Below are 141470 nucleotides of genomic sequence, written 5' to 3' on the forward strand. Positions count from 1 at the left end.
TTTATTTCTTTACTTATTTTTATTTTGGGACAGGGTCTTGCTAAGTTACCCAGGCCATCCTTGAACTTGCAATCCTCCTGCATCAGACTCCCAGGTAACAAATATATTCTACAGCATCCGGCTAACAGGTACAATTCTTATATTTTTATGCATCAGTTAACAATTAATTAATTTTAAAAAAGAATTAAATGAATATTGTCTCATGCCCCAAATCCCAGCTACCAGGGAATCTGAGGCAGGAAGATCACAAGTTAGAGGCCAGTCTCTGCAACTTATTGAGACCCTGTCACAAAAAATTTAAAAAATTTTAAAAAGAAAAGAGGGCTGGGATTGTGGCTCAGTGGTAGAGTGCTCACCTAGAACGTATGAGGCCCTGGGTTCAATCCACAGCACCACATAAAAATAAATAAAATAAAAGTATTGTATCCAATTACAACTAAAATAAATAAAATAATTTTTTTTTAAAGAAAGAAAAAGGTCTGGGAATATAGCTCAATGGTAAAGTGCCCCTGGGTTCAATCCTCTGTACTGCAATCAATCAAAAAATTAATGAACTAGGGGCTGGGGATGTGGCTCAAGTGGTAGCGCGCCTGGCATGCGTGTGGCCTGGGTTCGATCCTCAGCACCACATACCAACTGCTGAGGGCCATTACCAAGTAGAAATGAAGCATCAAAATTTCCTTGCTAGCGTACCCCATGTTAATGATTTCGCTGTTGACATTGCATGTAAGGTGACCTTGCTCAAAGACCAAGGCGGATCCGGGTTTAGAGCTGATCAGGTTTGAGGAAGTATCCTGGTCCTTGGGTTAAGGGCGTTCCCAGTTTAAGACCTTGGATTTTAGGGAAGTTCGATGTTGAGGATTATTGCTGCTGGAATTAGGGCGTTCCTGCTGCCTGAGCTCCCATTGAGTTCTCGTGAGATTCAGAGAGCATCTTGGGAAAAAAGCCTCGTGGGTAGGTGAATTGGGTGGCAGCAGAACTGGGATTGCCCCAGAACGTGTGTGGAGGCCCGTGTGAGTTTGGGAATAAAGAATTGCTGTTTGAATCTACAAAGCTGTGTGGTGGCTCGTGATTCTGTGCCCAGCCAAGACTGCGGCAACCAACAAAGATGTTGTGTCCACCGAGAACTAAAAAATAAATAAATAAATATTTAAAAATTAAAAAAAAATTAATGAACAAGAAGAGACAAAAGAAGAGAAAAGGGTTGGGGTGTAGCTCGGTGATAGAGTGCATAGTTGGCATGTACAAAGCCCTGCATTAGATCTCTAGCACCACACACACATGTACACACACAAATAATAATCATGATAAATAAAGAAGACACAGACACAGTGAAAAAGCTCTAACACAGGTATAGGTTGAGTCATAGAAGAAGAGAAAGAATAGGAAAAAGCAATGTTTATACAGAAAAAACTCCCAAAGCTGATGAAAGACGTTTAGTCACAAATTCAAGAAACTTAGCTGCTAGGCAGGCATTTTTAGGTGGAAGCCCAGAAGAAGGCCCTTCAGAGAAATTTACAAGGAACCAGCCTAAATTCTAGAGTCCTTTAACTCAACACCACCCCCAAACCTCTCACCCAGGCCATAAGTAACCTGGGAATGGGACCCAGGGCCTTGCTCATGCTCTTGCTCTACCACTGGGTCAAATCCTCACCTTTTTATATTCATTCTTTTTAAGTGACCTAATATGTCTTTGCTCATCATAATACTAAATTCTCTGCCCAGAAGTGTGACTGGGGGTGGGGGGTTGCACTTTTTTTTTTTTTTGGCAGTACTGGGGATTAAATCTAAGGATGCTCTATGTCTGAGTTACATCCCCCTCTTTTCTTTTCTTCCCTCCCCTTCCTTCCCTCCCTCTCTCCTTCTCTCTCTCCCTCCCTCCCTCCCTCCCTCCCTCCCTTCCTTCCTTCCTTCCTTCCTTCTGAAGTGGTCTCACTACATTGGCAAGCTGGCCTCCAATTTGCAATCCTCCTGCCTAAGTCTCCCAAGTTGCCAAATTGCAGAGTTCCTGACTACAGCATGTACCACCGTACTCCCCCCTTTCTTTTTTGTATTAGAGATTGAACCCAGGGGTACTTAACCACTGGGTCAAATCTTAAGCCCTTTTTCAGTTTTTTATTTTGAGATAGGGTCTTGCTAAATTGCCCAGGCTGGCCTTGAACTTGCAATCCTGCTGCCTCAGCATCCTGAGTCACTGGGATTGCAGGAGGCACCTCCACATCTGGGGGCATGTTTTCTTTTAAATATGTAGTATGATCTCAAATTGAACACGCTAAACAATGTTCCCAACTCTACAAGGGATGATGAATCTTTCCTATATGTGAAAATGTTTAATTTTCCCTAGTAAAAAATCCCTTGCTTTCTAAAATTGTTTGGGTAGAACACTGCTTTGAGAGTTGTCTCTAACACTGTCATTACTTGCTGCAAAAAGTCTTTGTTTATCCTTTTTTTAATCCTGGTTGTGCTTATTGGCTTTGCAACTCACCCTGGGGTGAACTTGGGTTTCAAAACTATGCACCCTAGTATAAACAAAAAGTTTACAACCAATCACATCAACTGTCAGTCTAATTGTTTGAATTTAAGAGGTCCCTTTTTCCTCTGGCTGGCTATAAACAATTCTTTAGATGTCTTTAGAGCCAGTTTCATTACCCTGCTGCATTCTTCATTCGTGGGCTAAATAACCTTTGATTCTGTGCTTATTTAATATTTATATGAGTTGTTTCTTCTTTGCAGTCCTGGGGATTGAACCCAAGAATTTTGCTTAGGCTAGGCAAGTGCTCTACCACTGAGCTACATTCCTAGACCTTTTTATTTTGTATTTTAAGACAAGATCTCCCAAAGTTGTGGAGGCTGACCCGGACCTTGTGATTCTTCTGCCTCAGCCTCCTGTGTAACTGGGATTACAGGAGTGCCTGGCTGAAAACCATACTTTGAATATGCATGAAACAAAGGATTCATTAAACAATACTTTTTCTTCTTACAGTTTTTTTTTTTCTTTTTGGTACTATTTTATTTTCATTTTTTTTTTGAAAGTAATCTTTGTCACAACCCACTAATGCTGGTCTCAATTTGTAGTTTGAAACATCCTGCTTTAGCGGATGGGCTGGGGAGGTGTGCATTTTAAAACTTCACTAACATTTAATTTCTTTGCGTTTTCCCAGCTCCAGGGGTCAGATGACCTTGGCCGCTGGACCTTTTTGGCTTTATCCTAGCTCAGCGCTCCGATTCCAGGATCTCTGCTGGAGACCAATAGGAAAAGCCAACAGGGCCGCCGAGCCTCGGAGCCGGTTCCAGGTCGGTCCGGGAAGTGCGGATCGCTGGGGCGGTGGCGCCGGGCCCGCGGGCGAAGGCGGATCTCACGGGGTGGGGCCTGCGGCTCCTGGATGTGGAGGGCAGGACTCCCGCCCACGGTTCAGAGCCAGCGAAAAGTTTTCCTCGGGCGTCTGCGGCAGCGTGGGCTAGGGAGGAGGTGGGGGAGGCAGGCAGCGCCGGAGCGCGATGGGTCCCGCCAAGTCACCTTGTCCCCGGGCCCGGAGCTTCCATCCGGAGAAGGTGGCTGCAGTGTGTTCGCTAGGCTGCCCTTTGCAAGGGTAGGGACCGCGACAAAAGTGAACAGGAAGGAGCCTGGCCCGCCTTTCCTTGGCCCGCCCCCACCGCCACCCCCACCCCCACCCCCGGGTCACCCCTGCCTTTGAATCCTCCCCTGAGTTCAGCCTCCCAGGCTGGCCCGGGTGCCCGGCCTCCAGAGTACCCTCCATGGCTACGCTGGGCTGCGCGAGGCTGAGGTGGGCGCTGCTGACCACGCGAGCGGCCGACCGTGGCCTCTGCCCACACGGGGCCAGAGCCAAAGCTGCGATCCCTGCCACCCTCCCGGCGGACGAGGCAGCCGAGGGACCAGGAGCCAGTCCTGGCGATCGGCGGCGGCTGCGAAGTTTGGACGAGCTCCCAGGGCAAGGGCAGCTGCGCTTTTTTTTCCAGCTGTTCGTGCAAGGCTATGTACTGCGCTTGCATGAGCTCCAGGTAACCAGGTGGGGACATGAGACCTGAGGGTGGGAGTGGGCAATGGGACCCAGAAGCTGAAGGTGAGGGAGACGTTGGACAAAAGTAAAAGAGACTTAATTAAGGAAGTTAACTCTGGGCCAAAAGAGGCGCGTCACAAACTGGAAGTTTGTAGGGAAAATGTGCAGATGAGTGATATGCATAAGAAGGGCATCAGCAAGGAGGAGACTTGAAGGCTAAACTTCAAGTGGATAGGCAAGGTAGCCTGTAATACCAGCCTGTGATGCCAGCTACTCTGCAGGCTGAAGCAGGAGGATAGCAAGTTCCAGGGCAGCCTCAATCATTGGTGAGAAACTGTCTCAAAATACAAAATAAAAATGTCTGGGGGTGTAGCTCAATGGTAGAGTACTTTCATAGTATGTGTGAATGTTAGGTTCAACCCCTAGTACCCTCCAATAAAAGAAGGGGGACAGAGGTTGGGAGTGGGGAGAGCTGTCTTGGGAAGAGAATGACAGATGGAAGTGTACAAACTGTCAGAGGATGCAGAATCATCTGCAGTGATGTTGGCTGCCACAAACAGTCTTCCAAAGCAACTAACTTAGGGAGGATCACAGCTGCATCCTCTGCACTTGCCCATGTGACTGTGTCTCTCTTGAGGTCCCTGTTGGATTCACATTTCTAAGGCTTGGGGGACAGATCATAAGGTACTGAGAGAGGGTTAAGAAATTACTCCCTGTGGATCTGACTCCTTTAAGCCCAGAAACCAGAGTCCCATGAAGTTCCCCTGGTCAATTCAATCTCTAGAAATATGAAAGGCCCAGTGAATGCCCAAGGCTATGGTCTGAGAATTTCTCAGAGGGAGATTGGCTCTAGATGAGCAGCTACCAAAGAAATTCTAGATGGCCTTGGGACAAGGAAGAGGAAGCTGGAGAAACCCCAAGATGTGTGGTCTTTTAAAGGAGAGCCCCCAAAGATCTTGGATCACTCGAACCTGAATTGCCCCATGGAAAATAAATTAGCCCTCCCCATTACAAAGGCTGGTGTAAGTAAAGAGCAGAGTGTTGTACATCTGCAAAACCCAATTGCTCTACTGAGGAAGAGGATGTGTTTCAGTGACATACATGATACAAATCAGTTAGAATTGGTTTGGTTACTATTCATACTGGCTTAAAATCTGAAGCACTTTTATATGCTCATAGGATGAAAAACTTCAATAGTTGAATGTCTTTCAAGGGTAATTTCTCTAGAAATTTGTCTTTGTCTTGTGTTGTTGTAACAAAGCATCCAAGTCTGGGTACTTTGTAAAGAAAAGAGGTTTACTGAGCTTGCAGTTTGGGAGGATAAAAGTCCAAGGTCTGCAGCCCCATCTGGTCAGCTCTGGTATCTCTGTGTATGCCACGGGGCAGATGGCATTACATGACAGGAAGGGTATGCCAGAGAGAGGTCAAATAGTGAGAGGATGCAATAGACTAGGAAGGAGCCAGGCTTCCTCTTTCATAAAAAGTCGCTTTTGTAGGAACTAATTCCCCCTGTGAGAGCATCCCCCTGTGATAGTCAGGACCCAAACTTCTTCCACTCAGCCCCCCTTCTTAAAGGTCCCACCACCTTTCAGTACTGCTACATTGGGAACCAAGTTTCTGACCCATAAACCTTTGAAGGGACAAAGCACACCCACTACTGGCCCGTGAAGTTCATGTCCTTTGCATAATGCATTCATTCAGGCCAATAGTTCTCGGCATCTTAATTTGTTTTGAGTATCAACTCAAAAAAGTCTGAAGTCTCATCTGAGACACAGGCAAACTTCTTCCAGATGTGAACCCGTAAAATAAAAAACAAGTTTTGTCTTTCTCCGATACAATGGCAGGGCAGGGATAGGAAAAACATTCCTATTCTCTGGCCCCCAGCAAGACTGAAACTCTGCAGCACAGACATTAAATCTTAAAAGCTCCAAGTCCTGCGTCCTGTGCACACTGGGGTGGGGAATGGGCCTCTTAGGCAGCCCTGCTTCCCCCTCCCCCTTTCCTGCCTCAGACTTCCTGAATTCCAGAGGCTGAGGCAGGAGGACAGCTGGGTTGCATGCAGGCATTTGTGACCTTCTCAGGTGAGTGCGGCATGCCACTGGTTGCCCTGGCTGTCTTGGGTCCTGGCGATGGCTTCATCACTTTCGTGGCTCTGTTGAGCATTTTTTTGAGGTACTGGGGATTAAACCTGGGCTGTTCTACCACTGAACTACATCCCTACCCTTTTCCTTTTTGATTTTGAGACAGGGGCTTTGCTAAGTTGCCCAGGGGGGCCTTGAACTTGCGATCTTCATGTCTTAGCCTCCCAAGTAGCTGGGATTCCCAGTGTGTGCCACCACCCTCAGCTTCTACTGGGCATTTAATGGAGATTCTCTGTGGTGGTCCTGCCCCTGTGGCAAACTTCTGCCTGGCCACCTAGGTTGTTTTTTTTTTTTTTTTTTTTTCTACTCTTGGTGGCAGCTTGTGTGGCCTCACAGCTCTTGCTTTCTGTGTGCCTATAGAATTAGCACCACGTGAACTCTGCCAATGCCTATTGCTTGCATCCTCTGGAGCAGCGGCACAAACTGCACCAGGGCCCATGTGAGCAGCAGCTGGAGTGGGCAAGTACTGCTCTGGGATAGGAAGAACAGGGGCCCCCCGTGGCCCTGGGTGGCAGTTCCTGAAACCATTCTGCCCTCTGCGTCCTCTGGGACTGTGATGGAAGGGTGTCCTGATGCCCAGCTCCCTTTGTCTGTCTAATAATCTCTTTAACAAGTGGTGGCTTCACCCCTACACCCTTTTTTCTTTTTTCCTTTTTTTTTCTCTTGATATAAGTAGGCTGTGACTTTTTCCAAATTCCCACACTCTCCTTTTCTTCTTATTATCCACCCCAGGTCATTGCCATTGCTCCTGAATCTTACTGTATATATATATTTTAAAGTACCCACACAGCTCCTTCTGTATTTTGCTTAGAAATTTCTTTTGCCAGATACCTATTAAGTCATCACCCTAAATTTGGCCTTTCACAAAGCTGTAGGGCATGGATGCAATTCAGCTAAGTTCCTTGCTACTTAATAACAAGGATGGCCTATTCTCTGATTTCCAATAAGATATATTTTTCCTTTTTATTTGAGACCTTGTCTGCATGTTCTTTACTGTCCTCATTTTTATCATCATTGCAGTCACAACAACTCAGGCAATCTCTAAGAATATCTAGCTCCTGGGCTGGGATTGTGGCTCAGTGGTAGAGTGCTTGCCAGCATGTGTGAAGCACCGGGTTCGATCCTCAGCACCACATAAAAACAAATAAATAAAATAAAGGTATTGAATCCATCTACAACTAAAAAAAATTTTTAAAAAAGAGTATCTAGCTCCTTCCAAGTCTCTTTGTTTGCATCCTCACCAGAATTGCCCACAGTGCTTTGTTTAAATAAAAGACCCATTGACTCCAAGCTCTTCCAACCCTTGCTCATTACCTAGTTCAAAAACCACTTCCATGTTCTTAGGTATCATCATAGCAACAATGCTACTCAGTAATAAGTTTCTGTCTTAGTCCATTTTGTGTTGCTGTAATGAAATACCGGAGGCTGGGTAACTTTAAAGAAAAGAGGTTTATTTGGCTTATAATTCTGAAAAATCCAAAGAGTATGAGGTACCAGTGTCTGGTGAGGGTCCTCTTGGCTGTGCCATAACATGGCGGAGAAGTAGGAGAGGAGGTAAGTATGTGTGTGGAGAGAGGTCACATGACAAGATAAGAAGAAATAGAGCAGGGAGAGGCCAGCTCTGCTCACTGAAACTAAGCTATTTCCATCATGAGGGTGGTTATGACCCAGTCACCTCCCATGAAGTTTTACTCTTTTTTAAAAAATATTTTTTAATCGTCAATGAGTCTTTTATTTAATTTATTTACTTATATGCATTGCTGCGGATTGAACCCAGGGCCTCACACATGCCAAGCAAGTGCTCTACCGCTGAGCCATAACTCTAGCCCATGAAGTTCTATCCTTAAAGGTCCCACCACTTTTTAATACTATGAGTTTCAGGACCAGGCTTCCAGCACATGAATCTCTGAGGAGCAAGATATAATCGAATCATAGCAAGAGGCATGAAGTCATCAAGCTACAGTTTATTTTTCTGCAGTTCTTTTGGCTCTGCTGTCTTGTAGAAGTTGGTTGACTAGGTTGGCCTGGGTTAATTGCCCATCCTGGAGTCCATCATAATGGCCAGAACAGAGACACATTTTAATTAGCTTAGCCCTATGCAGCTTCACTCCTAAAGCGAGGGTTGAGGCCCCCCACCCAAACTGGGTGGCTCCCACCCAAAAGGGAGAAGAGGAAGGGGTGTCAGGGTAGCCAACTTATGAAGTCCTCTGCATCCTTATTATTTTATTTTATTTTATTTTATTTATTTTTATTTTTTTAAAAGGTGCTGAGGGCATAGCTCGCTGGTAGAGTACTTGCCCAGCATGTTCCAGGCCTTGGATTTGTTCCCCAACATGGCTGAAAAAAAATACCCCCAAAACCTCACAAAACAAACACAGACAAACTCTCCACATTATCACACATAAAAATAATACAGTCATCTTAGGGAAGCATTGAAACGTTTAAGGGAACTGCCAAACAATGATGTTAACAGTGCCAGAGGGTCAGGGATATAGCTCAGTGGTAGAGTGTTTGCCAAGCATGGGAAGGACCTGGGTTCAATCCCAACACCAAAAAAAAAAAAAAGTAGAAAAAAGAAACATTGACATATGTTAAATCTCTACCAAACTTTTGTCTTTCAAAGATGTTGTTCTGAGAATTGTGAGATTTATCTGCTCTATAGCTCTGATTGTGGGATTGTGGACTACCTGGACTGGACCCTTCTGTGGACCCCGATTGCCTGAGCACATATTTGTCATTTCATGTATCATGTTTCTTGTCATCACCTGTTTACATGGCTTAGAGACTGGGCTGGTAAAGCTCCGGGAGCTGAGCCTACATCATTTCCACCTCTGTCCCTGCAGCACCAGGCATGGTCTTAGGTTTCAGGAGTGGCAGTGGGCAGTGGACGCTCCTAGTGGTAAACTTCTGTGACACTTGTCTTCCCAGCTCCTCCTTGCTCTGGGTAGTTTGACCTAAGATAGAGTGAAGGAGATACAGTGAAGGAGGAGGGCAGACCGGTTGAGCCTGGCCCTTCAGTTCTTAGTGTTTCTAGTGCAGAAGTTAAATTGTCGGGGTGGGGGTTGGGGAGATTGAACCCAGGGGCATTCTACCAGTAAGCTATACTCCAAACCCTTTTCTATTTTTTTTTTTTTTTGAGTCAGGGTCTCACTAAGTTGCCAAGGCCAGCCTCAAACTTGGCAATCCTCTTGCCTTGGCCTCCCTAATAACTTGCATTATAGGCACATGCCATCACACCTGGCTCAGAAACTAAACTTTGTCAGCACAATCAGCATGGGCAGATTATTGGGGATTGACTCACATTGACCAAACCCACAGAAACAACTGTGTGGACTGGAGTGCCCCCGTGTTTATTTTGTGAGGTGATCAATCCCCTCAGGGTCATATTACTCTGTCATGCAAACATGCCCTGTTCTGGTTCTGTATTATTGCATAATGAACTATCCCCAAATATAGTGGCTTAAAATAACAAACATTTTGCTGGAGTCACAATCTTGTGGGTCAGGAATTTGAGCAGGGTACCATGAAGAGGACTTTTCTCTATTTCATGAGGGAGTTGAGGAGGGGTTCAGTTCAAATGGCTGAAGAATTGCTCAAGTGGAGCCTTATGTCTGGACTTCCAGTCTGACTTTTGACTGATATGTCACATCTCCTGGGGCTGGAATGACCAGGAAGCCTTCTTCCATGGCATGATTGGTGGCCAGGCTGGTTTGGCCTAGAACAGCTGGGTCTCTGTCTCTCTGCAGGGCTGGCTTGGGCTTCCTCAAAGAATGGAGGTGTTAAGATAGTCTTCTTACGTGGTTCTAGCAGTCCTGAGTAAGTGTTTAAAAGACAGAAAGTAGAATTTCTCCATTTCTTAAGGCCTGGGCCTGGAAATGGGCACAACAGCATGTTCACTATATTGCATTTATCAGAGAAGTTACCGCATCCAAGACTTTAGAGAAGACGTAGACCCTACTTTCTAAGGGAAGAGATGTCCAAGAATCCATAGCCATGTTTAATTCACTACATTGTCCCAAGGATCCAGGTACCTAGGGAGAAAAGTGAATGACTACATTAGTAGACTGCTTGCATGCAAGGACCCAGAACTAAAGGAGTGGAATTGTATGGAAGGAAATTCCACTTAGACCATGGAGAAACCTGGTTGAATGAGCTTCTCAGATGCCCCTCCCTTAGGTGAAGTGGGGCTCTCCCTTGGAGAGTGAGAGGTAAATGCTGCCACAGCCTTGCTGTTTGGCTCCCCCTCTTCTGCATTTTGTAACGATCACCTCTCTTCTGTTAACACATTCTCTTTTTATTGATTCAATAGATCTTCTTCCCCAACACTAATGTCACCTTTACACCTACCAGAGCTTATAGGTGTGTTTTTCAGTGTCATTTGGCAGACATGAACAGGTTCTCTTTTAGGCTGTGGGAGAATAGAGTACACTGCCTTTAAGCCTCAGGAATGGGAAATTTGAGGCTAGGTATGAAGGTAAAAAATTCAGGGCTCATACCAGCTTAACAATTGCACTGCCAGGGTTTTATCTTACAGCACCACTGTGGTCAGTGAGGTACTGAAGAATGTTTAAGGCAGCATTCTATGCGGCTGGGAAAGATTAGAGTGACTTAAATGTTCCATAATAGAAGCCTAATTAAATTATGGCCCATCCACAAGATGGGGTTTTAGGCAACCTCTAAAAAGAATGGGGCAATCCATTGTACAACTATGAATTGCTTGCTAAGACTCGGGAAGAAGGTAAGGTGCCAAAATATGTAATGTGCCATTATTTGTGGATAAAGAAAGAGTATGAGGCAGATGTGATTATAGACATGTTTGTGTATGCATGAAATACCTCTGGAGGGCTGGGGGTGTAGCTCAAGTGTAGAACACTTGCCTAGCATGCACTAGACCCTGCCCTAGGTCCTTGGCACCATGAGAACAACTACTAATGATGACAAAGAAAATCTCTAGAAGAACACACAAGAAATGGACAACAAGGGTTGCCTCTGTATAGGGGTTTTGGACTCCGGACATGAAAGTCAGGAGGAAGACATCCTTGCCATCATACACCCTTTTACATTTTTTGGATTTTAACTGTGTCCACATATTTATTACCTTTTGTGATTAAAACAAAACAAAACAAAAACAATAGCAGTCCGGCAAAAATCCCAGTGACTTGAGAGGCTGAGGCAGGAGGATGGCAAGTTTGAGGACAGCCTGGACAACTTAATGAGATACTATCTCAAAATAAAATTTAAAAAGGGCTGGGGATGTAGCTCAGTGGTACAACATCCTGGGTTCAGTACTCACGAGTGCAAAAGAAAACAAAAAAGCAAAGAAATTGAGAGCAGGAGATAAAACATGGTTGACTGTATGTATCTCTGTCCAACATAAGATTTTGGGAATCTTTTGACACCCATTCCCATCCCGTATCCCTGTTGGGCTCTGAGTCCTTACTTTTGAATACTCTTTTGACCTTTGCCTCTGTTGTTGGTCATCCACTCCTTTTTTGGTATTCTCACTGATCAGCCTGGCAGGACTTGCAGACCACGTTGTGTTGTTCTAGCCCCCTGAAGTTTCCCTTGGTTGCTGTGGGAGCTGGCCGCAGGGGTGGACAGTGCTTTTGGTTTTCTGAGGGTCTCCCTGAGGACATCCCAGGTGCAGCTCTTCTTGAATCACTTTGGGATGCTCCCCTACCTTCATCCCATTATATCCCATTGTTTTTCTAGGTCACAAAATCAGGGGAAATTATTATTTTTTAAAATATTTTTTAGTTGTAGATGGACACAATATCTTTATTTTTATTTGTTTATTTTTATGTGGTGCTGGGGATTGAACCCAGGGTCTCACACATGCAAGGCAAGTGCTCTACCATTGGGCCCTAGCCCTCAGAGGGAAATTCTTACTGTCCACCTCTCTGGTACACATCTTTATAACTTATGGTAGTTCTGTATTCTTTCAGAGAAACAGAAACTTTTCTGAGTGTTGAAGTAATGACATGCACAAAAATGTCTTTTTGTAAGCTTTGTTTATAAAATAAAAAAAAAAAATTATGGCTGGGCTGTGGTAAAGTCCTTGTCTAACATGCAGGAAGCCCTGGGTTCAATCCCCAAACCAAGCAAAAAAAGATCAGAAGTGTGAAATGTCCATCAACAATATGGAAAACTCAAAGCAAAGTTGAGTACAGAATAATATATACAATAGAATACTACTTCTATGATTTATTTTTTGTTTGTTTGTAGTTTGTAGTACTGGGGAAATTGAACCCAGGGGTGTTCTCTCACTGAGCTATTCTTCCATCCTTTTTTACTTTATTTGAGATAAAGTCTCACTAAACTGATCATTCTGGCCTTGACTTTGTGATCCTTCTGCCTTACTTATATGAATTATAAACCACACAGAAATTCTATAAGTTATCATTAGATACATACATACATATCCATGTGTATCTACATGTTGATATGTATGTCTTTCTGTGTGTGTGTATAATAAAGTTATATAACCAAATTCAGGGTAGTTGTTACTCTGGGGAGGAAGGGCAAAAGGACTAAGGAAGACTAAAAAGGGGACTTTGTATATTAAATTTTTCATTTAAAAAATATTTGAAGAATATGGGCTGGTGATATAGCTCAGTGGTAGAGCCCTAACCAAAAAAAAAAAAAAAAAAGAAAAGAAAGAAAAAAAGTTTCCACCAGATATTATTATATATGTATAAACATCTATGTATAAAGTCTTTTTAAAATGTCTAGTTTCTACTATGTAATACTTAAGTTCAGTAATTCATTTTATAATTTTAAAATAAATACATAAGTATTGAAAAATACTGAAAGAAAATATGATAAATATGAACTTGTCTTAATTTGAGAAAAGTGGGTACATGGGTGTTTTTGACTGAATTTTCAACACTAACATATTCATAATAAAGAATAGTGGGCTGGGGTCCTGGCTCAGTGGTAGAGCACTTGCCTCGATAGCATGTGTGAGGTACTGGGTTCTATCTTCAGCACCACATAAAAATAAAATAAAGGTATTGTGTCCATTTACAACTAAAATTGAAAAAAATAAAAAGAATGTAAGTAATTCCACTCATCATGAGTCCAAATTGCGCCACCAGCTTGCTCTGATCTTGGAGGAGCTCATTCACGGCAAGGTGCAGAGCAAGGAGAAGCTGGGAATGTTGTTAATTATTTGGCACCTCCTGTCACTTGGAGATGTGGATTCCACTTGTGTGAGGGGTTGGGGTTAACTCCTGATGACACTTTGGCAGCACTCAGATGGGCTTTCCCTGCTGTACTCCCCTGCCTGTGACCCAGAATGGGCCTTCTTTCTGTCATCTGTCAGCCATATAGACACTGGTGGCCTGTGTCTGGAGTTAGGTCACTCTTGTTTATACAACTGCTGGCTGCTAGCTAAAAGCTGATTTGTTGACCCTGGCAGAACAGTGCCGGGTGTTGGTGAGTTTGCTCTGGTTGTCAGGGCTATTTCTTGTGCTTTTCTTGTTTAGCTGAGATGAGAGCTTCCCCAAGGAGCCTCTTGCTAAACCAAACAAGCCCCCAATTAGTTTAACAACCAAGAGCAGTCATCAGATTTTTGGTGGGAAGTAGATTTCAGGTAACATAAGTGTTCCTTTTTGTGTTTTGTGGTAACAGATTAAGATAATTACATCCTATGCAATTCACCCGTTTATAATAATAATAATTATTATTATTTTGTATTTTATTTAATTTTTTTAGTTTTATTGATTTTATTTTTTAAATACATGACACGTAATGCATTACAATTCTTATTACACACGTAGAGTACAATTTTTCATGTCTTTGTATATAGAGTGTGTTCACGCCAATTCATGCCTTTATACATGTACTTTTTTTGCATTACAATTCTTATTACACATATATACCATAATTTTTCATATCTCTGTTTGTATATAAAGTAGGTTGACACCCAACTGGAGTCTTCATACCTGTACTTTGGATAATGATGTCTATCACATTCCACCGTTCTTGCTAATCCCCTGCCCCCTCCCTTTTCCCTCCCCCTCTGCCCTATCTAGAATTAATCTATTCCTCCCATGCTCCCCCTCCCTACCCCACTATGAGTCAGCCTCCTTATATCAGAGAAAACATTTGGCATTTGTTTTTTTGGGATTGGCTAACTTCACTTAGCTTTATCTTTTTTAACACCATCCGTTTACCTGCAAATGCCATGATTTTATTCTCTTTTAATGCTGAGTAAAATTCCATTCTGTATATGTACCACATTTTTTCACCCATTTATAATTAAATGTTTTTTAGTATATTTACACATTTGTGCAACCAACACCCTAGAGAAAAACCTGGTACCCCCTTAGCAGTCACCCCTCATTTACTCATCTTTCTGCCAGCCGCTGGTGACCACTAATCTACTTCCTGTCTATGGATTTGCATGTCATGAACATTGCATAGAAATGCAATCTTGCAGCATGTGGCCTTTTATGACAAGCTTCTTTTACTTAATGTTTGCAACAAGCTTTATCCATATTGCAGTATCAGTACTTCATTTGTTTTTATGGCTGGATAATGTGCCATTGTAGGGATACATCATAATCTGTTTAGCCATTGTCCATTGATAGATATTTGGGTTGTTTCCACTTTTTGGCTCTATCACTTCTTGAGTTCTAAAAGTACACAGAATTCAGAGCTCAGTTGTCTAAATTTGGGGTTTCCCAACACTTTGAAAAGCTGAAAGCTTTTTATTTTTTCTACGTCAAAAAATAAATAAATAAATAAAATTTAAAAAGAGAGTTTGTGCGTATTACATAAGATTTCAGTTCTACTCCCTGACTTCCAGCCTCTGCACCTCTCCGATTACAACCCTTTGCCTTGGAGGCAGATTAGTGCTTTCTGGACACCATCCTTATCATTTAGTTAACAGATTCCAGGGCCTGCTTGGGATTATCTACCCTTAACACATAGGCTAGCCACCATATATCTTTGGGGTCCACTAGTATTATAATTCCTTTTTTTAACTGATGAGAAAATATAGGTAAGCTCATACATAAAAGATACGTCAAAGCCAAGGCCTGAGAGATTCAGCCAGTAAAGATACAAAGAGCCACTCTTAGATTTAGACAGTTTATTACCTACATAGATAGTGAAAAACGAATAAGCCAAAGGGGCCACCCACCTTGTCCCACACACCCCAAATGACAGCACCAAAACACAAGGAGACAGATGACTTCAGCATGGATTGTAGGGTGTCCTTGCTGCCATCAAGCCCCTTCCAGGCTGCAGCTAAGGAACTATATGCTCTGCAGCTTTTTTCTGAGGCAGGCGGGGTTGGAAGGCTCATGTCTTGTGGGAACTCACAGGGAGGCAATGAGATGCAGTTTCATGACAGTCTCCCAGGTGAGATGAGGGTTGAGTAGAAGAGGTGGCCTCAAGCAGCTCTTTACAGACCTCCCATCTGTCTTGTTGCAGAGGATCACAGTTCCCCACCCACTTACCACTGGGGATTGAACCTAGGGCTTCGTGCAAGCTAGGTGAATGTTTTACCACTGAGCTATATCCCAGACTTGAGACAGGTTCTTGCTAAGTTGTCCAGCCTGGACTTGAACTTGCTATCCTGCCTCAGCCTCCTGAGTAGCTGGGACTACAGGCATGCACCACCGCACCCAGCTTATTCTGTTTGTTTTAGGCAACATTAGATGAAAGTGGGCACGGCCATGACTCCATGCAGGTTGGTCAGGCCTATTTGGAGGACAGACAGCAGCTCAGCACCATTTGGAGTGCAATGAAAGCTGTCATCACCTGCACCTAATCAGCCAGCCGGCAGGAACTGGCTGACAACCTTGGAACAACCTGTGACAAGTGTCCAAAAGAGGCCAACAATAACAGGAGGAGACCAAAGAGACCAAATTTTTTGGGAGGGAGGCACTGGTAATTGAAAGTAACTCACTTTACTTCTGAGCTATAGCTCCAGCCCTTTTTATTTTTTTATTTTGAAACAGGGTGTTCCTAAGTTACTGTGGCTGGCCTTGAACTTGTGATCCTCCTGCCTCAACCTCCCAAGCTGCTGGGACTATAGAGGTGCCCCACTGCGCCCAGTACTTGTTCTGTCATCTTTTGCGAACTTTCTGTGGTCAGTGTCTGTAGGAAGTTTCTATGAATTCTCAGATTCAGATTCTTTGTTTGCCAGCAATCAAGTTGGGAATGGTGGCAGAGTATGTTAGATATCCTGTGGACAAGAGCTGACTGAACTCAAGGGTGCTCTATCACTGAGCTACATCTCCGTCCTTTTTATTTATTTTTAATTTTGAGACAGGATCTTGCTAAATTGCCAAGGCTGCCCTGGAGCTTATGATCCTTCTGCCTCAGCCTCCCAAGTAGCTAGATCATAGGAGTGCTCCACTGCACCTGGCTCAGTAGAGTCTTCTTGTTTGCTTTCTAGCATCTTAGACGGTCTCCCACCCTCTGATGTGTGGACCACATGAGGATCATCTTAGGAATTATCACCTTCTACACATGATCATTATCATCACTATCCATGATTGCCCAAGACAGCAAGCATAGCTGGTGGCAAAAGAAGCACCAAGTTTAAGCCATTCACTTCTTAACTCTATTTGCTACTTTGCAAATTCCAGTAGCCTAGTTTCCTAAGGAGTAGGAATGGGAAGAAAGATAGCAGAATGAGAGGAGTTAACTATCTGGTTTGTGTCTCTTACAGCCAATCAGGTTCTCTTCCTACTTCCTCAATCTCATACTTAAAAATCATGCTCAGTGTGAGCTCCTCTTATGATGAATTGCCACATTCGTATCCAAATCGGCTTTCTTAAGCATGTGATCCAGTGGCAGTTGAGTCTTGGTGACCTAGTTAATCTTTTTTAGTTTCTCTTTTAACTCATTAAGTCCCAAGTTTTCAATTCTGCAGATATCTCAATGAAATTGACATGTATGCATTAAAATAGGTTGGAAATCATAATCTAGAGCTTATTACATAATTTATTATCATTAATTATATCAATTATGTCATTAATATTATCATGTTATGTGAATATTATCATAATCATTTGCCTATTTTCTCAAAAGAATAGAACTCTAAATACAAAAATATTTATTTCAAAGTTATTATGTGGTATATTTGTTGCTCATTTTTAAGTTTTTTAGGTGTACCATGAATGAGATGATGAAAATAATGAGTTAAGAGTCTATTTGTAACTCTTAGCTCGAGGAGATAGTACACGGCTTAGAGTCCCCTGACTGTCCTCTGAAGATTCGAGGAGCAAAGGATGGGTGTGACAGGCTCAGGATTTCTGCACAAGTCATGTCCTTTCTTTGAGCTCTTTAAAGAAGAGCACTTGATATGATGATCTGCTTATGCATTTTGGGTCCCTCTGCACTTGACTCTCAAAAGATGGTAGAGGTACTCACTATCACCACTTTAGCAAGGTCATATATGGGTCAAGTTCAGGCATGTTGCATATGTTGTGGTTTGGGGAAAGCTTATAGGGAGGAGTCAGCAACTCCTTAACCTGGTCATTGGTGAGAACTTTTTATTTTAAAAAAAAAGTTCCCTCAGGTGGAAACCTTGGGAGAATCAGGGTCCTACCTGCTCTGTCTTGCTGTTGCCCAAGGATAATATAGGGCATGGAAGGTGCAGTCAGTGTCTCAGATAATTACCACTTCTGGGTTCTTTTTGCTATCAAGGTGGCACCATCATCTGATTGGATGCTTTTGGAGAATCCACATATGTACTGTAGTCCATCTAAGGGTCTGTGAATAATTTGCCACATCTACTGTGTGGATGAAAATAATGGTGCCATATTTATAACAGTCAATACCCAGCAGTAATCTTGAGAAAATGGCAAGGGATCTAATAGTTTATTTACAGTACAGGTCAATGCCAGTGCCCCTCACTATGTGTCACAGGGTTTCCCTTACCACTGGCCTGTGTGGCTTGCAATCTGGTCAGATCTGCCAAGCTTTCTCGACCTCATGTGCCGTAACCACTAGATTTTGTTTTGGCCCCCAATCTTGAATTGTACATGAGTTACCATACCCTGTGATGGTGTATCCATGTGACTATGGTCTAACCAGCTTGTTGATTCCACTGATGTTCATCCCTAGGTGACTTTTTCTGTGGGCTTCTGTTTAGATCACAAAGGTAGGGAGAGGTGTGGTGGTCTTGTGTGATTTGCTGCCATAATGTTTATCTCCAGAGAGGCTGAGACTTGCTCCTCCAGTCGATCCTGCTGCCAGGCACCAATCCATACTGCTATGAGTCAGTGAAAATGTGATAAAGTGCTTTTCAGTGTTTTTTCCTAAAGCTAGTGCTACAGCTGTGTCCACTGAACAGAATTCTCTTTTCCATGCCAATTTTTTTTGGGGGTGCTGGGGATTAAACCCAGGGGTGTGCTACTCAGCTACATCCCAGCCCTTTATATTTGTTATTTTTGAGACAGGGTATTACTAGGTTGTCGAGGTGCAATCCTCCTGCCTCAGCCTCCCACGCAGCTGGCATGTGCCACTGTTTCTGATTTCATGCCAGTTTTGAACAGTTTTTGTTGGGACTATGCAGTAGCAGTAACTCAGTATACCCCACATGCTTTCAACTTAGCTGATCCCTCCCTGAATCAGGCCCGGGAGCCATCAATAATTTCAGTGCAATAAAGTGCCCAAGAAACCCAAAGTGCTGACATAGACCCTGAATCTGGATCAGCTCCTAGAAAATGACTAGCTAATGTTTGGTTTACTTTTTTTCACACAATTTTTATTGGTGCATTATAGTATACTTAATGATGGGATTTGTTACATGTTTGTATATGCACATAATATAACAATATAATTTGGCCAATATCACTCCCCAGCCTGTCTACCTCCCTTCCCCTACCTCTTGATCTCTTTCCTCTTACTGATCTCTCTTTGATTTTTAGGAGATCCACCCCAACCCGGTTTACTTCTTTCATAGACACCACTTCCGCTTAAGAAAGAGGCTTAATAATAGTCCTTCCTTATCTACAGGTGTTCATTCCCAGACCCCCAGTGGATGCATGGAACCACAGATAATGCTGAACCCTATATGTACCATGTTTTTTCCCATATGTAAATATCTATGATAAAGCTTAACTTATGAATTAGGCACAGTAAGAGATGAACAACAATAAATAAGATAAAAATATAATAACTATAATAATATATTGTAAAAAAGTTATATGAATATTCTTTCCACTTAATGTTTTTGGACTGTGGGTCCACCATCAACAGAAATCGTGGAAATTATGGCTAAGGGAGAATTCCTGTGTGTGTGTGTGTGTGTGTGTGTGTGTGTGTGTGTGTGTTTTCATCATGCATAAACATGCAATGCCTCCTTTGTTGGTATTCTCATTTCTGCCCATCCCAGATAGTGACATCAGGGCATGACAATACTTGAACATCATCAATCTCTTGGTGTCTAACAGTGCTCTATAACAAGCCAGTTATTTTCTCTCAAATACAGCATTTTGTGGGGGAAAGGGGTGACATCAGGCAAGATCCACCTCCACAACCTTAGAGAGCCATTAGGCTACTAGCCACATCTTTTTGTCATAGATTCCAGCCTCCAAGGTTGTTAGTCACTGACACATTAGAGGACAAGACTCTCTGGGGCTGAGTGACTCAAGTGGCCTGAGTCTCTTCACTCTGAGGGAGTGTGTCTCTCTTTTAAAAAAAAAATTCTTTTAGTTGTAGATGGACACAATACCTTTACTTTATTTACTTATTTTTTTAAATTTGTGCTGAGGATCGAACCCAGGGCCTTAACACGTGGTAGGCAAGCACGCTACCACTGAGCCACAACCCCAGGCCTGCTGGAGAGTTTCTTTAAGCATGATACCTCTACCAGTTCTCTAACAAGGTGGTGGTCTTCCTTTTACCCTCCTCTCCCCTGGCATCCTATACTACTTTATTGATATGTTATGGCTGCACTCAGGGAACTGAGTGGCCTCCCAATGGTTGACTTGACCCCCTACTACTGTTTTGTGACATTTCTCCATTAGGAACATCCCTTACAATCAAGTGCTGTATTCCATGTACTTAACATATCCATTCCATAGTACATTAAATTGGCTCAAAAACACATATCAGCTGTGTCCATTGATTTTATGTGTTCACTTCCATGGCAACCAATTTTTTGGTCAAATGCCAGTCTAGGTGCAACTGCCAAGTGTCTTTTAGATGTGATTAACCTTTAAATTGGTGGACTTTGAATAAAGCAGTTTATCCTTCATAAGGTGGGTGGGCCTCATCCAGTCAGTTGAAGGCCTTAAATGAAAAGGTTGAAGTCCCAGAAATGGAATTCTGCCTCTGGACTGTTTTCAGACCCTGCATGGACTCCTGCTGGAATCCCCAGCCTGCCCTGCAGATTTCAGACCTGCCACCTCCATATCGTATGAGCTCCTTCCTTACAATAAACCTCTCTGTATGCAAACATCCCATGAGTTCTGTTTCTTTGGAGAAGAAATACCCCCAAATTATACCCATCCATTGACCAATTGGAAGAGTTGATTCCAAATTCAGTTAAAGTAATTTGTTGATGACACCTATGGAAATTTCTTGGCACCCTAGTGACTTGTGCCTCAGTGTCTGAAAAGGCTGAAAAGGTTTTTAACAACCTTGATTGCCAACAATTCCCCAGCATACCTTGATCAGGACATGAGTCCTCTGATCCTTCTTAGGAAAGGAGGGACTTGGGCCTTTGCTCTGTTCATTTTGAAGGGAATAAGTCTGGGTAGAGAGGGAACATGAAGAGTCAGATCAATGCCAGTTCCAATAGCACAGGCCTCAGCAAGGGGATCTGGGTCCTCTGGGTCACCTTTTTGTCCACAGTAAATTCCCAGCTGACAGGATTCTCACTATTATGACCCAGAGCTTTACATTGTGGGTCCTTCTCTTGGCCTGATAAAGGGAATTTCCCTCATAGGAAACCATCAGTCTCCTCTACAGGGATACCCTGGTATAATGGCCAGGCCCTATAGTCTTGTAGTCAATATTTGTGTCCCCCTAAAATTCATATGTTGAAACTTAACCCCAAGGTGATGATATTTGGAGATGGGTCTTTGTGAGGTAAACAAGGGCAGACCACTCATGAATGGGATTAATGCCCTTTTTTTATAAAAGGCCCAGAAAGCTAACATACCCCTTCCACCATGTGAAGACACAGCCAAAAGATAGATACCCAGGAACCAGGAAGGGGGCCCTCACCAGACACTGAATCTGCTGGCACCTTGAACTTGAACTTCAAGTTTCAAGAAGTGTAAAAAGTAAGTTTCTGTTGTTGATAAGACACCCAAGCTATGATTTATGTTATAGCAGCTCAAATAGACTGAGACAAGTCTGGATCCTCAGTTGGCCACTTTTCTCTTTGTTAATTTGTTCAGGTGGGCCTAACAGTACCACAAACTAAGTGGCTTAAACAACACAAGTGTGTAGTCTCCCAGTTCTGGAAGCTGGAAGACAAAAATCAAGGTGTTAGCAGGGTTGGTTCCTTGTGAGGGCTGTGAGCATAGGGTCTGTTTCAAGCCTCTTTCCTTGGTCTGCGGATGTCTGTCCTGTTCCCAAGGCATGCTATCTGCATGCACGTGTGTCTGCCTCCAAATTTCCCCTTTTTGTAAGTGTATTGGTCATACTGGGTTAAGGCCCACCCCAGGGATCACATTTTTACTGGTTACTTCTATAAAGTTCCTATCTCCAAGGAAGATCATACTTGGAAGTATGAGGAGTTAGGACATCAACACAGGAATTTGGGGGAGGGACACAATTCAGCCCATAATATTCTTCTTATCCTGAGGGGCACTCATTTTGTCCTGTGTTTTCCAGAGCCTATCTCTGGGATCTAATGTAGATTCAACTGTCCCCAGTGTGCCCTTTGAACAGACTTGTCAGTCTAGCTGAGCATTTGAGACCTTGTGTTTTCTATTACAAATCCAGGTCAGATCACAGTGGCCTTAAAGGGAAGTCATGGTTTCTGTCTTGACATCTGAGGGGACTCCCCAGGTGCTGGACACTCCTCTCAGGTGGACTGCTTCCTTAGGTGTTTTCCCAGCATTTCTTGAAGCCTCACAATTAAGGGAAGAGGCAGGAGCAAGTGCTGCCCAGTCTCCTGTTCCTCCTCCACCCTCGCTTCCTCAGCTAAGGTGTTCCTGGCCAGGTGTAAAGGGGACCTCAGTGCATCTCTGAGGATCTGATTACCTTTGATGTCCAGGGAGGATTCTACCTGTGGTCACAGCCATGGATCCCAGCAAAGCAGTTTTACTTTCCCAGTGACATAGAAGGGTGCAAAACCACAGAATGCCCCTCCTGACTTTATAAGACCCACTTTCTTGAACTCTAGACACCAACACAACTTATTGGTCATCTCAAGGACAATGGTCAAGGACTGATAGCCCCTCTGGTCACTAAAAACATCAGCAACTGGATTTGTGACTACCTGCTAGGATTCTGTCCCCTACCTTGCTAGTTGGTGTCTTGGGTTATGCTGTCCTTTTTCCAAAAGGACACTTCCCTCAGCCTTGGGGAAAGAGAGGGTCAAAAACTCCACAGACTTAATCTGTAGTTAATCTGTTAGGAACAGGTGGGCAGCTTCCCTGACAGTGTGCCCCCTTTGGCAGGCACAGTTTCTGTCTGAGCATCCTACTAGGGGGTTCTTTCTTACTTTTGTTTTAGTTGATAAAAGACAGCAATTTTCTTTGACTGCCAGAGATTCAGTGTTGTGACTCCAGTGTTGTTTAGACAACATTGACTTGGCAAGCAAGCCCTGAATCTTGGCAAAAAGCCTCTGTTTGCTAGCAAGATATCATTATGCAGTGTAAACTTGGCACACCAAAGGTGTCTTGCCAGCATTTCTTGAAGCCTCACAATTGAGGATTTCAATATTGATCATACCTTTTTGCAGAAGCGCACAGGTGGGATTGGCTCACAGGTCTGTCACTCAAAGACTTGCTTTTCCTTTGGGGTTCCCTTTACTGTTTTTACAGAAAGAAACCAAAGGGCTTTTGCATAGCCCCTCCAGGAGGTCTGCAGTGGCTGGAAGCTCAGGGAATTCTGGGGACCCAGGCAGGGAAGAGGCAACTCAGAGGGAGCAGGTCTACCAGCAAATGTAGATCGACACAGATTTGAAGTGGCAGTTTGTTCAACAAACTTAAGGTGCCATCATGAAGCTGATTTGGTGCTCCTTTTGGCTCTGTTGACAGAGTGCGTAGGAAGTTGGAAATTCCCTACTCCTCTTCCCTCCTGGACCATCAGGGTCCTGTCTCCTAATCTGGTTTGTGCAGTCCCCGAGAAGGAGGACCCTGGCCCATCTCACTGTTCACCCTTCCTATCCACAGCATGTGCTACTAGATCCTGGGAATTTATCTCTTAACTTGGCTCATGTCTTCAAAAAGGACATAATAAGTTTATGGGTCCCACTTTGGGCACCACTATGTCAAGTTCAGACAAGCCAAAGCCTGAAGCAGTCACATGGTAAAGATACCATGAGCACTTTGAGATTTAGACAGTTCATTATTTACACAGATAACAAAAAGAAGCTAAAGACTAAGGAGATATAGGGAGGCTAGTGGGGAGCAAGAAGCATCCTTGAAGCTTCTTGCAGGCCCTTCTCTCCTGTCCTAGGAGGATTGCAGGGCTTCAACCATCAAGACTCAGGGAGGCCTGGGTCCAAGTCTCTGTGTATAAGGACAGGTGCACAGCCCGAGGGTGCCATGGAAAAGTCACGCAGGCTGGTAGTGCTGGGCTGGAACTAGAACAAAAATCTCATGCCAAGCACTTCCTGACCCTTTAACTGATACTGCCAGCTGTGGATGACTGAGCTGAGATAAAAACACATGGTAATGACACAGGCACTTGTTGTTTTCTATGAAAATTACCCTAGGTTGAGGGTGTTGCTCAGTGATAGAGCCCTTGTCTAGCATATGTGAGGGCCTGGGTTCTATCCCCAGCACTTCAGGGGAGAATATTATCCTTATTTTTAAAAAAATATGTAAATATGAGTACAGGCTATTTTGTGCTTTTATACCACATTTAAGAGAAAATACTATTTAGACTTATTTGAAATAACTTGCAGAAGTAATCCATGCCTATTATAGAGAAATCAGAAAATATAAAGAAACTAAAAGAAGAAACTCTAATCTTCCATAATTCCAGCCCCCAGCACAAAGCATAGTGCCTGTGTTTCAAGGTGCTTAATAAGCATTTGTAAAATGAATACATAAACACATCCATGGTCTAGCTAACAGTAGTCGTTGCCCACTTCCCATGTATTTTTTTTTTTTTAGAATTTTTTTAATATTTATTTTTTAGTTCTCAGCGGACACAACATCTTTGTTTGTGGTGCTGAGGATCGAACCCGGGCCGCACGCATACCAGGCGAGCGCGCTACCGCTTGAGTCACATCCCCAGCCCCACCATGTATTGTTGACATATATGTCTGAAGCTTGATAAATACATCTGTCACTCAATATTAATAATTCTCGATTATTTCCTTAGAATAAAACTCCTAAATGAAATTGTGGTAAAGGATTTTCTTTGTGACTTCCATATGTATCACTGCCAAAATGTCCTCCTTAGGAGGAATTCTTTTTCTTTTCTGAGATGGATCTCACTATGTCACCCAGGCCAGCTTTGAACCCATGGTCTTGCTTTGGCTCCCCAAGTAGCTGGGATTACAAGCATGCACCACTGCCCCTGGCTATACTTCCTTCAGAAAAGTTACAAAGGGAGTAGTTTAGTGTGTGAGAGGGAGCGTGCTCATTAAAAATAAACCTGCAGAACTGCACATGGTGATGCATGCCTGTAATCCCAGTGACATGGGGGAGGCTGAGGCAGGAGGATTGCAAGTTCAAAGACAGCCTCAGTAACTTTGTGAGACCTAAGTAACTCAGTGAGACTATGCCTCTAAATAAAATATATAAAAGGGATGGGGATGTGGCTCAATGGTTGAGTGACCCTGGGCTCCATCCCTGGTACAAAAATAAATAAATAAATAAACCTTCAAATATCATAGTTGAAATGCTATGTCTTTGTGATACTTATTCTACATGTTTTTGTGTGAAATTCACATCACCTTCTACTGACTATTTATTGATTGATTGATACTAGGGATTGAACCTAGGGGTACTTTACCATTGAGCTCATATATCTTCTGTTGAAAATTCACTATTCTTACTTTTATATCTACTTTGACAACATGTTTTTCTAATTTTCACATGGATTTCAGCTCCCTCTTTATATAGGAAAGTTATTAATCCTTTCTTATATAAAGTGCAAATATACAGTCCTGAGTCACTAATCACATGGGTACATTCTGAGAATTCATTATGAGGCAGTTTTGTGGTTTTGTGAATATCATAAAGTGTGTTTACAGAAACCACAATGGATATTATCTCACTAGGCAATATAATTTTGTGGGACAGTGTCATCTGTGCAGTCTGACATTGACAAAAATAATATGTGGCTCATGAATGTTTTCTTGGGCTGATGTTTCTATAATTTTCTCTCATCAGATCAATCTTTGTATTGTGTTCTTTGAATCTGGGTGTGGTATTACAAAGTCCTTGCCCACTGGAAGATTGTACAAATAAAATGTTCCTTTGCATTTCTTATGTAGTTTCTTTTTAACTCTTTAACCCATCTGGGATTAATTACCAAGTTTGACCTGAGGTCTGCAGGGCGTAGGCTCCTGACCAAGAGGATAAAGAGAAGAAATGGAGTCTGCCCTGGACTGTGGCCTGGATTACAATGGCATCCTGGCATCCTCTCAGATCAGGTGCCATCCCCCCTCTCCTTTTCTAGTGCTGGGCATTGAACCTAGTAGTGCAAGGTCCTGGGTTCCATCCCAAATACTGCAAAAATATAAAAAATTTTAAAATTACATGTCTGTAATCCCAGCTACTCAAGAGGCAGAGGCAGGAGGAGTTCAAGGCCAGTCTGGCCACTTCAGCAAGACTGTGTGTCAAAAATAAAAACAAATTAACAAACAAACAAAACTCTGAACAATTCTTCTAGGCTTAAAAAATGTTGGGAGTGAAATTCACATTATATACAACTATTTATTTATTTATTTATTTATTTATTTATTTATTTATTTATTGGTACTGGGAATTGAACCCAGGAGTGCTTTACCACTGAGTTACATTCCCAGTCCTTTTTGTTTTTTATTTTGAGACAGGGTTTTCTTAAATTGCTTAGATCTTCCCTAAATTGCTGATGCAATCCTCCTGCCTTAGCCTCCGGAGTTTCTGGGATTACAGGCATGTGCCACATTTAGCAACAGTTGACCCTTTTAAAGCATACAGTTAAGTAGCATTTAATGTATTTTCAATGTTGTGCAACCACAACTTTTTCAATACTTAGAAAAGCATGCCATGTCCATGTTTTAAAAAAATCCAGTTTTTCAAAAAAGAGTGATATTCATCTGGGAAGAGCAGAGTGCTGCAGTAGAAATACTCACGACATAGTAAACTAGGTATCTTCAAAGAGGTTGGGGCAAGAGGATTTGTGGGGAGGTACTGGGGATTGAACCTAGGGTGCTTTGCCACTCACATCCCTTTCTCTTTTTATTTTGAGATAGGATCTTGCTAAATCACCCAGGCTGGTTTTGAATCTGTTACACTGCCTCAGCTTCCTGAATTGCTTGGATTATAGGCATGTACCACTGCACTTGGTCTTTTTGGCTATTTGTATATCGTTACTAGAGAAATGTCTATTCAAGTCCTATTTTAATACTGGATTGTTTGTCTTCTTGTTGTTCAGTTATAATTTTTCTTTATATATTCTGGATATTAAACCCTTACCAGAAATATAATTTGCAAATATTTTCTCCTCTCCTATAGGTTGTATTTTACATTCTCAAAAATGTCCTTTGATGTACCAGTGTTTTAATTTTTTTTCAGTCCCCAGGGATATTTAACCACTGAACCACATCCCAAACCTTTTTTTTTTTTTTTTAAAAAAAAATATTTTTTAGTTTCTGATAGATCTTTATTTTTTTAATACGTGGTGCTGAGAATTGAACCCAGTGCCTCACACATACTAGGCACGTGCGCTACCACTGAGCCCTAGCCCCAGCCCCAGCCCCCAAATCCTTTTTAATATTTTATTTAGAGATGGAGTCTCGCTGAATTGCTTAAGGTCTCGATAAGTTACTGAAGCTGATTTTGAAATTGCAATCCTTCTGTCTCAGCCTCTGGAGTTGCTAGGATTATAGGTGTGCACCATCACGCCCAGCCAGAGTTTTAATGTTTATGAAGTCCTATTTAATTAATTTTTTTCTCCTTTTACTGCTTATGCCCTTAGTATCAAGTTTAAGAATCCATTGTCAAATTCAAGGTCATAAAGATTTATTCCTGGGGCTGGAGTTGTGGCTCACTGGTAGAACACTTACCTAGCATGTTTGAGGTACTGGGTTCGATTTTCAGTACCGCATATAAATACATGGTCTATCATATTACCACATATAAAGGTCTATCAACATATGAAAGAAATAAAAATAAAAGATTTATTCCTATGTTTTATTCAAAGCATTTTATAATTTCAGATCTTATATTTAGGTTATGTCTTTTTTTTTTAAATGCCTGCTGGATTTATTTATTTATTTTTTCTTTTAGTTGTCAATGGACCTTTACTATATTTATTTATCTGCCATGCTGATAAGTAAAACCCTATGCCTCATACATGCTAGTCAAGCACTCTACCACTGAGCCACAACCCCAGCCCCATATTTAGGTTGTTGATAATTCCATTTAGAGTTAATTTTTACATGTGGTATGAGAAAGGTTTCCGACTTCATTCTTTTGTGTTTGGTTAAACTGTTTTCTCAGTGCCACCAGTGAAAGAGACTTTTCTTTCCTCATTGAATTGTGTTGGCTTTCTTGTTGCAAATTAATTGGCTAGAAATGTTTGGGTTTATTTCTGGACTCTGAATTGTATTCCACTGGTCTCTATGTCTATCCTTATGCCAGTACCATGCTGGGTTTTTTAAATATCTTTTTAGATGTGATGAACCTTTATTTTATTCATTTATTTTTTTTTTATTTTTATTTTTTTTATTTTATTTTTTTAAAGTCTTATTTTAATTTTTTTTTTTTAAAGAGAGAGTGAGAGAGGAGAGAGAGAGAGAGAGAGAATTTTTTAATATTTATTTTTAGTTCTCGGCGGACACAACATCTTTGTTGGTATGTGGTGCTGAGGATCGAACCCCGGCCGCACGCTTGCGAGGCGAGCGCGCTACCGCTTGAGCCACATCCCCAGCCCCTTATTCATTTATTTATATGCAGTGCTGAGAATTGAACCCAGTGCCTCACACATGCTACAATCCAGCCCCTACCATACTGTTCTGGTTACTGTAGTTTTGTAGTAAACTTTGAAATCAGAATGTGTGGGCATTCCAACTTTGCTTTCTTTTTCAATATGACTTTGGCTATTCAGGGATCCTTGCAGTTCCATATGAATTTGAGGACCAGCTTTTTCCATTTCTGCAGAAAGATCATTGGAATTGTATGGGCTTTACACTGAATCTCTAGATAGCTTTGGAGAGCCCTGTCATCTTATCAGTATTAAGTCTCCCTGTTCTTTCTTTTATAGTTATCAGTGTAAAGTGTTTTACTTCACTGGCTAAATTTATTCCTAAGTATTTTATTCTTTTGAATGCTGTTGTCAAAGTTGTCAGAATCAAAATGGTGTCACTTTTGTCAAACCCTGACCAAAATAAATAAATACAAAATACATGGAGGGGAATCTCATGTATGTATGCCTGGATAACAAGAGCTAGTCATGAAAGAGTCTCCAGAACTATACTGCCATTGCAACTGTATACAAAAAGAATACTTCTATAAGAACGTCTGCCCAACAACTGTCTATTTAATCTTGGGCTGATGACACTTTATTTGTTTTTGTAGTCAGAATAATTATTTGACAATATCTTATGCAGTCCTCCCTATTTCACACCTAAACATTCATCCTTTCCTCAATCTCTTTGAGTACAGAGTAAACTATGTGCAGCCCCATCACAAGGCTGTGCTGTTCCCAAATAGTTATTATTCTTTGGGGATCTCTCTCTGATTATTATTTGGGTTAACACTATGTATTTATCTGCCTGGGCTGTCATAACAAAATACCATGGACAGGATGGTTTAAATAACAGAAATTAATTTTGTCACTGGGGAAGTGACTCTGTGGTAGAGCATTTGTGAGGCATGTGTGAAGCCTGGGTTCAATCCCAGCTCAAAAAAAAAAAAAAATTATTTTTCTCCCAGTTCTGAAGGCTAGAAGTAGAGATCAGAGTGCCAACATTGTTGGTTCCTGAGTGAGATGGTTCTTCCAGGCTTGCACACAGCTGCTCCCATGATCTTTCCTCAGTGCTTGTGAATAGAGAGGGTGCAAGCTTTCTGGGCGTTAATCCTATCAAATCAGGGGCCCTATCTTTATGACCTCACCTAACCACAATGACTTTTTTAGAGGTCCCATCTCTAACTGGAGGTTAGACTTTCAATATAAAAATTTTGAGGGGATACAAATATTTCGTCTCTAAAGAGACTATTATACTCTCTCTCTTACTCTTACTCTACCCCTCTTACTCTCTTGCTCTCCCTCTCTCTCTTACTCTCCCCTCTCTCTCTCCCACTCTTTCTTTCTTCCCCCTCTCCTCTCTCTCTCCTCCTCTCTTTTCTCTCTCTCTCTCTCTCTCTCTCTCTCTTTGTCTCTCGACCCCCTTCTCTTCTGCGACTGACCGCTACGGTCCTGCTAATAAAATCTCGGACAGGTTGAAAAAAAAAAAAAGAGACTATTATAAAGGGAATCGTTTTCTTTTTTTAAAAAATATTTATTTTTTAGTTATAGCTGGACACAATACCTTTGTTTTATTCATTTATTTTTATGTGGTGCTGAGAATCAAACCCAGGGCATCGCACACAAGCGCTCTACTGCAGAGCCACAACCCCAACCTGAGAATTGTTTTCTTAATTTCTTTCCAGATTATTCTTCCAGGTTTTCAAAACAAATGCCCATCCTGGAAGAGCCATTGTTACCAGGCTCCTGGCATTCATTGTCTTTCCCAACTCAAGGTCTGTCTCTGTCTTGCCTATTCTTTGTACTGTCTGCAACTTGGTCCCTCCCCCACTCTGCCCCCACCCTGGTTTATTGACAACTACTAAATATTTATTGTATCTGTTTTATCTATCTATTGTATCTAAGTATTTATTAAGTATCTATAACGTGCCTAACATTTTGGAGTCAAACAATATGGGAGGAAATAAAGAAATATGACGTGGTTTCTGCCCTCTAGGATTTTCAATCTAGTTGAAGGGACAAGACACCCACAAAAATCATTAGAAAATCATTTGGGAGCATATGTAGTCAAATTCTCACCTATCCAACATGCACCAGGATTGGAAACTCTCTAAAGCTAGGTCTCTTCTGTTATGTGCTGTGTCCTTGTCCCCTCAAATGGAATAGAAGAAACAAATTGGGAGTTTAATAAGTAAATGTTGAATGAATTCAGCACTCACTCCCTGGGGTTTCACCAGGTGAGGGCTAGTTCTCTCATTCATCCTAACAGTGGATCTCCATTCCACGGAGAAGCTTGGGCACAATAGTTTTTTTATTTTGTTTTATTTTATCTTATTTTATGTGGTGCTGAGAATCGCCTCAAACGTGCTAGGCAAGAACTCTTCCGGTGAGCCACAAGCCCAGCCCTGAAGCTTGGGCTTTTTAACTGGCTCTGGTTACCACCTAACGGCAGGCACAGAACAAATCTCTCATCGAGTATCTCAGTGTCTTTCTAAAATAACCTCTTACATAAGTTGATCCTTGGTAAGTTCCACCAGTAAACTGAGAAGAGAAATATGAAGGAAGAAGGAAGAAGGCATGGCCTGGACAAAAGGACAAACGTCCTAGAAATCTCCACACTGACAGCCAATAAGTGGTCACAGAGACCATGGATCCCAGGGAAGAAGCTAGTACCCAAGAAAATGAGTCTTTATCCAGTCTTTTTAAATGTGACTTTTTTTTTCTTCTGATTCTCAGATCGTGGTAGAAAATTTGAAAAACAAACCACAGTATAAAGAAGAAAATAAATTTATCTACTGATTTACAAACCACTCTTTGCCACTGCTGAGATCACCAGTGTTCACATTTTTATAAAAAAAATATTAAATGTTATTTTACTTAAATGTTAAAGGAAAATAAACCAAAATTTCAGAGAAAGATTTCTTCAAAAAGGCCTATTATTTTCTAAAAAGAGTCCTCTAAAATTAAAAAAAAATTAAGAGACATTTTAAGAGGTTGGGTTTGCTGTAAAGGTTCTCAAATTTAGGTGAATTGGTATTTTGACAATGTCTAGAGACATTTTTGGTTGGTTGTTGCAACTTGGAAGCTACTACTATAAAGAAGCCAGGGATGCTGCAAAACAGCCTGCTGGGTACAGGAGCTTCCCAGAACAGACTTATCCAACCCCAAAGGTGAACAATGGCACGAGGGAGGAACATGGATATTGCATAGTCACCGTGGTTTCAAAATTGCAGGTGTCTTTAAAGGGTTTAAGTTTGTTTCCATTCAGTAGGACACAGTCAATTTTCTCAGGGACCAGTGGAGTAAGTGGTTAAGAGTGTGGCCTCCAGCCAGGTGGTCCAAATTTGAACCCCGACTTCCACTTACTGGTAAGTGAGCTTGAGCAACTTCTTTGGGCCTCAGTTTGCTTATCTGCAGATTGCGGTAATATTAAACCCAACTCATGTAACTGTAGTGAGGATTAATGCACTAATTTAAGTAAGGTTCTTGGAACAGTGTCTGGTTTATGGTCAGCTTCATAGAAATAGGTGCAATTATTATTATTAATGTCTTAAACCAAACTAGAACACAAATTAAGCCTACTTTTAGCATAAGTCTCCTAAGGAATTTAATAGAAAAAAATAGATATGTATGTAAAACATTTTTAAGTAGAAATTTTATTTTTTTAATATATTCATTAGAGCTTTATAGTTATACACAGTGGTTGGGTTCATTCTAATTAACTCATAATACATGGAACTCAATTGCAGTTCATGTTCCCCTCCTTTTTCTGTCCTTTTTCCCTCCTGTCCTCTTTCCCCTCCCAATTCTCATTCTTCCATTCTACTAGACTTCCTTTTGCTCATCTATTTTTTTATTTGTTCTAATTAGTTATACGTGACAGTAGAATGCACATCATACATAAATGGAGAATAACTTCTCATTCTTCTGGTTGTACATGATGTAGAGTTACACATATATACACATATATGCACGTAGCATAATGTCTGATTCATTCTACTCTCCTTCCTCACCCCAAATCCCCTTCCCTCCCTTCACTCCCCTCTGCCTAATCCCAAGTACCTCTATTCTTCCCTAAGTCCCCCATTCTTATTGTGTATTAGCATCCACATATCAGAGAAAACATTCAGCCTTTGGTTCTTTGGGATTGGCTTAGCATGATATTCTCCAGTTCCATTTACTGACAAATGCCATAATTTCATTCTTCTTTAAGGCTGAGTAATATTCTTAAATGGAAATATTAAGACAAATAAAACAAAACTCGTTTATTGGAAAATAAATATGGCTAGGGTCTACTTATAGATCTAAGAAGTTTATATGTGAGTTCAGAGGTTCAACAAGGTTTTCCTGCTTTCTGAAATTATCTGATCAATGCTGGGTGTATTGCTGTTTCAGAAAACATTGTTTTGTTTTCTTTTAGGTTAAAACAAATTTGACAGATAATATAGTCTCATAGGTAATATATTCACACTCAAAACAATATAACATGATGTACACTGAGAATATTCTTTGCACTCCACCCCCATCTTCCTGTAGGTAGTCCTTCAGTTGTTATGACTGTCTTCTTGGGAATGGGCAGAATCAGCCTTTATTAGTTCAGGATGGATTCCGAGCAAGTGGGTGATATATCAAGAGTAATTATGGTCCTAGGACCATGCAGCATAAACAATATTGGCCAATAGTGAAAGCCAGTAAAGACTGGCATTTTTCTCACTATAATTTGGGTGACGTTTCCTTCTATAATCTGAATGATAGATCTCTACAACTTCAGTGTCTCTTTATAGAAGCCCTTAGGCCTTATTTCTGTACTGCAACAGACTCTGATTCTCTTAAAAACAAACAAACCCACACACACACACACAAAAAAAAAAAAAAAAACCCAACCAAACAAAAAGCCAAATCAAAACAAAAAAAGTCTTCAGTAGCGATTATGAAAGAGGAAGTACTTGGCAAACCCCTGTGTTTCTTTTTCTCTCAGTCTGTGGCTATGACTTAGTAAATTTTTGTTTCAGATTTGTGGATTCTGTTTGTTTCACCACTACTCCAAATACCAAAATGTGCTTCTTTCTGTCTCATTCTCAGCAACTATAAGTACATTGTGGCAATGTCAGTTTCACAGATGTGATGAGTATTAGTTACCAAGTGCTTTAGAAATTCTGGATAGTTTTTTGGTTTTGTTTTGTGCTTGGGATCAAACCCAGGGCTTTGTGTACTCTGGGCAAGTGCTCTACCACTGAGCTACATCCCCAGTCCTTAAGACCTGAAGGTAAAATATTTGGGAGTTATGTAATACAAACAATAAATGTTTTTGTTTAAAAAATACACACTACATAGTTTACTTCATGCCTTTCTCATCCAGTTTCTTGTTTTTCTTGGAATTTCTCATCTTGTAACGTTCCTTTTTTCTTGTCGATTGCACAAGACATTTTTATTCGTCTCAGAGCTACAAGCTGCAGTAAATTTAAATGCTAAGAAGGAACCATAGGCTTTCTACCTCACTCACTAAAGGGGTCAGTTTTCCTAAAATGCTGCGTCCCAAATATCTATACTTCAACATCCCCCTTTCCCACATATTTTCATTACTTCAAGGTTCTTATTCCTCCAGTTCCACCAGATACACCTTGCTTTCAATATCCTTGCTCCTTGTGTGGCCATTTTCTCCAGAATTACGCCCCCAGAACCACCAGCCCTCCCTCTGCCTGCCTCTTACACACTCCACTCACTAGTGCGCCATGCCCCATCTCCTGCCCCAGAAACTCTGCCTAGTCGGACCTCGGTTATTCAGTGTTGGTTGACTCCCACAGGTGATGAACAAGGCCAAGTATGGTCCGATGTGGTTATCCAGCCTTGGGTCTCAGACCTTGGTGAACCTGGCCAGCGCGCCACTCATAGAGCAAGTGATGCGGCAGGAGGGCAAGTACCCCGTAAGGGACCACATGGAGCTGTGGAAGGAGCACCGGGACCATCAGGGCCTGACGTATGGGCCCTTCACCACGTGAGCTGGGGCCTGAAGGGACTGGAACAGGGCCTCACAGGACCAGGTCAAAAGAGAGTGGACACAGGGCAGCCAATGGGGGGAAGGGCAGAGCGGCATCTCTGCATCCTCTGAACCTGATACTCAGTATGGAGCAGTTGTTGGGATGGGCTGAAGCCCAGGGCCATTCATGGGCTTTTCCTTTAAAACATTGTGTGACTTTAGACAAGTGAATCTGAGAATGATATTGACTCAGCTGCCAATCAAAGTAGATAAATGGGGCTCATTGGTGATAAGCCATTCCCAGTGCCACAGGTTGTAACTGGGAATATTACAGCCTTCTTTTTGCTAAGTATGTTAACAGAATTTCAAAAACAGTGGATGGTTTTCCCCATTTATAATCAACTTGACAACCATGTTTTAGTTGCTTCTCAAGGAATGAAAGTTGATCCCGGTGTAGATGATCACACTGCTACAATGGTATATTTGTGACATGGTAGACACCAGGCTGGTCTCTTTACATCCATTGTTTCTTTTTATGTTCACAACAAACCCATGAGTGGGTTGTAATTTTAGATGAAAAAACTGAGGCCCAGAGAGGTTTTACATCACATGCCAGAGGGTGACACTAGTAACCATGGTGGAATAAGATCTTTCTGGTTCTGGAATTCAATAACTTACAACTTTGGAAAGAAAATAAACCAGGTAGCAGGGTCATCTCACCTATCCCTGATGGTCACACAATCACTGTCCCATTGAGTGTTATTCTTTCTTTTTCCTGGTTCCTTCATAGGCGGACAGTTTCAGAACTAAAACAGCCATTCCTGGGCCCTTTATTCCAAGTTCTGGGAACCGAGCAGCAGATGTCTGGTCTTTAAAAAGACCTCTTTAACTTGACATCTGATCCAGAGGCCAGATTTGGATCCCAGGTTTTCATCATTCCAGGCTACCTCTGATTCAGTTGAGCATCAAGTAGACCCCTTTGTGATCTAAGTACACTTTTTTCCTCTGAAGCCAATTTGCTAAATATATTTAGCAAAATACATCACCTGTATGTGCTTAAGAGCTGTTTTGCTACCCTATGATACTTGATGTTTGTTTTGTTTGAGCATATACATTTTTGAAATCTCTTTTTATGAAGCATTTTCTCTCAATAAGTGGCTTAACAATCACAGAAATGCTCTCATTTAAATTCTGAAAATCTGATTTCTGCTATGGGGAGAATTTTACTCTTATAAGAGCACTTACAACCTTAAATTCCAACAAATGGGTTTTTTTTGGGTTTTATTACTTTTTTAGCAATATTTCTATTTATATATTAATGTATTGATTAATTAATTATTTTATTTATTTTTGCCATACTGGAGATTTAACCCAGGGGTGCTCTACCACTGAGCTACATACCCAGCCCTTTGATTTTGAGAAAGGGTCTTGCTAAGTTGCTGAGTATCTCATTAATTTGCTCAGTCTGGCCTCGAATTTACAATCCTTCTGTCTCAGCCTCTCAAGTCACTGGGATCACAGGTGTGCACCACCTGGTTTTTCTTTTATCTTTTTCTAGCTTTTTCCCAACACAGTAAAGAAAGCTCCTGGAAAGAGGGTTAAGGTTCACGTAAATAATTTTTTAAATACTTACTGTAAAAAATTGTATAACAAAATACTAAGTCTCCTCCTCACTCCCATCCCATCTTCCTAAGCTATCAGTAGTGACAATTTGGTGTGTTTTCTGTACTTAGAAGTGTGTAGATATACATAGGGATATGTAAGGATCTCCTCTCTTGCTCTTAAAGTTGGACCATATTGCATTTATTGCTCTGAAAATAGCTTTGGAAAAAAATGGGACTCTCACCCAGCTTGCTTAGGAAAAGTAACAGATTTGGGCTAGCTGAGGATGAGACAGCCCTGAAAATGAAGCTTCCATGCAGAAAGCACGTTCCCACCCATCTGAGCATCCCTGCTAACCAGAGTCGGGGCCTGACCATCTACTGCATAACTGTAGCTCAAGGGCTGTCCTCCTGTCCTTTTGACACTCTGAGCCAAGCAGAGCATAGAGGTCCAGAATCTGAGCATCCTAGAAACATTGCTCCAATTTTATTCCTCAGGATGGGACATCTGCAGCTCCCCCTCGTTTCAAATACAGTAGATTCAGGAAAAAGACACTCATTGGCAATATTCATTACGCATTCACCACATGCTGGGAACTGACCTACACACTTTAATGATCAGCACAACCCCTCTACGATGATAGGCATTATTATTATCCCCAGTTCATAGATGGGAAAGCTGGGGCACCCTGGAGTTGAGTCACCTCCCTAAGGTAATCCTCAGATCTGTGATTTGGTTCTAGAAGTTTGGTTATAGATGTCCACCTTATCCACTTAAACTGTGTAGTAGAGATTCTGTCATTGAAAGCTTGGTGATTGTGTAATTCTAAATTCCAGGAGCCAGATTTCCCTCAATTCTGTGGAGGCCTTGGGTGGGAAGAGAGCATTTAACCAGATCCCTGTCAGGATTACATCTGAGCTGACTCTGTCCCGCAGGAAAGGAGAGCATTGGTACCAGCTGCGCCAGGCTCTGAACCAGCGGATGCTGAAGCCAGCAGAGGCGGCACTCTACACAGATTCTTTAAATGAGGTGATAAGTGACTTTATGGCTCGATTGGACCAGGTGAGAGCTGACAGTGCCTCAGGGGATCAGGTGCCCGACATGGCTCACCTCTTCTACCACTTTGCCTTGGAAGGTACCCTTGCTGGGACAGGGGCTCAGAGTGGGAAGGGGGCAAGGGAAGGCTGTGCTCCTCCTCTTCATTTCCCTGGGTTTTCTGTCTCCTGGCTCTGTGTCTTCTAATGGCTTCTGTTCTTCCCAGCTATTTGCTACATCCTGTTTGAGAAAAGGGTGGGCTGTCTGGAGCCCTCTATCCCCAAGGACACTGCGACCTTCATCAGCTCTGTAGGGCTCATGTTCCAGAATTCAGTCTATTCAACCTTCCTCCCCAAGTGGACCCGTCCCCTGCTGCCCTTCTGGAGGCGATACCTGGCTGGCTGGGACACCATCTTCTCCTTTGGTGAGGACTCCCAGACTGGGGCCAGGGAAGAAAGTTGGTTGGCTCTCAGGACTGTGCATCTCCAAGTCTCTCCCAGGACTATCTCCCTCATGCCACCAACCATTGGAATGGTTTGACCCATCCTCTGTGGTTCTCCATTGTCCCTGCAGGGAAGAAGTTGATTGATCAGAAAGTCAAGGAAGTGGAGGCCCAGCTACAGGCTGGGGGGCCAGATGGGGTCCAGGTATCTGGCTACCTGCACTTCCTGCTGACCGGTGGACTGCTCAGTCCTCAGAACGCTCTAGGCAGCCTGCCTGAGCTGCTCCTCGCTGGAGTGGACACGGTGCGTGAGCCGGGCTGACAAGGAGACCCAGGACCCCTAGCTCCCATCTGAACAAATCCCCCACTACCCTCTGCCTGATGCTGACCTTGATCCCTCATGTAGCTGTTCTTTCTATAACATGGATGTGACTGTGAAAGGAAAAAAGTCATTTAGCCCAGCTGAGGCAAAAGGGCCGGTCCTTTTGTAAGAGGGATCCCATCACCTCTGGGGGCTCTTTGCTCTCTGATAGCTTGGGAGGGTCATCACACACCTATTCCAACTCTCTTTTACTGCTTGTCCATGGGCACCTTTGTCTCTAGCAGATTGCTTTTGAGCCCCTTTGTCACATGGGGCTTCTCCTTGCTACAGTCACCTGTAAGGTGCAATTCTTCATTGTATCAGTCCTTATTCCACTCACATTTAGCATCAAGATGATGAACCCTCATCTGTTTTCCTGCCATGTTTGTGGCAAATTAACTTTCACATTTTGCATGCTCGCACTGTGTAAGCCCTCGCCTCGCCTCGCTGGGTACTTCTCTAGAAATCCCCTTTCACTTTATCTCCCATTCTACACCCTAGACATCCAACACGCTGACGTGGACTCTGTACCACCTTTCAAAGAACCCAGAGATCCAAGCGGCCTTGCACAAGGAAGTGGTGGGTGTGGTGCCCACTGGGCAGGTGCCCCAGCACAAGGACTTTGCTCGCATGCCCCTGCTCAAAGCTGTGATTAAGGAAACCCTGCGGTAGGATGTGATTCCCACAAGCTCAAGGTCTTTGTGTGGGGGAAAGCGTGAGAGATAGGAATGGGAAGTGGAGGCTGCTGGTGGGCCAGGGCCAGGAACAGGGGTGAGATGGGAAGAGGGGCTAAGGCACCAAAAGGCGGGGAAGGAGTGGCCACTCTGTCCCTCCTTGGCAGACCCCCGGCATTCTGTTCCTTGCAGCCTCTACCCTGTGGTCCCCACAAACTCCCGGATCGTGGATCAGGAAATTGAAGTTGATGGCTTCCTCTTCCCCAAGAATGTGAGTGAGCCCAGAGTGCCCAAGTAGCCAGGAGTGCCCAGAGCCCTTTGCTGAGGGAGTCACGCTGTCCCTTCCTCCCTCGTAGACCCAGTTTGTGTTCTGCCACTATGTGGTGTCCCGGGACCCCAGCTCCTTCTCTGAGCCTGAGAGCTTCCAGCCTTACCGCTGGCTGAGGAAGAGGGAGCCTGCCATTCGTGGAAACCAACACCCATTTGGCTCTGTGCCATTTGGCTATGGGGTCCGGGCCTGCCTGGGCCGCAGGATTGCCGAGCTGGAGATGCAGCTGCTGCTGGCGAGGGTGAGCTGGGACGATTGGGAGCTCGTGTGGGCCGGGGAAGGGTGAAGGAGTCTGAAGGGGAGGAGAGGCGGGGAGGTTCGGAGTCAGCGTCTGCAGAGGGGGGCAGTGGATAGAGATCAAGGCTCCAGTCCTACCTGTGCTCTTTCTCTGTCAGCTGATGCAGCACTATGAGGTGGTCCTGGCTCCTGAGACTGGGGAGGTGAAGCCTGTGTCCCGCATTGTCCTGGTTCCTAGTCAGAAGGTGGGCCTGCGTTTCCTGCAGAGACAGTGCTGAGCTGGGCACCTACCTTTCTGGGGCTGGTCCCAGACGCCTTGTTTCTGGCATAGTAGCCCTCGCACACTGCCAGGTCTTAGATGAGGAGGAAAAGAAGGGGACTGTCCGACTCAACAGGCTGGAAGAACTCAGCACCTTCCCACAGAACCCAGAGCTTTTGACACATCTATATCATTGTGAGCAACCCTCTCTCAGATGAAAGGCCATCTCTTACTGCATTGCTATTCTTGGTACAATATAAACTAAAAGAACTTCTAATTCTTTGGAGTCTGTTTTTCTTTTGGACCACTCAGCATCTGAACCCTTTTCTGTTTGGGGAACACCCTTTCTGTACTTAGGAATCATGATGGGAGGCCTTGCTGCCCATTCCTTGGAGAGAGAGACCCTTGTGCGCTTCCCCAGACCTCACAGAGAGGCCTTAGCTTCACATAGTTAGGGTTGCAGCAGGGTGGCAGCAGCGGAATGATTCCAGGTGCCTTAGAGAGCAGCACTTCTATGGTCCTGCTCCCACTGCAGATAATAGAAGCCACCAGCTGGGTGTGGTGGTGCACACCTGTGGTCCCAGCACTCAGGAGGCTGAGGTAGGAGGATGGCTTGAGCCAAGGAGTTTAAGACCAACATGGGCCACAGAGTGAGACCCTGTCTCAAAAAAAAAAAAAAAAAAAAGAAGAAGAAGAAGAACCCCCCCCACACCCATTTTTAAGGAAAATTCTGAGAGAGAGCCAACAGAATGCCACACGATTTGTTAGAGGAGCTCTGGGCTGGGCTGCAGTGGCCTTTAATAGATATGGAACTGCTCGAGGAGCTGAAAGTTACAATCAAGAGGATGATAGGCAAGAAACTGTTGCTACAACTGTGCATCGCCTTAGTTAAAATAAAGGGGGCAGCTGTCCCCAAGCACAACCACCTTGTCATAGACCGACTGTCATGCCTCTCAGTACTCAAAGAACCAATACTGAATTGTTTGCCTCCTGACTGCCCCTGAGAGCAGGAAAAGAACATTATTCGGCCTCATTTTTCACCTTTCAAATCCCTTAAGTACAACTGCCTAGAACCTCAGCTGCAAGGGAGGCTGGGGATTGTAGTTTTTAGATCTGTAGCCTCTGTAGTAAGAACAGGGGTTGGTATCCAGATCAAGAACACCACCCCAGCCCCAGCCCCAGCGGTACATTCTTCTGAGTCAGAAAACATAAGAAACTTGATTTTCTTACACTTCTGGGGATAAAACTGTTTTACTGTATTTTAATTTTTTTTAGTACTGGAGATTGAATCCAGGAGTGCTCTACCCCTGAGCTACATCCTCAGTCTGTTTTATTTTGAGACAGAGTCTCACTATGTTGCTGAGGCTGGCCTTGAACTTGTGATCCTCCTGTTTCAGTCTCCCAAGTCACTGTGTGGGCCACTGTGCCTGGCTTGGAACCCATTTTAAAAATTCAGTCATTGCCTTGATTCAAATCCTTCAGTGGCTCCCCTCAGTCATCAAACCAAATAAAAAATTCTTTCTATGACTTATAAGACGCAGCATGCTCGGGCACTGTCCACCCCCACTGAGGACACCCTTGCCCTAGCTGAGCTTGACTTCTTGCATCTTCCAGAGCACATTATGCTCTTTACTGGCTCACAACTTTGTACTTACTGTCCCCTCGCTTGGCAAAACACACTCTTCACCAATTGTCATGTCCTCCTAGGGCATGTACTTAATGTCCCCTCTCTTGGCACAGTCGCCTCTTCATCAATGTCACGTTGCCCAAGGGAATTTGCTCTTCCTTGGATCAAATGTCCTGGCTACTGCAGAACCCTCCTTGACCCCTCTAGGTGATTCCCGTGCTCTCCTCCGTACAGAACCACGCACCCAACATGTCCACCTCGCTGTAGACCCGACTGTCTTCCTGGCTAGCTGTGAACTCCCTGAAGGGCACAAATCACCTCCTTTCAGTTTGGATCCAGTCTAACTGTCCAGAATCTAAGAGGTGTTAAATAAGGTTGGTTGACCCTGGTGCCAGTAATCTCAGCAGCTTGAGAGGCAGAGAGAGGGGGCTCACAAGTACAAGGCCAGCCTCAGCAATTTGGCAAGGCCCTAAGCAATTTCATGTTGCCAAATCCTGTCTCAATATGAAAAATAAAAAGGGCCAGGGATGTGGCTCAGTGGTTTAAGTGCCCCAGTACAAAAATAAATAAATAAATAAATAAATAAATAAATAAATAAATAATATTTGTTAAATGAGAAGAGACTGGAATAGGAGGAAGAAGGAGAGGAGGAGGGAGGAACACAGCGCTTTTCACATCAAGTAGAGGAACCTAGAGAAGATTGGGAGGGATTTCTGATCACAAGGACGTGGCCCTTGACTTTACTGGGGCAGTGGGTTCACCCATGAGGGCTCTTTATAAATTCAGAGGATGGAGTCTTGGATTAAAGGGTGCTAGGATCTCTGTTTCAAAGTCAACCAGAGGAGACTTCTGCCTTCCCCAATGTGTTGCTCCTTGAAACCAGCAGGGCCTAGCTGCTGAAGCCACGTGAACTCCCCAACTGCTGGCGCTTGGTGGGAGACACATGTGTGCCGCAGTCTGGCTGAGCACAAAATCACGAGCCAGGGGCTGGGGATGTGGCTCAAGCGGTAGCGCGCTCGCCTGGCATGCGTGCGGCCCGGGTTCGATCCTCAGCACCACATACAAACAAAGATGTTGTGTCCGCCGAGAACTAAAAAATAAATATTAAAAATTCTCTCTCTCTCTCTCTCTCTCTCTCTCCTCTCTCCTCTCTTAAAAAAAAAAAAAAATTAAAAAAAAAAAAATCACGAGCCACTCAAGCAGGAACAAACTTTATTTTTGAAACTGCCGCCAATGCCCCGTATGCTCCCGGGAAGATTGCCCACCGACCCACGCAGCGTTCTCCTGGACCCCGACTGGAAGTCCCTCCTCCGGAATTCCCTCCTGCCGCACTTCCCCAACCAATGGGAACTCTCCAGGAGTCCCGTAGCAGGCCAAGGTGGACAGCAGGAGTCCAATATCCATATGAATGCAGATCTTAACATAATCATATCATCTCAATGGCTTGCTGGCGTCACCTTTCAACCAAAAATGCCATGCATCATATTACTTGGCTGTGGCTCTTAGCACATGTGTGATGTGAACTGGGACTGGGGTTTTGTAACAACTGTGCAAGAGCATTTCTGTGCTCATGATCTCGAACTTGACTAATGATCTCATGATCTCATAATTTGACTAATCTCACATCAAAATCCATGAAGGTCCTGCCATTACAGAACACAATATGAAGATTCCTCAAAAAATTAAAAAGAGCTATCATATGATCTAGCAATTTCAGAATATATACTTGATATATAGTCAAAGGAAATGAAGCCAGCATATTGAAGTGACATTTGCACTCCCATGTTGCTGCTTTGTTCAGAATAGCAGAGAGACAGTGTTGACCTAAATGTCTACCGGTAGAAGAATGGATAAGGAAAATGTGGTGTAGATACACATGGAATACTATTCAGCCTTTAAAAAGAAGTATAACCTGTTATTTGCAACAACATGGATGAACCTGGAGAATATTATGTTTCATGAAAAAAGCAAGGCACAGAAAGAAGTACTTATTATATTTGGTATCAGAAAAAAGTCAAACTCATAGGAAACAGGGAATAAAATTGTGGTTATCAGGGATGGGAGCAAGGGCAAGAGATTAGGGAGTTGTATGTCAAAGGACACAAAATCTCAGAAGGAGTAAGTTCAGGAGATCTATTCTACATTATAGAGACTAGAGTTAATAGATATAGTGTATACCTGGGAATGAATGAGAAATTAGACTTTGAGTGTTCTTACCACACACAAAGCATGATAAGGGACAGGGTGTGGCTCGGTAGTAGTGTGCTTGCTTAGTATGCCAAAGGCCCTGTTCAATATCCAGCATGACAAAATCATCATCACCATCATCATCATCATCATCATCATCATCATCATCCTGTGCAAGAGCACAGGATGTGAAGTGGTGCTTCCACAGAATGAATATCTTGATTTAGCCATTCCACAATATATATAAATATCAAAAAGTATTTTACACTATAAATATATATATAATTTTCATTTGCCAGTTAAAATATTTTATAAAGAATACAAATCCAACCAGGTACAGTGTGCACATCTGTAATCCCAGCAGTTCAGGAGGCTGAGGCATGGGGATCATGAGTTCAAAGCCAACCTCAGCAACTTAGTGAGGCCCTAAGCAACTTAACTCTAAATAAAAAAAATATATAAAAAGGGCTGTGGGTGTGGCTCAGTGGTAAATCTCCAGTTCAAACCCTGTATACAGTTCAATAGTATTACTAAAAAAAAAGAAAGAAAGAAAGAAAACAAATCCATATCTACAAAAACCCATAAAGACTGTATATGCATGAATGAATATTTGTATGTGTGTGTGTATATATATATGTGTGTGTGTGTGTGTGTGTGTGTGTGTGTGTGTGTGTCCATAAATAGAATATTATTCAGCCACACAAAAGAAATACTGATTCTTGCTATGTTATGATTCAATCTTGAAAATATATTAACTGGAAGAAGCCAGACACAGAAGACCACATATTGTATGATTGCATGCATTATGGAATATCCAGCAGAGGAAAGAGAGTAGATTAGTAGTTTTCAGGTGCTGGGAGGAGGGGAAGGAAAATGGGGAGTGGCTGTCAATGGATATAAGGTTTCTTTGGGAAGTGATGAATGTTATGGAATTACATAGTAGGAGTGGTTGCACAACCTTGTGAATATAGTAATACTATTGGAGTGTATACTCTGAAAGGGTGAATTCTACAGTATGTGAATTATACCTCAACTTAAAAAAATCTGTGAAGATCATCTTGGTTAAGATTATTGCAGAACCTTCCAAGCCAGGTATGGTGGCACATGTCTGAAATTCCATCTACTCAGGAGGCTAAGGAAGGAGAATTGCAAGTTGGAAGCCAATCTCAGCAACTTGGGGAGATCCTGTCTAAAAATAAAAATAAGCAAATAAATAAAAATAAAAAGGACTGAGAATGTAGCTTAGTGGTAAAGCAATCCTGGGTTCAATCTCTAGTACCCACCCCCCTGCAAAAAAAGCTTCCCATATAATCAATACTGTTGAGGATCAAGTACCATAGAAAGTTCTGAGGCAACTCTGCCTGGTGTGTATCTCCAGGGCTTATAATCCAAACTCAAATCAAAAATAAAAAATACAAAGGAGAAACACTAGCTAAGTAGACTGGTGAGTGAGTCAAGTCCTTGAGAAGATTAATTAAAGGACATGCTACACTTTCTCACTCTTAGATGTGACATGGGCACAGCTTCAGAGGCTCCCTTCAAAAGCTTTTGCCAACAGGGCTAGTTAGTCAGCTTCTCATTACTGCAACAAAATACCTGAAATAATCAACTTATAAGGAGGAAAGTTTTGTTGTTTTTTTTTTTTTGCCTCATAGTTTGGGGGGTTTCAGTTCATGATCAATTGGCCCCATTGTTTGGGGCCTGTGCCAAGGCAGCATATCATGGCAAGAGTGTGTGGTAGAGCAAAGCTGTTCATTTCATGATGGCAGGAAGCAAAAGAAACTTTCTAACCCCTCCAAGGACATGTCCCAGTGACCTAAAGACCTCCCACTAGGACCCACCTCTTAAAGGTCCCACCACCTCTCAATAGCACCAAGTTGGGGACTAAGCCTTTGAACAACTGGCTTTGAGGGACATTCCAGAACCAACCTATAGCAAGTGCAGAACCCAAGATATAAGTGCTGAGGAGTCAATGACCCAGACATGACACCTTGGCCACAGGGCCTACTAGCCGAAAGCCCACAAATGCAGCAGCAGTGGAGGAGGCGAATCAAAGACTTGCATGCCAAACCAGGAAAAACAAAATACAATGTGGCCAAGAGCCCTGCACTTTATACTTGAAGATTTTTTTCCTTTCCTTTTCTTTCTTTCTTTTTTTAAATATTTTTGCTTATAGGTAATAGATCAAAAAATACACCCACATTGGGCTGGGTATGTGGCTCACAGGTGAATCACTTGCCTAGCATGTGTGAGGCCATGGATTCCATCCCCAATACCAGAAGAGAAAGAGAGAGGGAGGGAGGGAGGGAGAGAAAGGCAGGCAGGCAGGCAGGCCGACCCACCAAAAGTGTACATGAAATTCTTTTGCTTATCTTGGGAGTTGAAAATGACCTCTATCTATGCATATTCCATTGCAATGCCTCACAAGACTGCTTTAATGTAAACAAAAACATTACTTTATTTGACAGTGGTTCGTTCAAGCACGCATAAGTGTGACAGGGTGGATGTGATGTCATAGGTAGGTCCCTTCCCTTGCAGCTTTCTCTGTGCAGGGTGAACAGCAGCAGCCCTGTTGGAGGGTTGGCACAAAGCCCATAAGTGGCCAGTAATGGCACCCCCTTCCAGGGTCTGAGAATCTCAGGGTGCCCAAGAGTCACAGCAAAGGGATGTTACAGTGAGGCTCCCTGATGGCCCACCCTACCTGCCTCTATAAGGAAAAATATTAGCAGATGTAGGATAATTGTAGAAAAGTAGACATTGATTCAGCCCAGCAAATACACCTTTAACTGAAAAGAACGCACCCTTTGTTACTGCCAGTCCAGCTCATTGGAATTTGTTGGTCAAAGTGGGATCGATATTTTGAGTAAGGTTTTTAAGAGAACAGCTTGTCTTCTTAAACAACTAGCCAACACTCTTGTGATTAAAAATAGACAAGGGCGCCAGCATTGCCTGGATGTCTGCTTTATTAAAACACTCATATTCTGTAGACATTTTAGCTCTGAATGCATCTTGGTTTGACAATAGAAATTTTTTTCCAAATTGTTGTGTATGATTCTAGTTTTAATATGTCTGTCAAGTAAAAACTTTGACAGCTGTCATCATGGAATGAACAATAATAACATTATACTGAACACTGTTGTGCTTAAGGATGTTGGGAAGAGGATCTGTGAGGAGGCTAATAAATTACATGTCCTTTATAACATGCTGTCATTCTTAGCCATTGCTTCTTGTAGACTTTAGTCAAAATTTAATAATAGATAGATCCATCATGTGACAATAGACAGGGAACCACATTGACTTTACTATGCAATGAGACATTCATCCTGCTTTCTCAGCACACTCTCACGCTCATCATGTGTTAGTAATTGTAAGTTTCTTGTTTTTATAGAAAATAAACATAGATGCCCAGGCTACACTCCAAAATCAGGAAATGGGTATATCTACGAATGAGTCCCTGGGCTCTGGATTTTACAAAGCTTCCTTGGTAATCCTGAAGCACACCCAGGGCTGAGAACCATTGAGAGGGTTGAGAGAAGAGATGGGGAAAGCAAAGGAGGCCTGAGAGTCCAGCCCTGAGGGCACAGAAACGCAGAGAAGCCTTGGGGGACTGAAGAGGAGCTGGGGTTAGGCACGAGGGGACAGCAGGGCAGATTGCACTTTAGGGAAGGGTTATTCTGAGCTAGGGTGGAAGTGCTTGCAGCCTCTATGGAAATTCTACATCTCTTTTTCTGGTAGCCATGATGGCTGCAAGGGTGAGCCAGAAGCTGAGGGTGGAGCTTGATCAAAAGAGACAGGGAGGTGGGATGGTCCCCCACAAAGCGCCCAAGGAGGAGGTCTGCTGTGTCCTCAGAATGGTGACCCCACACAGGTAGAGATGTACATATTCTCAGGAAAGTGTGAGGGGAGCCCAAGGGGACCTGATGACTTCCTCAGCCTTGCTATCACCCCTGAAGGCCTGACTCAGGCACAGCAACTCAGAGTCACACCATCAAGGTTATTATTACATTCTCCAGAGCCAGCGCTTGCTGGGGGCAGCCCACCCTGAACTCCCCAAGGACGTTGTCACTTGAGAGATCTTCCTTTGGCCCAGACGCAACTGTTGCCCCCATCTCATCCTCCCACTTGAGCCAATACCTCACACCTTCCTAAGGGACAGAGCAGAGCCAGCAGTGACTCTGGGATCTGGCAAAATGGCTAGTGAGAAAATACCTTCATTTACTGCCTGACAGATCAAGCACAAACGTCTCCACTCTGCAGCTCTGGGAGGTAATGGGGGCAAGATCATATTTCAGAAATATTAACCTACGCTTCCTGCATGAGACAACTGGAGCTTTGGTGCCCATTGCCACAGGGGAGGGTGACAGAGGAGAAGCCTAGTCTTGGCTTTGGAGTTTCAAAAGGCTGATCCTCACAGTGGGTAGCAAGAACTCAGTTCTTGCTGGATTTGGCTGAATATAAATATGATGGGTTAGAGGACCAAGGCCTCCTCTCTCCCCATTGGTAAAGGTTCCATAGGCTGGGATGGGCTGGAGATGGCAGTGGACATTTATGGGGTCCCTAAGAAAAGGGGAAAAGTCTGAAGGGGAAGGGGTATGTATGATAAATACCTCATACAGGTGAGGAGAGTCTAAGGGTAGAAGAGCCTGGTGCCCCGTGTTCCCAGTAGAGTCTGGAAAAAATGGTAAGATGTAGGGTAGAACAGGATACTAGCTGTACAGCTCAGCACATGGGCCTGGAACAGCCTCATAGAGCTTCCAAAGCCCAGAGGTATGGAGGGACTGGAGCTAAAATGTCTTGCTTGCCCCAAGCACAGTCAGGCCCCAACAGGCTTTGGGAGTAAGGGAGCACATGGCAATGTCTGTGACTGTGCACACCAATGATCAACCAACTGCCAACAGGGATGTTTCAGCAGGTACTGGCATGGTGGATGCTGCACTGGGGAACAAAGGCTTATGCTACTTAAAGTTTTCCAAACTTAGTCCCAGGAAAAGATGGGAAGAGACTCCAAATTGACTAGATCAATTTCCACCACCTGGTATGGGGTTCATAATAGAAATTGCATTCAGTGTTAGAAAAATAGCTATTTCTTACAAGCTCGAGTTTTATAGACTGGGTTTTACCTACCATGTAATAAATTAATAAATATTTTATGATTTTTGTAATAAAGAAAAGATTTTTTTAAGTCAGTGGAATAACACTCTATGCACAAAAGAAACGCCACTTGCTGCTTTTGTCAATCGTAGACTTTTCCTCCAAGTCTTACATTCAGAAAGCAGAAGGATCTTCAGAAAGTTCGGTTAAACAACTAGCATTTTGAGTGGAATTTATAAAAATCCAAGTTCATGGCTTGTTCTTTTTGCATTTGTCTTTTTGATTGCTCATTTTCAGGGATTCAAATACAAGGCCATCTGTCACTGGTGAGAGATAAGGCATTTTCTGGACTACCATGGAGAGAAGACCCCACACCATCAGACAGTTCTACAAGTAACTGCTGTTCCATTGTGACCCTAGCAGCCCTGAAATGACCACGCCAGGAGGGTAGAAGGGCAGCGGCAAAGTTATAGGGAACCACTAAAGTGGTCCCCATGGGGAAAGAACAGTTGGGTCTCCCAGGAGCGAGCCAAACACAGTCCAGAAGCCCAGGAATCCAAAGCCCTTGAATAAACCTGCAGGCTACCGGCTCACTACTGCATCCCAACCAGCCCCAATCCAGGTAGGGGAAAGGGATATGAGTGCATATGGGGCACAGATGGCCCTGGGGTAGTCCCAGTGCCTGTGCTTCAGGGACCTCCAGCCTTGACTCAGTTGTTCTCCTTAATTTCATCATCCCACAGTGCACTGGGCATGCCCAAGAACTTTTGGGAGTATAGACAGGGCAAGGACAATCAGGGTGGCTGGAGAAGCCTGTGAGGAAGAGAGAAGGGAAGATAGTGACCAAATAGGGAGGGGAGTTGCCTTCCCAGTAGGAGAGTTGTGTCATCCACTGTCAACAGGTGAAAACTGTCCCCCATCCCTCTGCAAACCTCTAGCAAACATTACGGGGAAAGAGCCTGCGATCACAACAAATTTACCACGGTGAGCACTAGGTGTAAGCACCCTACTTTAAGTTCTAACTTAGTTCTTACTGAGGATAGAAATTCCATTTGACAAAGGTTTATTAGCTTGCTTCCCTCCAGGGGCTCTGCTCAGCTATGAGAGGGGCCACTGCCATCTTCATGGTGCCCCAGTCTGAGACCTAGGAAACTAAAAAGTTATAGGGGCTGATCCAAGTGCCGGGGGCAAAGCCTACCTGGAACAGAGCTGACTTGGCAAACAGATGGGGAAAGATGAAATCTGGGTCCCCTTCTCCTTTCCTTGTCTTCAGGGTATGGAAGGTGAGGGGAATAGGAGTGAGGACTCGTCTTCTCAGGCACCGAGGGCATCAATGCCAGCAGGGCTCAGCACCAGCGCCTGAAGGATGTCGGAGAGGGAAACCACGCCCAGGAGATGCTGGGTCTCGTCTACTAGCACCAGCCGGTGTACCTGTGGGTCACATTGTTCAGTGACTAACCAGGCCCCACCCCACCCCATCCCAAACCAGCAGGGGAAACAGTTTGACATAGCTGGGGGGACAAGAGGGTGTCTCCTGGGAACCAGCTGGCAATGTCTCTGAGCACTCAGTTGACTGGCCCTTGGCAAGAGAACCTCATAGACAGGACCAGGTGCATACCAAGGTGAATGCCAAGAATTGGTCTTGAAATAGGAGGACAGGCCAGGTGTCCACTGTCCAGGGATGGCTGGAGCCCACATGGAAGAACTGGGCCATCTCTATGGGGGCATTCCTGGAGAGGCACAGGGTACCTGTTCTCGAGCAATCCTGTCAATGACTTCTCCCAGGCTCTCGTGGGGCTGGCAGGAAAGGACCCCCTCCAGACACAGTGTCCTCTGTCGCAGGGCTTCTCCCACACTCATGTCTAGGTGGTTGTAGGTTTTCTGGGCAGCCAAATGCTGGGGCAGAGAGAGAAAGAGAGTTCCAAGTCACCGCTTTGCTCAGACTCCCACCTCACTTGACAGCACCCCTTACACACTCGTGAGTTGTGTCCACAGATACTCCCCCATCCATCCTCCTACCACAGCCTCCCTATGGCACCCCAAGCCCCACAGACACTTACAATCACATCAAAGCGGGAGTAGAGGCCCACGACCTGACCTACAAGGGGAGAGAGGAGAAAGACAGGGAAGAGGGCCGCATCAGGACCAGTGCTGTGCAGAGGGCCTGGGCCAGGTCTTGGAGTGGACTCCTCCATATCCTTCCAGGTTGCAGCTTTATAATGAGGCATCAGGCTGCTCCCTCTGAGCCATGAGTCAGCCTGGCATCACAGAGAGTGAGACCACCTCATCTCCTGCCCCCTGAAGAGATGCAATACGAGAACAGTGCATCACCTAGTAGTCTAGTCCCCAACGTGTAGGGCCAACTCATCAGGGTTCCAGGAAACTAATGCAGAGAATAAGGTGAAATCCACCTCTAGGAAGCAAATGGGCAAATCTGGAGAGGAATATTCTCTGGATAGCCCATTCAGGCTCTTCAACTCACCTGTGTCAAACAGTCAGGGGAAAGGGAACAGTTCTAGATGTAAAGAGACTTATGGGACAAAAGACAGAAATGCAAAATCTGGACCTTTAGTTGGATACTGGTTTGAACAAATCAATTGTAAAAGAAAAAAAAATCTTGGGAGAAATTGTAAAATGAGAATAAGTATTGAACATTAGATATAACATTAGTAAATCATTCCTGGTTCTGTTAGGGTAGAAAATTATACTCAGAGACATAATATTGTCTGTAATTTAAAATGCTTTAGAAAAAAAGATGAACTGATTATGGCAATACATTAACAATAGTTAATCCAGGCAACATATATATGGGTTCATTATACATTTTTTTCTTTTCTTTTTTAAACCTTTCTCTTTTTTTGAGAGAGAGAGAGAGAATTTTTGTTTAATATTTATTTTTTAATTTATCGGCAGACACAACATCTTTGTTTGTATGTGGTGCTGAGGATGGAACCCAGGCCGCTCGCATGCCAGGCGAGCGCTCTACCGCTTGAGCCACATCCCCAGCCCAATTTTTTCTTTTTTTAATAATTATTTTTTAGTTGTAGTTGGACACAATACCTTTATTTTATCTATCTATTTGTATGTGGTGCTGAGGATCGAACCCAGGGCCTCGCATGCACTAGGTGAGCACTCTACTGCTGAGCCACAGCCCCAGGCCCTAATTATACAATTTTTAAAAATTTATTTGAAATTTTTCCAAGTCAAAAATAAATTAAAAGTAGTTCTTGACAGGCACGATGGCATACATCTGTAATTCCAGCAACTGAGGAAGCTGTGGCAGGAGGATAACAAGTTCAAGGCTAGCCTTGGTAACTTAGAGAGACCTTGTCTCAAAACATAATAAAAATGGATGGCTGGGGATGCAGCTCAGTATTGGTTCAAACCCCAGTACTGAAGGGGAAACCAAACCAAACCAAACACTTCTGGATATCTAGCTTTATCGTGGTGAATTTTTTTTTTGGGGGGTGCTGGGGAATGAATCCAGGGATACTATACCACTGAACAACATCCCCCGCCCTTTTTATTTTGAGACAGGATCTCACTAAATTGCCCAGGTCAGCTGGGAACTCACGATCCTCCTGCCTCAGCCTCCTGAGTCACTGGGATTACAGGTCTGCACCACCACACCCAACCAAAGAAGAATTCTTGTTGTCCCTCTGGTCCTTTCTAAAACAGGAAATTGACTCTGGCTGGGGGCCCAAGATCTCATGGCCCATTTTAAGATGAACTGAGACCAAAAAAAAAAAAAAAAAACTGGTCCTGCTATTTCACCTCACTGTGCTGATTTTATTGCAACTAATCTTGTAAATCCTGTGAAGTCAGATGTATGGATATTGTTAAGATTGCCATTTCACAGATAGGAAACTGAAGCAAAGAAAAGTTAAGTGACTGGTCCAAGGCTCAAAGCAGGTGACTTCAACCCCACTCCACCCTGGGCACCCAAGTTGGTGCCACATGGACTCCTGCCACCCCACACCCCACCTCATGTTGTCCCCCCACCCTGCTCTTGCTCTAGTGCAGGTACCAGATTCATTGATCACAGGCAGGGCAGACACACGCCGGTCCACGAAGATGTCCAGTGCCGTAAGGACGGGCGCTGTTTCCAGTACCACAGCCAAATCTCGGAATGTGCCGATGCCCAAATCTTGGATAGTGCGGTAGAGGAAGGAGGGCCGGGGCAGCAGGGCACCCTGGTGGGGTGGAGACTGGGTGATGATCAGTGGTCAAGCAGCCCAAGAGGGCTCTGGGTTCCTCCATCTCCCACGTCCAGGCTTGAAGACTTAGCCCCTTGAATCACCTTCCTGTGGCTCCCCCTGCCTCCCCCTGGCCCTGGGCTCACAAAAATGTGCAGGAACTTGAGCAGCCGCTTGTGTGTGAGGATGTAGAGCACCGTGCCAGAGACAGGGTCCAGGACTGGAAGGCGATGGATCCGGTTCTTAATGAGGACATAGACGGCTTCGAACAGGCTGCAGAGGTGAGACCAGAGAAGGGGGAGCAGCGTGGGAAGAGACACCTTCTACTCCAGTCCCCGCAGATAGGAAGGAGGATGGGGCACCAAAGTTGTCTCATCTGCCTGCTTCCTAGGATGGGTCAGGGGAAGGGGACAGGGCAAGACAGGGGCTCAGGTAGTTGATGGGGAGGCTTACCTGTCATTGGGAGAGATGGAGACCAGAGGCTTGAAGCAGCCTTGGAGGTAGATCTCTGTAGAAAAAGCCAGAGTGAGGCTGAGGGAGTGGCCACTGCCTTCCCTGAAGCTGGACCCTTTTCTTCCCCCAGGCACCTACAGTACACAATTTCCTCCCTAGCGCTGGCACCCAGCAGGAAATCCTCTGAGCTGGCCCTCCCTCTGCCCCAGGCCCTGGGCCCCACCCTTAACCCCACAGCCCCTCTCCCCACTCACCCCTCCAGGTCTCGATTTTATGTTCTTCAATCTCATAGATCTGGACCTAGAGGCATCGGCAGGATTCTGGTTTCAGATGTGGACTTGGCAGGCATCAGGCTCCCTGAAGACCCCCTTCCACCCCAATACTACTGGCACCCAGGGCTCCCGGCTGCTCCTTACCAGGGGGGACCTGTAGTATCTGTGAAGCACCAGGATGAAGTCTGTGATGGTGAGCATCCCTACGGGCAGGCGGGACACAGGGGGGACCATAAGCTTTCTGTCCTTGGGTGTGAGGGAGGTTAAAGGTGCCACTCTCCCAGCGCCCTTGCCATTCCTCACCCCCCCTCCCCAGCCTCTCCTCACCCACAAAACTTTGCTTCTTGCTGTCCCACAGAGGTGCTGCCCGCACACCATTGGCCACCAGGGCAAAGAAGGCCTTCTTGATCTGAAGGATGGGACAGAACAGTGGAAGGGTGAGTCCCAAGAGGCACTCATACTCCCCTCTTGCTGCCCCTCAGTGGCCACTCCCCTGTCCACCTGCTGTCCTCTTTGCTGTTCCCACCAGAGTCCTTCCTTGGGATCTTCTCCCAGGTTCTCCTCCACAGGAGCCTGCCTGTCTTTCCCATGTCATGGCACACACTAGACCAGATCCCACTTGGGCACATTTACAATTATAGACAAGGCTGCTTGTGGCGGGAGGTACAGGAAGACCCTCAGCAGTTACAGCAGGTTAGAAGCCCTAATTCAGAGTCTCCACTTGGAAATCATGCATGTACAGTCACAAGCATAATTTTTTACTAATCTAAATAAGTACTAGAGATAGAATTATTTACATAATATTTACATAGTTTTTGTCTCTGAATAAACTATAAATTGACTCATATTAAACAATACACTCTGTACATGCTGGTTGTATTTTTCTAATACACATTAAAATAAATACAAAGCTACTGAAATGAAAGTATTTGTTTATGAACTACTAGAACCAAATTGTGTACTGTAGGTGACATACAAACCATGCTTTAAGCATTTTACATATACTATCTGCTCATTTATACCAGTAATAAGAACAGAACCACAGCCAGGCGTGGTGGTGCACGCCTGTAATCCCAGTGGCTCGGGAGGCTGAGGCAGAAGGATCATGAGTTAAAAACCAGTCTTAGCAAAAGTGCTAAGGTGCTAAGCAACTCAGTGAGACCCTGTCTCTAAATAAAATACAAAATAGGGCTGGGGATGTGGCTCAGTGGTTGAGTGCCCCTGAGTTCAATCCCCAGTACCAAAAAACAAAACAAAACGAAACAAAAACAAAACAAAACAAAACAAAACAAAAAAAAAAACCAGAACCACAGACATTTGGTAGCTTAATCTAATGAAAGAGCAGATACCAGAGATCCTCTAATTTTTTCTGTTACCAAGAGTCTCCTGCTCTTCTTTCCTAAGCAACTCTGCAATGTCTTAGACATACTTCAAAGTTTGTTTTCACTTTGTACTGGGTTGTCCTGATACTCTGAAACACAGGGGGCAAAGCAGGCTTTCTGATCTCCATTTTCAAGATAATGGAGGTAAATTGATCAACGCAAAGTTTTGTAGATAGTGAAACTGCAGAGATGGGATGATGGGATGCTCCCAAAGAACAGAATCCCTCCCTCTCCCCACTGGGCTCTGTGGTGCTAAGGAGCTCTTGAAGGGGACTTGGCAGGGCATGCTGGAGGGTATGAATGGTGGTGGCAAGATGGCGTTGAGCATGGAGACGGAGCTCTGGTGTGGCAAGCTGGGTCTCACCTCCAGCATGGTGTCAAAGATGACCAGCTTGGAGCTGGTTGCCATGGCATCATAGCAGGTGTGCTCCTGCATGAAGTGCATGTAGACCTGGGCCCCAGGCTTCTGCAGCTCGTCCTCCCAGCCCAGGCTGAGTAATGGAGCCTGTGGTGATGGGCATGGGGCAGGCCTCTCTTCCCCAGGGCCTTCAAGTTCAAAGCCCCAGGCTTCTGGGGCTGGGAACTCGATGGCCACCTCCAGATCATCTGTGCTGGAGCTGGCGACTGAGGCTGCAGAGTGCTGGGGGAAGAGTTCCCACCCTGTGGGCGTGGTGCCCACCCGGGCCAAGGGAGCAGCTTTGGCCAAGGGTGTGGCTTCTGGGAATGTGGCCTCCAGCCCGGTGGACTCAGCAGCTGGCCTGGAAGGGGGACCTGATGGGAAGAGAAGGAGGGTAAGATAGTAGCTCCATCTTCAAGCACATTCTCATCAGCTCTCGGTGACCTCGTGGCAGCCTTGGGAAGCTTGGATGCTGTGACTTAACAGTGCAGTGGAGGACCCGAGTCACCCACACTCTGTCTGTGGGTCCTAGCTGGCCATAGGGCCCTTGGCTCTGCCCTGCAGTTGTTCTCTCCCGTGTGGGGAGACAGAAGTCACAAGATGAGGATTGGGCCCAACTCGGTGTTAGGAAGGGATCCACGGCAGTCCCGCCACCCAGGCTCTGGGCTTCCCACTGTCCTGGCTCCCACCTCTCCAGAACTGGCCTTGGCCTTACCTTCTTCCAGATCCGGTGGTTCTCCTTCCTCCACAGCCTCCTGCCTCGTCCATCTTGATGCCTTGCCCCCCCGTTTCCCATGGATTATTTCCAAACTGGTGGTCATGGCTGGTGAAGGCCATGAGGAACTGTCTCCTTGCTCTAGGAAGCTCATCTCTGGAAGGGAGAACAGGGCCTGTTTGGTTAAGTGGGCAGTACAACAAAATCAGTTAAAATGTTGTTAATAACACTATTGGCAAACTTCCAGGGGGCTTTTTCTCCATCATATTTCTTATTCTATGCTCATCATATATAAGGGAGGCATTATTATCATCCCTATTTTACGTGCAAGGGACCAGAAATTCAGAGAGGTTAAGCAATTTGCCACAATCACACAGCTAGGAGGTGGCAGAGTCAGGAGTGGGGTTCAGGAGATGAGAGAAACACACTATGCAGAGGAGGAAGAAGGAACCTCTCCCAACAAAATTCAGGCTAGGGGCTGGGAATTGGCATACCAGAAATGTGGGGAACAAAGGAAGTGGGAGAGGATGCAGACCCACAGAAAGCGGGCAGTCTACCTACCTTGATGCTCAGGCTCCCCTAGGCTGCTCCAGGACAGGGTCTATGGGGAGAAGAATGTCTGAAGGGGTGGGAAAAACGCCTTGGGTTCCCGAACCCCAGGTCTTCTTCCCTCTCACTGTACACATAGGCACACACACAAACACACACACACAAACACACACAGAAACATCCAACCACTCCTAGACATACACAGGACTTATACATACTCACACACTATGTATATACACAGGCACCAACATACTCACACAAACAGAAAGTGTAGACCAAACAGCACACACGCACACACACCACACATACACACACACACACACACACACACACACGCGGTGCCCTCTGTGCTCTCGATCCTTGGGCCCTGCTGCCCCGGTGCCAGCCCCACTGGGACCCCAGTACCCTGCGCAGTGTGTGCTCCAGCTCGGGCTCCATGCAGCAGGCCCCAACCAACCGTGAGCAAGTGCCGACTCCCCGGCTGGGCAGCACTATTCTGGGCCCGGCCTCTGGCGCCCTGCCTTGCCGGGATCCGTTTCTCTGATTGGGTGTCAGGCAGCTGGGAGGGAGGGGGCCACCCGCAGCTGCTCCAGCCCAGGAGCCTGGGGGCAGGCTGGGGAGGCGAGGGGCGAACCTGCGAGTCTTGGTGCCTGGTCTTTGGTGGCCTCCAGGTCTCCCAGGACAAGCTAGATGGACCCTGCTGCTGAGGAAGCGGCTTGGCATATTGTGGGGGCATGAGCACTAGGAGAAAGTTGGGTTCTTGCAGTCCCAGGGCCCCGCTCAGCTTTATCAGGCACCAAAGTACTGAAAGTGGAGGCTGTTGAGCTTAACTTTCTTCCCAGTACAAATTTTGGTGGGGGTGATGCTGGCTTAGAAAGAACCAGTGGAGGCCACTGTGCAGGCTGGGGATAAGGCAGGGAGCTCATGGGTGATCCCGGCAGAGCAGCCAGTCTATGCCATGATGCCCTCCATTTGAGTCTGGGATCCTCTCCTTCTCTCAGGTGGAGGGGGTGGAGTGGGTGGGTCAGGCAGGTGGGGAGCTATGCAGGTCACCTTCCAGGCTTGAGGTGGGCTTCAGGGCTTGGGGCCCAGGCTTGTCCACAGAGGGAAACACCTGTCGGTGTCTTCCTGTGATTAGGAGATGTCTGGGTGTTCCGGAGCCCCAGCCCCCATGGCTGTGTGTACTGTCCCTGTCTCTCCTGGTGCCAACGGAATCCCAGCCTGGCTCTGGTGGCTGCCCACCCCCTTCCTTGGCATTCCAGGAGCCTGAGTCAGCTTCCAAATCAGGAAAGCTGACCCAGCTGCTTCTGCTCCCTTCTCACTCCCCCTCCCTTCCTCCTTCCAGCCTCTTCCATCCCAGTCCTTGGCTCAGGAGTGGACATTCAGAAATGGACTACTGGATTTCTTGCTGAATTTATTAAGCATATTTCCCTCCCTCCCTAGGAGCACCTGCACTGTCTGCGGGGAGGGTGGAGGAGAACAGAGCAAGAAGGGGACTTTACCTTTTCTTGTGGGTCTCAAATAGCACAGGATCCCTGGAGCCTGTCTCTCTGTGGTTCCTGATGGTGGAAACTTCCAAGGCACAGCTAATGGGGACATCTCATACAATGGACAGACCACCAGCATATGATCTATCAAGGCATCACAGATGACAGATATTCCCTGTACTTTGCAGAAATGCAACAATGGTCCACAGCTCACCAGCAGGCAATATTTATCCTTGTCTGATGTTCAATCTCTAATCCTCTGACACTTATTTTAGGATTTTAAGCAGTACCATTTCCAAATATCAAATTCTGCATTAGTTTGCCGACTGAGAAGCTGATAGAGTGGTTCTTCCAAGCATCTTCCATCTTGGGCACAACATGGCCACTGTAGCTCTTGGTGTTACATGAGCATTCCAAGTAGGAAAGGGGGAACTTTTTCTTTTATGCCTAACCTGGAAGTTGCTACCATTATTTACACTCACATTGCATTGGCTGAATTTGGTCAGTTCAAGAGATGTTGAGAATCAAAGTCTTTATTATGGTCAGCTGTGTCAGGCAGTCTTTCATTCCTGTGTGTGTCAAAATACCTGAGAAAAACAACTTAAAGGAGGAAAGATTCATTTTTGGCTGATGGTTTCAGAGCATTGTCAGATGATGCTGTTGTTTCTTGGCCTGTGGTGAGGCAGAGCATCATGGTGGTTAGGAAAGAGAAAAAGAGAGAAAGAGAGAGAGAGAGAGTGGGTGGGGGGAAGGGGCTGGGAACAAGATGTAGTCCCCAACAGCACACTCCAAGGGACCACTCCCTTTGACTATCTCCTACAGTCTCCACCACCTCCCAATAGTTCGTTCAGCTGTGAATCCACCAATGGATTAATCCAGTGATGATGTCAAAGTCCTTCTGATTCAATCACTTCCCAAAGCTCTGCTGCTGAACATTGCTGCATTGGAGATCAAGCCTTCAATATATGGGCCTTAGTGAAACATTCCAGATGCAGATCCAAACTGTAACAGCAGCCCTTTCAGCTGAAACTCAAGCAATTTTATTACTAAAGAAAAAAAGAAACAGACATTAGGAGGCAACTGGCAGTCTCTGTTACAGAAGCTATTGGAGAAAACACACGTGGGTGTAAAAGAAACTCCCTTTTCATGATTTTCATCTTCATGCTCATAGGAAAAGACTCAGAGAAATCAAGCAAAATTTCCCAAGGTCATTGGCAAGCAAAGGACTGAGCCTAAGCTGGAATCAGGTCTGTCTGTCCCCAAAACAGACTTTTCATCACATCCAGCCAACATATTTTGGCCATCAAGGGGCCCACAGTTGAACTGGAGATGAATAACATTTGCTTGTGAAACAGCTGGGTGAATGCCAGCTCAACTCTACTGAGATGGACACGCACTGTAAGGAAATGCAACTTGGATAATAGTCAGGGAAGACTTCCCGGAAGAGAAGGCCCTGCTTCTGACCCTGCAGGAAGTAGCACAGAGAATGGAGCATGGCAGTGGTGTGAGCTGAGTCTGCTCTGTGCCTGTGAAGGTGACTCGGAGCATAAGGGGGCAGTGGGCAGAAGCTGGAGGTGTGGGCTCTCTGGGTCCACTGCATCGTGTGTCCTTGTGGATGGTTCAGAGAACCTGTAACTCATGGAAACTGGTAGGAAACACTGAGACCACTGGTGCATGTTGGCTGTAACTTACTGCTTCTAGCAAAGTTCTACAAGAGCTGGCACTAGGGCTACCTATAAGATATGGTTTGGAAGAAGGTGGTACCTGGGCTCCCAGCCCATTCTCGAGCCCATCCTTTTCAGCAGACAGTGGGAACCAGCTCAGTGGACAGACATCAGAAGAAGGGAGTTTCCTTTACACCCTCGTGTGTTTTCTCCAATAGCTTCAAGATTGCCACCTCCTTAGAGAGAATAAGAATACAGATCCAGAGCATCCCTGCAATAAATATTTGAACCCAATGATAGAAGATGCAGGACCTCCCCAATCCTACCATGGCCTGCCTACCTATCTCTGTCAGTTTTGTGTCACTATAACAGAATACCACAAACTAGGTAATTTACAAAGAAAAGAAATTTATTTCATACAAGATCAAGGGTCTGCATCTGGCAGGGCCCTTTTGCTACATCATCCTGTGGCAGAAGGCAAAAGGCAAAAGAGCCTGCATGGAGAGAGAGAAAGAGAGGGCAATCTGTTCATAACAGATCCACTCTTGAGAAAATGTTTTCCACTCCATGAAAACAGCATTGATCCATTCCTGAGGCCAGAGCCCTCATGACCTAACCACCTCTTAGAGGCAGCATATCTAACACTGTTATTTTGGAGATAAGTTTCCAACATAGGGTATAAATATGTCAAACTAAACTCTACTGTCATCTGTAACTAAGAAGAACATTTAAAAATATTTCCGACATATGAACTTTTGGGAGACACATTCAGATCATAATCCTCCCCCACCCCCACCTACTTCTGGACTGTTATGTTAAAAATAAACTTCTGTCTTGTGTAAGCCACTGACAAGTGGGACCTTTGCTATAGCATCTTTCTCTAATTAATACATTTACACTGCAAGATTGGTGTAGCACTAGAATTTACATATGTAGATACTGACCCTTGTTTATAGAGAACACTGAACACATCCTAGGCAGTATCCCACATAATCCCTTGCAACATTGTGAAATAATGATTTTATTACTGTAGTTTTACAGATGAGATTGAAGTAACTTGATCAAAGTATCAAAGCTAGTGAGATGAATCCAAGAATCAAATCCAGGGTTTCTGAACTCCAGTGCCCATAAGTAACCACTGAACTTTAGGGGGAGCACAGGCTTGGCATGTAATATGTGCTCAGTAAGTGGTTACTATTACCTTGCCACCTGCTCCCAGTGGCCTCAGACCTCCACTTCAGAGGTTCCAAAGGCAGGCAGGCACGGGAGGGTTTCAGCACCTTAGAGGTCATCTCAATCTCACACTGCCATCAGAGTCGGAGGTGTGCTCCGGCTCGAGTCAGACATCAGTGCTGCTTAGCACTGAGACCAGGATAATTTGCTAGTTTAAAGAGAGTGCTCCTTCCTGCCCCTGCCCTGCCCCTGCCCTGCCCCTGCCCTTTGCCTCTCCATCTCCCACACCTGCTCACTGCCAGCCCAACTCCCACCTGTCGCCTCTGGCAAGGCAAATCGGCAGAACATACTGGCCTCAGTTGGAAATGTATACTTCTTGGGTGATTGATTTTAACCTCTGGTCATGATATTATGTTTCTTGAAATCCTGCTTCATGACTGCCTCACAGACTGTGTTGATAGATAATAAAGACCCTGCACCCTGACTCTAGGGTGAGTTTGGCTGCCACCTCTGGAGAGCCGATTTGTCTAGTACATGGAGTTGGGGATCCTGTTTAAGTGTTATTTTTATATCAGAGAAAAACAGCTTGAGGAGGCCAAGGGAGTAGCCCGGACGAAACCATGTACTGACAAATCACAGATGGGGTCCCCTTCTGCCAGAGCAGTTGAGAGGCTGTGAGAGTAGCCTTTGTTCAGTGGCCCAGACACATCAGCTCATCCTTCCTGGGGGTGCTGGACACAGCAGCATGTGTGGACTGGACAGAACCAGCACCTTGGTGACAGTTCCATTGATCCACAGGCCCATTGCTGAGCTTTTCCTGTGAGCTGCTGGGATGGTAGTGCCCAGATAGTACTTTTGCCTCCCCCCCACCACAGTATCCTTTTGCCCCTTTTTTGGCACACCTCCAAGATTTTCTTCAGAAAACCCCAAATTCCCTGATCTCAGAGCACTGGATTTTTGGAGGGCTCAGCTATGGGTGGGTTCCAAGAAGTAGACCTCCGATTCAGACTAAGCTCATCCCACACTTAGTACCTCTGGCCACAGTAAGTGGGGCATTGGCAGAATTAGTCAAATAAGGGTGAATCCTGGGACTTTTGCTGGAATTAATAGGAACTCTTTCCAACTGGTGAAGTAGGAGGGTATAGTGTGGAGAATCTGGGGGCTACTATGGAGAGCGGGGCAGATAATAAATACCAATCCGCGGGCAAGAGTCATGATATGATGGGGAAAGACAGATCCTCCTGGCATTCATTGCATCCTTGGATTAAATTGTACCTAAAGACCTACTGCTGGGCTTTTTCAATTACATAAACCAATAGAAACGTTTGATTATTGGTTGGTTTAAAGAAATTTGAAGTGTGTCATTCGTCATTTGCAGATGAAAGTGTTATAACCAAGAAATAGTGCCCATTTGAGAAAGCAATTAGAGTAAATCAGAAGGTTGTCACGGGAACTTTTACAAGGTGCTTGAAGAAAATAGAATAAAAGGAAGATTGAAATGGAACAAGGTTATTGAAGGAAGACTTTACATAAAGAAGGTGAGTTTGGGCATAGAAACAATAATAAATATTTACTGAGCTGTAAATAGTGTATCTTCATACTTTAAATGAGTTGGAAAGAGTTCCTATGAATTCCAGTATAAGTGCCAGGATTCACCCTTATTTGACTAATTCTGCCAATGCTCCACTCACTGTGGCCAGAAGCACTAAGTGTGTGCTGGATACCAGGTTAAGCAGTTTACATATGTGATGGAAGAGTATTTAAAAATAGGAACAAAATTGGGAAGTGGGTACTTTCTTCTAACCTATTGATTTTTCATTTTGTCTCCAGAAAGAAATAGTACAGTGCAGAGGAGCACCTTCTGGCTTGTGCATTTCTGAGATCTTCTGGAAGAAATGGAAAACCTTTGATGTAAAAGATTTTGGAGTTGGGGAAGATTAGGTTATTCAGAAAACATGTTCCACTAGGAATAACAAAAAAGACTGGATAAAATATAAAGAGCATTTTCTAAAATAAGATAAGGGCCAACTGAAAGAACGTTAGTGAGAAGTGACTTTTGCTCTAGGGCTTCTGCCAATTTTAGCAAGAGCCATTAGATGGGGGTCCAGCAACCCATGCAAGTTGAGAGAAGAGACTCCATCTGTAGAAAGCAGTTATCTCAAAAGGATTGCACCCTCAGAGCAAGTGCATCCAGAAGCAAACTAGCTTTTATGTCCAGACAATATTAAACCTTGAACTTGATGTAAGGTGGGACTACATCAGTGATGACCCAAGTGCTCAGCAGAAACAAACATAAATATTCTCTGGAGAAACTTACCTTCTCCAAAAATCACAGATTATTCCAAAAATATTTATCACATTGTTGAAGATAATTAGGCACATAAAGAAACAAGGAGCCATGAACAAGAACCAGCACAAAGATGACAGGAGCAACCCTATATAAACTTCAGAAACTGGAAATATCAGACCTTTTATACATAACATTATACTTACTATGTTTAAAGAAATATAAGGCAAGCCTGAAAAAAGTATGGCACAACTAGCAAACTAAAAAGCAGCTTAGCAAACTGGGCATAGTGGCTCATGCCTATAATCCCAGTGACTCAGGAGGCTGAGGCAGGAGGACTGTGAGTTCAAGGCCAGCCTCAGCAACTTAGTGAGGCCCTAAGCCTCTTAGTGAGCCAGTCTCATAATAAAAAATAAAAAGAGGCTTGAGATGTTTCTCAGGGGTAAAGCACCCCTGAGTTCAAAAAAAAAAAAAAAAAAAAAAAAAAAGAAAGAAAGAAAGAAAGAGAAGAAAAGGCAGCTTGACAGATTTTCAGTTTGAAAAAAAAAGTGAGTATAGGTTCAAAAAATGAAAAACACAACGTAAGTTAAAATTGAACAGATGAATTTAACAATATTTTAGGTAGCACTAAAAAGATTAAACATTGGGTTGGAAGAGGTTACCTAGAGTGTAATACAGAGGGTTGAAAGTATATCCAAAAGACATATGAAAGAGAGTTGGAGAATAAAAGTTAGAGTAGAAAAGACTAAAGCAAATTTCAATAGAGTTCCAGAAGGAGAGTAGTGAGAGAATGGAGCAGAGCACGATGTTGAGGGATTAGCTGAGGTTTTCTGGAACTGATCAAAAAATTACAGTGTCTACGAATGCCAGGGGAAATAAAGGAGAAGCCCACCAGAAACATCATGCATCAGAGCACCAAAGACAAAGAGAGAACATTTTAAAGCAGCAGGAGAAAAAGACAGGTTATTTTCAAAGAGCCTCATTTTCTTCATGTATTAAATGAAAATAACGACAATGTAATAGCTGACTTCTCAATACAAGGTGGAGATCAGAAAGCAGTAGAATATCTTCAGTGTGCTGAAAATAATCTCCAACTTAGAATTCTATTTATTTAGAGTACTGGGGATTGAACCCAGGGTACACTGCCACTAAGCTATCTCCCCAGTCTTTTTCATTTTTATTTTGAGACAAGGCCTGGCTAACTTGCTGAGGCTGGCCTTGAACTTATGGTCTCCTGCCTCAGCCTCCTGAGTTACTGGGATTACAAGTGTGTGCTGCCATGCCTTGTCTCCCAATTTATAATTTTATACCAAGAGAAAATTTACTAAGAAGATTAAAAAATGTATTTTATGACAAATAAAAACAGAGTTCATTACATCAGTAAAGAAAATTCTGGAGTATATGCTTCAGAGAGGAGAAAAGCAATCTTACATGGTAGATCTGAGCCCTAAAAAGGAATAAAGAGGAGGCTGGGAGGCTTGCCTAGCAGGCTCAGTGCCTAACACTGAAAAAGTAAATATATAATAAAAACAAAAAATAAATACAAATAATAAAATTATAATGTCCTGTGAAGTTACAGAATTAAAATATTGGCAACAGTAACATATAAATTAAGAATGGGGGTGGGCCGGGGTTGTGGCTCAGTGGTAGAGCACTGGGTTCCATCCCCAGCACCACATAAAAATAAACAAGTAAAATAAAGGTATTGTGTCCATCTACAACTAAAAAAAAAAATTAAAATAATAAGGGAGAATGGAGTTAAAGTATTTGAAAAATCTAATGTTGTCTGCATGCAAAGAGCAAAAGGTTTTGATTTGCTTTAGATTTTGATATGTTAATCACGCATGCTGTCACACTAGGAAAAGCATTAAAAGAATAGAGCCAGAATTAGTCAATAAAAGAAGGCAAGAAATTGAAGCAAAGGAAAAGAACAGAACAGGTGGGATTAAGAAGAAACACAAAAGATTTAGCAGAATAAGCATGAAACAAGAGGAGATTAAAGTTCTCTTTCTTTGGGGCGTAGTGAGAAAAGTCAGAAGAAAACACTAGGAGCAGCAGATGGGAGGCCCTGAAGGAGAGCGCTCTACCCTCAGCCTCTGGTCCATGTACCCATCACGCCTTACTTCCTGGATGGCGCTCAAGTAAAAAGGGCTGCAGATAGGGGATAGGAAAGGTAGCAGAATACAACAGTCACTAATATGCCATTATGTAAAAATGTGAATATGTAACAGATGTGATTCTGCAATCTGTATTTGGGGTGAAAATGGGAGTTCAAAACCCAATTTGAGTCAAATGTATGAAAGATGATATATCATGAGCTCTGTAATGTTTTAAATAATCAGTAAAAAAAAAGAAATATTAAAAAAAAAAAAAGGGCTGCAGAGTCTGGGGTGTGGGAATAGCAGAAGCATCCTAGTACCAAGAGCAATACAGGATCACCCCAAGCCTTGGAAACCTTGGGAAGTTTCCTGTGACCTATCACAGCATCCAGGCAGCAAGATCGTCTGTGTTGTGATCCAGAGTGGGACAGACAGGGGAGGGAAAGAGAAGGAGTTGACCAGAATGGGGACCAACACGACTATCTGTGTGGCTCAGGAACAAGGGCCCCATGGGCGGTGGATGCTGCAGCTGAGACGACGTTTCTCAGAAAGCAAGCAGTATTACTGAGGATGATTTCAGACACATGTAACAGAAAATTCCATTCAACTGGGTTTAAATAATTTGGAAATTTATTGGTTCACTGGGTCACTGAGGCGAGGCTGGGCTTCCAACCAATTTAATCCAGAGACTCTGGTGGATTTTCCCTTGATTTTCTTAGCACTGCTTTTCCAGCTCTGCTTGTCTCTGGTGTCAGCTTCAAGTACTCAGGCAATAGCTGCTCTGGGCCCATGACCTGGGCCCTCCAGAATCCAGAAGAAAAGATACCGTCATTTCTTACACTTCCTTCCAAGACAAGGAAACATTTTTATTTGATTTATTTATTTTTGTGCGGTGCTGAGGATCAAACCTAGTGCCTCATGCATGCTAGGTAAGGGCTCTAACACTGAGCCACAACCCCAGCAGCAAAAAGAAAAAAAGAAAAAAGTTGTTACAAGGAGAAAGTCTCATTCGTCCGCTCTGAGCCATGTGCTTATTCTAGAAACAGTCCCCATCCTTGGGAGAATACCATGTTTGACTTAGACAAATCAGGGCTCTTTCTTGACTAGAGTCAGTTCTCCCAACTGCATGGCTACTAAAGAATAAGAAGAGATGGAATGGTGTTGAAAAGACAACAAAAGCTCTTCTACTTTAGCTGTCCAACAGTCACATACATCCTCCATGCCAGGTTACATACAACTTTAGAAATGCCTGTGCCTAAGCCAGGCATGGTGGTGCACACCTATAATTCCTGGGAGGTTGAAGCAGAAGGATTATGACTCTGAGGCCAGCCTCAGCAACTCAGTGAGACCCTGTCTCAAAATGAAAAAATGAAATATGGGCTGGGATGTAGTTCAATAGCAGAGCACCCCGGGGTTCAATACCCAGGACTGCCAAAAAAAAAAAAAAAAGTCAATGCCTAATATGATGTACTCATTCCCTTCTAAAAATGTAGTACCTAAACACCCCATTTTATATGCAGTGGCAAGTTCAGGACCTCTGGGAGAGGTACAAGCCTTGACACTAAGTCAATTACCTACTTGCACCTGGGTTTAAAAGAAACCAGGGGTAGGAGAGATGAGGTGGTTGTTCCCTGCTCTAAGAGCTGGGTAAGTTCTAAGCCTCAATTTCTTCTTGAATTTTTTATTAATTAATTAATTTTAACTAGGTATATACAACAGCAGAATGCATCTTGATTCATTGTACACAATTGCAGCATAACATTTCATTTCTCTGGTTGTACATGATGTAGCGTCACACCATATGGGCAGTCATACATGTACCTAGGGTTAATGATGTCCATCTCATTCCACCATCTTTCCTGCCCCCATACCCCCTCCTCTTGTATATAATGAGAACTGTAATATCTGCTCTGCAGGGTGTGATGCTGATTTAAAATAAAATAATTATTGATGAAAATAAACCAAAGTGAGCTGTTTACTTGTATCTCAACTACTGATAATAAATATGCCACATTTGCAGCTGATATGCCAAATCCTGGAGCTCAAAGTGTTACCCCTTTGATTAAAAGAAAGACCTGTCCCCACAATTTCTTCTTTGAGTCTGAGGACCTTTGACACACAGACCTGGCCGCTGGGACACAGTCCTATTGCCCTGCAGCCCTCTGAACTTGCAGCTCTCTTCATTGGCTGAAGTCACTCTATTGTCTACACCAGTGCCTCTGCCATTTCCTTACTTCTCTGACCACAGGCCTCTGTGGCTCCTGACTTTCTTAGGCCAACAGGAATTTTCTTTTTTTTTTCTTTTTAATATTTTTTAGTTGTAAATGGATCTTTTGTTTTATCTATTTATTTATATGTGGTGCTCAGGATTGAACCCAGGGCCTCACACATGCCAGGCAAGTGCTCTACCACTGAGCCATAACTCCAGCCCCCAACAGAAATTTTCTGTGCACTTCTTCAGATCAGCTCTTTCAAAGAAGTTTCCCAGGGTTGGGGTTGTGGCTCAGTGGTAGAGCACTTGCCTGGCATGTGTGAGGCCCTGGGTTCAATCCTGAGCACCACATATAAATAAATAGATAAAATAAAGATCCATTGACAACTAAAAAAAAAAAAAGTTAAAAAAAAAATAAGTTTCCCACAACCCAGCTGCTGGCTCCTAATAATGCCCTTGTGTTACAGAGACTCCTTCCCAGAGTCTCACGGTATATATGTGTATGTGTGGGGGTGGTGGTGCTGGGTTACAGTGATGGTCAAGTGCAACCTCATTTCTCACCTGGATTAGCAGCATTCTCCAACATCTCAGTCTGGCTTGGCTACTAGTATAGCCTCCGCTACCACATTTCTTTCACACACAATGTCTGCCTCAGAGGACAGTCGTATCTATCTCTCCCTCTTCCCCTGCCTCAGTTTGACCTTCAGGAAATCTCACTCCATTTGCTGCATTTGTTTAAATGCCATTCATAAGCCAGGTTCAAGTTCTTTCCCACAGAGCTCCTGGGTAGCCTACAAACTGGAGTGGACACATGTCTTAAGCAGGCCTAGTTCACCAGGATCCCACAGAGAACTTCGGGAGGCATGTTGCCTTGTTCTTTCAGGATCTCAACAGAGATCTACCCAGCTCTACCAGCCAAAAAATGTGGCTGTATTGCTCTACCCAGCCAAAAGATGTGGCTGTATTCACTATGTGACTTTCAACAAATCACATTCACTAAACCTTGGGTTTTTTTTTTTTTAATTTTTTTTATTTATTTATTTATTTTTTATTGGTTGTTCACAACATTACAAAGCTCTTGACATAACATACTTCATACATTGGACTGAAGTGGGTTATGAACCCCCAATTTTACCCCAAATGCAGATTGCAGAGTCACATCGGTTACACTTCCACAATTTTACATAATGTCCTATTGGTCATTGTTGTATTCTGCTACCTTTCCTATCCCCTACTATCCCCCCTCCCCTCCCCTCCCAACTTCTCTCTCTACCCCATCTACTGTAATTCATTTCTCTCCTTGTTTATTTTCCCATTCCCTCACAACCTCTTGTATGTAATTTTGTATAGCAATGAGGGTCTCCCTTCATTTCCATGCAATTTCCCTTTTCTCACCCTTTCCCTCCCATCTCATGTCTCTGTTTAATGTTAATCTTTTCTTCCTACTCTTCCTCCCTGCTCTGTTCATAGTTGCTCTCATTATATCAAAGAAGACATTTGGTATTTGTTTTTTAGGGATTGGCTAGCTTCACTAAGCATAATCTGCTCTAGTGCCATCCATTTCCCTGCAAATTCTATGATTTTGTCATTTTTTATTGCTGCATAGTACTCCATTGTGTATAGATGCCACATTTTTTTTATCCATTCATCTACTGAGGGGCATCTGGGTTGGTTCCACAGTCTAGCAATTGTGAATTGTGCTGCTATGAACATCGATGTGGCAGTATCCCTGTAGCATGCTCTTTTAAGGTCTTCAGGGAATAGTCCAAGAAGGGCAATAGCAGGGTCAAATGGTGGTTCCATTCCCATCTTTCCCAGGAATCTCCAAACTGCTTTCCAAATTGGCCGCACCAATTTGCAGTCCCACCAGCAATGTACAAGTGTACCCTTTTCTCCACAACCTCTCCAGCACTTGTTGTTGTTTGACTTCATAGTGGCTGCCAATCTTACTGGAGTGAAATGGTATCTTAGGGTGGTTTTGATTTGCATTTCTCTGACTGCTAGAGATGGTGAGCATTTTTTCATGTACTTATTGATTGATTGTATATCCTCCTCTGAGAAGTGTCTGTTCAGGTCCTTGGCCCATTTGTTGATTGGGTTATTTGTTATCTTATTGTCTAATTTTTTGAGTTCTTTGTATACTCTGGATATTAGGGCTCTATCTGAAGTGTGAGGAGTAAAGATTTGTTCCCAGGATGTAGGCTCCCTGTTTACCTCTCTTATTGTTTCTCTTGCTGAGAAAAAACTTTTAAGTTTAATTAAGTCCCATTTGTTGATTCTTGTTGTTAACTCTTGTGCTATGGGTGTCCTATTGAGGAATTTGGAGCCCGACCCCACAATTTGTAGATCGGATCCAACTTTGTCTTCTATCAGACGCAGAGTCTCTGGTTTGATATCAAGTTCCTTGATCCATTTTGAGTTAACTTTTGTGCATGGCGAGAGAAAGGGGTTCAGTTTCATTTTGTTGCATATGGATTTCCAGTTTTCCCAACACCATTTGTTGAAGATGCTATCCTTCCTCCATTGCATGCTTTTAGCCCCTTTATCAAATATAAGATAGTTGTAACTTTGTGGATTTGTCTCTGTGTCCTCTATTCTATACCATTGGTCCACCCGCCTGTTTTGGTACCAGTAAACCTTGGTTTTCTACTTTGCTCAAATAGGAATAGAAATACCTACTTGGCAGGGTTGACATTTCAAATGTAAGACATTCACATTGTTGGAAAAAATTCTAAAGCAATATAGAGAGGTATAATATTAAAAAGAAAAATCTCCCTTTTCCTATAATCTTTAGGCTACCCTTATTAACAGTTTATTGTGGGCTGGGGTTGTGACTCAGTGGTAGAGCGCTTGCCTAGCATGTGTGAGGCACTGGGTTCAATTCTTAGCACCACATATTTTAAAAAAATAGATAAAGGTCCATCAATAACAAATAAAAATATTTTTTTTAAAAACCAGTTTATTGTGTTTTCTTCCAGAAATTTACCCCTTAGAGGATTTTTTTTCCACTTAAAGATTTATCCTGGATATGATGTTCCTGCTTTCTTCAATGAAAATATGTCTTGACCCTGTCAGCATATGTAGAGCCTGTATTTTATAGCATTGGCTATAATAAGTGCAATTATTTTTCTACTGATAAACATAAAAAATTTTTAAGGTGTTTTTTGTTTTGTTTTGTTTTGTTTTCCTAGCACCATCAATGCCCCAATGATCTATTTTGTTCAAATGTCTTGAAATTACAAATTCACTTTTATTTGTTCTAATTAGTTATACATGACAATAGATTGTACTTTGACACATCATACATAAATGGAGATAACTTTCCATTCTTCTGGCTGTACATGGTGTAGAGTTTCACCTGTCATGTAATCATATATGCACACAGGGTAATAATGTCTGATTCATTCTACTATCCTTCCTATCCCATACCTCCTCCCCTCCCTTCACTCCCCTCTGTCTAATCCAAAGTACCTCTATTCTTCCCTAGCCCCTCCCCTATTGTGAATTAGCATCCACATATCTGAAAAAACATTTGACCTTTGGTTCTTTGGGATTGGTTTATTTCCTTAGCACGTGATATTCTCCAGCTCCATCCATTTACTGGCAAATGCATAATTTCATTCTTTTTTAAAGCTGAGTAATACCATTGTGTATATATACCATATTTTCTTTATCCATTCAGATACTAGATTTCTTTTTTTCCTTTGTTCACTTAAAAACTTTTTGTAAGCCAGATACTCAGGAGGCTGAGGAAGGAGGCTCACAAGTTCCAGGCTGGCCTGGAAAATTGAGCAAGAACTTATCTTAAAATAAAAATAAAAAGAGCTGTGAATGTAGCTCAGTGGTAAAGCACCTCTAAATAAATAAATAAATGTGAAGGACTGGGGGTGTATGTAGCTCAGTGACTATCATGTTCAGACCCCTGCTTCGGTCTCCAGTACTGCAAAAATCAAAAATCCCAACCTTTTTGTTAGCAGAAAGAGAAAAGAAGTCTCATCTTAGTGACCTGGAGGATCTAAAGAGAAGGTGGTGTTGGAACGCAATCTTGCATTTGAATGTTGAGAGTTTTTCTATAATTGCTATTTGCAGAGCGAGAGAAAATGCCTTGCCTGGAGCCAGGCCTCCAGCCTTGGGCTGGTCCTGTCCCTCCTCAGAGCTCTTTTCTCCTGAGCGAATGCTAAGCCACTTTCCCCAGGTCCTGGTGGCTCTTCCTACTTTCTCTCCCCTGGGGAGAACTGAGCAGCGCATCAAATCTGCTCCTTAGGGTCTGGCACCCTCTGCTGGTTTCTAGGACTCACCACAATCCTTAGAAGATTTTAGGACCTACAGAGTTTAGGGCTCAATCCATGTCCACTCCTCCCTGTCACATGGGGAGAGGAAGGCAGCAAGTAGAGAAGAGACTTGCTCAAGAAAAAAGCAAAAACTAAGCTCCTGGGCCCAGAACTTGGGTCTCTGACCTTTCTTTCCACATGCCATCTTGGGAGGAATGAAGAAGACACCAAGGGGCTGGGGATGTGGCTCAAGAGGTAGTGCACTCGCCTGGCATGCGTGCGGCCCAGGTTCGATCCTCAGCACCACATACAAACAAAGATGTTGTGTCCGCCGAAAACTAAAATAATAATAATAATAATAATAATAATAATAATAATAATAATATATTTTAAAATTCTCTCTCTCTAAAAAAAGAAGACACCAAATGCCAGACTGGGTGACCAACCTGGGGGAGGAAGGTTTCAACATATGCCTGGGGCCCTCAGGGACTCCAGTCACACAAGGCCCCTGGAATTGGAGGAACAAATGTTCAGCTGGAGCCATCCTTTGATTGCTCAGGGGCAGAGGGCCCTGCTGTCCCCCCTGGTCTGCTGCATTTCTCCCCTCAGAGCGCAGATGAGTTAAAGAACACCCAAGGCATAGGCCATGCTTCTCCAAATGCCAGCTTTGATGGCCCCTTTATGTATTTTTTTCATATCCATGTACTACCCAGATTATTATTTACTTATTTTTTTTAAATGTCTCATTTTAAGCTTAAAGTTCCAAGGAAATCATCACTCTTCCCCCAGGTGATGATCCATGCATGCATCTGGTTTCCTGGCAGCTGTCTCTGAATCTTCATTTAGTGCAAGAAAGTTGATCCTCACCAAGTTCTCCACTTGAAGCTGGTATCTTTCAGTAGCGACCTTGTTCTGTGCCTTCCCAATGCTATTTAATCCTCATTCCAGCTCTGTGTGGTAGGCATTCTGGTCCCCATGGGAAATTGAGGCACAGACAGGCTAGTTACTTAAATCCCCACAGTTTGCAAGTGGTTGAGCTGAATTTTTCACACCCTGATTATTTTCAATATCAACCGATCTTGCTTGAGTTCTGAAACTAAAAGTAAAATGATACAAAGCAATAATTAAGAAATAATGTCAGGGGCAGTATCTATGCAATAGAGACTCTCTGTGCAGGGGGGACAGAGAGTGGCCCCATGAGGGCAGCAGGTGGGCCATGCTGTGATAGAGGCAGGGACAAAGTTCAAGGTCCAGACACACAGGAGATTAGGGATTGTGTTGGTGATAAGTCCTGGTTATGGTGGGGAGGAGTGGGTAAGGAGGAGCATCCTGGGTTCTACCCTTGATGTCGCTGATCCTGCTGGATACCCTGTGGCCCCTTTGGTCATCCATCTACAGGCCATCAATAACATTCTCCCCATGGGGGGCCTTCTGGATGGGGTGGCTCACTGGGGCTGGTAAGTGCTGGACCACTGTGGGATAGGCAGGGAAGGGATGGTTGGGATACAGGCAGAAGCATAAGCTGAGATGATAATACCAAATGATAATGATATTGGCTTCAGTTACTTTATATGCTAAACATCCTATCCATGTAAACACAGATATGTACCACCCAGGTTCCCCTTCAAGGAAGAACTTGCTGGTCAGCTGGAGGAGCGTGGCCAGCAGGAAGTGTCTAGCTGTCTGCTCCTTTGGGATCAGCCTCAGTGGCAGAAAACACCTCTTATCCTTCCCAGGACTGCCCACATAGCTGATGACTGGATGAGGCACGGGTACAAAGACCTGCCATTTCAACCCAGCAAGGGACACTCTGGGGCCAATCTTCCTCCATGGCTCCAGAACCCTGGATTGGAATTTAGCTCCAATCCTATTTCCTTCCTCTTCTTACCAATGCAGGTGTTGATTCCAAGCAAACCCCAAGCATTACAAACTCAGCCTGTGACATGTCTATTTTATGTGCCTAGGACATAAGAGGCATATAACTAGTTTTGATTAAGCAATTCCATATATGAATTCAAAATGTGAGAATTTCCTTGCTCATTGGAAACCACCTTCTGGTTGGTCTTAGATTTAATTTTGGAAAAGCACTGAAAATAGGCAGCTAGAAAGGTCATTCACAGCTTCCATGTATGATCAGGCCCTCACAGAACCACAGTGAATAACTTGAAGCGATAGGCCGAGGACACTTCTGGAGAGCAGAAGGGCAATGAGGAAGATGGCCATTATGGTGGGCACAGCATCGTGTTCATTCAGGGGCTCCACAGACATCTACCAAGAGCATATTATGAGCTATGGGTATGTTAGGAGGGGAAAAATGCTTTGGAGAAACACCTTACAGAAGATCTCTAACACTACTATCCCCTGAGGGACAGTCTTCAGCTCTGTAAACTTTGGGTATTTTCCTAGACAATTCCTTTTTTGTTTGATTTTTTTAACTGAATAGCTGATGTTTTCATAATAAAAATAAGTATCAACCAAAGAGTCTTTAAATAGACAAAAAATTCCAAGGGCTTCTTCATCCTTTAATAACATTGACTATGAGATTTTCAATCCTCTCCACTGCTTATTGTTGTGCACATGTCTACTTCACAGTCTTTATTATGAAAATAGCATTTGGAGTGCTCTTTCTGTCAATTGGCTTTATTTCAAGAAGTCTGTTTCTAGTTTTAATACAATGAACATATCGTCATTTTAAGGCCCGCACAGTACTTTATCCTGTGGTCAAATCATGCTTGGTTAACTATGCCCTACTTCCAGCTAGTCATTGCAAATGGTTCTAGCTCTGCCCTAACAGAAAAGTTTTTCATGGATATATTTCATATATAGATAGATTCCCCAAACTTTTTAAAAAAAACTAGGGATTGAATCCAGTGGGTAACTTACCCCTAAGCTACATCCTCAGCCCATTTTAATTTTGAGGTAGGATCTCATTAACTTACTCAGGGCATCCATAAGTTGCTGAGGCTGACCTTGAACTTGCCTTTGGAGTCCCTGGGATTACAAGCATGTACTATTGCACCCAGGGAATTTTTTTCCCCTCTTGAATAACTTCCTTTGTGTATCAATCCAGAAGAGGACTTCTACAAAGTAGATAATCAGTTTTGTCAGTATGTTCTCCAGAAAATATGGTCAAATTTCCAGCTCATCTTCTTTACTAGCACCATCTTCTAAAATGTTGCTAATATTACAAATTAGAGATCAACCTAGTTCTAATTTTTCATGTGCATTTCTCTGTCTTGGAGACCAGCTTTTTCTCTTGAGGAACAGTGTGCTGTCATGCCAGGAGATGGCGCTGTGGTTCTGCACTCAGACTCCCGGAGCCTGCCTTGGAGCTAGTGGTGGTGGTGGTGGGGTGCACCAAGAGAGGCCATGCCAAGAACTCCTGTGGGCTCCCCAGTTTTCCATTTGAGTCCAGAAGACCTGGTTTGGGTGAAGAGGTGTTACTCTGCCTTTTGAATTCCTGCCTTGCTCTGCCCTACAGGCTATCACTCAGTGAGGCCAGACTCAGTTCATGTCCTCCCAAACCACCCAGAACCAATGGGAGGAAATTTACAGACAAAATTCACTCTGGATGCTGTATTTCCTTAAGGAAAGCTATTAGGAATTGGAGGCATTTGCTGCCAGCTGTAGGTACCTGAGATCTTGGGGGATGTAGGGGCTGTTTGGTGGGGAGGAGAGCCAGTGTGGGCAGGGGTTGGGGTCTGAACAAGATCCCCTATCAGCTTGGAGCTCGCGTGGAGACAAAATGCAAGCTGAGGCTAGGAAGACAAAGAAGAGACAAACTGGTAGGGTCTCACTTTGGCAGACATACTGAAATTAGAATGATACAGATTAGCTCCACTGCACAAGGATGATACGCAAATTCGTGAAGTGTTCCATATATAGAGGGGGGGGGAGAGGAGTGAGAGAGAGAGAGAGAGAGAGTGAGAGAGAGAGAGAGAGAGAAAGAGAAAGAGAGAAAGAGAAATTGTCTGGATCTCAAGGCCAAGCTTAGAAGTATGGGCTTTATTTTGCAAGCAGAGATGTGCTGATGGAAGACGGAGGTTTTACAGCAAGAAGTTGGTGGGATGGCGTTTGTGCCTTGACAAAATTGGCCCAAGGTTTAGCTAACCCAGTGGTGTTCCTCCTGTGTTCTAGAACATGTTTCCCTCTCCTGACTGACGTCTCAGAGAGGCCAGCAGGGTTGTCCGCTTTCTTCCTCCTGAGTGCCCTCTTTCCCTGACTTCTGTGTTCTCCCACCACCTCTGCCCCAGCAGCACCCCCTCTGTCTCTTCTGCAGCCTCTTCCCCTTCATCTAGCCATGAAAAACTGCCCTTCATCAAGGCTCCTCTCAGCCTGTCCTCTCCCCTGGGTGATGCAGTTTAATTATACCCTACACAGAGATGACTCAGCCCAGGCCTCCCCTCTGCACTCAGATCCATAGAGCCAACAGCCTGCTTGACAGCTTCTCTTGAGTGTTTCGGAAGTACCTTGAATTTATGTCCCAAAGTTTGCCCGATGCTGGTCCTCTTCTGGTGTTTACTGCTGGGTGGACGACACCAGCATCCATCCTGTTAAATAGGTTAAAACTTTAAGAAACATCCTTGACACCTCCCCTCATTTTCAACCAGTCCCCAGGTCCACTTGACCCTACTTCCCTGACACTAAACTTCCACTTCTTTTCATTTCCTCTGCCACTCACCCAGGTCAAGGCTGCACTGTTTTGCCTTGCCCCCACCCCCACCCCCCCACCCCGCCTGGACAGTCACAGAGCCTTCTAATTGGTCTTCCTGCTTCCACTTTGGCTGCTTTCCAACCCTGTCTTCACTCTGGGTGGCCTGAACCTTCAAAGCATAGAACTGACCAGTCATTCCCATTGCCAAGGTATGTCTTAAAAAAATCCTTTCAGGGTTAAAATAATGAACCCAGAAAAGAGCATAAAACAAATGTACAATTGAACACCTGTGAAATGACTGACCAAGAAAGGAGATGAAATCTTGCCAGGCTGTCCTTCCCAGGGTGCCCCTCAAAGCAGAACTGTCTCCTTCCCCTACTCCCAGAGCTATGACCCCAACTTTTGTAGCAAATAGCAGTCAGTAGCTACTTAGGGACTGCCCCTGGCTTACTCCACTCACCAGTTGGACTTCATAATGGTGTAAAAGTATATGAATTCAGTAAAACCGTAACTTGACTTTTGACCTTTTCCTGAGCTAGTGATAAGTAGTAAGATACTCTTAGGAGATCTCAGCTCCCAGAAAGCCCTACCACCATGAGGGGAAACAACCAATGCTTTACAGTATAGTACGTTGCCAGCAATTTTTGGATATTGTATTTCCAAACCCCTTCATGTCAATGTCTACAGATGTGTTCACTGCATCCATATATGTTATGGTTTGGATGTGAGATGCTCCCCACCAAAACCTCATGTGTGAAATGATGCAAGAAGCTTTAGAGGACAAATGATTGGGTTATGAGAGTCTTATAGCAATGAATTATCCAATCAATTAATTAATCCTCTGATAGGGATCAACTGAGTGGTAACTGAAGGTGGGTAGGGTGTGGCTGGAGGAGGTGGGTCATTGAGGGTGAACCTTTGGGATACATATTTTGAATATAGCCAGTGGAACCTCTTCTTTCTGATCATCATGTGATCAATTTCTCTCCTCCACACTCTTCCACCATGATGATCTGCATCACCTTGAGCCCTGAGAAATGCAGTTGGCTGTCTATGGACTGAGAGATCTCTGAAACTGTGAGGCATCATATAAACTTTTCCTCCTCTAAAATTGTTCTTATCAGGTCTTTCAGTCACTACAGCAAAAAAAAAAAAAAAAAAAAAAAAAAAACCTAACATATAACAATGCTGGTTTTCAACTTCCACACTATCTAAATTACTGAAGATATTCAGTGTGTTATTATAAAATAGGATTTGTGTTACAGGATTTTGCCCAGCTCTGGGCTACTGCAAGTGTTACCAGCATGTTCAGGGCAGGGTGGGCTGAGCCACAGTAGGTAAGGTACATCAAATGCATTTTCAGCTTGAGATATTTTCAATTTATACTGGGCTTATCTGTAGCCTTATCATAAGTTGGGAAGCATCTGTATTTTTCTTTGTCATCCAAACATGCATTCCTAAATACTGTAGTTCCAATTCACCTGTTTTGTTCTTTATTTATATGCCCATTTGGTTTTCTTTAACCTAAAGCTCCCCTTCCTTCTCTTTCTCTTCCCTCTTGAAATTGATACTGTTTTTGTTTCATTGTTTGTTTTGATATTGGGGATTGAACCCAGAGGCACTCAACCACAGAGTTACATCCCCAACTCTTTTGATGTTTTAGAGACAGGTCTCCCTAAGTTGCTTAGGGTCCTGGCTAAGTTGCTGAGGCTGACTTTGAACTTGCAATCCTCCTGCTCATCCTCCCAAGTCACTGGGATTACAGGCATGTGCCACCATACCTGGATCCACTGTTCTTAAAATAAAGAAAAAATATTACCTTCCATGCCTTTTTTGATTAGGTCATCCCAAATCCCTCCAGCCTATCTACCCCACCAGGCTGTACTTCACCCCCTCTTCCAACCTCCTGCAAATCCTGTTTCACCATGTCCCCTGCATGCAATCCTCCCTCCATGCTCAGACAGGACTTTCACAATGGTTATTTCCTCAGCTGGAAATGGCCTTCCCTCTCTGCATCTACCAGTTAACTCCTTACATCTCTGTTGAAGTACTCCCTCCTCAGAGAAGCCTCCCTGCTCCCTGACCTAGTCAGTGCTCACCTCAGCCTCTCAAGGGCCCTCCTTCTTCCTCCCAGCATGTTCTAGGCTGTGGTTTTCCTTCTGTTTGGAAGATGACAGCGTTAATGACTGCCAGCTCCATGAGGATAGGGGTTAAATCTGCCAGCAGCCAGCAATACAACCAGGAGAGAGACTGGCTCTGGACACCTCCTTACACAGAGGCCAGAAGGGGAGCAGCAGCAGGGAGCAGTCAGAAGAGCAGAAGGTGAGGGCTCCTCTCCAGAATGCTGGAAGTCATGCCAGGGCCCTACAGCCCAACAATCAAAACCACAGGAGCTGACCTGAGGGTGTGGCTCAGTGGTAGAGCACTTGCCTAGCACGCACAAGGCCCTGAGTTTGATCCCTGGCACCTGCCAAAAAGAAAGAAGCAGGAGGGGCCAACCACTCCCATTTGGTCCACTGGGGCTGAGCTAATTGAAAGTCAATGTTCCCTGGCTCCCCCAGCCCAGTTCTGGTGGGCAGCAGTATCCCCTACCTCTTCACCCCTATTCCCTGAGCCCTGCCCCTTCTTTCAAGCTCACCCAGGGTGTGGAAGATGTGCAGGTTGGCTTTGTGGGGAACTAGGTGGAGGTCCCTTGGACAAAGGCTCAGAGGGAGTCTACAGGGTATGGTAAGATGGGCTAAGGGTGAGACACCAGCTGGAAAGGCACAGCCTTAGGATTTCAGGTGGCTGGGGAAGCTTAAGTAGAACTGTCTAGGATGTAGAAGAGAGAGGAAATGAGTCTCTCCTTTCTTTTTCTTTTTAATATTTTTTAGTCAATGGACCTTTATTTTATTTACTGATACGTGGTGCTGAGAATCGAACCCAGTGCCTCACACATGATAGGCAAGTACTCTGCCACTGAGCCACAACTCCAGTCCTTCTCCTTTCTTTTTCTAACTTTCTTCTTCCCTCCATCTCTCTAGGGAGTTGGCCTTTCCTCCCTCTGTTCTCCTGGGACTCTGAAACCTGGAGTTCTTAGAATCCTCAAGCCTGAAGTGAGACACCCCATCATTGGTGAGGGAGGGAGAGAGAGAAGGAGGGAGGAAGAAGAGAAAGAAAGGTTATTGAGAGGGGAAGGGTCATAAGCCCAAATTCCTGGGCTCCTGCTGCTTTGGTCATTCTGAGAAAGAAAAAGAAGAGAGAGAGAGAGAGAGAGAGAGAGAGAGAGAGAGAGAGAGAGAGAGAAATTTAGAGACAGACACAAATAGAGACCAAATTCTAGCCATGGGAGAAACATGAAAAGACACAGAAAAGGCAGCTAGAGAGAATCCGACAGAGACAGAGGGCTCTGCTTTCGCCCGCAGCCATTCCGATGTTATCTGTCTCCAGCTGCTTCTCTCCCCCTCCACAGTCACCACCTCTGCCCCTCCTTCTTCTTCAGCCCCTAAATCAGACACCCAAGTTTCTCTTTCTCTGTCTCTCTTTTGCACAGGGACTAGAAGTGGAGTTTAGAGGTTCCTGGCACTTGAGGCGAGCAATGGGGGAAGAGGCGGAAGAGCTCGGTGCCCAAAGAGGGGTCAGGCTGGCACCTCCCCACTCCTGCTGCCCAGAGTGTCCCTCATGAACATTTCTCTGCATGTGCATTTGTGTAGAAGTGGCATGTGCACGCGCATGCACCTGCATGCAATCTCCAGGGAGGCAGGTGTTCATTTCAGCCTGAGCCAGTGCATCTCTGTCCATCTGTACCAGTGGGTAAAAGTTACCCAGCATTGCCTAAGGGGAAGAGTGTGGTTTCTATGGGGTTATCTGCTCGCCTGTGCCAGCTGTCAGTGTGTGAGTGTGCCTACGGAACACACATCTTGATTTATCTTGTGTGCCTTGGTCTGTATCTCCCACTTCCCAGTCCTGCTCTCTAGAAAGGCTACTAGGATGACAGCGGGGAGGTGAAGGCTCAGAAACATCTGAACTCATGTCTCTGAAAATTTGTGGACAGAAGTCATCAATCTGGCTCCACCCAGATGCCAAGCAACCCCAGATAAGAATGCAGAGAGGGCAAAGGGGAGTGGGCAGAAGTAAAGTTGCTGCTGGAACCAAAGCCCTGGAAACTGAGGTTTCCTGCCCATCACGGACTCCAGCCCATACCTCCCTGGACCAAAGCTTGGACAGGCAATCCCACACCAAGTGATTCTGGAGTGGGACTCTTTGGGGGAAGGATCAGAGCTTGGGGAGTTCAGGGATGGCTAAAGATTCTGTGCTAGATCTGGCCAGAGCTAGCGCTGCAGGAGGGGTGGGGTGAGCTGTGTGTGTTTGTAGGAAAGGTGGGGGGTGGGGGCAGAAAAGCTGCCTGCGGGGGAGAAGGCTTCTTGGCAAACGCCCCAGTTTCCTGAGCTGATCCCTGCTCCCTGCCACTGCTCCCAATTCTGTTGTTTCAATAACATCATTTTTATCCACCCCACAGAGAGACTGTATCTTCAGAGGGGGAGGCAAGGGGTAGGGCTAGGGCATGGGGGATGTGGCAACGGAGAGAGGCTGGGGTCTGGAGTCAGCCAGGACTAGATTTGGGGCGCTCCCTCCTCAGGCAGAGGCAGGGCGGTCCCAGAGCCCAGGTCCCCTGATGACAAAGACAAATACATTAAAATTCTTGCCTCAGAGAAGAATGCAGGATAGGGAGAGCATTTCATAATCTGCAATAACAGTAGCAGGGCGGGGGCAGGGTGGGCAGGGGGTTTGGAACCCAGGCAGTATTCCCCAGGGACTGGTCACTTGTCACCTACAGCCTCCAGGGAGCCCTTAGAGTACTCTGGCTGCCTGTTTAGCACCATCTGGCCCAAATGGATATGTCTCTGAATGTGCAGTGTCCAGGGTTAGTGTTGCCCTGCAGAAATGACAACTGTGAGTACAAAATCACTAGGCACTGGGAAGTTGTTGAAGGTTAAAATGACCACTGTCTCACTTAGCTACTGCCCCCCTCTGCTCCTTCCCTTTTTCCAGAGTACCCCCCCCCCTTCAGCTCTCTGCACCAGTACAAAGGACTGGTCAGACCCAGCCTGGACACCAGGTGGGACTCCCAGAAAACCTAGGGGCTTCCTCTGGGCCAATATTTCTCTATTTCTTCTCTTCTCTACTTATTCCTCTTCCTTTCCCAGATCTTTTTTCTCTTCTGGGGTAGGCATCCATAGTCTTTTGTTGCTTCCCCTTGGACAACCAGCCTCATCTTGATCCACTCTTCCCCACTATCTGGGATACTCAGGATAGTGCATTCTCTTATTCACTAGGGGTGTTTGTCTTTCTTGGCAGTGACCTCAGTCTCCACTTCCAGAGTACACCCCAGACAAGGGAGAGCTTTCTTCCTGGTGCCTGAAGTTTCTGCCACATGGGCTTGAGGTGCTGTATCTGTCCTCCCTTCAAGGACAGCCTTAAAATGTTGTGGATTCTCTAAATGGTAGTGATAGGGAAACTGGCCCCTGCTGCAGAACGTCAGCACCACCTGTCCCTCTGCACTCCTGGGGTATGTCGGGGGGCCTCTGCCCCGAACTGAGGAGCAGGGGCTGCCGCCCCCGCTGCCAGCCGCTTGCGGTGATGAATGGAGCTGTCCCTCCTCCCCACCGGGCCTTTGATCTCCCCCTCGTGGGGAGGGGCCCGGGGGCATCAAAGACATTTTTGTGGCATTAGAGAATCAGATAAACGCCATCTCACCTGCAGCTGGCTCTCCCACCCTCTGCCCGGGCCAAGCTGGGGGAGGAACTCGAGGAAGGGACCGCGGACACGCGAGGCGCTGCTGCAGCGAGTTCTGGCCGCACATCTCTGGGAAGTCCGCAACCTCCTCCCTTGCTCTCGCTTACACGTGCGAGCACTCGAGCGCTGGCCCTAGAGAGGCTCCCCTTGCTGTCTAATCTCCCCCCACTCCCGCCCCTGAACACCGGCCTGAAGAGGCGGGATGGCTGGGGAGCTGGAGCGGAGGCCTAGGGCTTCCTCCTTTCCTCCAGGAAAGGTTGAGGAAGGGGCGTGTGGCGCAGAGACGGCGTTCTGTAAGAGGTGATCCCTCCAAGGTCCGCTGGGCTGCCAGTGGAGTTGACACCCCTCCCGGAGCATCCCGCGCCCCAGGCCGACTTCCTCTCCTGGTCCCCGCCAGCACAGCATCTCCCTCTGCACAGCTCCCCCCCCCCCCAAACTCCTTCATTCCTGGGAAGTTTTCTCTCTTTACAGTCAACAAACCTGTCAAACGTCTCCCTTCTAGCCAGCCCCCCCTCCCTCAGCTCTTCTTCTTTCCTCCCTCTCTTACCCCTCTCTACTCTTCTTCCCCGCCCCTCCTTGCCCCCGACTCCTAACGGCCCGGGGCGGCGGGGGGCAGCCCCGAGAGGCGGGATGAGCGGGTGAGGCGGGCGGGTCCCGCAGCTAGGAGCGCGCTGCGGCCCCGCCCCGGCACCCGGCTCCCGCCCTCTGCTGCGCTCTGCGCTCGCCGCCCCGGGGCTCACGCTCCCTCCCGAGAGTGCCGCCGCCTGACTGTCGCAACTGCCACCCCCAAGGCCCCCCTGCCCCCCGCCCCCGCCCACGCCCGGGCCCCGTTCCCCTCCTACCCCCGCCCCCGGCTCTGATTTCTTCTCCCGAGCGAGCTCGGCAGGAGACTCAGGCACTGGCTGCCCGGTCCGCTCTCCGCCTCCGCCGCGCCCTCCTCGCCCGGGATGGCCCCCCCCGCCGCCGCCGCCGCCGCCGCCGGCGGAGCCATCGCCTCCAGACCGCCGCCTTAGTCGCTGAGCTCGTCCTGAAGCCCTGGCGGCCCAGCGCACCTACTCGTTCTGCAGCCTCGCCAGCTGCCCGCGCCTGCAGGCGATAGACAAGTCACGATGCTGCCGTCCGTGTCCTCCCTCCTCGGGCTGCTGTTGCTGTTACTCCTGTGTCCAGCGCACGTCGGCGGACTGTGGTGGTGAGTGCTGCAATGGGGCTGTCCCAGTGCGGCTCCGAACTCAGAGGGTGGGGATCCGTGGACCAGTCGAAGGGCTCCGCACTGTACTCCTGACTTTACGGACTTTATCTGCTCGCGGAACCCTGCTGCAGGGCAGTGGCCTGGGGACCCTGGGCAAAGGTGCCTGGAGTTCTCCTCACGGTCTCCGCCGGGGGCGCTTTTTAAGTACCACTTTGACGTTCCCAACCCCTGGACACATTCTATTGTGTTTCCTCCTCCCCGGTCCTCCCCTCCCCCCAAGTACTGAGCTCAGTTCAGATCACTAAGAATTGGCGGGTAGGTAGGAAAGAGTTTCTGAGACCGAGATCTGTAATCAGAGATTTGAAGAAAAGAATGAGTGAGGAGGGTTCCGGAACTAGGGGAGGGGGGCTGGATATTGGGCGCTCCCTCCTCAGGCAGAGGAAAAAGGTGGGAAGGCAGAGAGTCAAACAGCTGCCCCTCTCCCCTCTTTGCCTACCAGCCCACCAGCTTCTCTCTGTGCCTTCTTCAGCGTGGGCAGTAGGATAGAGGAAAGGAATGCAAAGGGGGAAACTGAGTCAGGACCCTGACTTTCTCCCCCTAACAAGGAAGAGAAAGAAAAGCAAGAAAGGGATCCAGGCCCCTGGCCCTTCCAGATATGAAGGTCATTGATTAAAAAATAAATAAATAAAAGTGCAGCCCAGGAGATGCGGGAACCGGGAGGATCCTGGTGGAAGGGAGAGGGACCTGGTTTGCCAAGGGACAGGGGACATCTTCAAAGTCTTGGCATCTAGCCTTGGCAGACACTAGCCAGCGAAGGTTGCGGGAGTTTTGAGCCTTGAGGGATGGGCAGGGCGAGGAAGGTGGGTGCCCGCCTGGTCTGCTCAGAGATCGAAATCCTGAAGTCTCCCCCCCCCCCCAACACTACCCCTTTTCTTAGGTCTACGGAGCCTCAAACCCGCCGGGGATAGCTCAGCGTTTAGAGGGGAGGGATTTGGACAATAGTGCTAATGAATCATCCAATCCTAAGAAGGCAGAAGGTTCTCTATTTGCATATTACCAATTCATTGGTTGAACTCCCACACTCCAGTCCTCGCCCACCTCGCTGGTTTGGAAGGAGGGGTTAGGCAGGCAAATCCTCTCTTCTGGCGAGATAAAGTAGGATGCCCATACAGCGAGTTGCCAGCGGTTATCTCTTCCGTGATGCGGGAAAGACATCCCTCCTGGGTGTCAATAAGGGGGCAAACTGAGGATGATCATGGTCTCAATTGGGAACATGCGCTCTTTGATCCTAGTTTAGCACAATGCAGTAGCACAAACAGACCTGAGATCTAATCTCAGCCATTAAATCAGTGATCTTGGGCAAGTCACTTTCCCTCCCAGTCCGGCAAGGTCTTAATTATAAAGTAGGGATAACGATCTTTCTACCTGGAAGGCTGGCCGGGAGGTTTAGTTGGGGAAATGACCTGACATTCAGAAATACTCTTCACAGCCCAGCTTCTCCAGGCCAAGGTCCCCAGGGGGCAAAAAATGTGATTAATTTAAATTCAAAATCTAGAGTCCCAATTAAAACTTAGTAAAGGGATCTCTCCTTTCTCAAACACACCTATCCTAACTCTGCCTTTTCTCGAGGTCTGGGGTCAGGATTGTTCTCTGGTGGCAGTTGCCTTCCCTCTCCTCCCTTCTCATCTGTCAAATCGTTCTAATCCTTACAGTTAAAATTCCACTTTCCTCCATGAAACTGTTTCTCTGTCCTTCAGTTGCCTTCTCTATGCTCCCAGTACCCCAAGCATTGGGCAATTACTGCATTTTATTGACAACCATCTGCTGTGGGGTCTCTATTCTGCTCCTGGAAGTCAGAGTCTTTATATTTTTAGGGTCCCCCAGGCCCAAGACAATGTAGGTGCTGAAGATAGGTTTGTGGAATATTGTCAAACTGGTTGATTAGTCTTTCTAGGGGTTTGTATCTGTGGGGGTTTCTTTGTTCAAGAGGGACTGCTGGGTGGAAGCCAAGAGGAGCCTGGTCCCTCAGAGACTGACCCTGAAGCTGGGATGCAGGGAGTGGGGGAGGAGCTGAGGAGGGCAGGTGTGGGAGAACACAGAGGCCTTCATGGCACAGCTGCAGGGTGAGCCGGGTGAAGAGTGAGGGGCCTGGGTGATAAGGTGGCTGAGAATGCCTCACTCAGAGGTGCCTCAGAGAGAGCCTGACCCTCCCACCTGCCTCAGCCCCTCCCTCTCCTGGATTTCTGAAGATTCATTCCTTTGGTCTAAGCCCTGACTCCCATTCACTTGATCTTTCACTCTGCCTACTCCAGTCCCCACCCCACCTCACCACTGCCCTCCAAGGTCAGATTTGGTGGGTGGTTAGGCTGGTGGGTGGGATCTGGCTCAGTAGTTGGCCTGAGGCTCTTCCTGTCCCTCCCATCTCACTTTAGCTGGGAGCTTTCAGGTCGTTCTCCGATGTCCAGGACGCGCTCTGCTGGCCTTCTTCTCCTTACTTCTCAGGATGCTGGTCAGAGCTCCAAATGGTAGCCAGGAAAGCAGCAGGACCTACAGCAGCCACTCTGACATACCAGCAGTGGCCAGGCTGGGATCAAAGGGGCCTTGAGGACCTCTGAGTAGAAAGGAGGGTCTAGGCGGAGGGTGACTCAGGCCCTGAAATTGGCTCAGGGACCTGGCTTCAGGTTCCAAAGAAGTTTCCCTTCTGCTCTCCTTTCCTTTCTGCCTCCCCCCCCCCCATCTCAATGCATGTATTCTGGACTCTCCTGCCAGCTTCTTTCTCTGTGTCTCTCTATCCATCTTGTAACCATTGTCTTTGTGAATCTCAGAATCCCCGATTCCAGGACATTGGCCAGGCTTTCTTGAGGTCATCTTGTCCAGTCACTGCCTTCAGGCCATCCACCTTACGCTCTAGTACCAGTAGTCCCCAGAGTGGGATAGAGAAGGAGAGACTCTGGCATCCTGGCTCACCAGCTCCCCACTCTTACCCTGCTCCTCTCCTGCTCTCCCCCAGGAAGTTCTTCACAATGTCTGACCCATCTTTATTTATACCTTCAATCAGTGAATGTAGAAAAGAGCTCGCTCTTATGGAAGTGCTAAATCAATCTCCCTTCTCTTTTCCTTTCTTCTTTCTGTTTTATTTTTTCTCTGAAAGAGAAAACTAACTCCTCTTGTTCCACTAGGAAAAACACCACCCAGTCCCCTCCCACATCCCATCTTGCCTTCACCACCCCCACTTCACATATGGAAAGGAAACAGGCACCAGAGGCCTAGGATAGCCTCATCTCTGGCTCCACAGGGAAGCAGGGAAAGACCTTGGCCTCTTCCTAACACCCAAGTTTTCCAGCTGTCACCTCCACCCCAGGCCGGACCTGGCCACCCTTTCCAATTCTGTCTTAATCTGGGACCCCTGACCCTTCATGGTCAGTCCTGTTGCTGGCCCCTGCCAAGCTCCAGGGTCGGGTGGGATGGGGGTAGGGTGGCTATCCATTCCCCACTCCAGGCCTCCCGCCTTGGCAGCTTCCCCAAGGGAGACAATGAGGCTGTGAGCAGAAAAGGGCAGGGGCAGAAGGAGGCTGGCTTGATCCAGGCCAGAGTATGCCCTGGGCCCACCAGAGTCCTGGCACTGTGACATTTCCTGGGGGGTGCGGCCCTCCTGCCCCGTTCTCATCAGAAGAGAGGAGTTGGTGGGGGGAGGTCAGTGGGAGGCCTGCTCACCAGGGCCCAGCAAGGGGGATTCCAGAATGAACACTTTGATGGGGAAGTGCAGCTGTGGAAGGGATGAGGCAGGGCTGGGCAGGGCTGGCAGCCAGGCTGGGGGCCAGTAGAGCCAGAACACTAGGAAAAGACCTATCCTCTGCAACTGGTGAGAGTGGCTCCGGACCTCCATGCCCCAGCTGGAACGCCGGAAGAGTTGAGGGAGAAAATTTTGCCACGAGGTTTTCTGCCTGGTTCCATCAGCTCTGAGTCCTCTGTTTAAACTAGAAGTAGATCTAAAAGGAACTCGGAGATCATCTGGTCCAATATTCATGGTGGGAGCAGGATGCCCAGGGACAGGAGGTGACTTGCCCAGTGCCCCAGAATACTGGTAGCCGAGAGCTGGGGCTGAGAGTTTGCCTTCTGCTCAGCTCCGTCCTTGCGTGCAGTGGCAGGTGGGCATCAGGAAAGGGCCACAAGGCCTTTCACAGGCCCCTTTGCTCCCCTATCCACCCCCAGATGGGTGCTCCCTACCCTACTGGGGAGAACAGAAGGTGTGCAACAGACTCCTCATGCATCCACTTAAGAGCCAGTCTGTCCACTGCTTTGCCTCCCAGAGCCATGACCAGTAGGAAACCCTTTTATATGGTGAGGTCTCTCAGGGAAGGCAAAGCCCCGGCCTCTCCAGGAGCCGTGAAGAGAGAGGCGTTGAGGACAGACAGAGGGAACCAAATTGGGTCAGAGTGGAGGAGGGAAGGAATGGGGGTCACTGGTGGACAGTGGGGAGGCAGGGGTTAATGGAGCTGGGGCATCACTGGCTTTCATGTGGTAGTTGGGATGGGGGTAGGGACTGGGGGAGGGGGAACAGTAATTACTGAGTTAGACAGAGCAGGACAGGACAGGCGGGCGGGCACAGGCCCGGCAGCCTCAGCAGCCGTCAGGCAACATTTTTCTGCCCCTTCTCCACCACCCACCTCCTCCACCTCCATACAGCCCCCACCCACAGCCCCAGGGCTCAGGGCTCCCTCTGCTGGCTCCTGGGAGGTGGGGTCAGTCTAGGGACCTGGGGGGGGGGGCGCGGGAAATACAGGAAGGCCTGCTGTGAGACCCTCCAGAGGAGGCTGGGCACCCATATGGACTGTGGGCCTTTTGGCCTCAATGATCCCATCAGGAGTGCTTGCTGAGGAAGAAGAGGGGCCCTAGAGGGTACTAATATACCTGGGCAGGGCTGGATAAAGGAGGAGGTGATACAGATCCAGGCTGAGAAGTGAGGTGGGGAGTTGGAGAAAAGGGTGTTCTCAGGAAGCCAAACAGACCACCTGTGCTGTGCAGACCCAAGAGTTAGATGAAGTGAATGGGATGACCAGAAGTCCTTGTCTCAACCCATCCTCTAGACAGGTCTTTGGCACAGGTAACCAGGCAAGGAGGTAGGCATTATTATTTGCGTTTTCCAATTGAGGAAACAGGAGCAGAAGGGTAAGTTTTATCATCCACTCAACAAATACTAAGTACCAGCATCACATGTTGGGGACTCACTCAACTTCATAGAACAAGTAAATGGCAGAGCCCAGAAGTCCCACCCCAAGTCTGATCAATCCCCAAAGCCCTGATGGGCCCTGCTGATGACACCATGCCCTTTGTGAGATTTTTGTCTTTTATGAGTTTTCTATCTAATTGAGAGATAAAACAAGCAAATTTGCTTGCAAACCAGTAAACACCCCCAAGTGAGTGACTGCTAGGACACTTGGGGTGATGAGGAGGGGAGGGCAGGGTCTCAAGGGAGGCTCCTCAGGGCCCAGTGGGTTCTGAGTTGAGCTTGGAGAGATGCTGGCAAGGATTTTGATGACTTAGGGGTACATAGATATTGGCTCTGAGTCTAGAAATTAAGTGGTATGGTCTGGATGGATTCAGAACCCTGCTAGGAGGAAGAGGCGTGGGGAGGAAGATGTGAAAGGCCACCTGGGGTCTTCCCATACCTCACAAAAGTCATTTCCTCCAACCTTGTTTAGATTTTTATGTCATCTAACTTTTCTTGCAGTGGGGAAACCTCCAATGAGTGGCCAGGGCCTGACACTTATCTGTGTAACAGGGGTGAGGTGGCTAGGGGTGGACTAGTTTCTTTGACCCTCTAAATAAAGGTGAAAAGATAAGTTGGAATCTAGAACCCTGGGGCTTCTGGAGCTTAGGTCTACAGAGGCTACCAGTAGAAACTGGCTGACCTCTGATAGCATCTTCCTGGGCATTGATCCTACCAATTATGGTCCATGGGAGAGAGACTTTAGTGTGATCCAAGTGGCCAAGCTCTTAGGCCTTGATCTTTCTTGTCTGAATTCTGAATTATTTTAGGGACAAGCTCTTTTCTAGTAATGGTAGTTTGATTAGAACTGCAGATTCTATATATTGAATATTCCTACCACCACTGCCCTCCAGACTCTAAGATATGCAAATTCCCCAAAGAAACATATATTTTCTGGGCTGATCCAGAGGCCCAAAAAACAGAGTTTAATCCAAATCTCCTGATGGGATCATTGAGGAAGCAGAAGGGAAGGAAGGAAGGTAAAGGAAGAAGGGACACTGGGGAGAGAGGCCGTTAGTCCTGGATCTGGAATCAAATGTTAAATTTGGGGGTGGGAGGATGAGGCTTTCCTTCTAATTCATTTTTCTGAAGCCCCAAGTGGGAACTGATCTGTTCAGAGTGGCTCAGCTCACACAGAGCTGGCAGAATCCAGGGTTCAGAAGCTCTGTACAGTGTTTTGCCCGGGGTGCCCCTGCCATGCCTCTTCTGTTTCATTTCCTATGTCTCTGGGATGGAAGCAAGGATGGGAAGGCAGGGAGTAAGTTGGTCCCTTGGGATTCTAGCTGCTATCACTGCCCATCCCGCCTCCTGACCAGCTCGTAAACAAGTCCAGTTCCCAGGAAGCCAGCCAACCCGGGAGCCAGACCCAGACCAGGAATGGCTCTGAGGCGGCCCCTGGACCTTGTGAAGGGCCAGCCCCATCTCCTGGAGGGCCCTGCCCTGAAGACTCCCCACGATTCCTCTCCTATCTCTAGCTCCTGGGAAGCAGACAAGGTCAAGAGGTTTCTGCCTTTCTCCCTTGCTTGTTCCCACTCCTTCCTGCCTTCCTAGGAGGAGGAGGAGGAGGGAGAGGAGAGGGATGGGGCAGAGTGACCTTGGAAGATAAGTCCAGTCAACCTTGGGAATGGGAGTCAGCAAAGGGCAAGAGTGGGGTGGGGGTGGGGGCTGGGAAACTTAGCAGCAGGGGCTGTGGAGAGTTCGCAGAGCCTCACCCAGCCAGTAGGAAAAAAAAAAATATGTCAGGAAGTGAATCAGGAGCCATGAAATAACACATGCACAGTGGCCTGGGCTCAGGGGAGGATTTCCTCCTTGGGAAGATGGTCATTCATTTATTCAGAAACATGTATTAAATGGTATTCATTATTGTATTATATACTACATATGTTATTCATATGTAACATGATTCATAATATGCAAATTTTCATAGTTAACATTGGGGGTAAATAGAAATTAGGCATCTGAAAATCTGCTAGAGAAAGGAAAATGAGACTGTCATAATTTTCATAGTCTTAGCTGCTGACCCTGTATTAGCTATGCTGGAGGCTGCTCAGATTCGTTTTATAATAAGGTGAGATAGGTGAATGGAGAGAGGATAGATAAATTGATAGATGGGTAGATACATAGAGACTGATCAAATCTCCAGGGTCACTGGCATTAAGAACCAGCTTGGGATCTCCAGCTTTTGTCTACTCCCTTCTGCTCCATCTGTCCCTTCTCTGGGATTGGGGAAAGAGAGGGGCTGGTGTTGGGCGGGTCCTAAGCTCAATGGAAGAGTTGTCTGGAGTATAAATCTTTCCATTGAAAAGATAGTTCCTGAACTATCCCTATGTGAGTAGGGATGATGACAGCAACCTAATCCTACCTGAGAGACAGAGATAGATGATAGACAGATAGATAGATGGATAGATAGATAGATCAAGCCATCATAGATAGAGTGTTAGGAAGCCTTAAAATACTGAGCTTACATATCTTCCTACAACACCTCATCTTTAGTGCTGAGTTCTACCTTAAGACCTAAATTCCTCTTGCTGCTATTTAAGATCATTACATCTCAGAACATGCCTGGGCAGCCTGTACTTGTGGAGCAAATGGGGACAGTGGGGCAGATATGTACTCAAGCAAAGCTGAAAAATGGTCACCTTGACCTTTCACCCATCTGCCATGATTCTCCTCTACATTTTCTCTGGAGACCCTTCTTCCCAACCAGTCTATCTCTGCCCTTTGCAGAGGGTTTTGGGATGGTCTCAAATTACCCTTCCAAGTGCTGTGTCCACATATTTCTTTAAGACAAGGATCCCAGTTAAGTGTTCAAATAGGGGCCATTTGATTAAACGGGTTCCCCCCAGGTGTGAATTCTTGGCTGACAACCTATGGAAACTAAATGTCAGCTCTCTCCTCAGATGGAATGAAGGCAAGGGCGGAGGGATTTCTGAAAGTGTGTGGAACTTCCCATGAGGCTTTACCCACCAAGCCAAACACACCCCCATTGCCCAATTGGATATGTCACCCCAGGGCATAGGCCTTGGCTTGCTGCCATCCTGCTCTGGGAAAGCCACAGACCTTGGAGCTGAAGAAGAGTCAGTGTTACCTACTCTGAAGAAATGCTGCAGAGACTCGGTCCCTAGTTCTTTCCTTCTGCTCTTCAATTCAGGGAAACGGAGGATATGGGGGTAGTTCTAGGCTCCCACCTTAGAGATCTAAGCCTACCTCTCCTGTTCTACAAAGGAGATACCTGGGTTAAAGAGGGGGTATGACCTTCCCCAGAGGTTCCTTCCCTAGCCATTCTAACATCTCATGACCTTCTATGGCCCTGGGATGGTGCCTCCCTTTCATTTGGTCTGTCCAACATATCCATCTTGTGGTCCACTAAGACCAGATCCTTCCTTGATGCTGTTTACTTTTCTTTGTGTGCCGTCTCTCCCCCTCCTCTCCTCTTTCTTCCCCTCTCCCTCTCTGTGCTAGAGATGAACCCAGGAGTGCTCTACCTCTGAACTACATACCCAGCCCTTTTTTAAATTGTTTATTTTGAAACAGGGTCTTGCTAAGTTGCCCAGGCTGGGCTTGAACTTGTGATTCTCTTGCCTTAGCCTCCCAAGAAGCTGGGATTACAGGTGTGTATCACCATACTGGCTCTTTGGTGTCTCTTTCTGATGTATGCTTTCTTTGACAGCCTTCTTGATCTTTCTTTTGCTAATTTCTTCCTTGTCTCCCTTTTGGGCTAGGCCTGTTGAATTTTAGCCTTGGCCTACCTTGTGCCAACTGCCTTCATCTTGAGTCACGTTCCCATAAGAATTTGTTAATTAAGATGTACACAGAAGGATGAGTGAGACTGCATCTTGCTCTTTAGCAATTTTCAGTCTAGAATGTAGTCAAGAGGGGACACAGACATGGCATGGTAAGGGAACCAGATAGGACAACCTTCATCTCAGCTGATAGGGAGGCACACCATAGCTCCTGGCTATGGGCTGAGTGGGGTTGGTCTCACTCTCTTCCAGGCTTGCTCTTTTCTGAGTTACACCCCTGACCTGCTGTTCTATGATTCCCAGGGCCGTGGGCAGCCCCTTGGTCATGGACCCCACCAGCATCTGCAGGAAGGCACGGCGACTGGCAGGGCGGCAGGCTGAGTTGTGCCAGGCTGAGCCAGAAGTGGTAGCAGAGTTAGCCCGGGGCGCCCGGCTTGGGGTGCGAGAGTGCCAGTTCCAGTTCCGCTTCCGACGCTGGAACTGCTCCAGCCACAGCAAAGCCTTTGGGCGCATCCTGCAGCAGGGTCAGTGTGGGGAGATGGCCTGGTGGGAGGGGGGCTGCTTCCTCTCTGCTGGAAAGCTGGAGGAGAGGGGAGGAGTTTGGGGGAGGATGCCTGAGTCCGACCTCCCCGCTGATCTTGGGCTCCCTGGCCCACCTTGCCCCTCCACACCCTGCATAGACCCTGTCTCCCAGGCCTTTCCCTACCGCTTGACTGTCCCTCCTTCATCCACAGACATTAGGGAGACTGCCTTCGTTTTTGCAATTACGGCTGCCGGCGCCAGCCACGCGGTCACACAGGCCTGTTCCATGGGCGAGCTGCTGCAGTGTGGCTGCCAGGCCCCCCGGGGTCGGGCCCCTCCTCGGCCCTCCAGCCTGCCTGGCACCCCAGGGCCCCCTGCACCCGCAGGCTCCCCAGACGCCACCGCTGCCTGGGAGTGGGGAGGCTGTGGTGACGACGTGGACTTTGGGGATGAGAAGTCCAGGCTCTTTATGGATGCCCGACACAAGCGGGGACGAGGAGACATCCGAGCGTTGGTGCAACTACACAACAATGAGGCAGGCCGGCTGGTGCGTATGGGCCGGGGTGTGCACGGGGTCAGTGAGGAAATGGTGTGCTGGCGAGTACAGTGTGGGTGGCAGCATGTTTATGGAAGTGTGGGCGTGAGTGAAGAGTGTTGGTGAAGGAGTGTGTTGGTGAGAGTGAACGGGACAGAGGAGGCACTTGGGAAGGTTGGGAGGGACATGGATGCCTGTGGAAGGTGAGAGGAGAGGTGTCCAATCCAGAAGTGGACAGGGCTTCGGAGGGCCTGATGCTGGCTGATAGATAACTCAAAGAACAGCAACCAGGGTCTTTAGGAACCCAAGGTGGGAGAGGACCTCTGACACAAGACAAGTGAGGCAAAGCTGGGGTGGGTAGAGATCTGGATGCCAGGTCAGGAGCAAGAGAAGGAGACAAAGATGGAGGATGGAAGCAAGAATCGAAGCAGGGACAAACGTATGGGGTCTGGAGGCAGGGAAGTGAGGGAGGCCTAGAAAGGTCCCAGAGCAGGCTGGAAGGGAAAGCAGGTTTGGAAAGGAGTGAAGGACCAGAGGCCCAACCTGGCCGAGGGAGGAAGGGGTCAGGTGGAGGCCTGGAAAGCTCTGTTTCTGGGCATTCCAACAGGTTGCCCAGTAACCCCAGATCAGGTCTCACATGCTCAGAGCCATGGCAGCCCCACCCTACTATTCCCCCTCTGCTGTGAAGAGGGTCCCAGGACTATTGTTGAGGGATAAGAAACCTACCTGGGTCGAATGGTTCTAGAAGTAGGGCAGGTGAGGGTCAGAGAGAGAGAGGTCACACAAATCTGTAGGTCAAGTTAGCCCCTGACCTCTGAGCTTTACAGTTGATTTTCATGGGCCATCTGACTGGTACATGTGGGATTATGGCTCTTAGACCCCAGCCTCAGACCAAACAACAAAGAAGAGGGAAGCCTCCTTGGTTCTGTTCTCAGTAGTGTATTCACTGGGGCCCTCCTGCGCCCTGTGCCCCAATCCTAGAGTGTTCTAGGGAAACACACACACACACACACACACACACACACACACACACACACACATTGTGCGTCCCTTAGGGTTCCAGCCTGAGGCATTGGGCAGGGAAGGAGGAGGGGGCCAGGAGAGGAATGTCCAGACAGGCCCGCATACCTGTCGAGAGGGTTGGGAGGGGTGGTGGGGACAGACGCCCAGGCGGGCTCTGTGTCTGCTCAGCCCAGCCTGGGGCCCTGAGAGGCTGGAATGAGAAGGCCAGGTTGGCAGGAAGGCTAAGCTTCCACAGCTGCCCCTTCTCCCCGCCTCTCCCCGTTTCCAGTGAGAATTTCACCCTTGGCGTCCGTCCATTCTGCTTTCTCCCTGGCTTTGGACGCTGGAATCTCTATGGAACTTACTGTCCCCCCAATTTCCACTTCTCTTACTTCTCCGTCCTGTCGTTCTTCCTCTCGCTTCTCTCTGAATTGTCGCTTCCTTAATTTTCTCCTCCTCGCTTGGCATTCTCCCTTTTTAAATTGTTTTTTATCCTCCATTCGGTTCATACCTCCTGCCCCCAATCTTTTTTCTGTCTTTCTTATGGGCCTTTCCCCGCCCCGTGCCCCTCATTTGTCCCCATCCCTCCCCTGCTCCCCTCAGGCCGTGCGGAGCCACACGCGCACCGAATGCAAGTGCCACGGGCTGTCCGGCTCCTGCGCACTGCGCACCTGCTGGCAGAAGCTGCCCCCGTTCCGCGAGGTGGGAGCGCGGCTGCTGGAGCGCTTCCACGGCGCCTCACGCGTCATGGGCACCAACGACGGCAAGGCCCTACTGCCCGCAGTTCGCACGCTCAAGCCGCCAGGCCGCGCTGACCTCCTGTACGCCGCGGATTCGCCAGACTTCTGTGCCCCCAACCGGCGCACCGGCTCGCCAGGCACTCGCGGCCGTGCCTGCAACAGCAGTGCCCCGGACCTCAGTGGCTGCGATCTATTGTGCTGCGGCCGTGGGCACCGCCAAGAGAGCGTACAGCTCGAGGAGAACTGCCTGTGCCGCTTCCACTGGTGCTGCGTGGTGCAGTGCCACCGCTGCCGCGTGCGCAAGGAGCTCAGCCTCTGCCTCTGATCCGCTGCCCAGCTCACCATTTACGCAGAGCCGCCTTTCGCCTTTCGGCACCAGCAGGACCTCTGGGCTCCAGTAGGGAGCGCTGCCTGAGCCCAGCCTTTCCTTGGGAAATTCCACCTCCCAGGCTTAGGGAAATTGGAGACAGTGGCCTGGGGTATGCATCCGCCCACGAAGGCCAAGTGCGCCAGACGGATTCTGGAGAGGCGCTCTGGGAGTTTCTGGGGGAGACTATACAAACCCTCTAGGTGGAAACCAAAAAGGCGGTCTCCAGGCCTCTGGAGAGGGGCTCCTCAGAACCACTGGCCATGGGATGGATGGGTGAGTTTAGCATCAATAAAGATATTTAAACCAATAGGACCAGATGCATGGTTTGAGAGGAGGACTGGTCTCCCTCGGGCTGCCAGAAGGCTCGAGAAGGAGTGTGTAAAGGGAGACGGTTTTGATGGAACTAGCATCTTAAAGGTTGTCACCTGGGTACCTGTCTCCTCTGCCACCGTATTGGACTCTCCTGGAAATCCTGTACCTTCACACTTTTACCCTTTTTGTCTCACAGTGGGAGCCTGCAGGTGAGGAAGAACTAGTGATTCCACTTTAAAGGGACAGAAGGTCCAGGAAAGGGAGACAAGAAGCCTCTGGTGTGCTCTGCTCTGGGGCCAGCCCTGTCCATCATATTTAGGCATTGTGTTTATTTCTGTGGCCCCTGGGGAATTCAAGGGTAGGCTTCTGGGGCCAGCCAAATCCATGAGATTAAAGCAGTTTATCAACTGTAGAATATGATGAAACTAGGTGATTAGCAACACCAGCTTCTTCTGTGGTCAAAACTAACCTTACCCCTATTAGCACTGAAAAGACTGCCCACACATTTCTAGTCCTGCTTGGAGGGGAAAAGAGTTTTTTCTTGGCACCCAACCACACCACCTTCCTTCTGGCTCCTTTGAAAGTTGGGGGTAAAGGGATGTGAGCAGTTCTGGAGAAACCTGGGGGAATTGTGGGTATTTGAAGTCCTCACTTTCCCCCGTCCAAATAATGCAATGTAGGACAAAGGATGAGCTTTGCATTCAAGAGCTCTGAGTTTGAAGCTGCTACTGCTTAGTTTATAACATAGGCTAACCTAGCCTCAGTTTATGTGCCTATAAACAATGGGAATATCACCCCATTTCAATTATCCCTTGCTGCATAATGAACAATTCCAAAGAAATTACTTCTCAGGATTCTTCAGGTCAGACATTCATTGGAACTCAGGTGGGTGGTTCTGCTCCATATGGTAGGCCCTCAGGTTGGGGGCTGAGCTGGGCTGGACTGCCTAAGAGTCTTCCTTCCCATATCTAGGGCCTCAGAGCTTCTTTTAGTATTCTTTTGATGTGACTGTCTTGGGCTTCCTCCCAGCATGGTGGCCTTAGGGTTACTCAGATTTCTTACATAAGGCTTGCTTTCTAAGAGAGGGTGTCAAACTAGAAGCAGAAATTGTGTCTTCTTAAAGTCCAGAATCACTGGCACTCTGTATCAGTCACAGTAAGTCATAGAACCAGCCAAAATTGAAGGCGGTGTGTGTGTGTGTGGGGGGCAGCGGCAAACAGACTCCACCTTTTAATAGGAAACATGGCAAAGAATTTGCAGCCATCACAATACATCCAAAACTGTTGCCTGGAAGGCTTTTATTTATTTTCTTTAGATAGAAAAAACACTTAGTGCAGCTTTTTTCCTTTTTTTTTCTTTTTTTGTGGGGCGGGGGGTGGTACCAGGAATTGAACTCAGGGACTCTTGACCACTGAGCCACATCCCCAGCCCTATTTTGTATTTTATTTAGAAACAGGGTCTCACTGAGTTGCTTAGTGTCTTGCTTTTTGCTGAGGCTGGCTTTGAACTTGCAATCCTCCTGTCTCAGCCTCCCAGGCTGCTGGGATTACAGGCATGCTCCACTGCACCCAGCTTAATACAGCATTTGATGCATAATAATTTCCTTGAAACTTACATTTAAGAAATGGTAGCTACTGTGAAAATGGGGATAGAGAATTTATGCTTTGCAGATATTAGCCAGGTCCTGGAGCTGGGGGTGTGGCTGAGCCCTTGCCTAGCCTATCATGCAAGAGACCCTGGGTCCAATGGAGGAGGAGGAGGAGGAGAAAAAAGGGAGGAAGAAAAGTCTATCAAGTACAGGCCCTGATTGCAAGTGAGAAAACTAACTTTTAGATTAGGCTAAAGGGAGTTAAAGAATGGAAAATCCATCAAGTCTGAATTTAAGCACAGCTGAGCCCAGGGGCTCAAATGGTGTCATAGGTCTCTCATCTCATCAGTCCCCTTCCTCCAGCTTCTGTTTGCATACTGCCCTCATTTTCCCCTGCACCCTTTCTCTAATACCACAGCTCTCCTAAAGCTGGGGGTCCAAAAAAGAATGGCCTTCCGGGTTATCCCCAGGAGAAATCCCAAGGAAGACCCTGACTAGTTGAGCCTGGTCATTTGCCTGACTCTGAACCAATAACAGTGTCCATGGAGATATAGTACCATGACTGGGGTTGACAGCCCCCTACGACCACTGAGAGGACAGCAGAGTTCTTCAAGTGGTACAGAAGGAAGGGGTCCTCATCCTGGATGTGAAGAACCCTAGCCATGGCTTCCAGTACATCCACCATTCCCCCAAAGTGCCTCTGCGTCCACTCTGTGATCTAGCCAGGCTCAGGCTTCCAGTTTTACAGTGACAGGGTGTTGAAGGAGGGTGTGCAGCAGGCTGTGGTGGGAAGGAAGGGGCAACTGGTATTCTTTCCTGCCAGCTTCCTCAGATCAAATGCCTGGGATTTGGGAAAAGGTCGTGGAGAATTTAGACACATAACCTCTCAACCAAAGTAGGCTCAGTCAACTTTCCCAGGGGAAGAGTGGAACTGGCATTCGGGCCACACCAAAGAGAAATGAGGCTTCCTGAGTGGCAGTGATTATAATTCACAGCTCTGCCTTCCCCAGAGCTCTGCACCACACTTTTTAGTCTCCTGCACTTCTCTCAGAGACCACCAGGGGGCAGGCAGAGCCCAGCTTCCCTATTAACAAGGACCGACCCAAGGAGCAGGACATCTGGGGAACTGAAAGCCCTTGGCAGAACTAGAAGGAAGCAGGAGACCCATGGACAGCTTAGGTCAAGCTGCCAGTGTTCCAAACTGTCTGGGACCTATGGGCTCGCCAGACCTAGGGCTGGGATGCCAGTCTCCCAGTCTCTACTGCTGCCTGGACCTGGTGGTGAGATGGGATGGGGTGATGCTGGGTATCTTTCTCCATGATGCCACAGAAGGAAATTGGGGACAGTGGCATGAACCAATATTATCACAAGCAGGTTGAAAGTAATTCCAAGAAATTCGTACAACATAGTGAAAAAGGCCTAGTTTACAAGCTTAACTTTGGTTGGTCAGTTAACCTATCTGAGCCTCAGTCTTTCCATCACAAAATAGGGCTTCTTGGCACATTGTGAGAGTTCACTGCAATCTGTCAACTGCTAGTCAACTGTCAGTGGCCCATTTTCTGCAACCAAGCTAGCAGGGGTCTGGAAGCTGTTTCCTGTGACTGGTGACAGTGAAGCCTCAGGAAGCACCATTGGGACAATCAGTCTAGTTCTCTTCAAGCCCAGAGATGGCTGTGTTCTGCACTGTTGCCTGGGAAGGGGTCAGAGCAGAACTTGGAAGTGCCCCGGACACCACATTTGCTCACCCAGCTGCTCAGCCCCAGGCACAGTCAAGGTCCCCTGCTGGCTGAGTGGCGGGGGACATGTGGTACTGGGGAGATGGGGGAAGATCAGAGAGGCACCCCAGATGTTTGCGTGACCACACCAGGAAAAGGTAGAATGCAGGCATATGAGTAAAGAAGCCTGGTAGAAGGCCCGGGATCAGCCTGAGGCCAAGGACTCTGAAAACATCTCCCTTTCCCTTCAATGGCCAAACTTTAGGAGCTTGGGAAGATGGGAGCAGCAAACTCCCCCCTGGCCTAGCTGAGTTCTGGGCAACAGGACAAAGAGCCCCCTTATCAATCTGGGGCTCCTTCCCTCTCTTCACCAAGACAAACTTACAACTGATCAAGGGGACTGGATTGGGTCAGGCTGGGGCTGTGAGGGTCCCACCTGTTCTCACCCTCGTGTCTCCCCCAGCCCTCCTTTCCTCAACCTCCTCCAGAGCAGCCACAGCTGGAACCATTCTCCAAGCTGCCTTTGATCCTCTGTGCCCCTCCCCACCCCCAGTGGCCCTGTAATTGTGGTCTCAGGCAGCGGCTGCGGGGGCTGGGGCTGGGCTGAGGGCCAGGGCTCAGGGCAGGGCAAGGGTGGGGACTGGGGGCTGCTGATAGGGGCTTGGCCATGGCGTGGATCATACAGGGCTGGGCCTCAGTTACACACTCTCTCTGGGCCTCATCTACCTACATGTCAAGGCCTTGTGCTCACATACAACACAACACATCCTTGGACTGAGGAGGGGTGCCCCAGATTTGGGCACTCCTAGACATCAGGCCTGAGCTATGCCAGGAGCAAGATCTTGAGAATCAGTATTTGCCTCCTGAGGTTTTCAAAGAAAAGGTCTTTCTCCTTTGTACCTCCATATTTCATGGATAGTGGAGGTGGCAGGGCACAAAGAGACCTTCCCTCATCAGAGGCAGGCCAAAGGGGGAAAAATCAGCTGCTCAACCAGGTCAGCAGCATTTTCCAAAAGTGCTCCAGCAAAACACTTGGGTTAGGGTGAGACATGCAGACCCAGAGGGGGCCTGGAAAGGCTGGTTCCGTCACATGGGGTCTGGAGTCTGTACTTTTTTTTTTTTTGGTACCAGGCATTGAACTCAGGGGCACTTTTCCACTGAGCCACATCTCCAGCCTTTTTTATTTAGAGACAAGGTCTCCTCACTAAGTTGCCTCACTAAATTGGTGGGATTGACTTTACTTGCGATCCTGATCCTCCTGTCTCAGCCTCCTGAGTTGCTGGGATTATAGGCCTGCTTCCCTGGCCCCAGTGGCCCCCCTCAGAGGAGACAGGATGCATCAGGCATGGGAAACACTAGTGTGAGCACTGGGCAGGGAACAAGGAGGTCTGTAGCCTAAGGGTGGTCTTGTCGCCTGCATTGTGTTGGGCCTGTTCTGAAACCTTTCTGGGCCTCGGTTTTCCCAACAGCTAATGGGAGCTTGACCCCCTGCCACCTGCAAACGCCCTCTCCCACCTTGGGCTCTTGTTCCTTCCTGTGTTGAGAGTAGTCTTACCCAGCCCCTACCTCCTTTCCAAACTGTAGTCCCAAGCAGTCCCTGTCCCTGTCCCCGCAGCATGAGGGAGAGTGGGGAGGACAGGGGGTGGCTAGGGTCAAACCAGGCTCTGGCTGACGCAGTCTGCTTCCTGCCCTGGGCTGTTTTTCTGCTGTCCAGCCAGACTGCTCCCCCATTGCCCCACCCCCACCCCCAGCAGCCTCCAGCCCTTAATTCCTGACAGCTGCAGTGGCTGCCGGCAGAGATTGGGGGGCGGGGAGGGAGTGTGTGCCGTCAGCCTGCTGTTGCTCAGGCCACCCCCACCACCTGACAGTGTGGGGACAGGAACACCCCTCCTCTCTCTTCCAATTCCCCCAGGATGGGCAATTCCAGGAATGGGCCCCTTTTGTCTCTGAGCCCAGAGGCTCCAGCAGTTCTGTCCCTAAGCCAGGAGGGGCTCTCTTCAGAAAGAGGGGGCACTGGGTGGAAGGGGTGTGTATGTGCAGAGTGGGAAGCTTGTGCCCACTTTACAGAGGAAGATGTGGAGGCCACAGCAGGAGTAGGAAGTATCAGGGCCCAGATCAGAACCAGAAACAGAAACCACAGCCTCTTCCCCCAGCTCTCTGGTTTTCAGGCCCTTGCCTGGGCCAAACACACTTGCCCCATATGAGAAGGGGCCTGGTGTTCAGCCAGAGCCCCGAGGAAAAAAAGTGGTCCCAGAGGACCATGTGTGGACAGGGCCAGGGCACACTCAGAGCATCAGTAGGCACAGGCAAGCAACACTCAGTGTAGGGGCCACAGCTGCTGTGCTGGGAGTCAGGAGAACTGAATTCAGTTCCCGTTGTTCCACTAATATGCTGTGTTACCTTAAGGAAGTCATGACCCTCTCTGAGCCTCAACATTTTTTCATGACACAATAAGATGACCTCAAAACCCACTTCTTGGATTAAGAGATTTTAGAATCCCCTTTCCCAGCAAGTGCCACCCCCAAGGTGCTAGGCTTCCAAACGCCTGGCATTTTCTCCTTTCCTTGGCTCATTGAACACATGAGGTGGACCTCCTTACCCTCAGTTGGTAAAGGGGCAAAGGGTGTCTCCAGGAGCCGGAGGCACCTGTTTAAGCCAAGCAGCAAAGGAGAGAAAGAGCCAAAGGCTGCCAAACCCCTCCGCAGGACCCCAGCCTGCCTCGCAGGGCAGGCTCAGGGAAGTCCCTCCAGAAGTAGGGGAGGGTGAACCCGGGAGAGGACAGCCCCTCCCATCTCATCCCAGCAGGTGTGTGCTGGGGTGGGATGGGGCGCTCCCCGGCAGCTGCGTCTCTGCGGGCACACTCACCTCGCGGTAACACACCTACCCCGCACAAACCAGCGCACTCCGCGCACAGGCAACTCTCTGCGCAGGGCGCACAGACCCCGACGCCTCTCCTTCCTCCGCCCTCAGCACGCCCTCTCCCACCGCCCAGTCTTGAACCGACGCCGTGGCCTCGGGACTCGTCCACGCCTCCACACCACCCCTGTCGTGACGTCACGTGGGGTAGAGCCCTTAGACACTACACGGGGCGGGGGGGGGGCGCAGAAAGGGAGGCGGCAGCGCTCCCTGAGCCGGGACAGTCACTTACTCTCCAGGCTGTGGGGCCAGGCACAGCGCCGCCCCCCGCCCCCGCCGCCTGCCTCGCTCACCTCGGAAGGACAGGCTCGCGGCGCTGCGCTGGGGTGCTCCCCGGCACCCCGGCCTCGAGTCCCCACCCGCTGTACCTCCGGGACCCCCCTTACTTTCGACAGGCACCAGGAGTTGTCGCAAGGGGGCCTTGGGAAATTCCCCGGACCCCTGTGCCAGGAGGTGCCCGGTTCGCCCGCTCCCCCCCCCACACCCCCGAGGGCGGTGCCCGGGGGTGCTGCCCCATGGAGCAGGGAGGCGGGCGCCGTCTGCTCTCGGAACCGTGACCCGAGTCTTGTCGGAGCTGTGTGTCGCGTGTCGCAGACGCCCCGACCCCAGCTGATCATGCGCCGCCGCCCCTGGCTCGCCAGGCCCATCGGGCTGTGAGCCCCCCACTCCCGGCCCTTCACGGCCCGGCCCGCGCGCCATGGGCAGCGCCCACCCTCGCCCCTGGCTGCGGCTCCGACCCTGGCCCCAGCCGCGGCCCGCGCTCTGCGCGCTCCTGTTCTTCCTACTGCTGCTGGCTGCTGCTGTGCCCAGGTGAGCCCTCACCTCACGCTCCGCCCTCCTGGAGAACTGGGACCCCCGGGGCAGGGGCCTCTGGTGCTCTTGCTGGGGCAGGGACCCTGGAATGAGGGAGGGACAAGGCCACTGGAAAGTGCGGGTGCCCCAGCGAAGACAGTGAGCTCTATCCTAGGAAGGGATTGGACTGGTGATAGAATATGGGCAGTGCAGGGAGACAGGGCAGTGCTCAGAGGGTGATGGCAGCTAGGAGAGGTGTATGTGAGGGGAGCAGGGCCAGCCTGGAGCGTCACTCTGGGGGAGCGCACCCCACCCCTACCCCAGCAGAAAATTCAAACTTCCTCCTTTCACGTTGCAAATCCCCTCTCCCCGCAAGAGTAGGAGTTGGGGGGCTGGGAGGAGGTATCCCAGGTGGGGTCAGTGAGCGACTACAGCTGAAAAGACTGTGTCATAGAGTGATCCTAGCAAGCTGGGCTGGTAAACAGCAGTAGTGTATGTGTGTGTGTGAGTTCACGGGTATGTTAAGACAAACATGTGTGGATGTGTGTGTGTAATTATGTCTGATGAAGTGTGCATGAGTTCCTGGGTCTGTATGTTCACCACAGTGTGTGCAGAAAGTGTGTCTGTGTAATTGTGACCATCTGGAACATGCTCTAAGAGTGGGCTTCTGGTGCGCCCTGTGTATGCAGGCATCTGTGCCTAGGGATGTACTCATAAAATACTGTGTGCAAAGGCATAGCCAGGCATAGCGGATGTGTGTGCATTTACACATGTTTGCCTGTGTGGATGTGCAGCTGGGTGGGTTGCATTGGAAGGGATGATGGTGAGGAGGTCAAGGAAAGGAAGATGTTTAGAAGTGTACTGAGGGGCCCAGCCTTTAGAAGTGGGAGTTCGAGCACAGAGTGATTATGACCTTTGGGAGACAGTGTGCATTATTAAATAGGGTCCTTAAGGTTTCCCCCAAACGCTTACCCACCCCACCCCACATGCCTGCAGATCAGCACCCAACGACATCCTGGGCCTCCACCTTCCCCCGGAGCCTGTGCTCAACGCCAACACAGTTTGCCTGACATTGCCTGGCCTGAGCCGGCGGCAGATGGAGGTGTGTGTGCGTCACCCTGACGTGGCCGCCTCAGCCATCCAGGGCATCCAAATCGCCATCCACGAGTGCCAACACCAGTTCCGGGACCAGCGCTGGAACTGCTCTAGCTTGGAGACTCGAAACAAGATCCCTTATGAGAGTCCCATCTTCAGCAGAGGTAGCTGCCACTCACCCCTGCTCCCCTTCCTGTCCCATCTAGCACCTCCATCCCAGAATCTATCCAAAATCTACACTCTCAAGCTGGTAGCCCCTGACCTCTCACATCTGCCACCCATGCTACTTTTCTGCCTCTTTCTAGCCTCAGAAAAGTCACGGGGTGGACAAATGGGACAGATGTGTCTCTGGCCAATGGTGGCAGGTTTCATTCATAATAGGGAACTAGACTCCTGGGTTATCTGGCCTTGTCACTAACACCAAAATCCCTCAAGTCTGGGAAATTGCACTGTCACCTGCCTCAATTTACCCTCTACTTTAGTAAACTACACTTAGAATGGAGAGCCTGTGAGAAGGTACTCAGCAGTGGCATGAAGAAGGATGACATTCTGCCAAATAGTGCGGGTCGGGAGCCTGGGCAGGTAAATCAATGGTCTGTACTTATGCAGAAGCTCTGCTGGCCGGGTACACCACCAGCCTCTGTGTCATCCTCACCACCCCCAAAAACCCTCTCTGAATCAGAGCTCTGGGTGTGTGCTTACTTGTGCGCGGTGGCTCCAGACCAGCAAGCCTGACAGCTCTGCCAACCCCTGTTCCCCTCACAGCTCAGGCGAGTGGCAGCCCATTCCCTGTCCTCTCCTGACTTCTGAGTGGCTCAGAGACCACTTCAGCTTGGGCTGAAGACAGCAGGTGGTTTTATTACTCATTTCTGATTCCTCTCACCTCTGGCCTGGCATCTGGGGCCAGAATCAGGTCCTTGGGGCAAGATGGGGGCCCTGGTTCCTGGATTTGCCTAGCTGGGTATGTGTCTCTCCTCTCAGCAGCCTGCATAGGACAGTGTGGGGACCCTGTGACCCTAGTTCCTTGGGCCTTGTCCAATTCTAGCTGATGGTGGATGAGAAGGGGTACCCTTATACCTGGAGTCCGGGGCTTCTGGAGGAGTCAGGCCCCTAGGTACTCCAACTTAGGACCTTTGGTTTTCACCAGGACTCCTGCATGTGTCCCCTGGGCCTCCAAGTCAGGGCCACCCCAACCTCCCCCAGCCCAACCCCGGCTGCCCGCCCCGCCCCCGCGCGCTCCCTTTTCCCTCCCCCGCGCGCCTGGGGCGCTGTTTCTCCCCGGCGGAGCCCAGCCCGGCGCGTGTGGCGGCATGCAGCCGCGAACTAATCCCCGCGGGCCGAGGCAGACGGCTCCCGGCCCCAGCCGCGCCGGTCTCCAAGAGGGCGCCCCCCTGCCCCGCACGCCCTCCCTCCTGTCCCGCGCCCGATCTTTCCCACCGTCCAGGGGCGGCTGCTGGGGACCCCCAGCCCACAGCTGGCCCAGCTCCCACCACGCGCCCCGCCCGGCCCCGCCGCCCGCGCTGGCTGACCCCGAGTGGCGGGCCTCAGTGTCTTCCCGGCCCAAGTCAGGCCCCGCCGGCGCTCACCGCCCCGCGTGCCCGCTCCCGCAGTCCGGTTGCTAGGTCCCCCGCGCTCCCACAGCCGCGTACTCCCTAACCTTCGGCCCTGGAGGAGAGGGTTCGCACCCCATGCTTGGGTTTCCGCTCACTGGGGGCTTGGCCAGGCGCTGAGGTTCTCACCCCTGACGCTTTGGGCGAGGCGAGGCAGGGCAAGCTCTTCAGCCCTCTCCCCAGCCTCGGGGTCCCCTCTGGTCCTCCCGTGCCCTCTAGACTGAGTGAACCCAGGCGTCCTGGTTGCTTTCCGATCAGGCCTGTGAGGCCTGATGAAGAAACTGGGGTCTCTGAAACTGGGGGTGAGTTCGGAGTGGTGGAACCGCGCTGGGTTGGCGCGGGGCCAAGCGCTCCTGGGTTCACCCACAGTTTAATAAGCAGGAGGTGAGCTGGGGGGACGGGTGGGGGGAGAGGTTAGGAGTGGAGGGGGGAGACTTGCCGGGGCTAGCCGGGCGGGGCGGCACCCAGCGCGGGGAGGGGGCGGGACGGTGGCTTCTGGGCCCCGCCAGAGGGGCTGGGCTTCTTGCCTGTGCCGCCCTACCTCCGTCGCTTCTGCAACACCCCCGCCCCCCACCCCTAACTGTCCCCCCTCCCTGTCTCCCCCCCCCAGCCCCGCACACAGTCGTTGCTCATTTCTCTCTCTCGCTCTCCGGAGGAAATGAATCTGAGCTTCCGGAAAGAAAACTGCCACTCCCCCACCTCACCTCCATTTGGCCTCCACTAGCCCCTGTTCCACTTCACATCTGGATCCACCCTCCTCTAGGGTTATTTCCGGGTCCATCTTGATCTGTCTCCTCCAGGACTAGCTGAATTTGAATCCTGGGAGGCCGCTTGTGGTGGCACCAGCCCCTGGTGGTCTGGTTCTTATCTGAGTCTGCTTTTCAGGGTCCATTGAGAGTCAGGTGACTTCAGTTTCCCCCAAGTGGAATATAAGGGAGCTGACCCCTTTTCTGACCCAAGCTGCCAAAGGATTTCTTTTAAAGTGGATTTTTTTTTGACATGTTTCAATTTCAGAGACTGCTTGGGGTAGGTGGTTCCTTGGGTCTTCTTTACTGCTGCTGCTGTCCTCCTGTGGTTCTGTCATCTTCCCTGAGATGGGTTGTGCTGGTGGGATGGGACTGATGAAGGAGGGAGGGGAAAAGGTACATCTGGGTTCAACAAGCCTGGGAACATACCCAGGCTTTACCTAGCCAAAGAGAGGTGCTGCAGCCTGGTGGGAAGATGGGACAGGAATAGAGGCCTCCAGGGGGCTAGAGAGGGTCAGAAAAAAGCTGCACCTATGGAGGATATAAGCCCATGTTGGCAGCTTTGCCCAACCCAAGGGCACCAATGATCTAAGTAATGAGGGCACTGGTACCCCCCCCCAGCTTTTTGTACTGAGGACCCAGACAGGCTGGTGCCTGGATGGGGTGCTGAGTATAATACCTGTTACATGAGGCATTTCTCACTCAGGAGGTGGGGAGAGGAAGGAGATGTGAGGTGGGAGCTCCTGAGCTCAGGCACAGGGATGGGCAAGGATGGGAGGTCAGGGAGAGGCTAGATGGAAGAGAATGTAGTAGATTCACAGAGAAGATCCTGGGAGCTCCCACACAGTTTGGGCACTGCCCTCCCTAAGGCCCATACCCATTTGGAATGGATGCATAGAGGGGGCATGAGGCCCTGCAGCTAGCCAGGCTCCAGCCCCAGGGAAACCAGAAATGTAAGTGTCCAACCTCTCATCTCCAAGGTCTGACTTTCTTTTCCCACCTACCTTTAATATTCATCCTCTCAGGGAATCATGGTTTTACATCCAGGCCTCCAGGGCTTGGAGCATGTGTGCAATGGCACTCAGATGGGGAAACTGAGGCACAAACAGGATTAACTATTATTCTAATTCTATTATTCTAATGACACCCAGTAAATTAGCCAGCATGTACTAAGTATTTGCCCTGTGATGGGCATTGTTCAAAGCACTTTATCCATGCTGAAGAGTCCTCAAACAGTCCCCAGGAGGTAAATCCTATTAGCCTTATTTTACAAATGTAACTAAGAGAAGTTGGATAACTTGTCATTAGTCACACAGCTTATAATCGAGCAGTACAGCCAGGACTCCATGTAGCCAGCTGACTTTAGAGTGTGCACCCAGCCTCCTACCATACTGTCTTCCAAGCTCCAAGGCCAGTGTGAATTCCCACTTGTGGCCAAAGATGAGTTGGTGCAAAGAGAGTATATTCTTTTTTTTTTTTTAAGAGAGAGTGAGAGAGAGAGAGAGGAGAGAGAGAGAATTTCAATATTTATTTTTCAGTTATCGGAGGACACAACATCTTTGTTTGTTTGTGGTGCTGAGGATTGAACCCGGGCCGCACGCACACCAGGAGAGCGCGCTACCGCTTGAGCCACATCCCCAGCCCCGAGAGTATATTCTTTTTTAAAAAAAATATTTTTAAATAGTTTTTTAATTGTCAATGAATCTTTATTTATTATTTATGTGTGGTGCTGAGAATCAAACCCAGTGCCTCACACATGCTGGGCAAGTATTTTACCACTGAGCCACAATCCCAACCCCAATGAGAGTGTACTCTAAGAAATTAAAATGTCATGTGCACGCACATACACACACATACACACCTACCCATGTTTGTGCAAATGTGTAGCCCCATTGAGTGTCATGCCTAAGTGTTGCCACATGCACTCAATTCATTCTTGCTCTATCACTGTCTCACTCTGCCCAGGCACAAGAGCAAGTGCAGATTATTTGCATGGAGGGGATGCAAACCAGACCTTTCCCCTCTCCTCCTTCTTTGATTTGGATGGTCAGGGCTTGGGCTTCTCTAACCCCTCCTAGTTCTCACTGCCCTCTGGCCTCTAAGACTCCCTGCATCCAGCCCCTTCCCAGGCCTTGGCTGCAGCCTGTAGCAGCAGCTGACTCTACTTACATGCTGGCAGTCCCTGTACCAGATCAAAGGCAGGGCGGCTAATTGTGCATCTTAACAAGTCCCCCCCTTCTGCTTCGGGCAGCCCAGCTGGCCATGGCCCCACCCTTTTCCCCCTCCAGCTGGCCAGATGGCACAGTGCCTGCGTCTGCCCCAGACAGTCGGAGCAGGACCAAAACTGGGGCCCTAAACAGGAGCTGGGGGCAGGCTCAAGTAGGATGGATTTCTTTGAGGCTTAGATGCCTGCAGCAGAGGGTGGCCATACAGGCCCTGCTTGGTCACTTCTACACGTGGCTGTGACAGCTGTCAGAGACCATGTGGGGGAAGGCATCTTGAACTGCATGGGACAGGGATGTTCTTTTAGGGCTATGGGTTACAGTTCTCCAGATTCCTATGGGTCTGCTCTTGAATGTGGCAGAGCGTGGGGGATGGTGGTTGACCCTGCACATGACCCCAAATCAGCCTTGTGCTCTTTCCTAGTGCCAAGTGTGCACAGGGTCTTAGGAACTGGAAACTGGGTTACCTGGGTTTCTTTCTAAGCATCAAGACTTCCTTGGAGCTAGTGTCCTTCAGCAGAAAGTTGTCACTACTGGAACTGGATCCAGCTTCATAACCCCTGTGACCTTGGACTTTTTCATTTTGCACAGTGCATGTGTATTTGGTGGTGGCTGTGGTGTGTGGAGGGTGATTTCTAAGTTGCTCTGGAGGCCTGAATATTGCCATGTGTCCTAGACTGGTCCAATGACTCCTCCATAATAAGAGAAGTGCTCAAAGTTCCAAAGATAAAAGGCAAGGGATAAATGCAGGGTGTGCTTCCCAGGGACTTTGGTCCATCCTCCTTCCCCAGGTCCCTCCAACCCAAAGTAGTTTCTGCTCCCCTGCCAATTCCCAGCATCCCCTTTGAAGTCTCCAACCCAGTCCCCATCCCTTTCTGTCTGATCATAGCTAGGCTCCTTATGAAAAAACATACTGAGATGCCATGAACTGGAAATAGATTATAGAGAGGGAGCTTCATGAGCTGCTAGTAGCCCAAATAATTTATTTTAGAATGGGTTATGAACTGCTGGGCTCTGTCCTTGAACAGGGGGAACAAAGAATAGTTACCTGCTGGGTGGGGTGGCACATGCCTAAAATCCCAGTGGCTCTGGACAAGAGGATTGCAAGCTTAAGGCAGCCTCAGCAACTTAGTAAGGCTCTGTCTCAAAAGCATTACATTTAAAAAAAGAACTGGGGATGTGATACAGTGGTTAAACACCTCTGGTTTCAATCCCTTGTACTTAAAAAAAAAAAAAAAAGACCTTAAAATGCAGAAGTGAGTGAAGTCAGACTGTAGGAAGACCTTCTCAATAATAGCTAATGTTTATGTAGTACCTAATATGAATAAGGCACTATTTTAAGCCTTTAAATTTAATAACTCACTTAATTCTTGGATGAGGCAACTCTATTTTACAAGTGAGGAAACTGAGGAGGTTAAATCACTTGGTCAAAGTCACATAGCTTGAACCCAGGCAATCTGACTCCAGAAATCAGTTCTTAACTACTAACCATCTTATCTTATCATCATCATCATCATTTGTCTAGGCAGGAAGAGGAGGAAAGTGCTCTGTGATACAGGGGTAAGAGTTAGAGGAGGGGGCTGGGAATGTGGCTCAGGCGGTAGCCCACTCGTCTGGCATGCGTGCCGCCCAGGTTCAATCCTCAGCACCACATACCAACAAAGATGTTGTGTCCGCCGAGAACTAAGAAATAAATATTAAAAATTCTCTCTCGGGTCTGGGGATGTGGCTCAAGCGGTAGCGCGCTCGCCTGGCATGCGTGCGGCCCGGGTTCGATCCTCAGCACCACATACCAACAAAGATGTTGTGTCCGCCAATAACTAAGAAAAAATAAATAAATATTAAAATTCTCTCTCTCTCTCTCTGTCCCCCCCTCTCTCTCACTCTCTCTAAAAAAAAATTCTCTCTCTCTCTCTCTCTCTCTCTCTCTCTCTCTCTCTCTCTCTCTTTTAAAAAAAGTTAGAGGAGGAGTGGTTGGTCCTGATTGGTTCTCCAGTGTCTGTGAGGCTGCACAGAGAGTAGAAGTACCCAGACAGGGTCTTTGTTTCCTCTGAATCTCTGGCCTCTGCTGAGGTCATCAGCCTCCTGCCAGGTTGTGGGCTTCTTAGGGGATCACAGTAGCACTGGTGGATTTTCCTCCCTGGGTGGGGGCTATTCTTGTTCTTGGCTTCTCTCACTCCTAACCTCTCTCTGAAGTCCAGAGACTGGTCCATCTTCTCCTTTCTCAGATGCAGAATAAGCAAGAAGCAGCCTGCAGATATGAGATCTAGTAGGTCTCCCTCTGCCACAGGCACTCCAAGAGGAAGGCTCAGGCTGGAACACTGAGAGGGAAAGCAGTGCGGACAAGTAAATGGCCTGGATCTGAGCCACTGAGAATACATGGGTCAGGAAGGGCCTTGATGTCTCCTGAGCACCTAGCAGAAGGTGTCTTCCCCTATACCATATGCCAGACTTGCCTCTATCATCCCTCAAACATCTTTAACTGATCTAAAGGATTTTGTTTTTTTTTATGTTGGTAGTGGGGACAGAACCCAGGGGCTTCATGTACCCTAGGCAAGTACTCTACCATAGGCAGAGCAGCTGGGGGGTATCCATTCTTGAGTGATTGTGTGTCCTGTGGACAAGGATGGGGAGCATCAGGGAGGGTTCTGGGCTGGGTCTACCACGGGTGCACACTGGCAGGCAATCTGGGGGAGGTCACTTTAGGAGCAGACCATCTTCTCTTATTTATCCTCCTGCCCACTGGCATCCCTGGGGACTGGAATTCCATCACTGGTCATGTATTCTTTAGGTTAAACTTTGCAGGGTAGTTTATGCAGATATCACCATGAAAGGTAATAGATGAAATCCCTGATCTTAAAAAGAATGTGTTTACCAGGTATTTTCTGCCCTACAGGAGAGATTTAAGCACAAGAATTCTGAACTTGCTTGGGTGATGTTAATGAAAAGGGAAAGGCAGTGTAACAAGTGTGTTATCAAGGAGAACTATCCCTTTCACCTTGAATGCTGTGTGGCGAAGGCCTGGCTTCTGCTATAATTTCTGCTCGCCCTCCCTCACTCCCTCCCTTCCTCTGTGTCTTTATATCAGACCCTCCATACTGAGACTCAGTTTCTCTGTTTGATGCTAAGGTTGGGCAGGCTGGGCAGGCTGGGCAGGGGGATCGGATGTCGAGGCCGCATCAGAATTTGTTTTCTCACAGGTTTCAGAGAGAGCGCTTTTGCCTACGCAATCGCAGCAGCTGGGGTGGTGCACGCGGTATCCAACGCGTGTGCCCTGGGCAAACTGCGGGCATGCGGCTGCGACGCATCCCGGCGCGGAGATGAGGAGGCCTTCCGTCGCAAGCTGCATCGTCTGCAGCTGGACGCGCTGCAGAGGGGTAAGGGGCTGAGCCACGGGGTCCCGGAACATCCCGCCCTGCCCCCTGCCAGCCCTGGCCTGCAGGACTCCTGGGAGTGGGGCGGCTGCAGCCCTGACGTGGGCTTCGGGGAGCGCTTCTCTAAGGACTTTCTGGACTCCCGGGAGCCTCACAGAGACATCCACGCACGTATGAGGCTCCACAACAACCGAGTTGGGAGGCAGGTGAGAGCCCTGACCCCTAGACCTGCTCCAAATCCCTCTACCTATATCCCATCTCTCCCCCAGGCCAACTTTCTTCCCTGGGACCAGCTCAGCGACCTTTTCTTTGCCCCCTCCTAATTCAGTCAGCAAGCATGACTTGAGGACCTACTTTATGCCAGGCACTGGACTTGGCCTGGGAAATACAGGGATGAACCGACCCTGCCCCCTGCCTGGGATCAGCACACCCCTGCTGAGCAGTCTGTTCCTCCCATTTTCTCCAGTATCACCTGACAGGACTGAGCTGGCAGTCAGGACCTCAGGGATCTAGGCCTGGGTTGTCACTCTTTCTACTCCCCTGTAGAGTCAGAAGGTTGGACTAGATCATTGTCAGGTCCCCCAGCTCTAATGTTTCATGGTTCCATGTGACTCTGACCTCCTCTCCCAGTCCATAATGGGGGATTCCTGGAAAGTGAGAGGGATAAGAGGTTTCTAGGGGCCCCCTTGGACTTGTGTTATGATTGCCTTCATCCCTTCTCCCCTCCAATATTCATTGAAAATAAATTAAAGAAATACATGAAAAAAATAAAAAGGAGAAGGAAGGAAAAAAAGGAATAGGAGCCTACATTTATTGAGTGCCTACTGTGTGTTAGGCCCTGTCCTGAGCACCTTATTACATATTAGCCCATTTAATCTGTACAACCACCTATGATGTGAACACTATTATGAACCTCATGCTCAGATATGGGAACCGAGGCACAGGTAGACAAAGAAGCTTTGCTAGAGCTGATGTAACTAGTGGAGAAAGTGGTAGAGGCAGGATCCATGCCCAGGCAGTTGAGCTCTGAACCTGTGCTTGCTTGTTCTATGGAGTGGAGTCTACTCTCTGGACACATGGTACACTCAGTGTGGACTCTGTACATGTTGTACACTCCCTGTGAAGTCTACACTCTGATGCCTCCTTGGTCCTCATGGTGGCCCAGCACACTCCTCTCCTGGCCATTCTATCCCCACTCCATCTCTGGACTCTGCTCAGTTTGCTCCAACCTTGTTCCTGCCCTCTTCTCAACTCTATTGGGGAGCATTCTCTACTTCACTCCCCTTTCCCTTTAACTTTTAGCCTGCTCCAGTTCATCTTCTTCCTCCACAAAGACTCCCAGCTGATCCAGCAGTTCTCATCTTCACTTAGAGGTGGGGTAAGCTGAGGCACGCCCACCCTCAGATCCCGTCCAGCTCCCACCCAACCCTGCCCTGTGCATGAGGCTCTTTCCCCAAGCTTCCATACCATCCCAGCCTGTACCAACAGTGCCTCCTCCTCGTCCTCGTTAAACTGTTTAATTAATGGCTGCTGCCTGTGGGAAGCAGATGTTCTGGAGTTGTTGGCCTGGGGAGGGGAGGCATGGGGCTGGTTCTCATGTGGTGCTGACACCACATGCAAGCTGCACAGCCCTATAAGGCCCGAGGGGCAGGGTCCCTCACTTTTGGCCCTCCTGCCCAGCCATAGGGCCCCAGATCCTTGCTGTCCCTGCCTGAGAATATGTCTTGGGATGAAGTGGGGGCCACCTTCCTGGGGGGACAATGCCAAGGAGTTCTTTGGGAGGGGATCCTAGACTGGTTGAGTTAGACGGCAGGTATGTTCCTCTAAGTACCTCCCCTGGAGGCCTGGCAACCTCTCTCCACTTTCACAGGACTGAGAGCCTGGCCCTCTCTGGGGTTCCTTCTGTATTCAGGTAGAACTTTGGCCCCTGGTGGCACTCAGCACAAGACTGAATGAGTCCCAGTCAGCATAACGGGAGGGGTGGTCTCCCAGGTTCCTGTCCCCTTGCTTTGGATCCTCCAAAGACCTGGGGATGGTGGCAGTGGAATGGGGCTTTCTCAAACTCACTGCCAGCCCGGCTCACAGTCTGGAGTGAGGCCAGAGGCTTTGGGGCTGGCATTCAGTGGGACTGGCACCCCCCTTCTCCTGGCCCCTACCCCAGGAATGGAAGAAGAGGGAATTTCCCTGAAGATCTGGGATCCCCTCCCTCAGGAAGCAAAAGCCTCCTGCCCCAAGGGCTCCCTGCAGCTGCAGGAAAGGCTGGCAGGAGAGGAGGGGAGCAGTGGGGAGCAGGAAGGACAACATTTCCCCATGGCCTAGCCTGTTGGAGGTGGATGGGAGCAGAGCAGAGAAGCCGGCAGAGGAATTCTGATTGCTTGACTAGGGAGTTGTGGGGCCCCTACTTTGGGCCTCAGTCTTTCTTCTGTACAATGGGAGCTGGTTTCAAAAGCCTCTGAGATTTCGAAGGCCAGTCTCGGCAGTGGGAGGAGGGCAGGGGTCTGGCCACCAGCGTCACTCCTCACGGTGCCTCCTTCCGCAGGCGGTGATGGAGAACATGCGGCGAAAGTGCAAGTGCCACGGCACGTCAGGCAGCTGCCAACTCAAGACCTGCTGGCAGGTGACGCCCGAGTTCCGAGCAGTGGGGGCGCTGCTGCGCAACCGCTTCCACCGCGCCACGCTCATCCGGCCGCACAACCGCAACGGCGGCCAGCTGGAGCCAGGCCCCGCGGGGGCACCCTCGCCCGCCCCGGGCACTCCTGTGCCGCGCCGGCGAGCCAGCCCCGCTGACCTGGTCTACTTCGAGAAATCGCCCGACTTCTGCGAGCGCGAGCCGCGCCTGGACTCGGCAGGCACCGTGGGCCGCCTGTGCAACAAGAGCAGCGCCGGCCCGGATGGCTGCGGCAGCATGTGCTGCGGCCGCGGCCACAACATCCTGCGCCAGACTCGCAGTGAGCGCTGCCACTGCCGGTTCCACTGGTGCTGTTTCGTGGTGTGCGAAGAGTGCCGCATCACCGAATGGGTTAGCGTTTGCAAGTGAGCGGCACAGGTTTCCCCGGGCCCCGAGAAAGGCTCCCCTCCTGGAGCCTGGCCTCTGCACTTGCGATTTGGCCCAGAGAACCTTGGTTTCCTGGGAGAGACTGGACCACAGGATCTCAGAAGGACTCCCAGTTCTGCAATCAAGGGACAGTCCAGGGCTTCCAAATCAACCAACCCCTCTGCTCAATTCTGTGGGCTTTAGGATTGATTGGCCTCCCTCCTTCCTGTCCTCAGCTCACACAGCTCAGTTGGGCTGGAGACTGCCCCATACCTTAGGACACACACGTGTCAGGCAGGCAGCCCAGCCCCTCAGGCCTGTCTGTGCCCATCCTTTCTCCCCTTCCCCTGGAGTGGGAGGGAATGGATGGAAGCTGATGGGCAGGGGGAGGAAGATTAAAAAGAAGAACTGGACATGACTGAGCTGAAGTAATTCTATAAAGGCCCCAGTCATCCTCACCCACTGGCCTCTGCCCCTTACCATTTCCCTCATCATTCATTTAACAGATATTTATTTTGCACTCTCTTTGTGGCACTCTCTATGGGGAGGGAGTTCCAGGATACAGGTGTGCATAAGAGAGAGACACAGCACCTGCCCTAAAGGAGTTTACATTCTTCTTGAGGGAGATGAGCAATAAACCAGGAAACACACAAACAAGGTCATTTCAGACAATGCTATGTGCTGGGTGTACAGTGATGTGGAGAGGGGGACCCCTTCTGATAAAACCAGGGGTCAGGGAAGGCCTCAGAAGTCATGGTACTCATGCTGAGATCTGTGAGGTAGAAAAGAGAGCCTCGTGGAGGTCGAGGGGAAAGGCTTTCCAGGCAGAGGCCTGGGGAATGAAAAAGTTCCAAGAGGAAAAGACCTCTGCTTATTGGAGGAACAGCAAAGAGTCCACTGCAACTAGAGTGAAGAAATCAAGGGACTGATGGGCAAGAGAGGCGCTCAGAGGGTGGGCAAAGGTCACATCATGTGTCTTTCTAGGCCTAGTTAAGGAGTTGGAATTTTATTTACGAGGAATGGGAACCTGCAGAGAGTCTTAAGCAGGGGGTGTCATGGTCTGGTTCCTACATGGATTGTTCTATGCAGAACTGGGGGACAAGCTGACAGCTGGAAGGCCACTTCCAAACCAGAGATGAGACCTGGACTGGATGGAGGCAGTGGAGATGTAGGAAAGGGACTGAATCCAGGCAGGGTCTTTTGTGCCAGAGTTCTAACCGCCCACTTTGTGCCTGAGCCCTCTGCCACAAGCCAGGGCGAGTGGCTGTGCCCAGCAGCAACCGTGGGCAGAGACAGGAGGCACTCTGAGAGGAATAATCCTGGGCAAGACCCAGCTCAACCCAGCCCAGCGCCCGGGGGAGCAGGTGGGGCCAGGAGGTGCGGCTGAAAAGAGGGTGGTGGGGGAGGGCTGCAGACTCATTGTCTGGATCTCTGGGCTCTTGAGTGCGCAGGAGGAGAGGCAGGGTATGTCAATAAGGATCTGGGGGACCATCTTTCCTGGGCCTTGTTGCCCTCAGAGCCCCAGCTCAGGGTGCCCCTTGGCAGGTCAATAATCCCTCTTAGTAGGTCATGCCCCCATCAAGACACTGCTGAGCTGGCAGTTTGAGTACAGGGTTGTATTCTTCTTGTTGTAGATCCGATGATTTTCTGGAACAGACCCTCAGGATGTCAGGGAAAGAACAATTTAACTATTTCAGCCAGGCTTCCTTATGCTCACAGTTAAGGACCCTGCTGGCTGCCTGTTTTTCGCAAATGGCATCCCTCTTGATAAAACAGACAAGGACAAAATCTTGTTCCCCAATTGTTAGCCTGCAAAAATCCCCCACATTTCCCTACCTCTGCTCCATGTCTCCTTACTCATGGGTGGAGTAAAAAAGAAAAGGAGGTTATCAGGGTGATGCCCATTGTGGGCCCTCCAACTGGGAGATTTGCCTTCCCTAGCTGGCCGCAGCTCTCTGTGCTTCCTCTGCTGGCACCCCAGCAGCTCCCAGGCATGCCCAAGGCAGGAGACCTTTCCAAGGGCTCAATTCCATTGCCTCGGTGGAGAACAGGGTTTCTCTCCCCATCCCCCCAAAGACAGGCAGGCGTGTGAGAGTCCCCAGGGAGGAGGGGTAGGCAGGAGCAGCCAGACACACCTGCCTCATTCCTTTCCTCTTGTTCACTCCAGAGAGGGCTGTGGGGGCTGGGTTCCCTGCCCCCTTCCTCCCTCCCATCCCAGGAAGGAGGAGAAACAGGCTGGGGGAATTGCAGTCCCTAGGGCCCTGCGGGGGGGGGGGGTTACCCCCACCCCTAGTAGTGTCCAGTAGGGCATTGGCCTTGACCTCACCCTCTGCTGCCTCCCAGCCTTATGCAGGACAGACCTGGGTGTGGGGCATGAGGCGTGGGGCGGGGGGGATGGACTGGAAGTGGGAACGGACTGGAAGTGGGAACTCTAGGATCAAGTTGGGGGAATAAGGTAGGAGCCCCAACACTGTAGAACATGCTGCCTTGGAGGCAAGGGTGGGTGGCAAGGGGGACAGGGGGCTGGATACTGAGCTGTAGGGGAGGGGACCTGTTCTAGGCGTGAGGTCATGGTGATCTATGTCAGCCTGAGCCATAAAGAAGGGGAGGAAAAGTTCGGAAAGGGACAGTATAGGGTGTTGGTCATCCTCCCATCCTCTCCCTGGGCCAGAAGTTGAGTCCTGGGACCAAGGCTAGAGTCACAATGAAAAGGGGTGTGTGGGACTTTGCAAGGGTCCTAAAGGGAGACATGAAAGTGATGGGGGATGGGGAAATGGGTCCTGAGAGGCACTGGGCTTATGCATACTGGCTGAAGGGTATTGATGTACATATTGGAAATAGGGGAAATAGGCTGAAATTAAGTGGGAAGGTAGAGTTGAGATGAGGAGAACTTACCAACAGCTTGGGGAGCATCAGGGTGAGCCTTAGAAATAGGAACAGAATGTGGCCAGAGATCATTCAGAGGAAAAAAGAACCTCTTTTACCCCCAATACATTTCACCTGGTGGACACTAGGTCACACCCTTGTGCGCAGAAGTAGTAGTAGATCCTACTGGATCTAGATTGTCCCCAAAGGAGTGAGGGAGCAAACAGGGAATGAGTGTGCTGGACAGATCAGCAGGCAGTGCCGGGGTTAAGGGTCAGGTGGAGATAGTCAGGCTGAGTAGGATCAGAACCTAGGCTTCTTGCTTTTCAGGCACCCAAGGAACCTGGGGGAAGAGGGGAGAGGCATTCAAAGGTAGGCCATGGGAATGCCATGGGAATGCCCCATGAGAAGCAAGGTCAGGGTCATCCAGGCTTCCCTCCTTCACCCGAATTAATGCATACCCAACTAGCCCCCCGGGAGGGGGCCTTCCTCGTTGGAGAGTGCCTAGGCCCTAGTCTCCTGGCCCAAGTCCTCCCCTCTCACCCCCCCTTCTCATGTGGTTGCCGGCAGCTGCCTGCGGTCGCCCCAGCTCCTGCACGGGGACTTTCCAACAGGGGAAAAAATGACTTAATGAGAGTGGGAGCCGGGGGCGGGAGGGACAGGTCCCTGTAATCACCGCTCTGCTGAGGGGCCAGCACGCCTCCGGGCTCTTCCCTGGCTTCCTGCTGCCAGCGCCCCCCTTGGGTTCTGCTGCGGGAGGGAGACAGAGCTGGCGACAGGGGCTCTCTTTCCAGGTTCTAGGTTCTCTGGGACCCTCAGGCTGCCTGTTTCTCCTGGACTCGCCTCTGGAGTCCTAGAGGCCTGGACACTCCACTCTCCCTCTCTGGACCTTTTCCTTGAAATTGGGGAGGGGGTGTCTTTCCCTGGAGCTGGGGTCCCCTGCTGGTGTGGTAGAAGGGTAAGGGGTAGTGAAGAGAGCCCCTGTCCATTTTGCGGCTGCGTACTTCCAAACGCCACTGGTTGCTGTGGCAACGAGGACAGCCGAGGTGTGTCCACCGCTCTGGGAGGCGCTCCCCCCCACCACACGTACACTTTGCAGCCCGCTGGGCCAGGCCCCGCCGCTGTGGTACGCGGGGGTGGGGGTGTGCCGTTACCATGGCAAGGGTGCGCTAGAAGGGCACATTCTTCCCTAGGGTGGGAGCGCCCTGGGGATATGAGAAGGGGGGTGACGGGGGCGGCAGAAAGGGGAGCAGCGGTGGTCAGAACAAGGGAGGAGTCTCGGACAAGACGAATGGGGCTTCTAAGGTTGGGGTGGGAAGTCTGCAACCGGTCCCCGTCCTACAGCTCTTGCCAGGCATTCTCCCTCCCTCACCGCCCCCCACCCCACACCCTTGCTGGGGTTCAACGCCCCAATTCACCGTTTGCAGAGAAGGGATCCCCAACTACCAACCCAAAAGGTTTCTTCCAAGGCCGGGCCTGCGGAGCTTCTGGGCCTGTCCCCTCCCCCCAGGTGGGGCTGCGGCCCAGACTGCTTGCAGAAGCCCTGCAATTAAGCCCCTCGCCCGCCCCTGCACCGCCCGCCTGTCCTCCGCCAGGCCCGGTCTGCACCACCAATTACTGCAGAGCGCAGCAGCTGATTACCCTGGAGCCTGAGGAGTGGCTGGGGGTGGGGACAACAGGCAAGTAAAGGGGTGGGGACCCTGGGGTTGTCACTGGTCCTAGGGTCGTTAGCTGTGGCCCTCTAGCCCCACTTCTCGACTCTAGAGGATAGGGAGGAAGGGTCTCTCAGTGCTCGGTCCTGCAGAGCCTCAATTTTTCACTCCGTGAATGCACACGGTACCGAGGGCAGACAGAGCTCTGGGAAGATCTGGTGCGCGCGCTCACGCCTGCGTGCGTGTATGTTGGAGCGTCTGGAATCTCAGGTTGCGTACTCAAAAAGTTCAAGGCCCTCAAGACCAGTTTTCTTTCCCGCCGCCGACTGCCGCGTGGGTCTCTCCTGGTCCCGCGCCCCGCCCATTGGACCCAATTAGGTCTTGCTGAGCCAGCCCCGGGCTGCTGCCAGCGCCTTTTGTGGGAATCAGAAAACGGCGCCCTCTTTGGGAAAGAAGCTTCCCATTTCTACAGAAGACAATCCGGGAGTCTACAGAGCAGCGACAGTGGATTTTTCTACCACCATCCTTGCCCACTGCTGTCCCTTCTTCGTTCTGCCCCCGCCGGCTAGTCTGCAGGGACTCGGGAAGAGCTTCGCGCCTACCGCAGTCCAGCTGTCCACATCTGGCCGACAGCTGGGAGCCGCCCACCACAAACTGATGAGGACACGGCGCCCTCTGTTGGTGCAGAGCTGCAGCGCACCAACTTCAGGGCCTGGACCTCCCTCCAGCTGCGGCGGGGGCTGGAGGTCTAGCTCTAGTCAGGTGGGTCTCGGATTCCACCATTCAGTGTCTTTGCTCTTGGGAACTACCCGCTCTCTGCCTCCCTTCCAAGTCACAGGCCCTGTGCTCTCGGCCCGTCACAGCTTTGTTGACCCTCTTTCCTTTGTCCCTGCATACTTAAAACCCTGTTCAGCGACCTAACAGTTCCCAGACCTCCCAGCTTCTTTCCCTAGACGTCGGAGCGCGGACCGCACATTCTGCGAACCTTCACTCCGCGTCCAACGTAAAAGTCCTAAAATAGGAACATGATTACATAAGACACCGCCCGTTTGCTCAATGGAATTCCTCGCCGTGTTCTTAAAAAAAAAAAAAAAAAAAAAAAAAGAAGAAGAAGAAGAAGAAGAAGAGGTGGTTGAAGTATATTTAGTGACTGAGACAGTGTTTGCTCTACATTGGGGAGGAGGATGCTAGGCACATAATATAGCACAGGGCAGGATCCCTCTTTTACTGCAACAAAAATGTATAGATGCGATTTCCATTTTAGAAGTCTAAAATAGGCATCAAATGCTAATAAATTATTTTGGATGGGAGATTGTAGGTGATTTAAAATGTGTTCTCTATTTGCATTTTCCTTTGTCTACAACGAACCCATATTACTTGGGCACAGCCATGATTCCATGTGCAGAACATTTTGACCCAAAATGGAGCATCAAATTATTAGAATATTTTTAAAATTAGGTTTTGGAAAATCTGGTTGATAAGAGCTATGATTATGCTATTGGAATTTTCTTTTAAAAATAACAATGATTTGTAGTGAGAAGTCCTGAATTCCTGCACCAGGAAAGCCAAGAAGCATCCTCAAACCCATATGCACATCCAGTACTGTGGGTCGTTATAATAACTGATTTATTTTTTATTGTACTACTTATGTACGAAGATGTTGCCATGATTAATAATACATAAAATTTATAAAAATTTTAACACCTTTTTCTCAGTTCCAGTCCTTTTCGATGTCTTTGCAACATTGCATATCTGTAACCACTCTATCCTTGGGTGTAGGCAATCCTTCCACCACCTTGAATGATGTATTGCCTAGTCCTCCTCATTCTCCACTGCCTCAGAAACTTCATTCACTCTTTGTCTTTTTTTTGTGTGTGGGTCAGCTCCATTTAATTTTATTCATAACCCACATAACATATTAAGCTGAATGTGGAGAAATAAAAACTACATTTGCACAATGATCTAAAAATATGGACATTTCTCTAATACACAATATAAAAAGCAAACAGATGAGTTTGATGGTGACAATAATTGATATGGAGCACTGTTTGTATTCTTATGAATTTAATTAGGTTGACTACCTTCCATATTTTTCACCTTTGACTTTAATATTTGTACCAAGCACAATGTGCCTAGGTGTGAGTGTTTTTTGTCTTTTTCTTTTGAAATAATTTTGAAGGTACAGAAAAGTTACAATGGTACAAAGAACCTCCCATGTCCCTGAACCACATAAGAGTGAGCTGCCTACACAATGCCCCATTACTCTTTAATGCTTTAATACATGTTTCCTACAAATAGATATTCTCCTTCATTACCTAATACAATACTCAAAACCAGAAAATTAACATTGATGCATTAGTACTATCTAATGCCTCTAAGACCTTATTCCATGTTCAGCTGTTAGCCCAATAATATCCTTTATAATAAAATTCTAGTCTAGAATTTTTTTACATTTAGTTATTATGTCTTTGTAGTCTCTTCCCATCTGACACACTTTCTAAGCCTTCCTTTATGTTCATGACCAGGACAGTTTAGAAGATTACAGACCAGTTATATGGGATGATGTCCCTCACTTTGGGTTTATCTGTTGTTTCCTGATTTGATGTCATCATGTGTCTTTGGCAACAATATCACAGATGTTGGGTGTTTTGCTCATTGCCTTATCATTGGTTCTAGAGCTAAAATTTCCCAGTTTAATTCCAGTTCAGCCAAGTCCTGTCTCAGGAGCATTCTGCTTTGGGAGCTACAACCCATGGGCTCTAGGGGCTGTAGCTCCTTAATTATAAATAGTCCTCTGCCTTCCTGGTTCACTTACTGAAGATTCAAAGTTCTAAGTGGGAACATTGATTTGGCTATGCCCTTTCTGCTCAGGATCAGGGGAGCAAATATTTGACTTCCCACTAAGACTTATTCTAAGGAGGATCCACCAACATAGGTCGGGGCTCGGATGCTGGTCAGCTAAAGACCCCAGTGCATATTCACATACAAGTTCCTGAGAACATCATTGAGACCTCCACCATCTGCCATTATCACCCCTCTCTTTCTCCCTTGCATGCCATGTTCCACTGAAAGGAAGGGATTCCTGCCTTAGCCTCTGTAACAATTAGCCTTCAAAGATGAGCCCAATGAATCATGTGTCATACCTCTGTATTGTCCCCTCCCCTTGGATCTGGGCTGGTCCTGTAATTCATTTTCATTGATACAGGCTGTGGAAATGGTCCTACATGACTTCTGAGAAGAGGTATTAAGAATTCTTGCAGTTTCTGCTTTAGTCTCTTGGAATGTTCCTTTGGGGGAAGCCAGTCACTATGTCTGAGTTCCATCTACCTAAGACCATCATGCTGTGAGAAAATTTAAGCAAGTCACATGGAAAGGCTGCTTGGAGAGAGAATAATGTCTGGCCAGTCCCCATCTGTTTCAGCCAATTCAGATGAGGTGCGAGACACACGATTAAAAAGAGTTATCTAAATTGGAGGATCAAAAGTTTGAGGTCAGCCTGGGTAACTTAATGAGATGCTGTCCCAACTTCAAAAATAAAAGGAGGGCCTTTTCTTCCTCCTCGTGGCGGCGTGTGTTCCCAGAGCGCCAGTCTCTGCATTTGTCCCCTGCTCCTAGAGGTTAAGAACAAAAAAGATGCACCTGGACTTTCCCCAGAGCCTTCTAAGCGTCGGTGGAATTTGAGGTACTCTGGCTGCGAGCCGTGCTTACTTGATGAAAGAAATCACCCCTACCTTCCTCAGTGGACAATTTGTTACCTACTTTAAGTGTCTCCCACTGAAGGCATCCATCTTTCCTTGAGCCACAGAAACCTGTGCCCAAGCTTGTCTGACATCTGCCTTGTCAAGTGTCCATGATGCTGGGCCCTGAGGGAGGTGAAGGTTTTGTGGTCAAACTCCGTGGCCTGCCCTGGTCCTGCTCAACTGAGGACGTGCAGAACTTTCTTTCCGACTGCACAATTCACGATGGGGTTGCAGGTGTCCATTTCATTTACACTAGAGAAGGCAGGCAGAGTGGTGAGGCTTTTGTTGAACTTGAATCAGAAGATGATGTAAAAATGGCCCTGAAAAAAGACAGGGAAAGCATGGGACACTGGTACATCGAGGTGTTCAAGTCACACAGAACCGAGATGGGTTGGGTGTTGAAGCACAGTGGTCCAAACAGCGCCAACACTGCCAATGATGGCTTCGTGTGGATTCGGGGACTCCCGTTTGGACGCACAAAGGAAGATATCGTTCAGTTCTTCTCAGGGTTGGAAATTGTGCCGAACGGGATCACATTGCCTGTGGACCCCGAGGGCAAGATTACAGGGGAGGCCTTCGTGCAGTTTGCCTCACAGGAATTAATTAGCTGAAAAGGCTCTAGGGAAGCTCAAGGAGAGAATAGGGCATAGGTATATCGAAGTGTTTAAGAGCAGTCAGGAGGAAGTTAGGTCATATTCTGATCCGCCTCTGAAGTTCATGTCTATGCAGCAGCCTGGGACCTATGACCGGCCAGGCACAGCCCAGAGGTACATTGGCATCGTGAAGCAGGCGGGCCTGGAGAGGATGAGGTCTGGTGCCTACAGTGCAGGCTATGGGGGCTATAAGGAGTACAGCGGCCTGAGTGATGGCTACGGCTTTACCACCGACCTGTTTGGGAGAGACCTCAGTTATTGTCTCTCGGGAATGTATGACCATAGATATGGAGATGGTGAATTCACAGTGCAGAGCACCACTGGCCACTGTGTCCAGATGAGGGGGAGGCCCTACAAAGCAACAGAGAACGACATTTACAACTTCTTCTCTCCACTTAACCCTGTGAGAGTCCATATTGAGATTGGCCCTGAAGGTAGAGTGACAGGCGAAGCAGATGTTGAGTTTGCCACCATGAAGAAGCCGTGGCAGCTATGTCAAAAGACAGGGCCAACATGCAGCACAGATACATAGAACTCTTTCTGAATTCAACAACAGGGGCCAGCAATGGGGCTTATAGCAGCCAGGTGATGCAGGGCATGGGGGTGTCAGCTGCCCAGGCCTCCTATAGTGGCCTGGAGAGACAGTCAGTGTGTGGCTGTTATGGGGCCGGCTATAGCGGTCAGAACAGCATGGGTGGATATGATTAATTTTGTAGTAACATTTGAGTTATTTCAATCAAATTTTCACAGGCAGCCAACAAGCAGTGAAAAGCAGTTTATAACTAGAGAAAGCTGTGGGACCCATTTAGCACCATGAGTTTGTGAAATCTGGATTAAAAAATTACCCCTTCAGTGTTTTCTCATGCAAACTTTTCTTCTAGCATGTGATATTGAGTAAACTAAAAGCTATTTTCTTCCGCTTTTCTTGATTAACATTTTGGTAGTATACTTCAGAGTGATGTTATCTGAGTTAAAGTAGTTTTAAGTATGTTAAATGTGGATCTTTTACACAACACCACAGTGAACACATTGGGGAGATGTACTTTTTTGGAGAACTCAAAGGTGCTAGATCCCTAATTCAAAGAGAAACATTTCTCATGTTTGTTTGTTCTATTTTTTTTCTTCTTCATTTAAAATTTTTAGGTTAAGATTAAGCTTTTTAAAGTTAGTTTTGAGAACTGAGACACAATACTAATACTGTAGGAATTGGTGAGGCCTTGACTTAAAGCTTTCTTTGTATTGTGATTTCCTTTTGGGTGTATTTTGCTAAGTGAAACTTGTTAAATTTTTTGTTAACTAAATTTTTTTCTTAAAGACTTTTTCACACACAAAAAATAAATAAATAAAAGGAGGGCTGGGGATGTAGTTCAGTGGCAAGGTGCCCTTGGATTCAATCCCACATACTGAAAAAACAAACAAACAAACAAACACAAAACAAACAAAAATACCAACCCTACCTTTGACAGTCAAGTTGGTGGACCCTTCAGATCTTTAGATAGTCCAATACCAGCTTCCATCTAATTGTAACTGGTTGAGTTCCCCCCAAGTAAGATCTGCCTAGCAGAATACAGTCAACCCATGACTGTGAGAGATAATAAAAAAATATTTTAAGCCATTAAATTTTGGAGTGGTTTGTTACTCAGTAATGTTACCCTTTTGTGGTACATGTTTGGCTTTCTAGGGAATGCTGTCCCACTGTCCTGTCCCAGACACATGATCACTTATATCTTTGCTTGTCAAAATCCTTCTGACTAGTGTGGCACAGAGCAGTTGAAAGAGCCAGGGTTTGAAATCAGCCTGTGGGGTAGAAGGGTTGAATCAGTTTTATCTCAGTTTTGCTAGAGGGGAAAAGGGCAGACTGAAGAGTTTCTTCAGAATAATATGAGGCTGGGCATGACCCTGGATTTCCATATCAGCACCTGCTATGTGGTAATAAAAACACCTCTCTCCTCGAATTGTTTTGAGGATGAGCTATAACATATATGTTATCTACCAGTCTATTTTTTTTTTTTGTCCCTGTTAGTACCATTGAATGATGATACCCAGACTTCTAGACCTGCATAGAATGGCACTTCTGAGGTACATGCCCATCATCTAAGAATTACATGGCTTTAGACAAATCCCTTAAACTTCTCTGAGCCTTATCCTCCTCTTGTTACATGGATTTGATGATAATATCTGTGTAATGGGGTTTCTGGACAGGACTGCCTTGTGGTGTTAGGCAACACTGCCCTCTTGAGGCAGAACACCCACACCCTTAGGCATATCCTTTAACCACTATGGCATCAGGAATCCTTCAGGTGTCCACCATTGGGGCTCCAGCATGAGCAGACATGTCTGGTGGGCTGGGGGACTGTGGTGAACACCAGAATGCAGACAGGATCAACAGAAGCCTCAAGAGCTCATTACCTCAAGAGCTTTTACCCTGAGGGAAAAGAGGTTTTGCTGGAGGGGAAAGGGGCAGACAGAAGAGTCTTTGGAATAACATGAGGCTGGGCATGACTATTCCCACTTCCTCGGGGCTTTCTTGATGGAGAAGGAAAAATTGGGGGTATGAGGGCAAGGGAGGGTCACTAGGACATAGTTGTCTCTGTTGTAGGAACTCCTTATGAAAGAGTTGAGAATAAAAAGCTTAAGGTGCTTTCTCACCTTAGGTGGTGAGAGAGACAGAGAGACACACTAAAAGGGAAGTATGCCAGACTGCTGGCCACTGGCAGGCAAAGAGGCAGTAGGTGATGGTGATGAAGAGATGGGTGGCATTGGGCAGCAGACCTGACCTGGTGAAAGGCAACTCTACTGGTTTCTTTTTGGACTTCCTCTGATGGATTTCTGGGATGTGATGGGAGAGTGCAGGCTGTAGGATTCCAGTTAAATTCAAAGCAAAGTCTGGCAAAACTAATGTATGCTGTTATAAGGCAAGAGAGTGGTTACCCATGCAGGGGAAAAAGTGACCATAAAGGGGATTCTGGGAGCTGATAATATCTTGTTTCCCCATCAGGCTCCTACTTACACTGCATTCATTTGGTTAAAAACTTAAGTGCCCTTAAAATTTGTGCACTTACTATTATATTACTACTTCTTTTATTTAATATGTTACTTCAATAACAGATTCATATTCTTTCTCCACCCCACCCACACCATTATTTGAGAAAAGAATGATGAACAGACATTTATCACTGGAAGCCCTTTCAGATAGTACTACATCCCAGAAGAGATTAATGGTTGGAGGTGAGGACCACCTGGTGTCTGGCCAGAATCATGTTTTCCTCCATTCATTCACTTATGGTTTATTAAGCACTTCCTACACATTGAACAATGTACAACATGTAAGAGAATTAAAAGATAATTAATAACCATAGTTTCCAATTACTGGGAGTTTATTATGGAGTAGATCTGAATATACATCTAACCTTCACAATAATTCTATGATGTATTATTATTATCCCATCTATCGGCTGAAGAATGAGTCTCAGAAAGGTTAAAAAAGTTGTCCAAGGTCACAGAGCAAAGGACTTATCTGGATTTTCATATGCACCCAGTCTGTGAGGACCCAAAGCCCAGGTATTTCTCACTGAGCTTCAGGTCACACAGGAATCTAGGGGGTGAAGGTCCTGTAGTGAAGTTGCTCTATCTCAGAAATGAGGCCTTAGAGCCGGAGCGAGTCTGAGTTGGAACCTAAGCAACCTCGTTTTCTCTGCTTCTTGGCAGGTTTCTTAATTCTTTTGCGACTCTTTCCCCAGTTGTATAACAAGGGTTTAAAAAAAAAATCATGCCTTTCTCTTGGGATCACTGTGGGCACCAAGGGGCGCGGTACAGCCCGGTGCTGCGCACACAGTGAGCGCCTAGAGCTGGAAGTCACTGGCATCTGTGAGACCTTGGATCACCCCTTCAAGGCAGAGCCCCACGAGGGCAGCGGTCAGACTCGACGCTCCCCACCTCTCGCCTCCCGATCGGAACCTTTCTGGCTGGGTTCAGTTGAAAATGAACCGGTGGCCTTGATAGCCATGTTTGAGTTGCTCCAAAAGCGGCCAGGGAACGAGACTCGACCCTAAAGCCAACGGAGAAGCCAGCACCCGCAGCCCCGCGTGGGCGCTGTTCCGGGTGGCTCCCTCGGGAGAGAAGACACGCTATCGCGAGATCTAGCGAGATCCAAGGTAGCGCAGACCGGAAGTGAGGGGCGGGCCTCAGAGAGCGCGCTCCTTTTGAAACTTGAGACCAGCCAAGGGTCCGGGTAAGTCGGAGGTCGCGGTCCTCTCTGGGGAAAAGAGCGGGAGCCGCAGGTGGGCAGAGCTGGGTCAGCGGGGACCCTTCACGGGGGTTTGGTTGGGAGAACAGCATCATGCCTTGGGCAGCTCCCTTGGACCTGCGTGTTCTGGGAGGCAGGTTGGCGAGGCCTCACTTTGCCCCGGCATAGGTCCCGAACCAGGGAAACGCTCCAGCTCAGCCCAGCCACTCTCCTACTCTATAACACCCCCTCCGTTTGGCTCGGCTTGTTAAGAGTATTCGTGACCCAAGAAATGTTTTGCCCCAACGCTAACGTAGCTACAGCTTCTGACCCTCTAGTCCATGCCCCTTCCATGGCCCTGGAAAAGGGTCTTAGCAACTTACTCAACATGGTTATATTTGTAGAAAACTAGCAAAACGAAGATACTTTATTCCAAATCTGCTAACACCACTGCCTCTTTCCATTGTGAATTCTCCTATCTAGGGGCAATTGATGTGTCTGTGGATGCTTTTTAGGTATTTGGGGGTAGAGAATACTTTGAATTTGAGTTTAGTGGGATGAATTCATATGGCTCCTGTGTATACTTAAGTTATTATTTTTACTTTTCCAATGGGAGTACTCCCTAATCCACATTGCATTGAATTACTAACGTGGTAACCTAACATCCAAGAGGTTCTTGGTCCTAGGACTTCCAGCATCACAAGAATTGGGAGCTGTAAAAGAGTTGCACTCCATGGGACAAATATGGAATTCCCTGAAATTATAGCTCATAGGAAATCTTCATTGAAATTACTACTCCAAATTTGGCAACCTTCCTAAAATAAGGAGTTGAGGGACTGAAAGAATTTTTTTCTGAACTAGCAATACAGTAATTCCCACCCCCTTTATCCCATTTGCTCAGTTTTAGCTGCCTGTGGACAATTGTGGTTTTAATATTAGTGGAAAATTCCAGAAATAAACAATTCAGTTTTAAATATCTTTTATTATAGTATATTATAATTGTTCTATTTTGTTATTACTTATTGTTGTTAATCCCTCTCTTTCTTCCCCTGCCCACACCCCAGAACTGGAGATTGAACTCATGGATTCTACTATAGCTACATCGCCAGTCCTTTTTGTTTTTTATTTTGAGACAAGAACCTGATAAATTGCTCAGGTTGGCCTGGAATTTGCAATCCTCCTTCCTCAGCCTTCAAGGTAGCTGGAATTACAGGCATATGCTGTCATTCCCCAGTGTTAGCCTCCTACTGTGAGTGATTTATAACTTTATCATAGGTACATATGTATAGGAAAACAGGGTTTGGCACTATCTATGGTTTTGGGCATCCACTGGGGGTCTTAGAACATATCTCCCGAAAATAAGGAGAAACTACTTTAGTGAACAAATTTTGACCAACCATGAGAGGAAAGACTAAATGAGCTTCCTATTCTCTCCATAGAAAATTGTTGCTGTTAAAGAGGCATTGAAAATATATACATAATCAAGCCCAGCCTCATGGGCACATCTGTAGTTCCAGCTACCTAGGAGGCTGAGAGGGGAGGATCACTTGAGCCCAGGAATTTGAGACCAATCTGGGCAACATAATGAAACCCTATCCTGCCACTTCTCCCAAAAATATGCAGCCAGAAATGTAGGGAGGAAAATATATAGTGGCATGCCAAGCATAGTAGTTTGATATAATTTTTTTCCTCAAATATTCACATTTGTACCTGTGTGTGTGTGTGTGTGTGTGTGTGTGTGTGTTGCTGGGGATTGAACCCAGGGCCTTGTGCCTGCAAGGCAAGCAATCTACCAACTGAGCTATATCTCTAGCCCCTGTACCTATTTTTGTATTTTTAATTTTTAATTCTTTTTCTTTATGAGCCCCATGAAATTACATAAGCTCTGGCCTCAAAATACCTAGATTTGCCCTTGCTTGGTTGTTGCTTCCTCCTAACTACTCTGATTAGGGCAGGGCATATGTTTCTTAATTGTTGAGAAGATGTAAGCCTGGAGTAGTTAAGTTGCTTGTGCCTGGCTTTCCCACTGTGAGTGGCAGAATTAGAGCTAGAACATAGCTCTTTCTGTTCTCCTTTCAGACATCTAGTCACACCAAGGGCAAGTGCCCTATTCCAAAGCTTCTCACCGCCTTTCAGTGGGTAGGGCTTGAGTGTGTCCATTTGGTCTGCTTTGGGTTCTGGGTTGTATGTGGTCCAGATGAGAAGCCTGATAAAGCTAAAAGGGAAACAAGTGTGATTTTGAAGTGCTTCCAAATCACAAACCATAGTGACCTTTCTCTATACCCTTGCCCATCCTTCTCATGAAGAAAGGCTACCATAGGGCTGAAGAACTATAGCTATGGGTCTTCCTTCTGTGTTAGGGTGAGAAGTGTGCAATCCTTGAACAGAATCAGAATCCACTGGTGAACCGGCTGTGTGTGAATATGCATGGGAACATGTCTTTTGTTACTTCTTAAGCCAAGTATATTTTTGGTCTGTTTCCCTGGAAACTTATAGGGAATAGGGAGAGACCTTACCAAATGTAGTATAATTTTACCATTTCTACTTCCTTTCCAATTCTCCGAATTAGTCACCCCATCTCTACCTGGACTGATTTTTCCAAGGTCACTAACAACTTCTTTGTTGCTAAATCCAACTTTTCAATCCTTAATCGATTCTCCTCTGCTTTCAGTGTTATTTTCAAATGTAATCTGATCCACCTCCATTTAAAATGCTTCAGTGGTTTCGTCACTGCTTTTAGGAACAGTAGGACCTATTCTACAATGTCATTCCAGTCCATACATGTTGATCTTTGATTTTTCCAATGGGCCATGCCCTGTCCTGATACTTTTTAAACCAACTATTTGCCAGCCATTGTTTTAGTATTGGAGATACAATGGGGAATAAATCAGGCAAAAATTCCTGCCATTCTGGAGCTCACCTTCTGATTATGGTTTTTGGATTTTTTTGTTGTTGTTGTTTTGCTGAAATGTCCCTTTCCTTTAAATTTGTGTTTTCATGGTAGAGAGTTTGAGATTTGTTGATGTTTAAATAAATTTATTTATGTATGATTCACAATAATTTAAATTTCAAGAGGCTAGTAGATCACTCGTCTAGCACATGTGGGGCACTGGGTCCTATCCTCAGCTGGGAGAACTGGAACTGGAAATCCATATGCAACAAAATTGAATTGAATCCCTTTCTCTCACCTTGCACAAAAGTTAACTCAAAATGGATCAAGGAGCTAGGAATCAAACAGAAACTCTGTGTCTAATAGAAGAAAAAGTTGGCTCTAATCTCCATCTTGTGGGGACAGGCTCCAAATTCCTTAATAGGACACCTATAGCACAAGAGTTAAAATCAAGAATCAACAAATGGGATGTATTCAAACTAAAAAGTTTTTTTTTCTCAGCAAGAGAAACAATAAGAGAGGTAAATAGGGAGCCTACATTCTGGGAACAAATATTTACCCCTCACACTTGATAGAGTTCTAATCTCTAGAGTATACAAAGAACTCAAAAAATTAAACGATAAGAAAACAAATAACCCAATCAACAAATGGGCCAAGGATCTGAACAGACACTTCTCAGAGGAGGATATACAATCAATCAACAAATACATGAAAAAATGCTCACCATCTCTAGCAATCAGAGAAATGCAAATTAAAACTACTCTAAGATACCATCTCACTCCAGTGAGATTGGCAGCCATTATGAAGTCAAACAACAAGTGCTGGCGAGGATGTGGGGAAAAGGGTACACTTGTACATTGCTGGTGGGACTGCAAATTGGTGCGGCCAATTTGGAAAGCAGTATGGAGATTCCTTGGAAAGCTGGGAATGGAACCACCATTTGACCCAGCTATTCCCCTTCTTGGACTATTCCCTAAAGACCTTAAAAAAGCGTGCTATAGGGACACCGCTACAACAATGTTCATAGCAGCGCAATTCACAATAGCTAGACTGTGGAACCAACCTAGATGCCCTTCAATAGATGAATGGATAAAAAAAATGTGGCATTTATACACAATGGAGTATTACTCTGCACTAAAAAAATGACAAAATCATGGAATTTGCAGGGAAATGGATGGCACTAGAGCAGATTATGCTAAGTGAAGCTAGCCAATCCCTAAAAAATAAATGCCAAATGTCTTCTTTGATATAAGGAGAGCAACTAAGAACAGAATAGAGAGGAAGAGTATGAGAAGATCACCACTAAATAGGGATGAGAGGGGGGAGGGAAAGAGAGAAGGGAAATTGCATGGTAAAGGAAGGAGACCCTTTACACAAAATTACATATAAGAGGAAGTGAGGGGAAAAGGGGAAAATAAACAAGAGAGAGAAATGAATTACAGTAGATGGGGTAGGGAGAGAAGACAGGAAGGGAGGGGATGGGAGGGGAGGGGGGATAGTAGAGGTTAGGAAAGACAGCAGAATACAACATACACTAGTATGGCAGTAGGTAAAAAAGTGGATGTTTAACCACTGTGAATCTGCATTATGTATATAGGGTAAAAATGGGAGTTCATAATCTGCTTGAATCAAATGTATGAAGTATGATATGTCAAGAACTTTGTAATGTTTTGAACAACTAATAAAAAAAAACAAATAAAATAAAAGGAAAGTTGGGAATGGAACTACCATTTGACCCAGCTATTCCCCTTCTCGGACTATACCCAAAAGACCTTAAAAGAGCATACAGCTACATCAATGTTCATAGCAGCACAATTCACAATAGCTAGACTGTGGAACCAACCCAGATGCCCTTCACTAGATGAATGAATAAAAAAATGTGGCATTTATACACAATGGAATATTACTCAGCACTAAAAAAATAACAAAATCATGGCATTTGCAGGGAAATGGATGGCATTAGAGCAGATTATGCTAAGTGAAGCTAGCCAATCCCTAAAAAACAAACTCAAAACAGCAGGGAGGAAGAGAATGAGAAGAAGATTACCATTAAATAAGGACAAGAGGTGCGTGGGAATGGGAGAGAGAAGGGGAATTGCACCGAAGATGGTAGGAGACCCTCATGGTTATGCAAGATTACATATAAGATGGTGTGAGGGGGAAGAAAAAAAGAGAGAGAAATGGGTCACAGTAGATTGGGTAGAAAGAGGTGATGGGAGGGAAGGGGAGGGGAGGGAGGATAGGAAGGGTAGCAGAATACAATAGACACTAGTATGGCCCTATGTATAAACGTGGCTGTATAACCAATGTGATCCTGCAATCTGTACATGCCGGGTTTCTGTTCTCGCGACTAAAAGGCTTAGGGATCACTCTAGTTAAACTGGGCTAACTGGGCTGCACGAAATAACCACACAAGAGACACAAATACCTTTTTCTTTGGGGTTGCTGTGACGGCTCTGACCTTAAGGGTCTGCAGAAAGAGAGAGAGCGAGAGCAAGCGCTGACCCCTTTTATTGAGGAGAAGCTATTCAAATGAGGCAAGGGGTCAGGTTTCAGGGGGCTGAGTCTATCTTCATGATGTCCACTGTCAGAAGGTTGACTGACACCTGGGTAGGCCACACCCAAGGGCACAGTAAGAGGAGGGGACACACACAAGGCACTTCCATGGAAGATTCTATCCTAAACAGGGCAAGGGGTTATATTACAAAGGAACAGGTGAGCATAGCTCCACCCATGCATGGAGCTGTAGCAAGACACACCCATTTCTGTGACTGAGTGCCTCAGCACCCAGCTGGGGAGTGTAACTCAGTCACCCATAAGGTTGGCCTCCCACATGTACACGTGGAAAAATAAGATTAAGAACCCCATTTGAATCAAATGTATGATATGTCAAGATCATTGTAATGTTTTGAGCAACTAATAAAAAAAGAAAATAAATATTGTTTCCATCTACAACTAAAAATATTTTTTAAAGTGTGCAATTCATTTTAGAATATTCAGCATCATGCTTCCATCACCACAATCAATTTTACATCTCTGTGTGTGTTTGTGTATGTATGTATGTTGCTGTGAATAGAACCCAAGGCCTCCTACATGCTATGCAAGCACTCTACTATATCCCTAGTCCATCACAATCAGTTTTAGAACATTTTTACCACCCATTAATAGGCACTCTTCCTTTCCTCCCAGTTCCTCAGCCCTAGTCTACTTTCTGACTCCATGGATTTGTCAATTCTGAATATTTCATATCACTGGAATCATAGTCTTTTGTAATTGGCTTCTTTCACTTAACATGCATTTATGTGCTTTGTTGTATTGCCAAATAATATTCCATTGTATGATATACTATAACATTCTCTTTATCCATTTATCAGTTGAAGGACAATTGGATTATTTCCACTTTTGATAATCATGAATGATGCTGCTATGAATGCTTCTGTATACCTTGTATGAGCATGTTTCCGTTTTGGGGGGGTATAGAATTAGGAGTGAAATTAGGGTTATATGATAACTATGTTCAACATTCTGAGAAAATGCCATTCTGTTTTTAAAAGTGGCTGTACTGTTTTACATTCCTACCAGCAAAATATGAGAGTTCCAATTTCTCCACATCCTTGCTGTTATGGTTGAATTGTATCATCCATTCATACGAAGTGCTAACCCCAAGTATGTCAGAATGAATTTATTTGGAAATAGGATCTTTTTGCTGTTGTTATTTCCCACCTTTTTTATTGCTGCATTATAGTTGTACATATTGATGGGATTTGTTGTTACATATTTGTAAATGCACATAATATAGCAATATAATTTGGCTGATATCACTCCCCAGCATTTCCCTCTTCACTTCCTGCCTCCCACCCCTTGGTCCCTTTCCTCTACTGATCTCCCTTTGAGTTTTAGGAGATCCATCCCCAACTTTCTTTTCCTTTTTCTCTCTAGCTTCTGCAAATGAGAGAAAACATGCAATCCTTGACCTTTTTGTCTTATTTTGTTTAACATGATGGTCTCTAGTTCCATCAATTTTCCTGCAAATGCCACAATTTCATTTTTCTTTATGGATGAATAAAATTCTATTGTGTATGTATACCACATTTTCTTTATTTATTCACTTGTTGGTGGACCCCTAAGCTGGTTCCATAGTTTTGCTATTGTGAACTGTGCTGCTATAAACATGGGTTCGAATTCCTCACTACAGTAAGATGACTTTCATTCTTCAGGATAAATACTGAGGAGTGGTATACCTGGGTCATATGGTACTTTCATGCCTAGTCTTTTGAGAACCTCTATACTGATTTCCATAGTGATTGTACTAATTTTATAGTCCCACCAACAGGGTAAAAGTGTTTCTTTTTTTCCCTACATCCTCTCCAGGATTTATTATTTGTATCTTGACGACTGTCATTCTGACTGATGTGAGATGAAATCTCAGTGTAGTTTTGATTTGCATTTCCTTAATTACTAGTGGTGTTGAACATTTTTTCATGTATTTGTTGGCCATATGTATTTCTTTTTGAGAAGTATCTGTTTAATTCACTTGCCCATTTATTAATTGGGTTATTTGATTTTTTTGGTGTAAAGTTTTTTGAGCTCTTTGTATATTCTAGATATTAAGCCTCTGTCAGAAGAATAGCTAGTGGAGATTTTCTCCCATATTGTAGGTTCTCTCTTCACATTCCTAATTGTATCCTTTGCTGTGCAGAAGCTTTTTAATTTGATGCTATCCCATTTATTAACTGTTGGCATTATTTCCTGAGTTTTAAAAGTCCTATTGAGAAAGTCTTTGCCTGTGCTTAAAAGCTATATTTTCTTCTAGGAATTGCATAGTTTTTGGTCTAATTCTGAGGTCTTGATCCATTTTGAATTGATTTTTATGAAGGGTGAGAAATAGGTTCATCTTACACATAATTATGTAAGAGGAGGTCATGATTAGTGTCCTTTATGGAAAGGAGAAATTTGGACACACACATGCACTCAAGAATAGCATGTGAAGACTGGAATTATGCTTGTAGGGGTAAGAAAAGGGTGATCCCTGTTCTCACTGCTCATAAAGGTTCTTCCATGATGGAAAAGCTAACATGAGGAAAGCATAGCATATTTACCTAATCAGAGTTTTGTGTGACATGGGAGCCTTTAGAATTAAGATCAAAGATACAGGGAAAGAAATTATCTGAATTTATGTTTACTTTGGGTAGAGCAGGGACAACTGTGTAGAAATGTGATTACACCAAAAGGATTTGAGCCAGGCACACTAGCACATGCCTGTAATCCCAGCAACATAGGAGGATGAGGCAGAAAGATTGCAAGTTGGAGGCTAGCCTCAGCAACTTAGTGAGGCTCTAAGCAGTTTAGGGAAACCCTGTTTCAATATAAAAAATGAAAAAGGCTGGGGATGTGGCTCAGTAGTAAAGTGCCCCTGGGTTAAGTCCCTAGAGACATGAGCTAATGGAAATGGACAAGTGGGAAAGAAATCCAGCAAAGCTTGTTCAGATTCTTCTTGGCTTCTCTGGTGTAACATCTCTTTCATTCTGGTATGAGGTAGGATCTCTCTGAGAATAATGATATTAATGTCTTTATCACCAGATGTTATACAGATAAAGGTGGAGTAAGAGGTTAGAGTAATATTTGCAGGTTTTATGGCTTGCTTTGGGGAAAAAGATTCTAGTTTCTCTGACCTGCTTGGGGAAGAGGAATTCTAGTTTCTATGACTTGCCTTCAAGGAGAAAGTGAGGACAAAAAGCAAGAGGGCACTAGAAGGTCAGAGAGACACTTCACTTTCTGCGGCTTTTTTGTTTGTTTGTTTAAAATACTGGGGATTGAACCTATGGACACTTTACCACTGAACTATATCCCCAGCCCTTTTTATTTTTTGAGACAGAGTCTTGCTAATTTGTTGAGGATGGGCTTAAATTTGAGGACCTCCTGCCTGCACCTCCCAAGTGGCTGGGATCATAGATGTGGACCATCACACCTATACTGAGGCTAATTCTAAGGACTTCTAGGTTGTTTTAATTTAAAGTATTCTGTATGCCAAAGTGCCATACTTTGGGTATCATTTTCTGAGTATAACAAATGCCACAGCCAAGGAAATATCAGAAGCTGGGAAAGAATACTGAAAATATCCTCCCATAGCCATCTTTGGGGAGCCTCTCTATTGACACTTTGATTTTTGCCTTTTCTATTTTTATTTTTCCTAGCCAGTTTAAATTTTTTCTAGGTGCTAAGTCAAAAATCAAAGTGTCAATAGGGAGGCTCCCCAAAGTCTTTTCTATTTTTATTTTTCCTAGCCAGTTTAAATTTTTTCTATTTTTATTTTTCCTAGCCAGTTTAAATTTTTCCATTTAAAATTCTTTCCCAGCTTCTGATATTTAACTCCTTAGCAAGCTAATATACTCTCTGATACTTGTTATTTTCCATTTTTAAAATTACTACAATTATCCTACTGGATATGAAGTGGTATTTCATTTGATTTTTATGTGCATTTTCCTGATGCAAATGATGTTGATCATCCTTTCACATGCAGGTTAGCCCATATATCTTCTTTGGCTAAATGTACACTCAAATTCTTTGCTAATTTTAGAAATTGTATTATTTATCTTTTATTATTGAATTTTAGGATGTCTTGACAAATTCTAAATAGAAGAAGTCCCTTCTTAGACATATATATTTTGTGGACTTTTCCTCCTTACTTAGGTAGTCTTTTTACTTTCTTGGTGGTGGTCTTTTTTGTTTGTTTTTCTCCAGTGCTGGGGATGGAACCCCTCATGCATATTAGGGAAGAGCTCTACCATTGAGTTTCAGCCTCATCCCTTGATGGGTATCTTTTGAAGCAACAAGTTTTTAATTTTGAAAAAGTGCACATTTTGTAATTATTGTTGCTTTTGTGTTTGAGTTTATATCTAGTCCCCTTCCATCTTGGTGTAGTTCAAATGTCTCTTCCTCAGGGGAGATTGCATTCCTATGATACATGTTTTTGCAAAACTATCTTTACTGGACTGGGGATGTAGCTCAGTTGCATAGGGCTTGCTTGGCATGAGTGAGGCCCTGGTCTACCCCCAGCACTGCAAAAACAAAACACAACATCCTACTTTGTGATGGTAAAGTTTTGGGTTTTATTTACCTGATAATCCTTCCCTCCAGACTATAAATTACTGAAGAGTAATTTACATTGTGCAGCAGGTATGCTCAGATTTGCTGAATGAATGGATGCTCCCCTGATCCTGTGGACCATTCCCTCCATGAAGCATTCTTCATGTAGCTTTGAGAACACCCCCACCTGCTCCTCCTCCTTTAGCTGTTCCTCAGCTTGCTCTGCTGCTGCTTCTTCCTTGGTCCGTCTAGGCACAGGCCCTTGTTTCCTTTCACACTCCTTACTCTTTGCCTCCATTTCCATTAATTGACAGTTTTAGGCTAATGACTCTCAAGTCTGTTTCTTACCTAGAGAGCTCTCCTTAACTGCATACCTGCATATCAAACTACCTACTGTATGCCTATATTAGAATGGCTCACAGACACTTAACATGCAATATGGCTGTGACCTTATCTTCCTCTATTCTCAACCCCATCCCTGTTTATTCTTTCTCAACCTGTTGCCCCAAACCTGAAATCTGGGCATTGCCTGTCTTTGATCAGATTTCCAAGAAATAGATTTGAGGCAAGGATTAGTATGCAAGTGATTTATTAAGGGAGTGCTCCCAGGAGAGAGCAGGAAGGAAGTAGAAGAATGCCAGTCAGGGAACATGTTAAAAAAAAAATAAAATAAAGCAAGGGTGTGATTTTAGATCACATCCCAAGGAGGTACTTGAACTTGGTCCCACAGGGAAACAGTTAGTTACCCAGCTCCTATCAAGTTATTGTCTGGAAGAGTTTGTGTAGAATTGGTGATATTTCTTCCTTTAAATTTGGTGGAATTCACTAGTGATGCCATCTGGTCTTGGAGTTGTGGGACGGTTTTTAGCCACATATTCAGTTTCTTGAACAGCAATAGGGCTGCACTGATCTTCTATTTCTTCTTCAGAGAGCTTTGGTGAATGATGTGCTTTAAGGAATATGCCCGTTTTGTCTAAATTGTCAATCTTATTAACATAAAGTTGCTAATCAAATTCCTTTATTAATCTTTTAATATTTTAAAATCTATTTTAATACCATCTCTTTTATTTCTAATGTTTGAAATTTATGTCTTTTCTATATTTTATTTTTCCTAGCCAGTTTGGCTATGAAAGTTTATCAATCTTATTGAAAGAAATAATTTTTAGCTTCATTGCATTTCTCTATTGTTTTTTATTTTTATTTTTCTCTATTTTAAAATTTTTCTATTGAATTTAAAATTGACTGGATCTATTTTGAGTCTATTGAATTTGAATTTTAAAAATTCTTTATTTTTAAACTATATTGATTTCTACTTTGATATTTAATATTTCCTTTTCTATTTCCAGTTTACTTATTCTTTTCATGGTTTCTTAAGCTAGAAGCTTAGATCATCAATTTGAGACCTTTCTTTTTTCCTACTATACGTTCTAAGTGCTATACATTTCTTTTTAAGTGTTGCTTTTAGCAGCACCCCAAATGTGTTGATATGTTTTATTTTATTCAATTTAGAATACTTTTTAACTTAACTTCCCTTTTGATTTATTTAGATGTCCCCCAAGCTATTTAGAAGCATGTTATTTAATTTTCAAATATTTGGGAGATTTCTGAGAGCTTTCTGTTAATGGTATCTAATCTAATTCTGTTGGAAAAATGACTTGAATAATTTTAGTAATAATTTTAACATTCTGGGTGTGGAAGTGTATGCCTGTAATCCCAATTACTTGGGAAGCAGAAGCAGAAGGATCACAAGTTCAAGGTCAGCCTTGGCATGTTAGTGAGATCTTGTCTCAAATAAAAAAGACTGGGGGTATATCTCGGGGTAGAATGCCCCTGGATTCAACCCCAGTACCACAAAAAATAATTTTAATACAATTTTAATTGTCTTAGGCCCAAAATATGGCCTATATTGGTAATCATTCCATGTGTATTTGAAAAGAATATATATGCTGCTATTTTTTTATAATTAAATGTTAATTAGATCAAGTTGGTTGATAGTATTGTTTATATCTTCTGTAGCTTCATTAATTTCTTGCCTGCTTTTTTATCATATATTGAGAGAGGGATATTGAATCTCTGAATATAACTGTGGATTTGTCTATTTCCCCTTGCAGTTCTTTCATTTTTTTGCATCATGTGTCTTAAAAATGATTTTAGATGCATAAACATTTGGGACTGTTACATTCTTTTGGTAAATTGACTCCTTTATAATTATAAAATTGTATTCTTTATTCCTATTACATTTTTTTCCTGAAGTCTATTTTATCTAATATAACCATTCTGAATTTCTTTTAGAGTTAGCGTGTGTATCTTTGTTTTTTACTTTAACCTGTTTGTTTTTACTTTAAGTAAAATACAATTGAGTTAATAAAATTCAGAGTGACAATCTATGCCATTTAATTAATTGAATTGCATTTAATGTATACTTAAAAAATAATGTTAGATTTGTTATCACCTTGCTATTTGTTTCCTATTTGTCCTACTTGTTCCCATTTCCTTTTTCTACCTTCTTTTGGATTGAATTTTTTTATTCTACTTTATTTCCTTTACTGGTTTATTAGCTGTAAGTATTTTTGTCATTTTAGTGGTTCTGTAGGATTTATAACACATCTTATCACAGTGTGTGTCTTCAAGTTCACTAGTCTTTTCTTTGGTAATGTCTAATCTGCTAATTTCATGTGTCTACTTAACTTTTTTTTTTGGGGGGGGGGTACTGGGTATTGAGCCCAGTATCATATTACCACTAAGCTACATCCCCAGCTCTTTTCATTTTTTATTTTGAGACAGATTCTTGCCAAGTTGCTGAGGGCCTTGCTAAGTTGCTGCAGCTTACCTCAAATTTGTGATCCTTCTGCCTCAGCCTCCCAAGTTGCTGGGTTTACAAGTGTGTATCACCAACCTTGGTCCTAGTTAACTTTTAAACATATGGAATACAATTATAATAAATGTTTTAATATATATCATAATTATTTAATTATATATTACAGACACACACACACACACAAATACACATATATAATTACCAGGGATTGAACCTAGGGGTGTTTAACCACTGAGCCATATCCCTATCCCTTTTTATATTTTTATTTAGAGACAGGGTCTCACTAAATTGCTTAGGGCCTCACTAAATTTCTGAGGCTAACTTGAACTCATGATCCTCCTGCCTCAGACTCCCTAGCTTCTGGGATTAGAGGCATGCATCACCCAGCCTGGCTTGTTTTAATATTCTTGTTGGCTAATCTTAACATCTGTGTCAGTCCTGTGTTGGTTTTCACTGATTTTTCTCCTCCTTATAGGTGGTAATTTTCTGCTTCTTTGTAACCCAGATGTGTTAACTTTCCATTGCTGTGACAAAATACCTGAGATAATTAGCTAATAAGGAGGAAAGATATATTTTGGCTCATGGTTTCAGAGGATTCAGCCCATGGTCAGTTGGCACTGTTGTTTTTGGACCTGTGGCAAAACAGTAGGTACATCATTAATAGGAGCACGTGGTAGAGCAAAGCTGCTTATCCCATGACATCCAGGAAACAAAGAAAGAAGGCATCAGGGTCATAATATCTCCTTCAAGAGTGTGACCCTAATGACCAACTTTCTTCCACTAGGCTCTACATCCTAAAGATTTCACCACCTCCCAAAGGTACCACAGGCTGGTGACTAAGCAGTTAGCATATGAGCCTTTGGGGACATTGAAAAATTAAACCATAACACCAGGTGATCCCTAATCAAACATTGTGCCAAACA

General features: G+C 46.5%; 4 protein-coding genes and 1 pseudogene across 13 annotated transcripts; 4 read left to right on the forward strand and 1 right to left on the reverse strand.

The window, feature by feature from the left end:
* The first annotated feature begins 3370 nt into the window (after nucleotides 1-3370).
* On the forward strand, nucleotides 3371-41957 carry CYP27A1 (cytochrome P450 family 27 subfamily A member 1). 2 transcript variants are annotated; one of them, XM_081261444.1, is made up of 9 exons: nucleotides 3371-4020; nucleotides 34243-34433; nucleotides 36953-37152; nucleotides 37279-37476; nucleotides 37626-37798; nucleotides 38357-38523; nucleotides 38722-38800; nucleotides 38886-39098; nucleotides 39253-41957. In XM_081261444.1, the coding sequence occupies exons 1-9, from the start codon at nucleotides 3757-3759 to the stop codon at nucleotides 39370-39372; spliced, it is 1605 nt and encodes a 534-aa protein (XP_081117570.1). In that variant the 5' UTR covers nucleotides 3371-3756; the 3' UTR covers nucleotides 39373-41957. The 2 variants fall into 2 exon arrangements, with proteins under 2 accessions (XP_081117570.1, XP_081117571.1); XM_081261445.1 differs by lacking the exon at nucleotides 3371-4020 and adding an exon at nucleotides 5978-6100.
* PRKAG3 (protein kinase AMP-activated non-catalytic subunit gamma 3) lies at nucleotides 37486-57872 on the reverse strand. 8 transcript variants are annotated; one of them, XM_081261437.1, is made up of 15 exons: nucleotides 56550-56675; nucleotides 56235-56274; nucleotides 55674-55829; nucleotides 54926-55332; nucleotides 53507-53588; nucleotides 53324-53382; nucleotides 53162-53207; nucleotides 52908-52962; nucleotides 52601-52727; nucleotides 52286-52451; nucleotides 50319-50356; nucleotides 50008-50154; nucleotides 49457-49689; nucleotides 39233-39354; nucleotides 37486-37619 (listed from the first exon to the last, which is right to left on the reverse strand). In XM_081261437.1, exons 1-13 carry the CDS (start codon nucleotides 56658-56660, stop codon nucleotides 49573-49575), a joined length of 1551 nt encoding a protein of 516 aa, XP_081117563.1. In that variant the 5' UTR covers nucleotides 56661-56675; the 3' UTR covers nucleotides 37486-37619; nucleotides 39233-39354; nucleotides 49457-49572. The 8 variants fall into 8 exon arrangements, with proteins under 8 accessions (XP_081117563.1, XP_081117565.1, XP_081117564.1 ...); XM_081261438.1 differs by lacking the exons at nucleotides 37486-37619; nucleotides 39233-39354 and adding exons at nucleotides 45462-45736; nucleotides 47775-47836; XM_081261435.1 differs by lacking the exons at nucleotides 37486-37619; nucleotides 39233-39354 and adding exons at nucleotides 45462-45736; nucleotides 47775-49071.
* A 24803-nt stretch (nucleotides 57873-82675) lies between these two features.
* On the forward strand, nucleotides 82676-95477 carry WNT6 (Wnt family member 6). The gene is made up of 4 exons (XM_081261291.1): nucleotides 82676-83033; nucleotides 92349-92569; nucleotides 92780-93114; nucleotides 94708-95477. The coding sequence occupies exons 1-4, from the start codon at nucleotides 82954-82956 to the stop codon at nucleotides 95167-95169; spliced, it is 1098 nt and encodes a 365-aa protein (XP_081117417.1). The 5' UTR covers nucleotides 82676-82953; the 3' UTR covers nucleotides 95170-95477.
* A 6466-nt stretch (nucleotides 95478-101943) lies between these two features.
* On the forward strand, nucleotides 101944-114770 carry WNT10A (Wnt family member 10A). The gene is made up of 4 exons (XM_081261682.1): nucleotides 101944-102555; nucleotides 103534-103796; nucleotides 111411-111790; nucleotides 114124-114770. The coding sequence occupies exons 1-4, from the start codon at nucleotides 102443-102445 to the stop codon at nucleotides 114619-114621; spliced, it is 1254 nt and encodes a 417-aa protein (XP_081117808.1). The 5' UTR covers nucleotides 101944-102442; the 3' UTR covers nucleotides 114622-114770.
* Nucleotides 114771-122799: 8029 nt separating this feature from the next.
* Nucleotides 122800-124836, forward strand: LOC308631034 (heterogeneous nuclear ribonucleoprotein F-like; annotated as a pseudogene). Its single transcript has one exon. The product of its transcript is annotated as a heterogeneous nuclear ribonucleoprotein F-like (transcript).
* The last annotated feature ends 16634 nt before the right edge of the window (nucleotides 124837-141470 follow it).

This window comes from Spermophilus citellus (genome assembly GCF_964194105.1).
Source record: "Spermophilus citellus genome assembly, chromosome: 11".
In the NCBI taxonomy this organism is placed as follows: domain Eukaryota; kingdom Metazoa; phylum Chordata; class Mammalia; order Rodentia; family Sciuridae; genus Spermophilus; species Spermophilus citellus.

What these genes read in the sequence shown, in the direction of transcription:
- CYP27A1 (XM_081261444.1), top strand. Translation starts at nt 3,757, where the DNA reads ATGGCTACGCTGGGCTGCGCGAGGCTGAGGTGGGCGCTGCTGACCACG. An exon ending in GGACACCATCTTCTCCTTTG is followed by an intron (nt 37,477 to 37,625) that starts GTGAGGACTCCC and finishes TTGTCCCTGCAG; the next exon opens with GGAAGAAGTTGATTGATCAG. An exon ending in GTGATTAAGGAAACCCTGCG is followed by an intron (nt 38,524 to 38,721) that starts GTAGGATGTGAT and finishes TGTTCCTTGCAG; the next exon opens with CCTCTACCCTGTGGTCCCCA.
- PRKAG3 (XM_081261437.1), bottom strand. Translation starts at nt 56,660, where the DNA reads ATGGAGCCCGAGCTGGAGCACACACTGCGCAGGGTACTGGGGTCCCAG. An exon ending in AGAGGGCACCGCGTGTGTGT is followed by an intron (nt 56,275 to 56,549) that starts GTGTGTGTGTGT and finishes TTCTCCCCATAG; the next exon opens with ACCCTGTCCTGGAGCAGCCT. An exon ending in GCCTGTGATCAATGAATCTG is followed by an intron (nt 50,357 to 52,285) that starts GTACCTGCACTA and finishes CTCCCCTTGTAG; the next exon opens with GTCAGGTCGTGGGCCTCTAC.
- WNT6 (XM_081261291.1), top strand. Translation starts at nt 82,954, where the DNA reads ATGCTGCCGTCCGTGTCCTCCCTCCTCGGGCTGCTGTTGCTGTTACTC. An exon ending in CACGTCGGCGGACTGTGGTG is followed by an intron (nt 83,034 to 92,348) that starts GTGAGTGCTGCA and finishes TATGATTCCCAG; the next exon opens with GGCCGTGGGCAGCCCCTTGG. An exon ending in TGGGCGCATCCTGCAGCAGG is followed by an intron (nt 92,570 to 92,779) that starts GTCAGTGTGGGG and finishes CTTCATCCACAG; the next exon opens with ACATTAGGGAGACTGCCTTC.
- WNT10A (XM_081261682.1), top strand. Translation starts at nt 102,443, where the DNA reads ATGGGCAGCGCCCACCCTCGCCCCTGGCTGCGGCTCCGACCCTGGCCC. An exon ending in CTGGCTGCTGCTGTGCCCAG is followed by an intron (nt 102,556 to 103,533) that starts GTGAGCCCTCAC and finishes ACATGCCTGCAG; the next exon opens with ATCAGCACCCAACGACATCC. An exon ending in GAGTCCCATCTTCAGCAGAG is followed by an intron (nt 103,797 to 111,410) that starts GTAGCTGCCACT and finishes GTTTTCTCACAG; the next exon opens with GTTTCAGAGAGAGCGCTTTT.